At 43.2% G+C, this 144,179-nt stretch overlaps 1 protein-coding gene across 2 annotated transcripts; it reads left to right on the top strand.

The window, feature by feature from the left end:
- Positions 1–43,947: 43,947 nt before the first annotated feature.
- On the top strand, positions 43,948–103,458 carry LOC147895289 (3'-5' exonuclease-like). 2 transcript variants are annotated; one of them, XM_087384078.1, is made up of 6 exons: positions 43,948–44,512; positions 44,718–44,900; positions 85,467–85,597; positions 89,957–90,007; positions 99,447–99,557; positions 103,255–103,458. In XM_087384078.1, exons 1-6 carry the CDS (start codon positions 43,948–43,950, stop codon positions 103,318–103,320), a joined length of 1,107 nt encoding a protein of 368 aa, XP_087240204.1. In that variant the 3' UTR covers positions 103,321–103,458. The 2 variants fall into 2 exon arrangements, with proteins under 2 accessions (XP_087240204.1, XP_087240203.1); XM_087384077.1 differs by having other exon boundaries at positions 89,957–90,136.
- The last annotated feature ends 40,721 nt before the right edge of the window (positions 103,459–144,179 follow it).

Below are 144,179 nucleotides of genomic sequence, written 5' to 3'. Positions count from 1 at the left end.
CATGATGTTGATCTTGAGGGAAGGTGTTGAGGAACCATCTCAACATCATATGTTTGCTATGTGCATAACACTAACCCAATAGAGTGCAATAAAGGAAAGGGTTTGTATATATTCTACATTTCAACTAAATCTATTGTACAGTTAGTCATTTGTGGTGTGCTCTCTAGTTGTGTGCCCTCTCTCCTCATCTCCACTCTTCTCCTCTCCTCTCTCTATTTTTGTTCAAGATTTTCAGGAGAGGACAAAAAAGGACCAGTTTTTGAATGCTAAAGTGGTCCAAGAGGAAATACTAAGTCCAAATGAAATGCATACAAAACTTTCCATTGTAAAGGGTTTGACATACACAGTGACAATATTAGAGTTTCACACTATTCCACTAAGGACATCATGCAATAAGATGCAAAGAAAGGGATGTATGCAACAAGATGCAAAGAAAGGGATGCATATTCCATGTAAATAGACCTACTTTATTTTCATTGGTGGTTTGGGATTGAGTGATAAAGTGCATGACCTTATGCATCACGTAGCTCTTACAAAGGTTGAGTTATTGCAAGCAGTAATTTCTCGTAGAAACCAACCAAGTATTGGCCACCCAATTGATTAAAATTTTTAGACTGCATAGGTTCATGTTGGACCAACATAATGTATTCAGGATAGATATTAGGATGCATTAACTTATTTTTAGAGAATCTTTAAAAAAAAAACTAGTTTTTATATATCTATAATGTAATTTTGGGAGCATATAGATGTGGCAAAGTGTCCATAGTTAAAAATCAAGTTTGAACTTTGATATTGGGTATACCATTTAATGATCTTTGCTTCTACAAGTGTATCGATTTCTTTATATTAAAGAATCATGCATACATGCCATTTTAGATAAGTGAATGAGAGATATCTATATTTGGAACATAAATGACTTGAAAAAATGAATTGATTTATACTTATTCCCAATGACTTAGATGCTCAAGTGATTTCAAATTTTCAATCTTTAAGAGACTATTGCTGTTTAAATGTAGAAATAAGTGCTCCATTTTGTATCCTTGAAGTTTTTGACATTCAAAATATCACGAGCAAGACATTGACCATAAATATCACTAGAAAGACATTGACCATAAATAAGGTAGAGAGGGCTATATTTATAGACACTTAAAAATAAATAAATTTAACTAGGGATATATCTACAATTGATTTGTATATATTCCCATTGATCTAGGTGCTTCTTTGGGTTTGAATTTTTAATCTATAAGAAAAGCTTGTTGTTTGTATGTAAGAACAATAATTATCCATATATAATGGGTAAGACATGAACTATTAAAGTAAGCATTGCATGCTACTTTTTCAATGTAAATCATTGCACTAAAATGTAAAAATCAGCATAAGTCTTCACTCAAACCACCACCATGCTCGAACCTAGTTCCTCAAATTCTAGTAATCCTCCATTCCTAGTGCTCCATGAGGAGTTGGAGTTTGACTCCCACTAGATGTTGCACAAGATGGCTACTGTGCTCAAGTCATGGAAAGGCTAAATCCAAAAAAAAGAAAAGAAAGGGGAGTCAAAGCCTACTTTGGTCCACCAAGAGTATTGGAAAATTATAAATAAATAATTAAAGGATCCTAATAAGTATGATAAAAAAAGTAGGTGAAGCTACAGGAAGAGTAAAGTGCACTAATCCCACATGGGCTCGGGTGACAAGGCCTGATTTTATCATTTTTAATAAATACTTGTTGTTTCACTTCTTTTAGTAAGTAAGAATGTAGCATGTAATTCATTGAAACTAACATGTATACTTTGTAATGTTAGGATGAAAATAAGCAGATAATACATAGATGAGTACTAATGATGAGTACTCATATGCATACAAGAATGATACACAAGGTCTCTTTGACTTACTCATCTTGCAAAGAGCAGGCAATTTGTGCCCTTACTTAATGTAAGACCTTAGTACACCAATTTATTTTCAAATGTAAAAATTGAACAATTATAAGGTATACTAACATCTTACATATATGCTTGTTGAATAGGAGGATGGATATGAATACTTGGTGCAAGCCCCACAAGTGGACCTAGAAGGTGGAGAAGTGAGTGGAGGGGGAGGTGATGGGAGTGAAGATGAAGTAATGGAAGAGGACGAGGAGGAGTATGGGAGCAATGAGTCCAACTAGAAGCTTGTACATAGGATGTAGATATGAGTAAGCTAGAGTAGGAAGATTTTTGCACTCAAACAATGTAATAGGAAATTTTATAGCCAAACAATGTAAACCATATAAAATGGCCACTACAGTGTAATATAGAACTTCATAGACAAGGGCAGATTAGGGCTTAATTGTAAGAAAATAGTATGCAGCGGAAGATAACAACAAAACGCAAGTACACGATGGAAAGCTGGAGAGAATACAAAAATTCTGATATACCAAACTGCTGATACAACTGATGGTTGGCTGTCCACCCGTGCGCTCTACAGACAGAGCTTCGATGGTGATCTAGACAGATGCTGGATGGAGGACTATGAGCGTGAAGAACTGGTGATCTGATGATAGGGGGTGGCCACTTATATAGTGAAAGTGGTTGACGGTCGGCCTTGTAATAGGCAGTCGGCCTAATAGACAGTCGGCCTGGAAGACCACCGACCCTTCAAAAAACATGCCGTCGGGCAGATGAAGGATCGCGCATAGGTCATACCGTCGGGCTTGGGGCTACCGACAGCCCCCGGACCCTGCCGCTGGGGGCTTTGCCCCCAGACCCCCACCGGGGGCCTGCGCCCCCCGGACCCCCTGCTATCGGGGGGGCTATCGCCCCCCCGAACCCCCCCTTTGTGCAGACGGGTATCTACTCTTGGCTCCTAAGCCGTCTCATAACCATCTGGTCTACTCTAAGACCCCTTCCAGTGTCTAAACTGGGGATCCCTCCCAATATCTGATACCCATCATGGCTTCTCCTCATATGGGGGCCTTACAACATTGGGTACACAGAATATTGGTGGGTTACATGAGAGGTGGACATTTGAGCTAACTCTAACACCCCCCCTCAATGTTCACCCGAAGATGAACTACGTGTTCGGACCAATGCCGAGTCGATGTAGATGCCGCAACAATAAATCACTCCCAAGAGCCTTCGTGAAGATGTCTGCGCAATTGTCCTCTGTGGGACAATACTCCAGCTCTATGACTCCATCCTCGATGAGCTCTCGTACGTAGTGATACTGGATCTCTATGTGCTTTGTACGAGCATGGAACACAGGATTCTTTGCAATGGCCATGCAACTCTGATTGTCGCATTTCAGAACCGTCGCATCTTCGATTGGAACTCCTATGTCTTGCAGGATCCTCCTTAGCCAAACTGCTTCACAAGCAGCAATGCATGCTGCCTTGTACTCAGCTTCCATCGAAGATAGTGCCACTGTTGGTTGCTTCTTGCTAATCCAAGAGAACACTCCTGAACCAAGTGAGAAACAATATCCAGAAACTGACTTTCTAGAATCACAATCTCCCGCCCAATCTGAGTCACAGTAACCCGCCAAGGTCTTCCCTGCTCTGTAGGTAATGCCATACTCTAGTGTACCTTTCACGTACTTTAGCACACGCATCCCTGCTTTCCAATGGTTCTCTCGAGGTTGATTTGAGAACCTACTAAGTACACCAACTGCAAAGCTGATATCAGGTCTAGTGTTGCACAGAAAAATGAGACTCCCCACAAGTTTCCTATACTCCTTGATGTCGACAAGTGGTGATGCATCCTCCACTGAGAGCTTACCATTCACCTCCATGGGAGAGACCACGTCCTTACACTCGGTCATACCGAATGCCTTCAAGATCTCGCGAGCATATCTCTGCTGAGAGATGAAAATCCTGCCAGGTTTTTGCCAAACCTCAATGCCGAGGCAAAAGTGCATGAGCCCCAAATCTGTCATCTTGTTACCAGTTCAAGTGATTCTGTTTTGGCTCTGATACCATGTAAGAAAATAGTATGCAGCGGAAGATAACAACAAAACGCAAGTACACGATGGAAAGCTGGAGAGAATACAAAAATTCTGATATACCAAACTGCTGATACAACTGATGGTTGGCTGTCCACCCGTGCGCTCTACAGACAGAGCTTCGATGGTGATCTAGACAGATGCTGGACGGAGGACTATGAGCGTGAAGAACTGGTGATCTGATGATAGGGGGTGGCCACTTATATAGTGAAAGTGGTTGACGGTCGGCCCTGTAATAGGCAGTCGGCCTAATAGACAGTCGGCCTAGAAGACCACCGACCCTTCAGAAAACATGCCGTCGGGCAGATGAAGGATCGCGCATAGGTCATACCGTCAGGCCTGGGGCTACCGACAGCCCCCGGACCCTGCCGCTGGGGGCTTTGCCCCCAGACCCCCACCGGGGGCCTGCGCCCCCCGGACCCCCTGCTATCGGGGGGGCTATCGCCCCCCCGAACCCCCCCTTTGTGCAGACGGGTATCTACTCTTGGCTCCTAAGCCGTCTCATAACCATCTGGTCTACTCTAAGACCCCTTCCAGTGTCTAAACTGGGGATCCCTCCCAATATCTGATACCCATCATGGCTTCTCCTCATATGGGGGCCTTACAACATTGGGTACACAGAATATTGGTGGGTTACATGAGAGGTGGACATTTGAGCTAACTCTAACATTAATCCACCATAATTTTTTTTCCAAAAACATAAATGTCGATATTTTCGTCGATAAGGCTTTGACATTTTTCACTAGTGTCAATATTAGCCTCAAAATAAGTGTCAAAAATAGCTACTGGAAAAATATCCTAACTATAAAAAAAACATTGATATTGACACTACTATTTCCATTGAAATAGTAGTGATCGATGGAAATATCAACATTATTTCTGACGTTGTTTTCTACGCTTTCTTATTGATGATAATATAAATGGAAATTGCAATGCTTTCTAGAGTCAGAAAAAAATGTCCCAATGTAGTTTTTGTCAAAAGAAGCATTGATAATGGACTCAGTGTTTGTAGTGAGCATTGACTCCACCTTCAAGTTTAACATGAAGAATATTGGAGAAATCCATGATTTTGTTTGGATGAAATATGAAGTTTGATCACATAGGCATCAAACTCTCTCAGGACAAGTACACTTAGAGGGTACTTAAGCAGTATCCCCTACTCCCATTGAATGCAATCTCAAATTGTGAGCACTTGACAATTCTTCACCTTAGGACCCTCTTCTATATAGATAAATCATTAGCACCCTTATTGACTTGACTATCACTAGGCCCGATATCTCGTATGTAGTTGGTGTGCTCAATTAGTTCATGTAGACGTGGGGCAAAAGCCCAAGAAGAAATGACTTCACTACATGAAAGAAAGTACTTAGATACCTCCACAATGAATGGGTTTATGGACTACACTATGTCAAGACATTGGACTTATATTTCCACCATGGATATGATGATGCTGATTGGGCAGGAAGTGCAAATGACCAAAGATCCACTACTGGATATAATTTCCAGCCTTGGCTCTGCAATTTTGTCATGGCAAACTAATAGTTGCCTTGCCTTCCATAGTTTGAAGGTGTGGGACAAGTTTAAAATTTGGTGTTCAAGAAAATAATGATGTATCTCGCATTAAGGTCCATGCAACTCGTAGTAATGTTTGTCAATTTGATCCCACATGTTACAAACATGTGAGAATGATATCCATAGGAGATGACACCATGGCAACTAGGGGCTCACAAACCTTGACTATCATAATTGTAGCAATGCTCCAAATTATAAATGCTTTTTCCATATTAATGTGAATAAGATACAACAAGATAAGACTAGGAGTAGAACTACCTTGAAGAATTTCCTTAGATGCAAGAAGTAATAGGATCAAACACACAGGGATTACAAGAGACAAGGATATGCAAGGGTATAAGGATAGATAGGGATACAAGGATAGGCAAGGATAATACAAGGATAGGCAAGGATAATACAAGGATAGGCAAGGACATATAGAGATAGTACAAGGATAGGTGGGGACACAAGGTTAGGTGGGCATAAAGAAACAAGTGTGGAGATAGGGACCGGTGGCTAGTTAGGCAAAGATGGCTTCAGATGAGACTAGGGTAGATGTGTTAAAAAGTGGGACATTTGGTACAACAAGGAAGATGGTAGTATCATCTCACATTATCAACTTGAACACTAGTTTGGTAAGTCCATGATATAAAAGTATTCTTTTTAGAGTTCCAAGTTTGTTTTTTAGTGGTTTGAATCAATATCTAAATTTGTAAGTATCATTCAAAACATATATAATTGTTGACTTGTTCAAGAACATGGGAAAAATACTTCTATACACAAAAAGCTATGATAATGCCTCCATTTTCTTTGCAACAATTGTGTGGTTGTTTTTTGGACCCATACACGTTGTTGGATGAACAAATTCAAGCATATAGCTGTTGAAACACTGAAAGGAGAGAGTAGAGTTGACACAAAATCAGAATACTTGCATATAGAATGAAGAAAAGAGAGGTCCTTAAGTAGGCACCTCATACAAGGTCACTGACATCACTGATGACCTCAAAGCTCCTCAATCATCTCCTCAATCTGCTCCTAGATTCACTCAATCATCCTATGTGGCTTTTCCACCACCTAACTGTGCTTGTGGGCACCTAACTGTGCCTCTAGCACTCACATATAGAAACATAAGGTGTGCCTGAGGCATACACCTTGAGATATCCCAACAAACCCCCCCTCAAGGAAATGCCTCAGGCTATGTCAAGGATACATCTAGTCTCATAGTTTCTCATGCCATCTCATGGTGGTCAAGGATAAATCTATGGCTAGGTTCTCATGCTAGCAAGGGTTCCCTTGGGTGTAAGGTAAATAGAAAGGGATACAAACAGACCTTCCAATGGTTATCTCTCCTACATGTACATGCACACAATGTTTGTAGGAGGTACCATGGAACAAACATACACATGGCCTACATCATAAGATGACCAGAGGTGTTTACAAAACACACAAAACACAACACACAATAATTTATTTTCATTCATTTTGGAGGACTATCCAGGCTGAGTACCTTGACATAAAAAGAGTGATCTGGAGCATACATAGAGATGATTTAAAATGCATAATCTTCATGGGATGCCTCATCTTGTGGAGGCAAATTCACTGTAAGTAGATTTGCATTTTCTGTCTTTGCTTTGTCTCTGCAGAACTTCTCACTATGGTTGTTTTTGCCACAGTGCTTACATGGATTAACTTTGAAGCAGTCCTTTGAAAGGTGATTTGTCTTTCCACAGTGATTGCAAGGAGAATACTTGCCCTTCTGGAATTTCATAACATAAGCAGTGTCATTGCCTTTCCTTAACTCCATATGTCTTTCTTCTTCTTGGAGAGCTGAGATAATGCCTTCAACGTTTGGATTGGGAAGATTCTTCAAAGTGCTTACAATGTGATCAAAGCTTTCAAGCATACTCTTAAGTAGTACTGCCATAGCATCATCAGGGGTGATAGGAGAGTTGATAGAAGCTAACTGAGTCATAAGACTCCGCATATAGTTGACATGGGCAGCTAAAGTAGTATCACTTGCCATCTTTAATTCAAAGAAAGAGATTTTAAGTGATAGTTTAGAAATATGAGAGCTTGCACCAAAAATCAAATCTAGCTTCTGCCATGCTTCCGATGGAGACTCCAAGTCAGATATATGATGTATGTAATCATCACCCAAAGCTAAAGCAATTATACCATATGCTTTTTCTTCTCTTGCTGGATCCCTTGCCGGTCGTGTCGGAGCTGAAGATTCCCCAGCATTTGAGGCCGTAGAAGAAGCGGTAGGAGAAGGTTTGACAAGTCCCCATAAGTTCTCCCGCATTAATGCAAATTTTACCTTCATTTGCCATGTATGGAACCCCTTTCCATTGAACTTCTCAAGATTATATAAAGTAGCCATGAGAGGGTCTAACCCAGATATTGGGCAGTGTCTATCTCTCTTACAAGGCAAAAAGAACTGCAATACTTCCAAAGTATAGCCACTTGATGTAGCAAATAGTAGTGACTAGTTTTCAAACAATGATGCTACTTTTTATATGCTTCATAGAAGTGGATGTAATAACCACTTTCCAATCACAACCAGGTCTAGCAAGTCAAAACAAAACTGAAGCAACACTTGTAGTGAAGTTATTAAAAACTTCAAAAGACCAGAAATGCTAGAGTAGCATTTTATGTAGCATCATTTTCAAAAGCATGTAAAAACTATCAAAACTAGAGAGCTGAACTTGGAGGGCTCATAGCACACTCTTCAAAGCAAAAGAAAGGGGGCTTTCTGAGGCAAAAGAAAGCTGGTATACCACAGTAGATCCTCTGGGAAGAAGAGGCGAAAAAACGCGTCAGGTCGCCTTCACCTTCTTGAACAAAGTCGACTGGTTTTTCTCTGTTTTCTCCTTCAATATGCAGCCATTGCTGCTCAGATTTCAGCACAAGGTAGCTCTAGGTATGTAGAAGCTTGCCCTAGAAGGAATTAAGAAAAGACAGAGCAGGTGCAGAGAAAACGTAGAAGAGAAAATCGACGACTTTTCTGCAATGGCGACCAGCAGCGCGGGTTGTTCTCCAATTGCTTGCAGCCCGAAGTTCGCCCTAACAAGAGGGATCTACAGCAGAAAGGGTGTGGGAAATGGTTCAGGATTGAAGGAGAACAAGCTCAAGCAAAATTTTTGGAGAAGAGGGAGAGATGGTGAAGAAGAAGAAGAAGATGATGATGATGATGTGGCAGAAATGGGCTCAAGGAGGATCAAATGGCTCTGATACCATGTTGAAACACTGAAAGGAGAGAGTAGAGTTGACACAAAATCAGAATACTTGCATATAGAATGAAGAAAAGAGAGGTCCTTAATAAGTAGGCACCTCATACAAGGTCACTGACATCATTGATGACCTCAAAGCTCCTCAATCATCTCCTCAATCTGCTCCTAGATTCACTCAATCATCCTATGTGGCTTTTCCACCACCTAACTGTGCTTGTGGGCACCTAACTGTGCCTCTAGCACTCACACATAGAAACATAAGGTGTGCCTGAGGCATACACCTTGAGATATCCCAACAATAGCTATATTAAAAAAATCTACATGTAGTCGTCTCAGTTTATTGAACATAGTTTTAGTATAGAAAATAAATATCGGTGAAACATTCAATAATAAAAATTATCTTATGGCCTTGACATTGAATAAATATGTGTATTTTATCATTGGGCTACACCCTACTAGTCAAAGTTAGTGCCTATGAGACCTATGTTCTATACATATAACACAGTTTAAACCTTGAGCTTTTGTTCTACATCATATAATAGAGCATCACTTCATGAAAGATCGTTTTTTGATCGTTCAATTAGGGTTCAAAAGCTCATAGCCTAATACAATGGAGATTATTCACCATTGAAACTTTCTATATCATCTAGTGCTTTTAGATTACAATAAAAGTGTAGGAATATTTCTTATATAACCCATATTATCATGTATAACCATGCATGCACTACATTACTCTCTAGGCACACTTACAATAATTCATTAAAAAAGATGATAAAACCCTCATATTCAAACAATTTAAGTACTTGAAAAAAGCAACATTATATTTCATACACGAATAAGCCTTCATCCATATATAGAAACCTCAAAGTAAAAATCCAATTTAAAAAAATCATTGATTACAAGTCATTTTTAGCATGTTTAACACTAAAAATAAGGGAAAACAATAGCTCAAGCTTAGATAGATTACTAAAATTTGGAGTTTTTTATTCAAATAGAGTTTTTTGACCACACACCAATGATTATAATTTTATAGAGGCAAAAATTCATGCATTATGACCTTGTAAGGCCAAATTTTGCACTGTTTTGACAACTAGGATTTTAGGGTGGAGAAAATTTATAAACTCTAATCCTAGGACACCTAATTATACCATAGAATATTTTTTTGATAAACTTTGGATTATAAGAAAGGACATGATGAACATAGGATATGAAAATTCACTGCATGTAGCTTGTGAGGATTCCTAAAAAATGGCCACTTAACAAGACATTTTTATGTCCTGTTACCAAACTAGTGTAAAGAAATACTAAAAACAAGAAAGAGAAGAAGGACACTAGTATGAAAGGGATAAAATGGAGTATGCGGAGTACTTCCCATTTGAAATTGAATATGAGGTATCCAAATTTCTATTGTGAATTGCTTTTAAGCACAAGTCAATATATATATACAAAATCTTGACTAATTATTATAGCTATGTAAATGACTTAGTGAAGAGCATTGCCATGAGCTACATGTGCCTATCTCTTGCCATTCCACAAAGGCACAAAAACTCCCATGCACAAGGATAAGGTAAAGCATGACAAGTTACAGGAGTACACATTGACTTCTTTTTGGATAACAGTCACTAAATGCGAGAAAGCTTTTTATAAGTCAAGAAGTGGGAGATGTATTTTCTTAATGAAAGAGTTTTTACATAAGCATAAAGGCATGCATTTTGGTCAATGCTCCAAAATTTGTAAGTTGTAAGATATCATCAATGGGTAACATGAAGGTACAAAGTATTTTAAAGAGATGTATTTGCTCAATGAAAGAGTTTTTACATAAGCATAAGGGCACACATTGTGGTCAATGATCCAAATATGTAAGTTGTAAGATATAATCGATGGCTAACATGAAGGCACAAACTATTTTGAAGAATCAACCATACATTGATATCTCGCAACATTTATGGGTATAATGAATCGCCTTTGAAAGACCAAAGAAGCCAGTACCAAGGCCTTGTGAAAGGGCAAAAAGATCATCAAAATTAGATTGTGAGTAAAAATTTATATTATATAAGTAATATAAAGGATTCATAAGTCTTATAAACAAAAAGTAATGATGCTTTCACTTATTTTTGCCATGTTCTATTTAAATTACAATTTCTCACTTCATACGGAGAATGGCACTAGTACCATTCTTTCAAAAGCGATTACAATTTGATCATTCTTCCCAAGGAGAGAGTAGTAGTAGTGCCATTCTTACTGTATGAAGAATGACACTAGTGCCATTATTCAAAGCCTCATTAGGGTACTGGCATAATGCATTCTACATAAGACCATAGAAGTCTAGAGAGAATGGAATTGAAATTAGCTATGATATATGTACAGGCAACATGTCTTGACTACAATGTGCCTTTACAAATTTCTTGTCAATGTTCATAACCATATGCTTCATATCAATTGCAGCTGTATTTATGGGTATCAACTTTGCCACCAATGATAATGGATGCATCAATTTTATGAGCAAAAACCTATGAGCAGGTTTATCTGAGCGTGTTTTTCAAGAAATTTAAAAAATTGTATTTCTTTATGAAACATGGGTTTTACACTTTTATTTTCACTAGAACTAGATCCCTTTATCATAAAATATATAGAATTGTCACTCATTCAATTTTACATAACATAGATTCTCTTCTTCATAGGCATCGTTTACCCTTGTTATTACCTTAAAAGTGTTGAAAAATAATTCCTTTAAGAAACATCCCTCATAATCAATTTCAATGTAATAATATTATACATATATAATTACTTATTAAACACATTTATATCAACATGACAAGAGATTTCTAGTGTTTTAATAGCATAAATAACAAGATATTTATGGATATGTTTCTAAAGAAGTTTAAATTAGTATTAACTTGGGATTATATATCACTCTCATAAAATACATGTAATATTTGATACTATATATGAAAGATTTTCCAAAATACAACTCCATAGATGTGCTCAAATGGGGTTTTTTGATTAATTTGAGGGGTACATGACTATATTTGGATATTGGATGTGAAAGTTATGCCACTTTTAAAAGTGTTGTCCATGGTAGTTTTGCCAGTGAAACTACTTTGAAAGACCTTTAGAGGGGTTTTGTTGGTGAAACTACCTTGATGGATTTCTTCAATGAGGTTTCTTTGGAGAAACCCTTTCATGAGGCTAGGTTTAGAGAGGGTTTTCAATGTCACCCCCTATTAAGTAAAAGTTGTAAGAAGGATCATAAGGGAATTTTCATAGAGAAGTCTACTCTACATGTGGGTTTCTTCAAAAGCTATCCCATTATGTTACTCATCATGTAAATATTTATGTATTAAATAGGCATTGCTATAATACTTTGCAATGCCTTTCCCTTGAACTGGATTTGGTGTGTTATCTATAGTATAGATAACATTCTTCTATCCTTCTAATGGTTCCATCGCTGTGAACCATTCCTTCTCTATGAACCATTCCTAATGTTTTGTCATATGAGATCTGCACTGCCGCTGTCGATGTACCAAGGATCCTAATCTAGTTGATCGACTTGATAGTTGCATTCCCCTTTCAAATTGAGATCTATGTCAAGATACACTGTTTCGATATTTTGTATATCCTCACTTGCAAGAAACATATTCTCAGGTTCATTGGCATAATGACTGTAACTTGAATGGCCACCGCGATGATTTTCTCTTCCTTGAAAATTTCCTCGATTACTGCTGGATTGACTGCCTTGGTCGTCATGCTTCTTGCAACAATCTCTTCCATAGTATCCAAACTTATCACAGTAATGTTGAGATATCGAGCTCCACTCGTGATACGCCAGGGTGACCATTGTGCATTTATGTCACCGACTTGTTAGCTGCAGATGCGGTTGGTACATTGCCCATGAATAATAGCTGGATGACAACTATCTTTATGTACTCTAGTTAGTGGCTCAGTTAGTATGCCACCTTAGTTATCTGAGTTTGGTTTGAGACCCACATATAAGATTCACCTATTCTTTTGTACTCATAGTTCTTTTGGCTTTCACAACTAAGAATAATAGCTGGATGACAACTATCTTTATGTACTCTAGTTAGTGGCTCAGTTAGTATGCCACCTTAGTTAGCTGAGTTTGGTTTGAGACCCACATATAAGGTTCACCTATTCTTTTATACTCAGAGTTCTTTTGGCTTTCACAACTAAGAAGAGGAAAACTATTTTCAGCCTCCACCTTTGTGTATATTCCCCCATTGTGTATGTGAAAAAGCTACAAGTGAGACTCCTTCCTTCTCTCCCACTCTCTTCACATGGTATCAGAGCCCCATTCGTGGTAAGAAACTCAAGAAAGCAAACCAAGTTCGCGGTGTCTTGGTAAGAGTATCAGTGTTGCTCTCCTTTTTCGAGTTTGGGAGCAAATCTCTGCAGGTAGCACAACCGAAAAGTGCAAGATTGCATTGTCTCAAATTGGGACGCCCTTCGCCATGTGGCGAGAGGGCAGTATATGGTGCAGGAAAGGGGAAAGCCCTCTGTGAAATTATTTTTTTGATTTGAGGCCATTTCGGGGCCTGTTTTGGTAGCGAAAGTTTTTCGAAGGCACTCAGAAAAGTGCCCTGTTTTTGCTCTGTTGGGGCAAAGGGTAGTGTGCCCACCCACTTGTATAGTGCCCATGTATACTCATATATATATGATAGAGGAATAAGCTGGAGTAGCTTTTGCTCCACCACTTTTGGTGTCTCCCTATCCCTTTGTGTGTGCTCTCCTCTCCCACAACTGGTATCAGAACAGGTCGTAGTGTTTGATCTGCGGGGAGCTTCGCGAGGGCTTGTGGTGTGTGCAGATTGAGCATTGAAGGAGCTTTGGATCGATGTCTCTCGTGGAGAAGATGGGGCAGCCATAGCTATGCTAATCTACTGATTTGAGCTCCAGGAGCTCGAGGACAGAAGCTCGAGGAGAGAGTTCAATGCAGCCATCGAGGGAGCCCAGGCTGTTGAGGCACCCATGAGCGTGTGTTGCAGAACACTGTTGTATAGCCGTGAGTAGGAGTGGTTGGAGAAGACATCATTTGGGAGCTTCATTGCCTCGTTGATGGAAGCATTGCTTCGTAGATACTTGCTGGAGATCGTTGACATTGGTGTTTCGTAACTCACGAGTGGATATTGTTGGAGCTGCCCGTATGGCGAAGGAGCTGTGGTTAAAGCGTATGTGCTTGGAGCTTTGAGCGATGCACTCTTGAGGCTCAGCCTTCATTGGAGAGCGTTGTTTGGAGAGGGCTGTAGGGAAGCTCTTTGTAGATGTAGCTGCTGCAGATGGCTCGTGAGCCACTGCGAGCTCTTAGATGGAGTAGATAGGAGTCTCTTTCTCTCCATACCCTTATCCTTCCTGTGAGCAAAGGAAGAGCAGCCCAGTGATAGCAACAACATCCACTTTGGAGAAAAAGAGTGAGTTCTTTGTTTTTAGTTTGGAAATCTGACAGTATTTCAAACAGTAAAAGTGAGCAGAATGCCATTTTCGACAGCCAGTATTTGCAAATCCATAAGGATTTAGGCTCGGTGCCCATCAAAGGAGTCGGAGAACTTTAGAAGGGCTACGTTTTCTCTGTTGACAGCTTGGTCATCCGAGTTTACAGTACAGAGTTATTTACTGTCCAAAATAGGGACAGTGTGCAGACAGCCATTTTGCAGACTGTATATCTTTTCACCTGTGCAGAATCTGCCGCTGCGTTCAATTAGAGAGCTATAGATCCTTCAAAACACTACAACTTTGCTGTTGGATGCAAGTTGATCCAACTTTTGGATCAAAAGATATTGCTGTTTAAAAACAGTGACAGCACAAGTACAGTGCCATTTTTCTTTTTGCAGATGTCACAAGGGTACAATGGATGCATGATATTGTCGCTTACTTGGATGCACAAATGATATAGTGGTACATGCCATTTGGATGCCATTTTGGTTGTCAATTGACGCATTTTGGATGCATAAGTGAGCGGCAAATGCATACAATTTGATGTTCACTTGAATGCCAATATAATGAGGCCATATACATGCAGTAAATGCATTTTGGGGACTCTCAAAAGGCATTTTTTATTCTCTGGTATGCAATTTCCAGAGCGGTTTATGCATTGGATGCCACAGTATATGCAAGTATTTTGCTCAGAAATTGGATGTTCAATATCTGGTTATGCTTTGAAGCCCACGAGAAAATGATTCATATTCTTCACTGACAGGTCATTGAAAAGTTGCTGCTGTTTTTTTTTTTTAATGACAAAACAGTCATTTTCAGGACTGAATATCTCTTTCCTGGTGCGGAATTGCACTTTGTGCCAAACTGGAAAGTTGTAGTTCACTGAAATACTATAACTTTGCTTTTGGAAGCAAGTTGATCCAGTATAAGCTGCAGGAGTTACAGCCTCTGCAAGACCACAAAAAGTTGCAGTCTACTGTCAATTTGTGACCAATGTGCAGGAAGCTGTTTTTCAGGTGAGAATTTCTAAGAATCCACAAGGATTTGGCTCTTGAGGTCAACTGATAAGTTGTAGATCTTTCTACCAGCTACAACTTTGCTGTTTACAGCTTTGGCATCCAGTCTTTCAATGAAAAGATATCGCTATTCAAAAACATGGATAGCATGTTAGTTTTCCCAAAGTGGCTGTGAGGTATTATTGTAGGAATTTCTCTTGCACAACAGTGAATTGGGAACTCACAGTAAATTACAGAAAGTGATTGGAATCTCACTTCAATCCAAGGGCATTATTGGCATTTTGGCAAGTCACTTTGGCACATTTGGCAAGTGGTGAATGCTTGATTTTGTTGGCAAACAATTGCGTGCTTGAGGTGATGCATTGGTGATGCAGTAAATGCCATTTTGATGCATTATGGATTTGCATTGGTGGATGCTGCACTGATGTTTATGGATAGTTGAGCTGGGCTCCTATTGCCATTGGTTGAGTAGGCATTGCTTATTTGGTTCAGTGCATTTCTTACTTGGATTGCCAGGTATTAGCAGGTTACTGAGCTGCATATATTCTTGTTTATTCCTCTTTATGGCTGAGTGCTTTTGAGCATTGGATCAGCCAGTTTATTTGGAGACCTGATTGGTTTGGACAACACTATATATTTGGTCATTTGGGTTGCCTATTGCACTATACTGCTCTTTGGTTGTGAGCTATTGTGCCACAGAATCTACAGCTGGTAGTGCCCTCTTTGATATTGAGAGGTTGGATGGTTCAAACTTTCAGTATTGGAAAGAGCAGATTTATGATGTGTTAGTGCAGAAGAGGTAGCATAAGCCCATTCAATGCAAAGGTGTCAAGCCTAATAGCATTAAACAGAGTGATTGGGATGACATGGATGAGCAAGCATGCTCTATCATTCAGTCATTACTCTCGAAGTCAGTCTACTTGTAGGTACATGATGGTGTACAAGGTGTAGACTGCCATGCATATGAGTTCTATACTTGTATATGCCAGATGTATAACCATGATAGTGTTATGTTACAGCATGATGGGCTGAAATACAGCCTTGATATGCACTCCAGAGGTAGATCTATTGGTAGAAACAGGTCATGTTCAAGGGGGAATTCCAAGAGCAAGTCTAGCTCTCAGACTTGTGTTAGATGTTTCTATTGTGGAAAGTATGGCCACATGAAAAAGTATTGCTGGAAATGGCTGAGAAAATACAAGAAGAAGAGCAAGGTTAAGAATGACAGGAAGAAGGAGAAGAATCATGTTGAGCTTCAAGGCGTGGATGCCAGGGTTTCCACTGACAGTAGCAGTGATGAAGGCATTCTTTTGTCTATGTCTGACACCTCCTTCTTGCCCACTGATGTACCCATTCTCGGTGATTGGATGTAAGATCCATGTGCTTCATGTCATATGACCCCTCATAGGTCATGGTTCAGTGCATATCAGGAATGCATTGTGGAGAGTGGTTTGATGGGCATTGATCATTCTATGGATGTCTATGGTTATGGGGATATCCACCTTGTTATGCCTAGTGGCTCTATTCTTGTTCTACAGAGGGTTAGACATATACCAGGACTTGCTACGAGCAAGATCAGTACTGGACAGTTGGTTGAGGCAGGTTATCATGTCTCTTTGGGTGATCATGTATGGAAGATTGCTAGAGGCAATCTGGTTATGGCTAGGGGATCACGGGTTGGATTCTCTTATGCATTGCATGTATCAGGTGTCCAAGATAAGATGCTTATGATTAGTAAGCAGCCATCAACTAGTTTATGGTATGCCAGACTTGGACATATGTCTACTGCAGGTATGGAAGCCCTTACAACATTGAGATACATTCCTGTTATGGATGTCTCTCAAATTTTATGTCATGATTGTGATGATGGTCAGCAGTCAGGATCCTCCTTTGTGAGGAAGACAATCAGTGAGAGGTATCTTGAGCCATTGCAGTTGGCTCATAGTGCAGTTTGTGGGCCTATGCCTACCGTTTCACTGGGTGGCGCCTCTTACTTTGTGACATTTATTGATGCTGCTACAAAGTACATATGGGTATATCCGATTCGGCAGAAGCATGATGTATATGATACATTTCAGCGCTTCTTGGGTAATGCTAAAAATCAGTCAGGAAAGAATCTATTGAGCTTGATGACTGATGGTGATGCAGAGTTTACCTCTCTTAGATTTCAGCATCTATGTGATACACTTGGTATCAGGAGGGTGTTGACCACTCCTCATCTTTGTACTCACGATGCCTTGGCAGAAGGCATAAGTCGGATTCTATTGGACAGGATTGGTAGCATGCTACGGTATGCAAGTCTTACCGAATGCTATTGGGCTGAGGCATGTAAGACAGTTGCATACTTGCTTAAAAGGTCACCCAGGAGATCTCTGAATGGTAGAGTGCCATTTGACTTCTTGACAGGCAGGGCACCATGTTATGAGCATTTACGTGTGTTTGGCTGCGAGGCTGATGCTCATGGTTCCCGATCAAGGAGGTGTATCTTCCTTGGATACAGTGAGTCCAGTAGGGACTACAAGTTATGGGATTCTTCAACTAGAGAGTTGATACGCAGCCATAATGTCTATTTCAGAGAGGATGCTATGTTTAGATAGCCCAAGACTGTGGATAGCAAGAGAGTGGTGTTCTAAGAGGGTGTAAGTGCACTGATACCTCCGAATTCTTTGCAGGGGCAGCCCATATCCCTTGGAGTGGGAGGTTTTTTCGAGCAGGTTATAAAGTTGGGACAGCCACGATTACTTCCTGATTTTAGTCAGAGACAGTCAGATGTCTCAAGTATTCCACAGGTTTATACTCCTATGGAGATTGTTGATGCATCTTCTATGGGCAGTTACAGTTTACTCCCAGGATGCGGAGTGCCTCTTGCAGATGAGGATGAGGCTATGCATGGTGAGGAGGATACCTTGGCTAATGATGCCCGGTATGATCCATTGGCTAGTTATGCCAGGATAGATGTGGTTTCTACAGTTATTGACTCGGGTCATATTGCGCATGGGCAGGAATCATTGATATGTTTGCTTCATAAGTGCCTTCATGGCCAGAAGCAATCCCCTCGAGCTTGGCTTCATAGGTTTGATACCGTTATGAGAGCTCAGGATGTGATGCGCAGTGAGACAGGTTATGGTCTCAGTATTCAGGAGGTTGCGATCCTTCTGAGGTTACTTGCCATATGGTTCCTTATGGACAGGGATGCTTTGCAGTGGGAGCTGCATGATCTTAATGATGTTTGTCAGATACTTGGTTATTTCAGTATGGACAAGGGGAAGTTACTGAGTACTCCATTGCTTGTATTGGCTCCATACTTGAAACACAGCAGGTTTGACGATCACAGATCAGTTGAGCAGCAAGTTATGGTTGATATGGCATCCATAGTACTTCATGCATCCATGACTGTGTTGAGACTTGATTCTCACATGTTTGCCATTGGGGCTACACTTCCGGTTCTTGCTTCCGTTGCAGTGGGAGTTGGTAGCATGATTATGGCAGATTTTGGCAGTAGGGAAGCGGTTGTGGACATTAGGTCCTTATGCTTCCAGGAGCAGCATGCAGGTGATGCAGGTTGGGTAGACTAACAGAGGTCTATTGTTGGGCATGTGCTTATGGTCACAGGTGGTATAGAGACATTTTCTTTGCACAGTGATAGTTCGGGTGCTATGGACTTAGCACAAGAGCACGTGGTGGTGAGAGTTCACTCTCCCAGTGAGATCAAGCATGAGATCTTGGTTGACAGGCATCTACAACTTGTCATTTTCTATCCTGCAAACCTGATGTCTGCTAGCAGCTTATCCTCTATGCACTTTGCACATTGTAAAGTGCCGATGAGCATAAGATGACGGTGTGGTCATCTTGTTTTTCAGCCTATGGCTGATTGTATATTATATGTGTACTATACTCCCTTAAAGGCACACTACCTTTAAGTGGGAGGTTGTTGGGGTAAAGGGCAGTGTGCCCACCCACTTGTACAGTGCCCATGTATACTCATATATATATGATAGAGGAATAAGCTGGAGTAGCTTTTGCTCCACCACTTTTGATGCCTCCCTATCCCTTTGTGTGTGCTCTCCTCTCCCACATGCTCTGCGACCACTGTTCTGTAGGTCGGTGAAAAGTTACCATAGAAATTGCATTGTATCCTATGCGCAGAGATACTAGGAGTGACAGAATCATTCTTATTGCTTGTTGATGCAAAATCGTCACTAGGAAGTGACTGTGTGGTCAAATACCACTTTCGTCAGTTTTGCAGATTTGCCCTTGTGAGGCAAAAGTTGTATTTTTTGCAGTGACAAAATATTTTTGCACTGTTCTGTAATGGCGTCTGATGCTCTTTCTTAGATAGTCACTGAAAAGCTTGACAAGAACAACTTCCAAGCATGGAAGTTTAGAATAACGAATTTCCTTAAAGGAAAAGGCTATTGGGAGTTCATTACTGGAGCTGAACAAGAACCCGTTATTCCTAATGTTCCTAATCAACAAGAGTTGCACGCATTTAAAGGCTAGCATGAGAGAGCCAGAAAAGTTATGTACCGACTATCTATCAATATTTCAGATTCTATGATTGTGCATATTCAGGATGCAAGCACACCGAAGGAGGCGTGGGATACTTTGACAAAACTGTATAGCACAAATACGCAAGCCAGGAAAATGCAGCTCAAGCAGGAGTTGCATAATGTGCACAGAGAGAATATGAGCATCAATGACTACCACATGAAGGTGAAGAAGATTGCAGATGCACTTGCTTCTATTGGGTCACCAGTGAAAGATGATGATTTAGTTTCTGTGACCTTGAATGGTCTATGAAAGGATTATGCACAATTCCGTACATCCATTGCCATCCATGAGAATTTTCCTCATTTTGAGGAGTTGATTGCTCTTCTAATTTCCGAAGAGCAGAGAAATGGTGGTGCATCTTCTTCAAGAGGAACTTCAAAAGAAGCTGTCTTCTACTCAAATGATGGAAGAGGTAAAGGCAGAGGTAGAGCAGGCCGATTTGGAGGCCGTGGCAGAAATCAGAATATGCAGCAAATTCAAGAAAACCAATCCTATGGAGGAAGACATGGTAACTTTAGAGGCAAGGGGAGCCAAAGAGGTCGTGGTGGATGGCAGAGAGGCCAAAATGCAAACAACAATGTTGAATGCTACTACAGTGGTAAAATGGGTCATATGGTTAAATACTACTATAAAAAGCAAAATGACATCATGACTAGAAAATTGCAGCAAGGCAATTATGCATCCTCTAGTAGATAGGGTGATGACAGAAATGAGCATCTGTTTGTGATGCAGCACATGACCAATTCTATGACAAGTACAGAAGAAAGCGATGATGTGTGGTATGTTGACTCAGGTGCGTCAAACCACATGACAGGTCATGTAGAATGGATGCAGGATGCAAGGAAAATGGAAAGACTAGGATTTTTGGAGACTGGTGATGATACTAAAATTCCTTTATCTATGCAGAATGGAAAAAAGAAATACCTCTATGATGTATTTCATGTCCCAAATATCACCAAGAACCTGGTTTCTGTTGGTCAAATGGTTGAGCAGGGCTTGGAGAAAAGAAATACCTCTCTGATGTATTTCATGTCCCGAATATCACCAAGGACCTGGTTTCTGTTCGTCAAATGGTTGAGCAGGGCTTACAAGTCATATTTAATCCTCATGGATGCTTTGTTGAGGATATGAAAAATAAAGGTCGCTTGATAGCAAAAGGGAAGAAGAATGTTTACGTTGGATGCGGACATGTCTGAATTAAGTGCAGCAATGTTTGCACATGGGACCGGTGTGGTTGCAGATATTGATATCTGGCATAAACGCATTGGTCATGTTAATGTACAGCAACTAAAATTAATGCATGACCAAAATATTATTGTAGGATTACCTAAGTTTAAGGTTGCAGAAATGCATAAGGTATATGAAGCCTGTCAAGTTGGAAAACAGGCAAGGAAACCATTTCCTAGACATGTTCAAGAGAGCAAGAGGCCATTGGAATTAATCTACTCTGATGTGTGGACTACTAAAGCTGCATCTATTGGAGGCTGTCATTATTTTGTCACTTTTATTAATGACTATAGTAGAAAAGTTTAGGTGTATTTTATGAAAAAGAAAAGTGAAGTATTTAGGCATTTCAAAGCTTTTAAAGCTATGGTTGAAAAAGAAACAAGCCTGCAAAAAAAATGCCTAAGGTTTAATGGAGGGGGAGAGTACCTCTCAAATGAGTTTGCAAGTTTCCTACAGGAGCATTATATAAAGTAGCAATATTCATGTAGTCATACCTCATAGCAAAATGGACTTGCAGAAAGAAAAAACAGACATATTCGAGAAGTATCCCATGCCATGCTCAATGAAAAAGACTTGCCATATTATTATTGGGCTGAAGCAATTGCTACAGCAATCTACATAATGAACAGGACTTCGACTACATCAATACATGACATGATGCCAGAGGAGAGGTATACTAGTAGGAAACCAGATATTTCTCCTTTGAAAGTTTTTTGTTGCATTACCTATGTTCATGTGCCAGATGAGTTGAGATCCAAGTTGGATCCAAAAGCTGAGAAGTGCATTTTTATTGGTTATTCTCTGTAGCAGAAAGGGTATAGATGCTATAACCCTTCTACTCATAAGTTTACAATGAGCAGAGATTTTATTTATGAGATAAGCAACTGGTATAAACCAATAAATGTGATTGATGATGTAAATGCACAAAATGGTAATGCTACACAGAATTCACAGCAGCAATCACAAAATATTAGTGGACCTATAGTATTCTCTAGCAGTGGTTCACATACTTCGCCATGGACAGGCAGATTGAGATTAGAAGGATCTCCTCAAAGCAATGCAGATAGTGGTATCCAAGTATCACGAAAAGGAAAAGAGAAAGTAGATCAACCCATGGTTAATGTGAATGCAGGTCACTCTTATGTGGATGGTGAATCCAGTGGCTCAGAATAGAGCCTTGATGATGAGTTGGGTATTCCTTCTGTTGTTACACTTGGAGTAAGGAAGGCAAGGGATGTTTTGAGAGCACCTAGTAGTGAGCCTATTTTGTGCAGGTCTACCAGAGCTAGGTATCCTATGGATAGGCTGAAATATGATGGATTTACAACCATTCACTATGCCTATATGGTCAAAGTGATACATGAACCAGAACCCACTTCTTCTGAGCAAGCCATGGCAAAAGAAAAATGGGAGAAAGCCATGGATGAAGAAATGGATGCCTTGGAAGCAAATGCTACATGGGAATTGGTGCCTTTGCCTAAAGACAAGAATGCAATTGCGTGCAAGTGGGTTTATAAAGTGAAGCACAATCCAGATGATTCTATGAACACATACAAGGAAAGATTAGTTGTCAAGGAGTATGCACAGACATATGGCATTAATTATGAAGAAACATTTAGTCCGGTTGCAAGGATGGCAACCATAAGAGCAGTCATTGCTATGGCTACATCAAGGGATGGTCTTTACATGAGCTGGATGTAAAGAATGCTTTCTTGCATGGTGATTTACAAGAAGAGGTATATATGTAGTAGCCACCAGATTATGTTGATGATGTTCATCCTAAGTTTGTTTGCAAATTGAAGAAAGCCTTGTATGGCTTGAAGCAAGTACCCAGAGCATGGTCTGACAAGATAGGGCAGTATCTTGTCACTATTGGCTTTCATATTTCCAAGGCAAATTTCTCACTTTATTTTAAAAAAACAGAGAAAGGCATTATACCACTTATCATTTATGTTGAGGATTTGATCATCACAGGTGATAGTGATGGAGATATCCTTCATGTGAAAATGCTATTAAAGCAAAAGTTTGAGATGAAGGATTTGGGAGAGTTGCATTACTTCTTGGGCATTGAGATGATTAGATCCACAAGTGGGATATGGCTCTTGTAAAGGCAGTATGGATTGGACATGCTGTCCAAATATGGGATGACAGGCTATAAGCCTATTTCAATTCCTTTGGAGTAGACTATGAAGTTGAGCGCAGATGTAAGTGAGCTTCTGGAAGACCCTACTATGTACAGATGCATAGTAGGAAGTTTGACTTATATGACTATTACCAGGCTAGATTTGAGCTATGATATTGGGTTGGTAAGTCAGTTTATGCAAGCTCCAAGGAAACCGCATTTGGATGCGACCAGATGCATACTGAGGTATGTGAAGTCTACATTGCAGTATGGACTATTTTATGAGACTGGGGTTTAGATACAGTTGCATGTATACACTGATGCTAATTGGGCTGGTAGTATTTCTGATAGACGATCTACAAGTGGATATATGTTCTCTTTTGGGAGTGCTGCAGTCACTTGGAGCAACAAGAAACAACCTACAGTTGCCTTGTCGAGCACAGAGGTTGAGTACAAGAGTGCAGCAATGGCTACATGTGAGATAGCTTCGTTGCATAAGCTACTTTATGATATGCATGGGCCAATTGTCATTTATTGTGACAACATAAGCAGTATACACTTGGCAAATAACCCAGTCTATCATGCTAGAACAAAGCACATTGAGGTGCATTATCACTATGTGCGGGAGAAGATTCTAGTAGGTTTTATTGATCTAGTTTATGTCAGCATAGAGGATCAGGTAGCTGACATATTCACAAAGGCATTGGGTGTAGAGAAGCTACGCAAGTTCAAAGACCTACTTGGTATGCAAGAATTGGGATTGAGCTCGAGGAGGAGAGTCGGGATATCAAGCTCCACTCGTGATATGCCAGGATGACCGTTGTGCATTTATGTCACCGACTTGTTAGCTGCAGATGCGATTAGTACACCACCCATAAATAATAGCTAGATGACAACTATCTTTATGTACTCTAGTTAGTGGCTCAGTTAGTATGCCACCTTAGTTAACTGAGTTTGTTTTGAGACCCACATATAGGGTTCACCTATTCTTTTGTACTCAGAGTTCTTTTGGCTTTCACAACTAAGAAGAGGAAAACTATTTTCAACCTCCACCTTTATGTATATTCCCCCATTGTGTATGTGAGGAAGCTGCAAGTGAGACTCCTTCCTTCTCTCCCACTCTCTTTACAAGTGATTGCACTATATGTTTGACATGTTGGTGGATCCATTCCCTCTTTTTTTTTTTGGGCCGAAAAAACAGTGCTGATTATATTACTTTGAAAAAACAAGATACATGGGATCAGTTTTGTAGCTGACGGGGCTGCGTTCACAAATCGCACGCAGCCCTAAATGGAAACAAAAAGCTCTCTCTCACGGAGGGATCAGGCGGGTGTAAATAAACAGCCAGAGAGGCAGTGAATAGTGCCACTGAAGGCCCTGAGAAGTATGCTTGAAGAAGAGGCCCTGCATATCCCAATCACGGAGGAAACGTCTCCGCTTCTCCCGGCCAGCCCGGTAATCCCCCTGTATCTAGTCCCACTAGCCTTTGAGTGTGTGTATAATCTCGCTCCAGATGTCAGCCATGACCTGGGCAGTCGAAAGAGAGGTACCACCGAGGATCTGCGCGCAGCGCAAGGTCCAAATGTACCATCCGATGATGCTGCTGATAATCTCCCAGACTGGCTACCTCTCCTGAGATCCTGTGTCTGCCTCTGCCAAGTGCTGCGAGATGCCCTCAAGCGGCCCCCAAGTCCCCAGTGTGATAAGAAACATGGGGTCCTGCGGGCCTGCCTCGAACAACTGATGATAGCCAGGTGTGGTGCTGCACCAGCAAAACGCGCCTCAGGTGATCAAACCTAACTCCGGTGCTGCACGAGTAAGAATCCCGAAGGTCCACCTCCACACTTCCTGGGCGCGAGTGCAGCTCCACAGGCAGTGCTTTGGTACTCCTCGTCCTCATGACAAATCTGACAAAGTCCATCCTGACCAATCTGCCGCAACCAGCTCCCCACTGGAAGACCCTTGTGGGTGAGAAGCCAAAGGAAGTAGGAAATCTTCCGTGACTGCCAGCTCTCCCACAAGGCCTTCCAGAAGGCCTGCAGAAATATCCTGGAGATACCCTGAGCATACCAATTGGGCTGCTGGGTAGGCGGGCGGCTCTGCATCCTCCCGAGAACTCTCCTGCCCAATGACGTGCTGTAAGCGAAGAAAGGGGTCGGCCCCTGGCCTGCCACAACCTCTGGCCATCTCCACTCACCTGGGTCCCAATCAAGCTCTGACAGGGCCCGCCCCTCCCAAAGCCAGAGTCGCCATAACTGCAGCTGATCCTGCTCTATACTAGGATCGATCCACCAAACCTTCCCCACGAGGCCTACGACACAAACCCTCTGCCACGAGAGAAGGGGGTCGATGAGCACACCCTCTCTCCTGAGTCGGCCGTCCCCCAAAACCGCGAAGAAGGATACAGAGGTGTCATCCATCCGGCCTGCAACCACTAGTGGGATGCCATGGGGGGTGAACTGTCCAAGCAAATGGGCATCACCAGACATGATCTGAATCTCGGGTGGAACCAACCAACCGACAGGAATCGCTCCATCTATCTCTGTGCGTCTCGCCTGAGCTCCACGGACACCTCCGGCTGCGGCTGCTAGAGCAACGGTCTCCAAGTGTCTGTAAGTGTCCCTCCAAACTCGAAGGGACCGGGCTAGCCTCTGCATCCAGCCATCCCACGGGATATGTGACCTCTCTCCCAACTAAAGGCCCTAGGTATCTCTGACCTGATCGTTCCAGATGAGCGGCTGGCGGTCGATCTCCTCCTAACTGCTAGGAGGGGACGGGAGGAGACTGAGATGGAGTCGCCTCCAAACCGTGAGAAGGCTACAAATGAGCGGGCAGTGGGGGTGAGTAAGCGGTGCAGAGGTGAAGATCCACCGGAGGGACGGTAGCCACTCTCCACCTTGGCGCAGGATGCAAGAACTGATCCCTTGCTGAAGTAACATCTTCCACGTTTGCCCCCCCGGGGTCAAACCGCGGGATAACTAACTTGCCCAGCAGGGCCTGACTCTGAAGCTCAGGATCAATGACCCCCAAGCCACCCTCAGCTTGTGAAAGAATAACTGTCTGCCAGGCTACCCTGGCTCTGGTATCTCTGAGACCATCCCCCCAGACCACAGGAAATTCTGGACCATCCTCCTGAGCTGTGCCACGCAAGATCTCGAGAAGCACCAACAAGAGGCCACATACCAGGCCGTGGCCAGGAGAACCTGGTTGACTACAAGAGCACGACCTACAAGAGAGCTTAGCAGTGCTCCAGAAAGCCAGCTTCCGTCGAATGGAATCTAGCACCGAGAGAAACTGCTGAGCTGGCGTGATGTCCAGGCCAACCTGAAAGCCGAGATATCTAGCAGTCTGCCCCCGCGGGATCCATCTGAAACCCAAAAACCTCCCCCACTGTGAGCATGCCCCAGGGTTTGTGAGAAAACCAACTGATTTATTCAGTTGATTTTCGCACCGGCTGCCGAGCAGAAGACCTCTAAGGCCAACCTCACCCTCTCTAGCATCATCTCACCATCCTGAACATACAGTGCTATGTCATCTGCATACTCCGAGTCCAGGAGCTCCGTGTCCTCCCTGATGGGAAGGCGAACATCCCGTATCCCGATCGACCTCGCCCGAACATAGTGTGTCATCGCCTCGACGAAAAAGAGAAACAGGTAAGGAGTGAGGGGGCAACCCTGACGCACTGATCTCTCCAATCGAAATCGCTCTCCCATCCTACCGCCGATGATGACCCTACTGGAAGCTGTCCTGTATAACGCTGAGATACCCTGAATCCATCCTACTGGGAATCCAAGTCTCTCCAAAGTACCCTCCAGGAAGGACCAGTCCACTCGATCATAGGCCTTCTCAAAGTCGAGAAGTAGGATGGCTAAGTGCGACCCGTTGTGCTGAGCCCACTTCGTCGCCTCTGAGAAGGTAAAGACATTATCCAGGATACTGCGATCCTGGACAAAGCCTGTCTGAGTGTCATGAATGAGGTCAGGAAGTAGTGGCCGAACTCTGGTGCTGATCATCTTAGCAAGGATTTTGTAGGCAGTGGTGAGGAGAGTGATCGGGCGCCACTGACGGATCTCCTGTCGGTCTCCTCCCTTCGAGATGAGGCAAATCAATCCCGAAGAGAGGCTCTCTGGCATATGTCCGCTGCTGAAAATCCTCTGGAGGGCTGCTAGGAGGGGCTGATGGATCTGATCCCAGAAACAGGTGAAGAAAGCATGAGAGAGCCCATCCTCGCTAGGGCATTTCTGCCCATCGATGGCCATCAAGGCCTCCTACACCTCGACAGTGGTGAACGGTGCCATCAACGTCTTCTGCATGCTGGGCTGAATAAGGGCTGGAATGTGCCTCCACACCTCCTCGCGGGGACGTCTAGTATTGGGGGCAAGCTACTCCTGCTGGAAAAGAGTCCTGTAGAAGTCGGTAGCCAACCCCAAGATCTCTTCCTGGTCGATAACGATGTGCCCCTCCGCTGTCCTAAGACCCCGGAGCTGGTCACCTGTGCTGCCCTCTCGCCATGCGTCCTGAAGAACTCTTTGCTCATCCGGTTGCCCTTCCGAGCCCAGTAGGAGAGGGAGGCGTGATAAGAAAACTCTGAGCGACGCTGGAGAGTCTCCTCAAGAAGGGCTCTGGCTCGAAGGGCCTGGATCCGAAGCTCCTCCGAACCCGGACCTGCCTGCTGGAGTCGCTGAATGGAGGCGAGGTCCCTACGAAGAGCTCTCTCTCTGCTCCACCACTCCTGGCGAACCTGAAGGGCTGCGAGCTGGCAACTCTGGCTGGACTCCTGCAGAGCCTGCGCCACCGACTCTACCAGATCCACGCACTCGCCCCAATCTTTGTCCCAAAGGCTACCGATACTACTGGCGCACCTCCTCCCTAGAGAAGATGGAATCAGGAATCCTGCACGAACGGGGAGGAAGGAACTGAGCTGCTGAGTCTAGTGATAAGAGCACTGGCGCGTGGTCGAAGAGTGTCGTCCCTGGCACTACACCCACTTGACCACCTCTGCTGATGGCCCAATCACTGACATAAAATCTGTCCAGTCTCTCCAGGAGTCTGCCTCCTTCCCTGCGGAAGCCCCACAAGAAGTCCAAGCTCCCATGCCATCGGTGGAAGGACGGGTCTCTCCAGCTGTCCCTACCTCCTGTCACGAAGATAAAGGAGTCCCAAGCGGACTGCTCTGCCTGAGCTATACCTGTAAACTCTGGTCCTCTGCCCTGCTGGTCCTCCAAAGTCTCCAGATTGTTGAAGTCACCTCCAACAATCCACGAATCCATGTCTGGGAGAATCTCTGTGAGTGTCCTCCAGAAGGTGGCTCTGCATCGGAGGTCTGTGGGTGCATAGATGTTGAGGATTCCTATTTTGGAGCCCTCCAACTCTAGGCCAACCCAAAGTGCACGGCCTGGGATCAACGTACCATGGCCAAAAACTCCCTGGGCAAACGACTCGCAAACGGAAGTGCAGACACCACCACTCCTCCCCTGTGCACCGATCAAGGGCTCCCAATAAGTGTGAGAGCGTCCAGAGAGGATCTTCCCGTAGCTACAGGTATGAGCAACTAAAATCTTATGCTCCTGGAGCAGGAGTATATCCAAGCGACCAATCACTGCTGGTTGAAGTTCCTGTCTCAAGATGAGCTTCCTAGGACCACGGGTGCCAGAAGAGTGAAACCCGTTCACGTTCCAGGAGACAAGGTGTAAGCTCATGATGAGGACTGGTAGGCTGCGAACAACTGTCTACTCGCGGCTGAGGTCGATGAAGAGACTGGTATTTCGGAATGAAGGCACTGACGCTTTTCTGAGGATTTGGAGGGGGAGGCGGGGTCATCCTGCCCATTCTTCAAAACTTTTAGCAAAGGCGTGAGGCCTTTGGTGCCATGGACAAACGCTTTCTCGAGCCAACTCGAGATCTCTGAGGTAGTCATCTCGTAGAAGGCGCGAAGTTTCTGAGGAGTCCAGGCTCTGACATCCTGGGAGAGGGGCCACGACAGAGGAGGCCTGAGGATCACAATCACTCTGAAACGCTTGGCGGCGCAACACCACCGCAGGCGCACGTCGCCCTCGGACCACTAAGTCTCGAGAAGCTGTCCACCCGATGGGCCTATCCAGGAGCAAATCCGAGCATGCATCTGCTCTCTGAGAGTCTCCCAGACCGAGTTGTCTGTCCAACTTTCGATGCCATCGCTGAGAAAAGTGAAAGCAAAGCTGGGGCCATCCCTCGGGGCCAAGGCTGCGATCTTCCCATCCGCCCCTTTACGGAGCAGGAAGATATTGATGTCGAGGCAAGCTGGGAAGGTCCCGCGGTCGGCCACATCCAAGTAATCCCAGGGACCGGACCTATAGAAGTCGCGAGGAAGCTCTCTCTCCTGGAGCTAAGGCCGCCAGAGTCTGCAACTGAGGGGGCCGGGCTAGCAGACAAGGAAGACTGCTCTAGGGGTGGTGCAGTCTCGGGGTGCCCTGCCTGGGGTGGGGAAGGGGAAGGAGGCTGAGGGGTAGGCAACTCAGACTCCACGGAAGCGACTAGCGGGGGGGGCAGAGGAGGGGGAGTGGGGGCTGCACGCGACTGAGGAACCACCGGTGCAACTGACACTGCGGAAGAGCTGAGAGGGGCGGGGGAGGAGGGATGGGGCTGAAGAGGAAGAGGAGGGGGCTGAAGAGGAAGAGGCGGGGGTTGATGCTGCGGGTCAGGAAAAGGGGGCTGCGGCTGGGGTAGGGGCTGGGGCTGAGTGGAAGGGAGCTGGGGATCGGAAGAGAGGGGGACCTGAGGCTGCAGAGGGCGGGCTACAGACGAAGAAGAAGCTCTCCCAGGACCCCGGGGCGGCTGCCTGTCAGGTCTCTGAGGCGCTGCTGCAGGTTTGGTAACCTCTGCCTCCTTGCCTTTGTCAAAAGTCTTCTTATTCTTTCCTCTTTTCCTTCTGACCTCGGTCTAGCCGCCAGCCACCTCTGGACCGGACTCCGGCTGCCTCTGCTCTTCCTGACGTGGCTGCCCGGAGGGAGGGGGAGGGGGCTGTGGGGGGGGCGGGGGGGGCCGAGAGGAGCTGGAGAAGCGTGGATAAGCAGCAGCCAGGTGCCCAAAGCCGTGACACCTCAGGCACTGGCCTGGCTGTCCTGTGACTACCATGCTCTGAGTAATGCTGCCAGCATCTGTCACGATCTCAATCACTGCAGGGAGGGACGCAGGGTCTGCCACAGCCACACGGACTCTGGGAGCTCCTGCCGCAGCAACCGTGTCGACGAAAGTGTCATGCATCACCCAGCCAAAGTGGGAACCCAGGTCCCTGACTATCGGCCGCAACTCAGCAGCAAGGCCTAGAAAAACTAGCGTCACTGGGTGGCGAGGTATGCGAAAACGAGCATCAAAGTCCGCTGCGCTGAATCCTCGGTACCAAGGGACTATCATGATGACCTTTCCATCCACATATGTGGGGGAACCAGCAATCAAGTTGCTCGCAACTTTCGCAGTGGAGAGTTTAAGCCAGAAGATGCCCCTTCCCATAAGGGCCACCTCCTCGATGTGGCTGTCCTCTAGCATAAGAGTGGATTGAAGCCAATCCCTGATGGCTGGTCTGGAGGGAGAGTGTCCAATGACTCTGCCATAGACTGAAGTGAGGGCAAAGTCATTGGCAACCTGTTGTACCCGAGACGACTGTTGCTCTGTCAAGATCATGCGGTAGGCATCTGGAGAGGGAGGGTCCGGCTTGGCCTCCGGTTCCACGCAGGGAGCCGCCATACCGCCAAGACAAACTACGAGACCTTCCATGAGAAAGAGGTTGCCACCAAAAAAGGGGGGGGAGATAGACGAGGGATGGAGCCTGGGTGTGACGAAGGAGGATAAGGCGAGGCGAAGCGAGGCGGGGCGAAGGAAGAGGAGGCGATGGCGAGGTGAGGCAAGGCGGCGGGTATAGGGCGGGGGGGCGAGGCGAGGGCGTGGTGAGGCGAGGGCGGAGGGCGGAGGTCGAAGGCGAGGGCGGAGGTCGGGGCAAGGGCGGAGGGCGGAAGGCGGAGGGCGGAGGGCGGAGGTCGAAGGCGAGGGCGAAGGGTGGCGCCAGAGGCGAGGGCGGAGGGCGGAGGCGAGGCGTGGTAGCGAGGGGCGAGGGGCAAGGCGAGGGCGTGGTGGTGGAGGCAAGGCGAGGGGCGAGGGGCGCGAGGCGAGGGCGAGGGGCACGAGGCGAGGGCGTAGGTGAGGCGGAGGAAGGTAGGGAGGTAGAGGCTACAGAGAGGGGGAGGAGGGCTCGCAGGAGCTCTTAGTCACTGATTGGAAAAATAGGCGCTTGGATCCATTCCCTCTTCCTTGGAATCTTCCTCTATTGGAATGATTTCCTATTGGATGCTGATGTTGATACTACCACGGATGACGCCGATGTTTTTTACTTTGATGATGACTTTGTTGTTAATGATGACCACTTCGCTGAAATGATCTACCTCTGCCTCTACCTCTATCTGAAGCTGAGAATGCTTAATCATTGGAATGACCTTTGCATGTGTGAATGGCTTGCGTCCTGAGTTCTTCAAAAGTAAAACTGATTGTAGTCCTTCTAGTGTCGAATTTGCCATTGAATGGCAATACTCTGAACTAGATTCTTGTATCCCTCTCCTAGTCCATTCAAGATGACTTGAACTATTTCTATGGGATTCAAGGCCTCTCCTATTGTTGCTATGAGCTGATTGTTGTAATCCTTGATCTTGAGTACATAAGCATGACCAGTTTCATTGCTATTGTAGAAACTATGGTTTACTTGGTTTCAAGAATCCTAGAAGTTCTTAGACTCATAAAGAGTTGCAAACATATCCCATGCTTCTTTTGATGTCTTCACTATGTTGAGCTTTCCTAGGATGACATCTTGCACATTCTGGTTGATCAAATGATATGTATATTTGTCTTTCTTGTCCCATTCTCCCTATACTCGGGCAATAGCAAGATCTACTACAAGTGCAAGTACTAGTGGTGCACGTGTAGATCCTACCGCTTGTGGTGCGGCAATAGTGGGAGCTGCTGCGTATCATGGTCTAGGTGTAGATCCATCAACATACTCCCATTTTTCTTGAAGTATAAGAATGGTCTCCATGTAGTATTTCCATGTGCCATAGTTGGAATTGTCTAGCTTAGTAGATTCCTCCAAATTGAGGTTACTAATGGTGGGCATGGTGCAAAAAATGTATTCAAGGTGTCTATGAAATCACTGTCTGAATCAACTGCAATACACTATTTGTATCAAGTATAATCTAAACTGTCCGTGAAGAGAAAACTATAATTAATGCCGGGAATAGCCAAGAGGCTTTACAATGGTGGCATGTGAGTGCAAAATGGACAAATGTGCAATCTGCCCTTTAATCAATTGGCCAATACCTCTGAACACTTTGAAGACAACTAATTGAACTATGTAATGTTGGGTTTCAAGAAATGTGATGATGTGAAACTAGATGTGAGCGTAGGGATGACTCCGAGTAGGAACTATCTAGGAATTTTTTGGCATGGCTTTGATTGGTTGCTTCGGAGTTCTCTCCACTATGGATGATCTAATGTACTTTGAACTAAATCTAGACCAACCATCGAGCGATGAAAAAGTAACAAATAATTCCTTTTCTTTGTTCGTTTTAGGTGTTGGGTCAAATGCATCGATATAGACGCTAATGTGTGTGCAAGAAGTGGAGTTATCACTAGGCTAAATAGTATGTGATACTTGCACCAAAATGTGTGTATGATGTGACGAGCACGTAGAGCACCAAAAATTGATTGTGTTTCCTTTTTGGAGCACCCTCAAATTCTTTCTGAATCAAGAAATATGGCTTGATCTAGGTGGAGGGGCAAAAAGGATGCAAATGATGACGTGACACTTAGAGTCACATGTAAAGCTGTGCAAGAGGGTGCACATGCAATGTGCATAGTGCGCCTACAGAGGCGTTACTGTGCTTTACAAGGGACTACCACTTGGCCATGATGAGGTGACACATTTGAATGGACCTGATGATGTGGTAGATGATGTGGATCTAATGATGTGGCATTTGATTGTGTAGGTTGATTGTGTAGGGTGATGTGGCCCTAATGACATGTCACTGTTGATTAGGTTGATGACATGGCATCAATGCCGATGTGGCACTCAGAGGCCCCAATGCTTATGTGGCAATAGACGTGATATGGCAGATGGATCTAGTTTACTGACCTGGCAACGTTCCATGTGTTTGATTTTGGTGATACCCCTATGGAGCTACCATGTGGCACAATAAGGTGATGTGGCATCACGAACAACTATGATGATGTGGATGTGTGGAGCTGCCACGTGTCAATCTCGTTATCTTGCCATGTGTTGCCAATTTAGCCAACCCTACCTCTTGGAGAATATGTCGATGGAATTTTTGAAAGATTCTATTGCATGTTATAATTCCATCGACGGCTCATTGAAGTCAGTCAGGTGTCGGATGGTCATGGGAGAAGCTTGAAGTTCATTGCAAAGGTCTTTCAATTGCTTTGGAGCCTACCTAAATGGTTGGAATTTCCTCGTTGCCTCGCTACTCCAATCCATGTCATTGTGTAAGGCCGTGGCATCATTATTGCTATCGTGTTGGAGCTCTATTGAAGTCGTGGACATGCTATGGGTAATGTGTAGGGGTGTTGGAGCCTTGCTTGGTCATGGCTTGTCGATAGAGGCTTTAGGCAAAGATGCATTTAGGAGAGGTCGTAGTTGGAGGCGGGTGTCGCAATTGTGCAGAGGCGAACACCATTGATGGGTGGTGTAGGCGATGTAAGGTTTGTTGTAGGTTTGCCTTAAGAGCTAAGTCATTGGAGCATCACAGTAGAATCCATGATGAGCCAATTGGTCAACTAGTTGAGTCGTAGGCAAGGAGGTAATTGATGGCATCATGTATGCCGCTATGGGAGAGCCCCTTATGCTCGAGTTACCTGCAAGGCTGGAGCTGAGTAGAAGGTTGTGTGTGCACAGAGCTTGTTTGTGAAGCTATGTGAAGGCGTTATAGATGGCCACCTCACTTACTGGATGATGGAGGCTTAGTTGAGTCGTCTGCAATAGTCATTGTTGTCTTTGAGGGTTTGAGGCCTTTCTGTGAGTCCTTGGTTACATATATTGACGCCAATTTCTTAGCTTGTAGAGTAGATAGGATACTTGTGGCCTTTTTTTGCCAAAGTAGAGCCTTCCATGTAGAAGCGCCTGTAAGGATAGGCAAGAATAGAAAATGAAGATTCTCTCTATTCTATGTATCTTGCACTTACAAAAGTCTCACAAGAGAAGGAAAGCTCTCAAAAACATCAAAACCATGAAGATCCCATGAACATCTAAAAACATTATGAAATCTCTCTTAGACTAAATAGATTTCAATCACTTTCTCTCAATGACCTCACAAGCAATTTCTCTCTCTCCCTCATGAAGAAAGTCTCACTAACACTCAAGAAGAGTCAACAGAATAAATGAAAAATGGACAGAAATTTTCTCTCAACACAATGAATAGAAATCTTCTCTCGATGGAAGTGAATGTGCTTGAAGACCACTCAAGAGAACCTCTCAATATCTCTCACAAGAATCTCAATGCCTCAATGGAAGGCAAGGGAGCTCTGATACCATGAACAAATATGGAGAGAGAAGAGGAGAAGAGTGGAGATGAGGAGAGAGGGCACAGCTAGGGAGCACACCACAAATGACTAATTGTACACTAGATTTAATTGAAAATGTAGAATATATACAAATCCCTTTAGGGTTATAGTTTCTAACCCTTTCCTTGATAGCACTCGATTGGGTTAGTTCTATGCACATATCGAACCTATGATGTTGAGATGGTTCCTCAACCCTAACCCTAACCCTTTGGAGTACTGATTCCTCCCACAAATCCAAATGTTCAGGATCTATTGTTTCCCATAATGTCAAATAAAATTCAATCAAGAGTCCATCTTCCCCTACGGTCTTTCTTTTTTGCATCACTGCTATTACTTCCTTTAACTCTTCTAGATTAATTTGTTTGTCCAAGAAGTTCAAAAAAATGTGAAGATAGCGTTTGGCCTAACTAAAGTGCATCTTTTCCTTGCTCTTAATTTCTCTCTGTGTATATTCTTGTGCTCTCCTAAAACAAAATTGAAATGAGTCTGAACTTCTTGCAAAATGCCTTTATTTGAAGAGCCTACCCTATTAGTCTAGACCAAGTTAGAGATATGTTCCTATGCTACTTTCTTCTTGAGGCTTTTGAACATGTTTTCCTTAGCCATGTTAGATCTCCCTTCCCATAATTCTCTTTGATAAATTGCCTCTTGTCTACATTTGTATACTCTCAAAACCTTTCATCACCTCTTTTAACTGTAGTTGTCCCTCCTATGAGTCTACATGCAATGTTTTCTCTATCTCATCTCCTTTTCCTCGAATATCTATATCTCTCTTTCTAATTGCATTCAAAAAACTTTGGGTTATGCTAATAGCTCAAATCCATGTATCCATGAACAAGGCATAGCCTCCAAAATCACACGCCCAAATTCGTTCAACCTTCATTTGGATATAGGGATACTTGAAGAAGAAGGGATTAGCTTTGAACTAAGGCTTCCTAACCTTACCTATTCCTCTATTAAAAAAAAGGCATACTAGAAAATAGTTGGAGAATGGGAGAGGTCTTTAAAAAAGGCCTACTAGCCTTACCTTCCTCTATCCAAAGAAAGGCCTACTAGCAAATGGTTATAGAAAGGGAGAGATCTAAACACTCTACAATCCCAATTAATATCCAGATCTCCCATGCTTCTTGTTGATAGGTATAATCTATGCAATCTCACTTTTCAATGATTACCCCCTATCTATTCATTGCTCCAAATGAAGGATGTACCACCCGACATGTCAACTAATCTTGCTTTTTCTTTGATTCTCAACTAGGCATTTAATTCCCTAATACTTTGACATTTCCTTTGTTTACTCATCTATCAATTCTGTTCTCCTTAACATAATAGGGAGGAAACACAGGAAAAATATTACATTTTAACATGGGATGCTTGATTTGAACCCCTATCTCATGCTTACCAAAAGCTAGAATCCCCCTCCCTATGTACTCTACAATCTTTAGTCAACCTAGCGTTGCCCTAGTTTACTTGGTTCATGGTCCATAGTAAACCATATTCTTTCCTTGTTTATCAATTATAACTACCAACATTGCGTCCTTCCCCAACCTTAACTTCTTATAACCCTAGTTAGGCTTCAAGTTCTTAAACTTAAGCCATCTTCTCATAAAGGAGGGTGTAGTGTTATTTTGAAATGCCCCAAACATTCAGACCCATAAAAGAAAAACCTATTGTGGTGTGTTAGGACTACCGACTCACTCCTACAAACAGGTAGTGGTTCTGTTCTGGTTAACAGAAAATTGAATTTGCACCAAAAGATATTCTTGAAGTATAACTTTTAATTAAAAAAGGTACACTTCTGAGAAGTTATTTCTAAAAAGATGGATCTCAAAGCGACTGGGATGAGAGTTCCTGTGTCAACTATTGTTTTCTACATCCATCCAAGAGAGGAAATGTTAGTCAAAACACAACTTCTTGGGACTACAGGTGTCATAACCCTCAACTGCTTATTATCGCAGTCAGGAACAACCATCCATAGTCCACTCAAAGATATATAACATCTTGAAGACATGAGCCAAATTGAGAGCTAAAAATTGAAATATAGGAGGACTAATGCGTTAAAGCAAAAAGGAGAGAGGAAATTGTTTATTTCCCTTGCAACTCACAAATATGTCGGGACTTCTACAAGAAGTGAACAGATAATACCATATCAAGCATAGTGATACCCAGAGACATGCACAGAAGGGAAAGGTTTTATTATGTAAGGATTACAATGCTAGGGTCAAGGACTAGTAAAATAGAGATCCCAGACTTTTCAGCATGTTTCAAAATAAACCAACTGTAATAAGGGATTTTAGACATAGGGGATCAGTTACAAAGAATGAGAGAAATTTATTAGACCCATGACTTACATAGTGGCGATCAGGTTTGAAAGCATAGCTAGGATTAGATAGATATAAAAGATACCATGGGGGAAGTCACAATGTAGTGGATTGTGATCTACTTTCACCACATAGGTAACTGCTTTCATACTGCATCCCGAGCTAGCCTATCATACTTATCCATGCCATAACTTATCTACATATCAGGCTAAGTTAGCAGGAAACTCATCCACAAAACTGTTTTTTAGACTGGTTGGTACGATAAAGAGTATAACTGTTGGCATTACAAGATTTAACCACAACTATCCAGGTAAGGAACAAACTGCATAAGTGAGATCCCATTCCATGACATAAGAATCAACAGCTCCTACGCAGTACAAGCGGTAACTCCTTAGCATCGTCTAGATCTTCAAAAATGAAAAGCAACACAGGCCAGCAAGCATAAAAATAAACTGGCAGCTCCATATATTTCTATTCATGAAGATGTCTAATCTGTAGAAATTCAGAATTTCCATCTTCTGACAATAATATCAGTTCATTTGGAGCCCAAGTGGTAACTCCTTAGCCACCTCTAGATCATCTATAATGAAAAACATCTCAGGGCTGCAAGCATAAAACTTACCGGAAGCATCAACATATATTTCTATTCAAGAAAATGCCTTGTTTGCAGAATTTCAGATTTGCTATCTACTGGCAACAATAATCAATGATTGTAAATGCTCAAGGGAAACATTTAAGATGAACTTATACAATATTAAAGTGGTAACTCTTCAACATCTTCTAGACTCTTTATAGTGAAAAACATCTCAGGGCAGTAGACATAATACTCAACGATAACAGCAAATATTTTTGCTCATCAGATGCTTTATTTGCAGGAGTCCAGATTTGCTATCTTTTGGCAACAAAGATTGTAAATCATAGGATTCTTATGGGGTATTCTAAAGAAGGACTTATATATTATTATAGACTGAAAAACTGAGTGATACATCTTCAAGGAGCATCCTTTTTTATGTTTTTTTTTTTTAATTAATGACAAAAAGCCAACATACATTATGCGAGTTGAAAGATGAGACATGTTAGAAGGCTTGAGTAACCACTTAGAATCAATCATTAGCTGCCTTGGTAAGCATAAGTACATCGAGGAGGGCTGTGGATAACAGTGGAGTATATGTATGTGGATTGTCGGGCTAGGGTTGGGTATGTATAGCCACCATTAATTGGTGGTATGCATGATACAACCTTTTACAAGCATGTACTAGAGTAACAAAAAGGTCGGCCAGCTTGACTTGGCCATGGATTCCTACAGTGCAAAGACTTAGACCAGGGACTAAACCTTTATTTAGGACTTTGGTAAGTACGAAAACACAGAGTACATACATCTTCAAATACAAGACTCCAAGCCTAGAGAAGACAAGGAGATGCCTGCTATAAACCATCATTATGGTTCTGAGTGAGCAGACAACATGGTTAAGAACTAGAGATAGAGTGAGATGACTAATGCATTCCCATTAAAACTTAAGCCGTAGTCATCACATGTACCATACATGAAAGTCTTTAAAACTGCAAGCAAAAGGTTTAGATGCTATTCCCCATATGATGCTTTTGGACAAGCACACATTCAATGATCAATCACAAACAAGCCCATTATTTCGGTTGTTTATGATCAAACAAATCTGCAGCTAAAGAGCACAACAAAGGAACTCTGGGATTCGGTTCTTAAACAGGATGGTTAATCATTGCTAACCTGCTCCAACATATGCAATCCGAGCAATCATAATGCAAAGGGAAGCATGGGACTATATCTGCAGTGACACAAGGTTGAAAACTCAAGATCTCACAAACCGTAACAATCTCAGGGCCGGTCTCCTTTAATGCAGGGACATTTTGCGAAAAATGGTAACTATATTGTGTTAAAGCTATCTGCACTTACTAATCGAGAGAGGAGTTTCCCATTGTTTGGGTTCTCTTTGAGTGATTTAACTGACGAAAATCACAATATACAAACATGCCTATAACGTTTAAAAGACTAGATTTGTCTAGCGTTCATGATAAGAAAGTACTGCGACAACACTTACTTATACTGATATGTGAAGCATTTAACCTTCATGGATCGATTCAAGAGACAACTTATCTAACGCATTTGAACTAAATAGAGAAATTTGTGACTATGGGAATCACAACGCAGGGAACAACAGAAGGCGATTCACAGCCGGTTATCAGTGTATAGTCACAGATTCAAGCAAGACCTCACAATCATATCGCAGTGCAATCACCATTAATCAATAGTGATTATGGCGATCTGCATGCATAGAGAGATCGAGGGAGCGGACCTAAGAGGAGGAGGAAGAAGGAAAGCTGCCAGCTGCGCTAAACTGCTCAATTGCTACGACGAGGGAAGTCTCCATAGAAGACATCATCTGAGACTTCTGCGTTCTCTTAAGGAACAGGGATGAGAATGCTCGATAGAGTAACAGGAAAAAGAGAAGAGAGGAGAGGTGAGGGAGCAGTAGAGGATGGTAACTGAGAGGAAGAGGGAGCTAGAGGTGACTTCGAACAGCTTTGTTAGCGGTGGAGACTGGGTGGTATGGAGTCACCGAGTAGAGGATAGTAGAGAAAAGTAGAGAAACGTGAGGTGAGACTAGTAGGGAGTCGCTGGGCTCAGAGGGTTGCATAGGGCATTTGAAGACAAATTCATAGACAATTCATAGAGAGTTGCCATAGATAGATGCTCAGTGGAGAGGAGTAGTCGTTAGATTATGAGGCATAAGGTGAGGAGTTTAGGTTTAGATATAGGCTAAGTATATGCCACATGGAGGCCATTAACATAAATGCCAATTATGGCCTCTAGCTAACTATTACCAGTCAACTGCCAGTGTCTCTCACACTATCTTATTGCTCATCCCCCAATCTCCATAAGGTTTTGCCCACTCTTACAACAATAGACACAAGTAGTAGGCAATCATTTTCTTGCATCTTAGTACCTATAGGACATTAAGTAATAGGCAATATGAGGAGTGCAAGAGAGGGCATCTTCATGGATCTCGAGCACCATTGCAAGCACCACGATGCAAGCACCAAGGTGTCATTGGTCAACTGAGGAGTGAAGAAGACCATCAATGATTGCAAGAGAGGGCCATGGATACACCATTACAAGCACAAAGAGCCAAGCACCAAGGTGTCACTGGTCAACTGAGGGGTGAAGGAAGAAGACCATCAATGATTGGTGATCCTACTAGGCAAGAGCTACAAAAGCAAAGTGGAACAAGTGATTGGAATGAGCATTAGCAGTCGTGCTAGTCATGAGTACACAATCATTGAGAGCATTAATTCATGCTATTGAGTAGTGAGATGTTGCTTGGAGTGGCAAAATTCTACAAGCGAGTAATATAAGTGTTAGAAGATGACTTATGGCTTCTTAAGACCTACATATGAATAGGCATCTAGATAGAGGACTATATCTAAGCACTTTGCAAAGTACTTTAAGCCCTAGCAAATGTCTAAGACATGCTTAGAACATTGCTAGAGATACGTGGCTAGGCAAAAAGAGCAATTATATTAAGCTGGTAGAAGTTGGTTAAACTAGTCTGGTCGGTCTCAAACCAAATTTGAGCTTGTAGCCAGGATGGATGATCGGGGACAAAGATTGAGAGTAGTGGGCGGCCCTCAGCAACAATGAAGAGTGACTAAGTAGACCCAACCTCACTTAGAGAGAGACATCATACCAACTACTACATCTAGACTGGAAGTGAACTAGTCCTTGGCAACCAAGATATGCCATGGAGTAGGACACAAATGGAAGCTCAAGGCTGTCGTAATGTGAAGACTCCAATCATTCTTCCACAGGGAGCCATGATTGACGTACTTCAATAAACCTACCCATGAGCCCAACTATGAGTGCAACCATTGACTAGCTGAGTGAGTATAAGTTGTAAGGTGAGGTGCACCACTGACCAGGAATGTCAATGCAGAGGACTCGAGTAATGATATAATGAGTCTAGATGAGCATTTGATGTGATATATGCATTAGATTGAAAAAGACAAGGAAGATCGAGTCACCCCACGTATCTAATCAAGAGCGACTTGGTAGATAGTAGGTAGGAAGGTGGAGTCGAGAATCAAAGCATGTCCACAATGATAACTATAGACACGTACCACTAGTGGCGGGGTGGAGCTCTGAGCAAAGGCCACACACCCCCATTGAGAAGCCAGAGACAGAGCCCTTAGTCTAGAATTTGACACAATGGATGACAAAGGCTGAGGAGCCTTGAGGCACCTATACCAAAGCTAAAATCTTCTCACCTCATCAAGGTAAAATTTTGAGATTTTAAGGGGGCCGAGGATGAATATCTCTACATTCATTTGTAAAGTCCATGGACATGTGTCTAAGGCTAGAAATCAAATATCTTCTAGGAAGCTGTAGAGATCAAGAACAAAATATGGGATGACAAGCTCAATCATTTTTTTGAAGATGTCACGAGAGACTTAGTACTTAGAACTTATTTCCCAAACCAACCTAGGTACTCATTTTGTGGATAGGCAAGGCACCACGCACAATGCAAGTAAGCAAAAAAGTGTTGGCAGCAGCAGTAGACCAATTCCATGCTATCAAAATTCTTTTTATGCAATATAAGGATGTGTTTGCTTGGAGCACTAGTATAGGTGAAGAATATCTTTCACATCTTCCTACCCCATGCCAAGTATAAGGAGCCACTATTGAGCTTCCAAATGCTTAGTAATGTGTTGTTGAAATCTTTGACCAAGTACAAGGAGTCACTATTGACCTTCTAGATGCTTACTATATGCTATTATGATGAGATGCTCCCAAGTACAAGGAGTCACTATTGAGCTTCCAAATGCTCAGTTATGTGCTATTATGATGAAATGCTCCAATATCTATCATAGGCCACATTTCCCATGTCCCAAGACAAGTGCAAACAACTTGCATTAAAATCTCGGAGGTATAGTTTGATAGAGCTAATAATGCATACATTGACCAATTCCTCTATTTCAAGACATCCCATGCACCACTCAAAATGATGGTGATGGTGGTCTAGCTCAAACAAGCGGTTTCTTCATGTGTACTTCTTGAGACTTTTACCACACTCTGTGTATACTTGTGAGCATTTCATGGAATTGCTTAACAATTTAAAGCAATTTTGGAGCACACTTTAGCTTGTCTTAGCACTCTTTGAGCACTTCCAAGTGATGTTCTAATGCTTTTTAGGACTTTCCAAATTTTCCCACATTTTAATACTTTCTGAGCCCTTTTGAGCACTTTTTAGTAGTTCCTGGAGCATATTAACAATCTCAAGCAATTTTAGAGTACCCTCGAGCCTCTGTTAGCACTCTTTTAGCACTGTTGAGCATTGTTAGAGAATGTTTAGCAAACATCGAGAACATTTACAACACATTTTCCATTGAGCACCTTTTCAATACTTTTTTACACTTTGATACTTCTTGTCACTTTTTAGCACTCTTGGAACGTGTTAACAATTCGAAGCAATTTGTGTTCACGGCAATTTAATAGCACTTTTTAAGACTGAAGAGCACTATTTGAGCATTTTTAAGGACTTTTTATCACTTTTAGCAAAGAAAGCAATTTGAGAGCATTCTTGAGCTTATCTTAACATTCTTTGAGAACTTTTAAGAAATGTTATAGAACTTTTTAGCACTGTTAGGGATTATTTGAGAACTTTTGAAGTGCTCAATAGGGCTATTAAATTGTTAAGGGTGAACAAAGAGTACCCAAAATTGCTAACAATTGAAGTGCTAAGAAGTGTCAAAAAGTGCCAAAAGCACTTTAAATGCTCTTTTAGCACTTCAGTTTTTGAAACTAGTTAATGAAGATAAGCAATTCAAGAACACCCTTTGAGCATTGTTAGAACACTTTGTAGCAATGGTGAGCACTTTTTTAGCATCTTTCTTAACCTTTTTCCACTTTTTAGTAGTTTTTGTCACTTTTTAGCACTTTTGATTACTTTCTTCCACTTCTTTCTTTTTTTCCCACTTTTGAGCCATCTAATAGCACTTTTTAGGATTGTTGAGCCCTTTTAGCAAAGAAAAGCAATTCGAGAGCACATTTGAGCTTATCTTAGCGCTCTTTGAGCAACTTTGAGCAATGTTATAACATGTTTGAGTAATTTTAGTACTTTCCATCACCTTTAGCACTTGGATGTTACAGTTATTAGTTCTTGATGTGGAGCACATGGCACTAATCCCGCATTTGGAAGCCTGAATAGGATTCTTCGTGGATATAGGATCATGCCAACTCCCATGGTGATGGCTGAAATATACTTGCACAAGCCAAGTCCACCACTACGATGGATGAAACAAGCCACATCAGCCATTGTGATGGCAAGAACCAGTGGGCATTGGACATTTCAGGGCCCTCGGTATGTCAGCCTCTTGTAGCCAATAGTCTTGCGAAGTTCTTCTCTGATATGGGCTTGTTGTAGTTCTTTTGCAGAAAGTGGGCGAAGAGGAGAGAGCTGGCATTTCATGGGAACCATTGCTCACAAATGCACACGAATGCTCAATGATGCTACTCGAGTTTTTTTCGAGACGCGAGTGCCTAAGGGCGAGTTCAAACCAAGTGGACACTGTGGCTGAGACATGGGCATTCGATGAAATGGCAACTACATATTTGATCAAAATGTGACCGTTCGGCAGATGGATGGCTCGTTCGGGTGCCCCTGCCCAAGGTGCAACACCGTCCCAAGCCGGTGGCACGAGATAGCACGCATCCGTCTGCTCGGTCTGAACGTGCAATGCTCGAGAGTCTCCAACAACCGAGTTTTCAACTGCCACGTGTCACGGGTTTCCAACTGCAACGTGTCAGCACTGTTGGCCGTATGGAGGGAGTTTGAAGTTCAAAATTGCTCTAGTTCGAGTTGCATTGTTGTTTGATCATTCTTTATGTCGTACATCCCTGTGGAATTCGTAGATTACGATGAGTTCCTGGCAATCGAGACCGCCTTAGCATCGGTTGAATCTGCAGTTGCATCATCGCCAGCAGCTGCGGAGGATTATCATCGCACCAAAAAATGCAAGCGCATCAGCCCTTCCCGTCCCGATGCTCAACGAATCGCACCCCATCTCGCAGACTTGTGGACCGATGGTTGTAACTCTCAGCTTCAGGACAGGTCTGTCAGAGCTAGTGAGCAAACCCGGATCGGAAACTCAGATCCTGGTTGTAAGATTAGGTCCGCAGATCACAATTCCTATCGGGGAACCGACCATTCAGGCTTCGGTAGCAATGCCACTTCGTCAAATATGCAATTTATATCAAGGAAGGAGGTGGGCGCTACTCGTCGACTTCCTTCATGGGCATGCGACAGTGCAAGTCCTCATCGAACACCATCGATTTCCGAATCTAAGAACATCCCCCAAATATCTTCTTTACCAGAAACCTCAGATGTGGTTGAAAAGTCAGATGTATCTCAGAGTTTTCCCTGGGGAATTGCGCCTTCCACGAGTGGAGGTAACGCCTACAAGCTCAAGACATGATGTGCATTGTTGATTGTGAGACTAGAGCATGCACTTCGTTGCACACCCTTAGCTCTCTGTGTGGCTGGCTCCCCACAGGATCCGGTTTATTACTCTGAATCTGCATCAAATCTTCTGTTGGGACTTGTTCCATCGGCATCCAGCCATTTTACTCACAAAGGTTGTTGTATGACATGCAGCCGTTACGAAGTGCAAACTTCCATCTTTGCAGTTTAAGGGTCGAATTATTTACAGCAGTACAATGTCCAATGCTGAAGAGGCCGCCCTTGAACTGTTGAGGCTGCTCGAGTGTGAGAAAGCTATTTCTGGCGGTACTGTGCCACTTGGCTTTGATACCGAGTGGAAAGTCATCTTCAAAAGAGGTAAGATTTTCAGTGCTGTAGCGCTCTATCGGGCATTGTCTGAGGTCCAATGTTGGATGCCCATAGAAAGGTCAAAGGATACATGAAGGCTTCATATAACTTCTTTTTGCAAGCAATTATAAGTAGTGACAGAGTTGATTGTCAATTGCGCACAAAACGTAGTCAAGGCATTTTATGACGGGTGCAATAAATTTATTAAGTTATTGGCTTTCTGTGCTTGTCAGGCGACCTATCAGTGGGTGCCACCTGCGTACGTAATAAGTAGGCGGGAAGATTATGCTGACACCTGGAATGAATGTAAATTATATGTTTGTAACGTGCAAGTCTGTCTCTACATTTAACTTTTTGTGTCTGGTGCTTGAAGAAGCGGTTCTATCATGTGTGTGTGTGTACACTCAGACACACATATACAAAGAGAGATAGTTAGATACATACATACACACACATACATATGTGCGCGTGTGTATAAATCTCTCTACACACTTTTTTTAAAGTGAAGTCTTTATATTTGTGTGTGGGAAACCTCAAAAGAGGTAAAAACCCACCAATAAGTACAAGGAAATAATTTACAAGTAAAACCTCAGAGCAAAAGTCATGAGGTAGCCAAGTAAAAAGTTACATATCAAGCTGGAGAAGGATCAAACACAGCATCCTCCAGCTTCAAATTGTTGCTCTGTAAAAACTGATGCAGTGATGAAACCACACCATCAATAAAAACAAGCTGTTTTTCGCCCTTGTGATTCTTCTTGATATAGGCTGGTACCTGAAATTTTTGAATCAGAGGGTCAAAAACCTGTTGTAACATGGAATGAAAAGATCCCAGTAAAAAAGGTACTTCTGCATCCCGGACAGAAGAAAACTCAGGCATAGGCATCAAAGGCAGAGAAGCTAAATCAACATCTGTATCTTCCGATGAAAAAGCTGCATCTGATAAAGCAGGGTTTAGCATTTGAGCTTCATTCTGAGGATTAACTTGAGTAAGAGTAGGGGCAGCATCCTGAGAGAGAGCATGCATATCATCCTGTAAAATCCCCTCTGCAAGGGGTCCTGAGCTTCTTCAGCAAGAGGAAGATTTGCCTGTGATTTATCAACCTTCCTCTAGTAGTGCTTCGGAGTAGTAGAAGGCTTCGCCAAAGAAGCCATAGCAGAAACCAGAGGAGAAGGGAGAGTAACCTTGACAGCTCAAGAAGGAGCAGGAGGAATGGGCCTGGATGTAGAAGGGCAATCACGTGCAAAATGACCAACTTGTCGGCACCGATAACATGCAGTGGGAAAAGATGCAAAATGTAGCCTGATGCGCATCGGATGGGCAAATCCTAAATCAAGATCCAGAGTAGATGGCACGGGCTGCAACATATCCCACAAAATGCAAAGGCGAACATCACGGGAGGCTTGCAAGAACTCCTGTCTCGGAACATGAAGAGGCCTTCCCAAAAAAGTTGCAAGAGTTGGAAGATGCTGAAGAAGAGGCACATGTAGCGCTTTGAGAGTAATCCAAACCGGACAGTGAGTCAGAAGGGTAGCAGAAGGATCAAAAAGTGGATCCCAGGGCATGACATAAGTGAAGAAACTAGCCCTAGGAACACAGCATGACTGACTAGCCGCTCCACCACATCAGTCGAAGAAGCGTGGGCATAATAAAATCCTTTGCCCAGGAAGACAAAGGATGAAATACAATCCGGACCCATTGCAGCTTCAGCCCAACGACGAAGTTGAGCGGCAGAAAGAACCCTGCCCATAAAGTAGAGACAGACTCCAAACTGCTGAGCCTGTCGAAGACCTGAAACCAGAAGGGCAGAGTCCAAAGAGCAAACAAACGGGGAACCATGAAGGAACGTCTGTGATAGAGGCTGAGCATAACTGATGCAGAAGATTCAGCTGCAGGGAAGAGGAAGGGCCATCTGTGAGATCAAGCTTTGCCGATTTGGAAGAGGATGAAGAAGGCAAAACACCACGTTTCCTGTGAAGATAGTGGGAGAGAGCGAAGGAGTCTCACTTGCGGCTTTCTCACATGCACAATGGGGAAATACACACACAGGTGGAGGCTGAAAACAGTTTTCCTCTTCTTAGTTGTGAAAGCCAAAGGAACTCAAGTACAAAGAAATAGAAGAACCCTATATGTGGGTCTCAAACCAAACTCAACTAACCTAGGTGGCATACTAACTGAGCCACGAAATAGAGTAGATAAGGATAGCTGTTATCCAGCTATTATTCGTGGGCGGTGTACCAGCTGCATCTGTAGCTAACAAGTCGGTGACATAAATTCACAACAGTCACCCTGGCATATCACGAGTGGAGCTCGATATCTCAACACTCCCCCTCGAGCTCAATCCCAATTCTTGCACACCAAGCAAGTCTCTGAACTTGTGCAGCTTCTCTGCGCCCAATGCCTTCGTGAATATGTCAGCTACCTGATCTTCTGTGCTGACATAAACTAGATCAATAAGACCTAGTAAAACCTTCTCCCGCACATAGTGATAATGCACCTCAATGTGCTTTGTTCTAGCATGATAGACTGGGTTATTTGCCAAGTGTATACTGCTCATGTTGTCACAATAAATGACAACTGGCCCATTTGTAGACTGATGCATATCATAAAGTAGCTTATGCAACCAAGCTACCTCACATGCAACCATTGCTGCACCCCTGTACTCAGCCTCTGTGCTCGACAAGGCAACTGTAGGCTATTTCTTGCTGCTCCAAGTGACTGCATCACTCCCAAAAGAGAACACATATCCACTGGTAGATCGTCTATCAGAAGTACTACCAACCCAATCAGCATCAGTGTATCCATGCAACTGTATCTGAACCCCAGTCTCATAAAATAGTCCATACTGCAATGTGGACTTCACATACATGAGTATGCGTCTAGCCGCATCCAAATGCGATTTCCTTGGAGCCTGCATAAACTGACTTACCAATCCAACAGCATAGCTTAAATTTGGCCTGGTAATAGTCATATAAATCAAACTTCCTACTATGCGTCTGTACATAGTAGGGTCTTCCAGAAGCTCACCTGCATCTATGCTCAGCTTCACATTCTGCTCCAAAGGAACTGAAATAGGCTTACAGCCTGTCATCCCATATTTGGACAGCATGTTCAATTCATACTGCCTCTGCAAGAGCTGTATCCCACTTGGTGATCTAATCACCTCAATGCTCAAGAAATAACGTAGCTCTCCCCAATCCTTCATCTCAAACTTCTGCTTCAATAACATTTTCACATGAAGGATATCTTCATCACTATCCCCTGTGATGATCAAATCATCACTATCCCCTGTGATGATCAAATCATCACATGAAGGATATCTTCATCACTATCCCCAGAGACCTGACAGGCAGCCGCCCCAGGGACCTGGGAGAGCTTCTTCGTCGACGGCAGCCCGCCCTTCACAGCCTCAGATCCCCCTCTCTCCCGCTCCCCCGCCCCTTTCCACTCACTCCCAGCCCCTTTCCCAGTTTCCCCTCCCTTCGCCCGACCCGCAGCCTCAGCCCCCGTCTCTTCCTCCTCAGTCTCCTCCTCGTCCCTCTCAGCCCCAGCTCTAGAGGCATCCCCATCCCCCCCCTCCCTCCGTTCCCCTCGACTCCTCTACAGTGTTAGCTGCACCTTCGGCTTCCCAGCCGAGGGCAGCCCCCGCTCCGCCTCCTCCACCTTCTCCGCCAGTCGCCTCCGTGGAGTCCGAGTCGCCTACCCCTCAGCCTCCTCCCCCTCCCCCCCCGCTGGCAGGACACCCGGAGTCTACACCACCACTGGAGCAGGCTTCCATGGCCGCTAGCCCCTCAGTGGCAGACTCTGATGGGTCTCAGCTTCAGGAGAGAGAGCTTCCTCGAGACTTTTACAGATCTGGCCCCTGGGACTACTTGGACGTGGCCGACCTTGGGACCTTCCCGGCTTATCTCGACATCAGTAATCTTCCTGCTCCGCAAAGGGACGGATGGGAAGATTGTCGCCTTGGCCCCTAGGGATGGCCCTAGCTTCGCCTTCACGTTCCTCAGCGATGGCACCGAGACCTGGACAGACGACTCGGTTTGGGAGGCGCTCAGAGAGCAGACACACGCCCAGGTCTGTTCCTGGATAGGCCCGTCCGGTGGGCAGCTTCTCGAGACTCAGTGGTAGAGGCGGTCAGGCGGGTATAGTTCCAAGGACGACACTTTCCGACCATGCGCCGGTGCTCCTTTCATTAGATTCGGCAGCCCAGACCCTTTCCCCCCGGTCATGCAGGATTCCCGACTCCATTTTCTCGAGGGAGGACGTGCGCAGCAGTATCTGCAGTCTTTGGGACAGAGACTGGGGGGAGTGCGTGGATTTGGTGGACTCAGTTGCGCAGGCTTTGCAGGAGTCCAGCCAGATCTGCCAGCTAGCAGCCCTACAGGTTCGACAAGATTGGAGTAGAGAGAGAGCTCTTCGGAGGGACCTCGCCTCCATTCAGCGACTCCAGCAGGCTTCCCCGGGCTCGGAGGAGCTTCGGATCCAGGCCCTTCGAGCCAGAGCCCTCCTGGAGGAGACACTCCAGCGCCGCTCAGAGTTTTCCTATCACGCCTCTCTCTCCTTCTGGGCCCGGAAGGGTGACCGGATGTGCAGGGAGTTCTTCAGGACGCATGGCCAGAGAGCTGCAGGTGATCAGCTTCGGAGTCTCAGGACAGCGGATGGTCACATCGTTACGGATACGGGGGAGGTCCTGGGGTTGGCCACTGACTTCTACAGGACCCTCTTCTAGCAGGAGCCGCTTGCCCCTCGTGCTAGTCGTGCCCGTGAGAAGGTGTGGAGGCACATTCCATCCCTGGTCCAGCCTAGCATGCAGGCGACGTTGTTGGCGCCGTTTATCTCGGATGAGATGCTGGAGGCCTTGATGGCTATCGACGGACAGAAATGCCCAGGAGAGGATGGGCTACCCCGAGCATTCTTCACCTCCTTCTGGGACCAGATCCATCAGCCCCTCCTTGCAGCTCTGCAGGGGATTTTCAGCAGCGGTCAGATGCCAGAGAGCCTCTCTTCGGGACTGATTTGCCTCATCCCGAAGGGAGGAGATAGACAGGAGATCCGCCAGTGGCGTCCGATCACTCTCCTTACCACCGCCTACAAAATCCTCGCCAAGATGATCAGTGCCAGAGTTCGGCCTCTACTCCCAGACCTCATTCATGACACTCAGACAGGCTTTGTCCAGGATCGCAGTATCCTGGATAATGTCTTCACCTTTTCAGAGGCGGCGGAGTGGGCTCAGCACAGTGGATCACACCTTGCCATTCTACTTCTCGACTTCGAGAAGGCCTACGATCGCGTGGACTGGTCCTTTTTGGAGGGGACTCTAGAGCGGCTAGGTTTCCCGGCAGGTTGGATTCAGGGTATCTCAGCTTTGTACAGGACAACGTCTAGCAGGGTCATCATTGGAGGCAGGATGGGTGAGCGTTTTAGCTTGGAGAGATCAGTGCGTCAGGGCTGCCCCCTTGCTCCTTACCTGTTTCTTTTCTTCGCCGAGGCCATGACTTACTACCTTCGGGCGAGGTCTACCGGGATCAGGGGTGTTCGCCTTCCACTTCGGGAGGACACGGAGCTTCTGGACTCGGAGTACGCAGATGATACAGCCCTTTATGTCCAGGACGATGAGAGGATGCTAGAGAGGGTGCGGATGGCCCTGGAGGTCTTCTGCTCGGCCGCTGGTGCGAAAATTAACTAGAACAAGTCAGTTGGTTTTCTCACAGACCCTGGGGCGTGTTCTCAGTGGGGGCGATTTTTGGGTTTCAGATGGATTCCACGGGGACAGACAGCTAGATACCTTGGCTTCCAGGTTGGCCTAGACATCACGCCAGCTCAGCAGTTTCTCCCGGTGCTAGACTCCATCCGACGGAAGCTGGCTTTCTGGAGCACTGCTAAGCTGTCTCTTGCAGGTCGTGCCCTGGTAGTTAACCAGGTCCTCCTAGCCACGGCTTGGTATGTGGCTTCCTGCTGGTGCTTCTCGAGATCCAGCGTGGCACAGCTCAGGAGGTTGGTTCGGAACTTCCTTTGGTCTGGGGAGGATGGTCTTAGAGATACCAGAGCCAGGGTTGCTTGGCAGACAGTCATTCTTCCGCAGGCTGAGGGTGGCCTGGGGGTTATCGATCCAGAGCTTCAGAGTCAGGCCTTGTTAGGCAAGCTTGTCATCCGCGGTTTGACCCCGGGGGGGCAGACGTGGAAGATGTTACTTCAGCAGGGAGTTGGCTCTTGTGTCCCGCGCCGAGGTGGAGAGTGGCTACCGTCCCTCAGGTGGATCTTCACTTCCGCCCCGCTCACTCAGCCCCGTTCCCCACTCGTTCGTAGCCTCCTCATGGTTTGGAGGCGGCTCCGTCTCAGTCTCATTCAGTCCCAGCCCAGCTGTCAGGAGGAGATCGATCGCCAGCCGCTCGTCTGGAATGGTCAGGTCAGAGACGCCGAGGGCCTTCAGTTGGGGGAGAGATCACATATCAGGTGGGACGGTTGGATGAGGGGGCCAGCCCGGTCCCTTCGAGTTTGGAGGGATACGTACATACATCTGGAGATGGCTGATCTTGCAGACGCAGCTGGAGGTGCACGCGGAGTCCAGGCGAGACGCACGGAGATCGACGGTGCGATCCCAGCTGCTTGGTTGGTTCCACCTGAGCCTCAGGTCCTCATGCCTGGTGACACCCGCTGGCTGGGACAGTTCACCCCCCGTGGCATCCCACTGGTGGTCGCAGGACGTATGGATGACTCCTCTATCTCCTTCTTCGCGGTTTCAGGGGATGGACGACTCAGGAGAGAGGATGCGCTCATCGACCCCCTACTGCCGTGGTAGAGGGTTAGGGTCGTAGGCCTTTTGGGGAAGGCCTGGCGTACCGACCCTAGTATCGAGCAGGACTAGTTGCAGCTTTGGCGTCTTTGGCTCTGGGAGGGGCGGGCCTTGTCAGAGCTTGAGTGGGACCCAGGAGAGTGGTGGTGGCCAGAGATTGTGACAGGACAGGGGCCGACTTCCTTCTTCGCCTACAGCACGACTTTGGGCAGGCGAGTTCTCGGGAGAATGCAGAGCCGCCCACCCACCCAGCGACCCAGCTGGTACGCACAGGGTATTTCCAGGTTCTTTTTGCAGGCATTCTGGAAGGCCTTGTGGGAGAGCTGGCGGCCGCGGAAGATCTCATACTTCCTGTGGCTTCTTGCCCACAAAGGTCTTCCAGTGGGGAGCTGGTTGAGGCAGATAGGCCAGGACGGATGCTGTCAGATTTGCCATGCGGATGAGGAGTCACCAAAACACTGCCTGTGGAGCTGCACGCGCGCCCAGGAAGTGTGGAGGTGGACTTTCGGGCTTCTTACTCGCACAGCACCAGAGCTAGGAGTGATCACTTGGGGCGCGTTCTGTTGGTGCAGCACCGCACCTGGTCTTCATCACTTATTCGAGGCATGCCAGCATGACCCCACTTTCCTTATCACACAGGGGACGTGGGGGCCGCTCGAGGGTATCCCACAGCACCTAGCAGAGGCTGATACAGGAGTTCGGGAGAGGCAGCCAGTCTGGGAGATTATCAGCAGCATTACAGGATGGCACATCTGGACCTCGCGCTGCGCGCAGATCCTCGGTGGCACCTCCTTATCGACTGCCCAGATCATGGCGGAGATTTGGAGTGAGATTATTCATACCCTCAGAGGCCAGTGGGACCAGATTCAGGGAGACTCCCGGGCTGGTCAGGAGAAGCGGAGACGCTTCCTCTGGGCTTGGGACACATAGGGCCTCTTCTTCGAGCAGACTACGCAGGGCCTTCAGTGGCACTACTCACCACCCCGATGGCTGTTCATTCACACTCAGCATATCCCTCCGTGAGAGTATGATTTATTATGCTACCTTTTAGGACTGCGTCCGGTTTGTGAACGCAGCCCGTCAGCTATAAGCTGACCTCTTGTATCTTGTTCTCGAAGTAATATAATTAGCACTGTTTTTTCGGCAAAAAAAAGTCACCAATTCCCATGTAGCATTGGCTTCCAAGGTATCCATTTCTTCATCCATGGCTTTCTCCTATTTTTCATTTCCCATGGCTTGCTCAAAAGAAGTGGGTTCTGGTTCCTGTATCACTTTGACCATATAGGCATAGTGAATGGCTGTAAATCCATCATATTTCAGCCTATCCACAGGATACCTAGCTCTGGTAGACTTGCGCAAAATAGGCTCACTTCCAGGTGCTCTCAAAACATCCCTGGTCTTCCTTACTCCAGGTGTAACAACAGAAGGAATACCCAACTCATCATCAATGCTCTGTTTTGAGCCACTGGATTCACCATCCACATAAGAGTGACCTGCATTCACATCAAACATGGGTTGATCTACCTTCTCTTTTTCTTTTCGTGATATCTACGTACCACTATCTGCATTGCTTTGAGGAGATTCTCCTGATCTCAATCTACCTGTCGATGGCGAAGTATGTGAACCACTGCTAGAGGACATTGCAGGTCCACTGATATTTTGTGATTGCTGCTGTGAATTCTGTGCAGCATTACCATTTTGTGCATCTACATCAATCATCACATTTACTGGTTTATATCAGCTGCTCATCTCATAAAAAACAACATCTCTGCTCACTGTAAACTTACGAGTAGAAGGGTTATAGCATCTATACCCTTTCTGTTGCAGAGAATAACCAATAAAGACGCACTTCTCAGCTTTTGGATCTAACTTAGATCTCAACTCATCTGGCACATGAACATAGGCAATGCAACAAAAAATTTTCAAATGAGAAATGTCTGGTTTCCTATCAGTATATATCTCCTCTGGCGTCATGCCATGTATTGCTACAGTGGGAGTCCTGTTCATTATGTAAACTGCTGTAGCAACTGCTTCAGCCCAATAATAATCTGGTAGATCTTTCTCATTTAGCACGGCCTGAGATACCTCTCCAATATGCATGTTTTTCCTTTCTGCAAGTCCATTTTGTTGTGGGGTATGACTGCATGAATATTGCTGCTTTATGCCATGCTCCTGCAGGAACCTTGCAAACTCATTTGAGAGATCCTCTCTCCCTCCATCTGACCTTAGGCATTTTATTTGCAGGCCTGTTTCTTTTTCAACCATAGCTTTAAAAGCTTTAAAGTGCCCAAACACTTTACTTTTCTTTTTCATAAAATACACCCAAACTTTTCTGCTGAAGTCATTAATAAAAGTGACAAAATAGTGACAGCCTCCAATAGATGCAGCTTTAGTAGTCCACACATCAGAGTGGATTAATTCCAATGGCTTTTTACTCTCTTGAACATGCCTAGGAAATGGTTTCCTTATTTGTTTTCCAAATTGACAGGCTTCACAAACCTTATGCATTTTTGCAACCTTGAATTTAGGCAAATTTCAATATTTTGGGCTTGCATTGATTTAAGTCGCTGTATATTAACATGACCAATGCGTTTATGCCAGATATCAATATTTGCAACTACACCGGTCCCATGTGCAAACATTGCTGCACTCAATTCAGGCATGTCCGCATCCAAGGTAAACATCCTGCCCTTCTTCTTTCCTTTTGCTATCAAGCGACCGTTATTTTTCATATCCTCAATAAAGCATCCATGAGGAGTAAATCTGACCTGCAAGCCCTGCTCAACCATTTGACCAACAGAAACCAGGTTCTTGGTGATGTTCGGGACATGAAATACATCAGACAGGTATTTGCTTTTCCCATCCTGCATAGACAAAGGAATTTTACGAATCTGCACAATAGGATGTGCAGTATTATCACCAGTCTCCACAAATCCTGGTTTTTCTATTTTCCTTGCATCCTGCATCCACTCTGCATGACCTGTCATGTGGTTTGACGCACCTGAGTCAACATACCACACATCATTTCGTTCTTCTGCACTTGTCACAGAATTGGTCATGTGCTGCACCATAAATAGATGCTCATTTCTGTCGTCAACCTGTCTACTAGAAGATGCATAATTGCCTTGCTGCAATTTTTCATTCATAATGTCATTATGCTTTTTGTAGCAATCCTTAGCCATATGACCCATTTTACCACAGTAGTAGCATTCAACATTGTTGTTTGCATTTTGGCCTCTCTGCCATCCACCACGGCCTCTTTGGCTCCCCCTGCCTCTAGAGTTACCACGTCCTTCTCCATAGGACTGGTTTTCTTGAGTTTGTTGCATATTTTGATTTCTACCACGGCCTGCAGATCGGCCTCCTCTACCTCTGTCTCTACCTCTTCCAGCATATTTGAGTAGAAGACAGTTTCTTTTGAAGTTCCTCTTGAAGAAGATGCACCCCCATTTCTCTGCTCTTCAGAAATTAGAAGAGCAAATAACTCTTCAAAATCAAGAAATTTTTCACGGACGGCAATGGATGTCCGGAATTGTGCATAATCCTTTCCTAGACCATTCAAGGTCATAGAAACTAGATCATCATCTTCCATTGGCGACCCAATGGAAGCAAGTGCATCTGCAATTTTCTTCACCTTCATGTGGTAGTCATTTATGCTCAAATTTTCTCTCTGCACATTGTGCAACTCCTATTTGAGCTACATTTTCTTGGCTTGCGTATTTGTGTTGTACATTTTTGCCAAAGTATCCCATGCCTCCTTTGGCGTACTTGCATCCTGAATATGCACAATCATAGAATCCGAAATACTGATAGACAGCCAACACATAACTTTTCTGGCTCTCTCATGCCATCCTTTAAATGCCTGCATTTCCTGTTGATTGGGAACATTAGGAAGAACTGGTTCTTCTTCATTTCCTGTAATGAACTGCCAATAGCCTTTTCCCATAAGGAAATTCGTTATTCTAAACTTCCATGCTTGGAAGTTGTTCTTGTCAAGCTTTTCTGTGACAATCTGTGAAAGAGAATCAGACGCCATAACAGAACACTGCAAAATATTCTGTCACTGCGAAAAACACAGCTTTTGCCTCACACGGGCAGATCTGCAAAACTGACGAAAGTGGTATTTGACCACACAGTCACTTTCTAGTGACGATTTTGCATCAACAGGCAACAAGCATGATTCTGCAACTCCCAATATCTTTGCACACAGGCATACAATGCAATTTCTGCGGAAACTTTTCACCGACCAGCCGAGCAGTGGTCGCACAGCAAATACATGGCCTTTTTCTGAGTGCCTGCGAAGAACTTCCGCCTTCAAAACGGGCCCCGAAATGGCCTCGAATCAGAAAAATAAAGTCACCGTGGGCTTCGTTCTCACCTGCAGCATATACTGTCCTCTCGCCACACCGCGAAGGGCGTCTCAATCTGAGACAGTGCACTCTTGCACTTCTGGCTGTGCTACCTGCAGAGATTTGCTCCCAAACTCGAAATAGGAAAGCAACATTGGTCCTCTTACCAGGACACCACGAACTTGGTTTGCTTTCTTGAGCTCCTTACCACGAACAAGGCTCTGATACCATGTGAAGATAGTGGGAGAGAGGGAAGGAGTCTCACTTGCGGCTTTCTCACATGTACAATGAGGGAATACACACACAGGTGGAGGTTGAAAACAGTTCTTCTCTTCTTAGTTGTGAAAGCCAAAAGAACTCAAGTACAAAGAAATAGAAGAACCCTATATGTGGGTCTCAAATCAAACTCAACTAACTAAGGTGGCATACTAACTGAGCCACGAACTAGAGTAGATAAGGATAGCTGTCATCCAGCTATTATTCGTGGGCGGTGTACCAACCGCATCTGCAGCTAACAAGTCGGTGACATAAATCCACAACAGTCACCCTGGCATATCACGAGTAGAGCTCGATATCTCAACATTTCCGTCGAATGAAGACTCGAGCATGAGAAACAGAGGAAGCAAAAAAAACAAAAGATGGTTCGGGAGCCTGTACGGGCTCTATGGGCGGGGAAATCTGTACAAATTTTACAGGTACGGGCTGTACGGGCACGAAAATCTGTACGAAGGGCCGAACCGAAGGTTGGGTAGATAACTGCAGGGGTCCGGGGGGGCTGTACGGATTGTATGGAATGTCGTATAGCTGATGTGAGCTGTACGGATGGCGATGAAGGCTGCAAGGTGGAAGACAGGGGCTGTACGAGCAAAACGAGGGAGGGAACAGAGGGGGACGGAGGGTTGACTAGGGCTGCGGAGGCTCCAAAGCTCGCCATCGCCTCTACACACACACTTTTTTTTTTGGGTAATATCCAGTGCATATATTTATATGATCATAAATTTACATGATGTGAGGTCTCCGAAATGGAGAGTATCCCAAAGATCAGAAACATAAAAAGAAAAGCTCTATGCAAGAAGCATCCATATCACCCTCATGGCAGGCATCATATAAGGATTTATATTACAAAAAGAAGGCCCAAAAGAGGAGACATGCAATTAAAATATTAGAAGATTTTATTGGAAGAGAAGTAAACGGAGTAATCTATCTTACGAACAGACAAGCAATCATAAAAAGATTCCCTAAGTGATATCCGAAACATGGAAAAAGTAGAATCTCCAAAGACTATGATTTTTGTCCTTCCACAGAGTCCAGACCCAATATCTCTCTTTGTCTGTGTGTAACATGTTTATTTGCCACTCATTCCTTGTTCTTCTTAGGATATTCAAAAATTTATCATCACTAAGGCTATGGAATGCCTTTGGTGCACCAAGGATGATCATGAGGCGCTTTGCCTTCTTAATTGCAATTATGTTTGTCCGCCCAGGATGCATGGCGGTTTTAACATTCTGAATATTCACACTATTCTGTTAGCTTGCAAGGTCACACTCCTAACCACGACTCTTCCTCTCTTATTTTCATTTGCGAATCTTTTTGCCAAGAAGGCCTATCACTTATTACTTCCACAACCTTGGATCCAAGAGCATGGAAATCACTTTTGGCATTTAAACAAGTCTCTTTCTTGGTGGAAAGATTGTCTTCAACGCATCTGGAGTAGTAAGCTTCCTCTTATGGGTTTCCTTATGGCGGTGTTTGGTAGGGGCTTTACCAGTGGGATCTTTATTGGCTGCCAGGTGTATAGCTTCTTCGACATGCTCTACTTGTTCGCATCCAAGGGAGATTGTGTTACATCTATGTTGGACCTGTTCTCTTGCTCATTTTCTTCTTTTTAGAATGAGGATTGGTCTTCATGTTCGATTTCCTGGGATTTCTTTGGCAAGCCGTTTTGGTTGTTTGGCAGATATGCTATTATGCCTCACTTCTTCTTCTAGTGTCGCTATTGGGCTCTCTGGTCGTTATATTATGCTCGTACCATTCAACTGTATGAGCTCTCTTTGGTGGATGTTTTTCACTTTTTTCGTTCATCTTTGTGTCGGTCTCTCTAGGATGTGCATTCTCTTGGACACCTTCCTTTGGCCTAGTTAGAAGTGTTTATTGTTGCTTTAAGTTTTTGAGTAGTAGTTGTTTCACTTTGGACAGCTATGAATGTAGTTTATTCTAAATGAAATCTGCTTTTATAGAAAAAAAAAGAGTGTGTGTGTGTAACGCAAGAGGGAACTATCCCTGGGCTCCTATACTAAAGCTAAGTACCTTCTACTCGCAGCATAAGACATGCATATGTGCTTTGCTCGATTGAAAGACCAACCAGCACCTTACATAGAGATAATTTAATATTTATTACCTAATGCCTTGGGCATGAACTAGGTAAACTCTAGATACAGCTAAACAAGTCCATCCTCCCTATCTGACCTCCATTTACAAACACAAGTTCTTAGGCAACTAATTAAAGGAACAAATGGAGAAGGTTGTGAACACAAGTCAGCAAGAATGTGGTCACACAGAAACTCCAATAGAATGTTCGATGAATGAAAGTACAAGTACTTGGTATTTATAGTACTTAAGTACTACACTAGAAAATAGAGTAAGTCCTAGTCTATCCTACACCATATCATTGTATGTGTCTACAAATCCCCCCTCAATGATATGATTGAAATACTTTGGAATAATCTAAGTACCTGTTGTACCTAAAGTACCATGGTTGCACAAATTCATCCACATGTGGATATAGCAACCTATGGGAGTACAAAAGAAACAATGTCATTTTACAACCCCCTTTGACATTGTTTGAATGTCTTTGATCCCCAAGCCATGTCGATGACGTGTGAAATGAGGTGTTGACAGGATTTTGGTGAAAATATTTGCCACATTGTCCTTAGTAGAACAATAGATAAGGTCAATGAAGCCATCTGAAATACAATCTCGTATATAGTGATGATGATTTTTAATGTGTTTCATGTGAGCATGGAAGACAAGATTGTTGCCAATGGCAATGCAACTCTGGTGTCACAAAGGATAGAGGTTGCCTCACCATCGTGTGCATGATGCAAGTTATGCAAAGCTTCCTTAACAACATACATTCCATAGTGGCTGAATTTGCTGCTTTAGACTTTGCTTCACTATAGAAAAGAGAGACTCGGTCTTGCTTCTTATTGAGCCAAGATATGCAATGAGAAGCAATAGCCGGAAGAGTATTTTCTATCATCAATGTCCCCTGACCAATTTGAGCCTGTGAAACCACTCGGAGAAATGTCACAATGTGGAGCATAATGCAAACCATAAGAGAGTATTAGTAAGTTTGAGTCCTTTTTCCAATGAGTAGCCACAGGTTTGCAAATTTCCATCTTGAATTTCTGCAAGAGACCTTTAGGATACTTTGTCTGTGACATGCATATTCGCTCTTGGGTCTGCAAAAACTCAATGCCAAGACAATAGCGCAATAAACCCAAATATGTCATGTCAAATGTCTGACACAAAATGGACTGCACTGCAGCAATTTGCTGTGTATTACCGCTAGTGAGTAATATGTCATCCACATAAAGCACTAGAATAACCAAATCTGAGTTTTCTTGCAGAACATATAGATTAGGCTCTGTTTGTGTATTGACAGCCTTGTGACAGCATAAAATTGTGTAAATTGTGATACCATGCACGAGGTGCTTGTTTGAGCCCATATCAAGCTTTCTAAGCTTTCACACCTTGTGCTCTTGTCCCTTTACCACAAATCCTTGGGGTTGCTGCACATAGACTTCTTCTTTGAGCTCTCCATTCAAAAAGGCAGTCTTAATGTCCATCTGATAGATTGGCCAACCATAATTTGCAGCAAGAGAAATGACACAATGGATGGTAGTCATTTTGGCTACCGCAGCAAAAGTCTCCTCACAGTAAATTCCCTCTTCTTGAGCATACCCCTTGGCAACAAGATGGGCCTTATATTTTTCCACAGTACCATCTGAATGATACTTGACCTTATAGATCCATTTGGTACCCACAATATTTTTACCAATGGGCGCATCAACCAAATCCCATGTGGCATTCTTTTCAATGGACCTAATTTTAGATTCCATGGCCTTTTGCCATGAAGGATGTCCTTGTGCATCCTCAAAACTTTGAGGCTCAAGTTCAGCTTCTATAACGAAGGTCATCAATGCAAAATTGACTTGTCTATGAGCACTTATTGTGCTTGCCCTGGTTCTCCTCAAAGTAGGCTGATCCTTAGTATCTTGAATGGTCAACCTTGCCCATTTTGGAATGGGTTTATCAGTTGTACCGCTAGCTGTGTCACTTGCTGTACCACTTGGAGTAGCATCCTATGGTTGACTGACTCCATGACGGTGGTAGTGTTTCCAAACATTGGGCTGCCCTTCCTTACTAGTTGGCTGCTCGTTTGGAACATTTGAGGGAGAAGCACCCTCAACATGTGGCAAACTGGCTGAAGTATGAGAGGAGGAAGGAGTATCCCTCGGAGAACCCATATCATCATCCTTAAATTGAATGATATCCAAAGGCACATCATCATAAGGTGGCAAATCCACATTGGTTGGCTGCATGCATTCATTTTCAGCAAAGGCAACATCTTTGCTGATTATGATCTTCCTTGTTTCCGGATCATAGAGCCTAAAGCCCTTACTTTCTGTACTATATAAAAAAAAATTGCATATGATGCTTTTGTCATCAAGCTTTGATCTATGCTAAGATGGAATTAAAGCATAAGCAACTGAGCCAAACACTCTGAAATGATGAACCTTTGGCTTATAGCCATAAAACCTCTCAAAAGGTGTCGCATTGACCAATGCTTTGGTAGGGCATCTATTGTGTATATATGTGGCTGTAGTTATGGCCTCTGCCCAAAATGCCTTTGATATTTTCTTGAATTTCAGCATGCATCTTGTAATTTCCATAAGTGTCCTGTTCTTTCGTTAAAGTGTCTTGTGATGCTTGACTCCATTTTCCTTCAAATACCCTTCAAAAGTATTTAATGTGTACTCTCCTCCATTGTTTGAACAAATGTTTGTATTCTTGAATTGGTTTGGTTCTCAGCCAAGGCCTTGAACTCTTTGAACCAATAAAACACTTTATAATTAGTCTTCACGAGGAAGAGCCATGTGAATCTAGAAGAGTCGTCAATGAAGGTAACAAAATACCTTGCCCCTCTATGGGTTGGCACATTCATGGGACTGCATACATCACTGTGTATTATCTGCAAAACTCTAGTTGCTTTCATTGAACCTGAGCCATCCTTCTTGAAAGGAAGGGGGTGCAATTTGCCAAGAGCACACCCTTCACAAACTTCATTGGCTGGCTGCTGTAATTTTGGCATTCCATGAACCATTTTATTGTTTTACAAGTAGGCCAATGCTCTATGATGAACATGACCAAACCTAGCATGCCATAAATCACTTGGAGAAGCAAATAAGACAGCCAAAGAATGCTGAGCATAGGGCTGAGCATCAAGCTTGTAATAGCCCTTTATCTCATAAGTACCTGTTGCCACAATTTCATAACCTTTCTTGGGATCCTTGCTCTTGCATTGATCATCTTGAAACTCAACAAGCATGTGTTGATCATGAGCAATAGAAGGAACTGAAATTAAATTCTTTCTCAAATCTGGGACATACTAAAACATCACGGATGCATTTTTTCTTGCCTGAATCCAAAATGATGGGAATATCTACCACTCTTGTGATGCCCTATGATGCATCATTTGCACTTGTAACTTGTCTGCCATAAATAGGTGAGATTTCCTCAAACCACTCCTTTCTAGGAATCATGTGCTTAGTAGCACCACTATCCAAATACCATTCATCAATGGTAGCAAAAGAAGCATTAATAGATTGAGCATGTGCACTAGAATCCCCCTTGGCATCGAAGCTGTGCTGAACTGCAATAAACACGAAGTCTTTGTCCTCTTGTGCAAAGTGTGCTTGTGGTGGAGCATTTGCATTTCACCTGGTGCAACAAAAGTACTGTTATTCGGTTGCGTACTGTAGGTTTGGAAGTTTTTCTATTTCTAACACTATATTGGAGAATTTGGGAATCTCTGCCTTGCCTTTTCTTCTCATTAGCAATCCTTTTTTGACACTCTGCAATAAAATGATCTCGCTGTTTACAATAATTGCATCTGCCGTTCTTCACCTGAGGACCTTGATTTGTACTTGCATTTCCCTCATTCTTGGGCTGATATGTATGGCTGTTCTTTTTCTGAAAATGACATCCCTTCAGCTCATCAAACGAGAGAGGGGTTGCCTTGAGCATAAAAGTCAAAGAGGGAACAAATGTGCCATAAGAGGGACCCAAGCTGTTGGAGTGATAGAGACTAATTTCTTGTCATCCATTTCCTCATCAACACTTGCTAGCTGATCTCTGAGATCAGTGATCTTTGTAATATGCTGTGATCGTTTGACCTTCTTGCATCTTCTGTTCCTTGAGCTTATTTGATCAATGCAATGACCCTTGCCTCATTTTTGACATGATACATGTTTGCCAATTTTTCGCATGCATCCTTTGCATCTGTGCATGACTTAATGGTTGTCATAATGTGCCTGTTCACTGTTGAGGCAATCAAGAATAAAGCCTGGGCATTTCTACTGTCAAACTTCTTCTACTCCTCCATTAGTATCAGAGATGGAGTGGCAGTACAAGTGTTAATGGTAGGGGGAGTAGTAGAAGTGGTAGTAGGAGTAGTAGTAGTGGCCTTCATGGTATCAGACCAGATCAGCCCTGCCCTAATACGCCCTACCATGTCATCACCCTCTCCAGCCCTAACCGCCTGCATGTGTGGACCTTCAAGGCTATTTTAGAGCATTCTGCAGTTGAATTTAGGGTTTATGAGCTGCTGTTGCATAGCCGACAACCCGCGAGCATTTTTTTTTGCAGCAGTTCAAGGTGTTTGAAGGAACTTCCGAGCTATTTTTGGCCCTCCAGCATACAGATATGAGATGACTTTCAGTCTGGTGACCTGCCTTTTGCATTTCAGAGTTGTCATGTTGAGCTGCCTTGCACATTTCGGACATGCGGGTACATTTTGGAGTACTTATGGCCTTTGACCGGCTGCTGTAAGTATCTACATGATCATCTCTACACCCGTTTCGAACACGTGGAAGTTGCTATTGCTCCTAGACTAGCAGCCATATTTGTTGGTTCTTCATCTGGTGCTGCAAGTTTGTTACCTCAGTTTGCACACATGGAGCCTTGTCCTCTGGTGAAGACCAATCCACACAAGTCATAGCTTGGGATTGGCGCTTATTGATTTGAGGCTGGCTAACAATCTACTTCATCATCTTGACCTTAATAGTTCAGCCAAGGATACACACCTGCTGGACCTAAGGAGCAAGCTTCATTTGCTATATTGTAGTGCTACTAGTCCTTTTTGTGTTGAGTCAATAAAGGTTCTTAGCCTTGAGTAATCCCTCTAAAATGAATGTATTTGGAGTCAATAAGGGTACTCTGCCTTGGGTTGTTCCCCCAAAATGAATGTATTGTCTTTTACTTTGGTATGATTGTCTTGATCACCCAGTTTAGAGTAAGGGGGGTGTGACGAGTGACGGTCTACCCTTGCCGCTCTCGCAAGCTGACTGAGAAGTTACTATCACACGGAGGTGTTGGATAGTTGGACTTGCTCTTTGCAGTATTGCGGTGAAGGGGGGATCGGTCTACTCCTTACGTGTGGGTCTCATACTCTTTGCTCTGAAGCGGGTGCTGGAGAAATCATAGCCAAAGAGTGTGTGATATGTTGTACTAGGAGTTCTAGTAGTGGTTTGATGTGAGTGCCACGTGTCATCTTGGGAGTTATCCCATATGCACTTGGTACTAGAGTGTGTGTCCAGCCTATAAAGGCTTGTATCTCACTTGCCATATCATACTTGATGAATGAATGAAGCCTTTCATGATGTCTTCATTTGAGTATCATTTCCTCTCACCCTAGCCTCTCTCTCTCACACACACATACACACACATATACTTTTTTTTTTAGTGAGAAGAAATATTTTATTGCTGTGAAATAATTACATTCATAGGTACTCCAAAAGCGGAGTAACTACTACTCAACCGAAAATCTCAGTATAGGCCATATATACATCATGATCAATTAAATGAGTTTGAAAGCAATCATAAAACGATTGCCGTAGAGATCGTTTGAAAAAAATGAAAGATGGAAAAGTAGGATCACCAAAGATTCTATGATTTGTGTCCATCCATAGAGTCCAAAGTGCCTAGTAGCGCACCCAAACAAAAAATAAATCAAAACCTTGTCTAGCGGGATGAAAACCAAATAACCAGAAGAACTTGCCAAAAGTAACAGTAGGAAAAATTGCTCGAAGCCCCTAACGAATGAGAGCGAGGAAATCACAAGTATGTGGACAGTGCGAGAAAATGTGAGGCACAGATTTAGCAGAATGTAGACATATGTGGCAAATAGCCGGGAACTACCTAGATGGAAAAATGCCAAGTAGGACTCGCCAGAGGAAAAGCTGTTGCCAAAGAGGGACTTTGTAATGCCAAAGGAGACACAGCCGCTTTCTCCACCACTTTGATGGGCGATCCATATGCTAAACAGAATTGGCTCTGTCAGAAACCCAAGACGGAGGTAACAACACTTTATACAGAGAAGGCACTGTGATATGTGACAGCTTCAAAGGACGGGCTGAAGAAGAGGAAGAATGGAGAGTCCAATCCTCAAGCCTATTGTGAAGTTCCAAACGAGGTACCGGCAAGAAAGGTTGAAGCATGTCTGAAATTTTGTGCCATAAAGAACAATAATGAGCTCCCAAACCATACTTGCTAGCAGCCGCAGAAAAAGATAAAAGAGTGTCATCATCCTGAAGTACATTCGCCACAAAAGCAATACCTTTGAAAGATATAAAATAAGAACGCCAGGGTTCTTGTATAGCCAAAGGAGGGTGGAATATTTTGGACCAATAAATATTCTTAGTCCTCAAGGAATTTCCCAACAAAGAATCCCTGCCATTCCATTCCAAGTGGGATAAAATATGCTTCCAATCAAGAAGCAAACGAGAGACAAAAGGGCAGTCTCTGATCTTGCCTTGAATAGAGCCAAATAGTGAACAAAAGCAGAAGTATCAATATGCAACAAAAGAGAGCGGATCATGAAAGCCCAAGGCTGATCCCCTTGTATAAACTGCAACATCATTTTCCCCGTGTGAGCAAGTATATGCATTTGAAAATTGAGTATGTTCAAACCCCCGTGCATCTTTGGAGAACAGAGACGATGCATAAAGAGTAATCTGAGACTTTTCTTGCCATTTTTTGAACACCAGAAAATCTCTATGATAGCAGATATAAAGGAATCCAGATGTGCCTTAGTAAACATGATGAGGGGTAGATAAAATTGTATGTATGCTATCAAAATGTATCGCAAATGAACATGTAATGGTCAAGTTGCAAGCTTCCAATATTCAAGTTTTTTCCTTAGCTTTGTGAGCACCCAATCAGTTTGTTGAGAACGAGTGAGCCCCCAACCTAGAGGATAGCCAAGATGTCGAATCAATTGAGAAGGTGGAACAATTTCCCCAGGCCACAAAAGACTATGCCAGTCTTTAGTATGCAACGACAATAGCTTGGATTTCTGAAAATTCACATGAAAACCAACAGCAAAGCCATATGTGGAAAGAGCCTGCATAATCAAGGAGAGATCGCTCTGAGTATTTTTCGGGGTAAAGAAAGAATCATCAGCATATGCTTGAGCGATCATGCTACGGCTGCCAGGAATTTCCAATTCATGCAACATGTCAGTGTCCAAAAGGTGGTCCATATATTGAAGCATTGGATGAGTGGCTATGGCAAATAGTAAAGCACTGAGGGGACAGCCTTGCCGAATAGAACAACCAAGAGTCCAAGTTGTAGAAATATCCCCTGAAAGTATGCATGCAGCTTTACTATCTTGATATAGCCAATTGATAACTTGCTGCATTTTTGTGCCAAATCCCAAGGCTTGCATTGTTTGTGAAATAAAGTTCCATTGAACAGTATCAAAAGCTTTGGCAATATCAACTTGCAATAGCAAAACATCTTGCTGCATATATTTGGCATATTCTATTTTAACATAGGCATTAGCAATGTTGTCTGTGATATGCGTACGAGGAACAAAACCATATTGCGTAGGACGCAACCCATCATGCAAATAGCCTTTTATCTGATCAACAATCATTTTGGAAGTAAATTTGTAAATAATTGGCATAAGCGCGATAGGTCTCCAATCAGCCAAAGATTCACAGATTTGCTTTTTTGGAAGGAGTTTAACAAGACCTCTCTTCCATGTGTCTGGCATTTTCTGATTTTGTCAAGCAGAATTCACCATATGCAACAAAGTATGCTTCAAAAGAGGCCAATATTCTAAAAAAAACTCAACTGTAAGACCATCCCATTTTGGAGATTTTCATCTACCACAAGATTTGATTGCATCTCTGACAATTCCCTTTCAGTAAAAGGTTCCTTCAATTCCAAAGCTTGAGTAGTGAGATAATAGGAGAAACATGCTGTAAAAGTAAATTTCTTGCAGACAAAACCTGCTGTGAGGGAGGATCTGCATAACCAAATTGCTGAGAGAAATGATGTACACAAACAGAAGCAAGCTGTGACCGTGATGTAGTCCATGAACCATTAGGCATAAGCACCCTGCAAATGTTTGTTTTTAATCTCTTCTGAAAAAATTGTTTGGAAGAATAGCCTTTATTTGTGAAAGCTCTTTGTCTTGCTCTGGTCTCCCATTTAGCAAGTTTCCTGTGATCATTGATTTGGAGACAATGTTTAGCTTGGCATAGTGTTGTTTGCTCATGCAAGAACAAAGGACGAAAGTGATTGAGTTCAGTGAGGTCTTGGCAAGTCAATTTAGCATGAGCAACAGTTTCCCTCAGAGTCTTCATGTAAGACTTGCCATAACCTCTAATTACAACTTGCATTTTGGAAACAAAAGAATCCCATGCATTATCAATATCAAAGTGGCTCGGAGAAGGCAGAGATTGATAGGCTTTAGTAACCATTGCCTTGAAAGCAACATGCTGCAAATAGCTATTCTTCACAATCAGATGTCGCCTTTGAGGCAGTCTATCATTTGACATATCATGAAAAGATAGCCTCAACCATAACGGTGCATGATCTGAATGCACAAAGGCATAGTCAACCCACATTTTGCATGTGAAATCATCATTTTGTTGTGGGGCTACACTATACAAGCGATCCAGACGTGCCTGGTAAGAAGAAAGGGCATTATGTTGAAAAGTGTATCTAGGTGACAAAGGTTGCAATTCCTTCCAAAGATCAACCAAGTCAAGATGTATCAGTAATTGAGACCATGCATGCGTTTCAAAGGTTAACATATGAGTATTTCTTGATGTATTGGCATCTTGTTGTGGAGCATTATTGAAATCCCCACATATAAAGGTATGATATCTCCATGGATATCGTGGCATGGCATCCCAAATTGCACTTCTATCCCAAGAAGATTGAGGTGCATATACAGAAGCGAATTCAAACACTTCGCCTTGAATGATGCATTGAAGAATAATCCATCTGCCTTGATTGTCATTTAAAGCAATAACTGGCTGAAGCTCATGCTTAATCAGAATGACTACACCTGAGAAAGAGTGCTCCCTAGCATAAAAGATATCATAGCTGCAGTAATGACCTGTCTTTCCTGCATAGACATGCTGATTGTGTTCTTGTAATGCCACTATATCAGGCTGAAATCGATTGATATACAGCCACACAGATTTCCATTTCCTACTGTCGCACATCCCTTGAACATTTAAGGTAAGGCATTTGATATGAAAAAAACAGTTATGTACAGCAGCAACCTTCAGGATGTCAATCGTGCATTTCTACCTCAGGGTCAGGGCCTCTTCCTTGAGAAGAAACATCCGCCTGAGGATTGGACAGCAATGCAGCAACCTCTTCTTCAGGGAAGAGGGTTCTGCTAGTTGTCACTGAAGCCCATGTGATTCCAATTCCTGAGTTGACCTCTGGAGAATTTTCACTATAAGATGCACCATTCCAAGTGCGAGGGGGTGGAGGTCGTTGAATAGAAATAACTTTTCTTGGACTTTGCCATCCATCAATTGGAGTTTTTGGTCCTTTTGCTAAGAGTTGAATAGCAGGAAGCGAAGGGGAAGAAGCACTCCCATTTAAAACAACTGCGGCTTTGCCTTTATCCTGATTCACAAAAAACTGTCTATTACCTTTATTTTTGTTCCCAATAGAGGCAGGAGCATCCTTATTGGGCATCTGAGCAGGCAAAGTAGCAGGAGGCATTTTATGCTGACTCATTGGACACTGCGAAGCCATGTGCCCAAATTTTTTACATTCAAAACAAGCCCTTGCAAATAATCCCCATTTTAATTTATAAAATGCACTTCCCATGTCAACATTGTTCACCGTGATTGAACTCCGGTGTGGGATTATCAGTATCCCAGAGAATGCAAAATCGATTAGAGTTGCCGTTAGGCCGCGGTGGGTAAACCACTTTGCCTAAAGTTGCTGCAATTTTAGGCAAGAGTGAAGCCATGCATTGCGGGAAGTCTACAACTTCAACCCAGACTGGACATCGATGTCGAATCAGAGCTTGATAATCCCTTGTGGGGGATCATGGCAAAACGTACACATTTTTTTCGGTGAAATCTTTGATTGATTATATTATATGAGTAGCAACCTCAAAAAAAGGTGCTACAATTACATCAACTGAAAATTTCAGTATATGCCAAAAAGACCTCATGATCTATGCAGCGGGTCTGCAAGCAATCAAAGAAAGATTGCTGCAGAGAACGCCTAAAAAGGCCAAACAGAGAGAAAGTAGGATCACCAAAGACTTTACCATTCCTATATGTCCATAAAGTCCATAGTGCCCAGTAGTGAACCCAAATGAAGAAAAGATGAAACTCCGGTTTGGATGGATGAAACCCAAATAGCCAGAAGAACTTCCCAAACGGAACAGATGGGAATCTCGCTCGCAGGTGCTATCGAAGCAGATCAAAAAACTCACGAGAGCACGGACAATGCCAAAACAAGTGAGGCACAGTCTCCGAAGAAGCATAACATCTATGGCAAAGTGTAGGAGCAATGTGTCGATGAGCTGATAGCTGTCCAGATGGAAACACTCCCAAAAGACCTCGCCAAAAGAAAACCTGTTGCCGAAGCGGTACTTTATAGGCCCAAAGTTGCTGTAATCTTTTCCTTCACCACTTGGCTGGGGGATGCATTCGCCAAACAGAATCACCTCTCTCTAAAACCCAAGGTTGAGGCAAAAGGATTTTATACAATGCAGGTACAGTAATCTGCGATAGCCTCAAAGGACGAGAAGAGGACCCTGGAGAAGTCAAAGTCCAATCTTCCAGTCGGTCCTGGAGTTCCAAATGAGGAATCGGAACAAAGGGCGAAAGCATAGAAGTAATTTGTCGTCACAAAGGACGATAATGAGAGCCCAATCCATATGTAGTGGTTGCTAGAGAAAGGGGGAGCACAGTACCAGCATCATCTATAACATCAGCAACCGAGGTGATGCCTTCAAACGAGACAAAGTAGGAACGTCGAGGTTCCTGTAAAGCCAAGGGAGGCTGAAAGACTTTCGACCAGTGAATGCTTTCAGCTCTCAAAGAATTCCCGAGCAAAGATTGCCGTCCATTCCATTCCAGATGAGAAAGAACATGCTTTCAGTCAAGAATCAAGCGAGAGACAAAAGGGCATCTAGGCAAAGTGCCATCAGTGCAGCCAAAAAAGAAATCCCAGTGATCGAGTTGCCAATGACCAAACGCAGAAATACTGATATGAGTGACCAGAGTCCTAATCATAAGAGCCTAAGGCTGATCACCTTGCAGAAATTGCAGCAACATTTTTCCCCTGTGGGCAAGAATATGCACATGAATATCCGTGATGTTCAATCCACCATGCATCTTGGGAGAACAAATGTGATGCATCGAAAGCAGCTTGAGACTTTTTCTGCCATGTTTGGATCGCCAGAAGAGTTCCATAAAGACAGACATGAAAGATGTAAGATCTGCCTTAGTGAACATGATCAATGGCAAGTAAAATTGAATATATGCCACAAGGATGGACTGCACTATTCGAAGACGAATGTGCAAAGGCCAGGTTGCCAGTTTCCAATACTCAAGCTTTTTCCGAAGCTTAGCCAAAATCCAATCAGTTTGTTGTCGGCGAGTGAGTTCCCATCCCAAAGGGTAACCAAGATGACGAACAAACTGAGTGGGTGGAATGATATCCCCGGGCCATAATAGACTATGCTAGTCTTTGGAATGCAAAGGGAGCAGCTTAGACTTCTGAAAATTAACATGAAGACCAGCTGCCAAACCATAAATAGAGAGGGCCTGCATCAAGGCACCAAGATCATGGGGCGTATTCTTCGGGGTAAAGAAAGAATCATCAGCATAAGCCTGAGCAACCATGCTGCGATTAGCATCCAATTCCAAGCCATGAGTTGATCCTGTAGCCACAAGATCATCAATATATTGCAGCATAGGATGAGCAGCAATGGCATACAGTAAAGCACTGAGAGGGCATCCTTGGCGGACCGAACAACGAAGAGTCCACTCATCAGAGATATCCCCAGAGATATGCAAGCCGCATTGCTATCTCTGTAAAGCCAGTAAATAACCTGCTGCATTTTTTGTCCAAACCACAAAGCTCGCATATTTTGCGAGATGAAATTCCATTGAACTCTGTCAAAGGCTTTTGCAATATCTACCTGCAAGAGTAGAACATCCTGCTGCGTGTATTTGGCATATTCAATCCCAATATAAGCATTGGCAATGTTATCTGTGATATGGCGACGTGGAACAAAGCCATATTGGGAGGGATGCAACCCATCATGTAAATAACCTTTAATCCGATCAACCACCATTTTGGCAATGATCTTGTAAATGACTGGCATGAGTGTGATTGGCCTCCAATCACCCAGTGAATCACATAGCTGCTTTTTTGGAATCAGCTTGAGAAGACCCATTTTGCATGACAAAGGCATCTGCTGATTTTGCCATGTTGTATTTACCATTTGCAGCAAGGTGAATTTAAGAAGATCTTAGAATGCAAGAAAAAATTCAACAGTGAGACCATCCTATCTTGGGGATTTCCATCTGTTAGAGGATCTCAGTGCATCAGACAATTCCCTTTCAGTGAAGGGATGTTCAAGTTCCAAAGCTTGAGCATCAGACAGAATTGGATGAACATGCTGCAAAAGAAGCTGACGTGCAGACACGACTTGAGGAGAAAGAGTATTCAGATGCCCAAAATGAGTGGAGAAGTGTTGCACACATAAATCAGCAAGCTCTGAACGAGATGTTGACCAAGAACCATAAGGCATCCGGATCGGACAGATATTGGCAGCCTGTTTACACGGCATCCGGATCCGGCAGATATTGGCAGCCTGTCTTTTGTAGTGTAAACTATTAAAAAGTTGCTTGGAAGAGCAGCCTTTATCCAAAAATGCCCGTTGTCTGGATCGAGTTTCCCATTTAGCAAGCTTTCTGCGATCATTAGATTGAAGAGAGAATTGAGCCTAACATAAGAGCATGCTTTCCTCTGAAGACAAAGGGCGAAGATGAGCAAGCTCAATCAAACTCTGACATGTAAATTTGGCGTGTGCTATAGTCTCCCTTGTGGCTTGCATATAGGATTTGCCATAGTCTCGAATAATTGCTTGCATTCGAGCAACAATAGCCTGCCAAGCATAATCCAAACCAATGCGTATCTGACGAGAGAGAGGCTGAATAGCATCAGAGACCAAGGCTTTAAAGTCAGCATGCTCCAGATAACTATTATTAATCAACAAAGGCCTTCAGCAAGGCAATCTATCAGTGGGAAATTCATGTAAGGAAAGCCTCAACCAAAGAGGAGCATGATCCGAATGTGTGAAAGCATGATCAACCCAAATTTGACTTACATGAAAGCCTCAACCAAAGAGGAGCATGATCCGAATGTGTGAAAGCATGATCAACCCAAATTTGACAAGTAAAGGCATCACAATGCTGTGGATCAATCTGATACCATCTGTCCAAGCGTGCCCGATAAGAAGATTGAGCATTATGCTGAAAGGTATAACCCGGAAGCATGGGCTGTAATTCCTTCCAGAGATCAACCAAGCGCAACTGAAAAATCAGACCATGTCTGTGTTTTAGAAGCCAACATATGAGTGTGGCCTGAGGTGTTGTCACCCGATTGAGGGGCATTATTAAAGTCACCGCAAATAAAGGCATGTTGTCGCCATGGATAAGTATGCATGGCAGCCCAGATCAAAGCTCTATCATGAGAAGACTGGGGGGCATAAACCGATGCAAATTCAAAAATTTCCCCTTGAACAAGGCATTGAACAATAATCCATCTACCATGGCGATCATTGAGAGCCACAACAGGTTGAAGGTCGTGCTTTACCAAAAAAGCCACACCAGAAAAGTAGTGCTCTCCAGCATAGATATCACACACTCTCTCTTGTTTGTTCTCTACTTCGATCACGGGAGTAGCACCATTTATTTCCTCCCAGCCATATCTCGCTGAGGCTAACGAGCAGACAGAGATCTACGTTACAAAGTCCACATGAATCATTATCTTCTCTTCTCTCTCTAGCCTCAGCAAGCCCCAATTCCCTAGATAGATCTAGATGCCACATGTCATCCATATAGGGCCTTCCTAATGCAACATTTCACCCCTCTCTTGGGTTGCATTAAATTCCTTGCCCCTAGGCACAATCTTAGCACTAGGCCCTTGGTCTTAGATCTATCTAGTCTGGTGCTATCAGCCCTCACCTAGGACCTTGACATTAAATCCCTCCCGATCATTTACATGAAGCGCAAACACATATATTACAGAGATAGATTTTTTAAGGGAAATGTCGACTGATTCTTCCGAGGTCATGCTACCTCGGCTAGAGCGTAACATTCCTTCCCTCTTCAGACATCAGCGTCCTCGATGATAAAGTCTGGGAACACTCTCCGCAACTGATATACGGATTCCCAGGTAGCTTCGGATAGAGGCTGACCATGCCATGCAACCAACACCGTGGGTATCTTTCGATTTCGTATTTTCATTGTTCCTCGGTCCAGGATTCTTGTTGGTTTGCGCCTTGCAATATCCTCTATCTCCTGAAACAAAACCACACCTTCGATTAGTGAGTCACCTGTATGTAAAAAATTCTTTAAGCGCGAAACATGAAAAACCGGGTGCACCTTACACCCCTGTGGCAATTCTAATTTATAGGCTACACTGCCTATTCTCTTTAGAATTAACCACGGCGCACAGTATCGAGGTGATAACTTAGCACACTCTCCTGAAGTCAACGACTTTGAGTGCGAAGGAATTCTGAGAGAAACTTTTTCTCCTTCTTCAAATACTCTTATAGACCGATTTTCATCCGCATACACCTTGGCTCTATCCATAGCCTGGCGGATATTAGCTCTCGCAAGTGCTAGCATCTCCCGCAGCTGAACTACAAAGTTTGCGGCACTAGGCACTTTCTGAGGTACTCCAACTATAGTTGGATTGGCTGGTCTTTCTATAACCATAGTTCAGCTCAAACGGACTGAACCCAGTAGATGAATGCTTCCTATCATTGTAGGCAAACTCCAACAATGGCAACCACTTGTCCCATGTATGTTGCCTCAATGACACATATGCCCTCAGCATATCCTCTAAAGTCTGGTTGACTCTCTCCGTCTGACCATCCGTCTCAGGATGATCCCCACTACTCATTCCTAACTCAGTCCTCAGTGTCTCGAATACCGCTGTCCAGAAATGACCGGTAAATCTGACATCTCGGTCTGACACTATGGATCTAGGTAATCCATGCAGACAAAATATATGTCTAATGAACAAATCCGCCACTTGCGGGGCACTAACAGACTCTCTAGTCGGAATGAAGTGAGCCATCTTGGTTAGACGATCAACCACCACAAGGATAGAATTGTATCCCCCTTGTGTTGCAGGTAGCCCTACAATAAAATCCATGGAAATGCTCTCCCACTTACTTAGTGGTATTTCCAAGGGCTGTAAAAGTCCGGGTGGCTTCACCCGCTCGGCCTTACTTACCTGACACGAGAAACACCGTGTCACATACTCATGAATATGCTTTTTCATCTTTGGCCAAAAGAAATCTCGCTTCACGAGATCGTATGTCTTCTCGACACCTGGATGTCCCGCACACGGGCTATCATGGCATTGTCGAATGACTCTCTGCCTGAGATCATTCTGACCAGGTACTACAACCTTGCCATTTCTAACTAGCATACCATCCCTTATGGCATATCTTGCATAAGTTTGGCCTTTTCTGGATGCCAGGTCATCCATTTCATTTTCCCCGGGTTTTAACACATGAGCTTTAGGCCACAAGCTCTGGACAAACTCGTCCACTTTTTGAGTTTCTCTTATCTCAGTCATTAGAGCACTCTCTAATACCGTGAAACTCAGGTTGTGCATAATGCGAGACAACGCATCAGCTACCTTATTGTCTTTTTCTCTTCGGTACCGAATCGTCAAATTAAACTCCTGCATGAGCTCTGCCCACCTAGCTTGGCGGCCCCTCAAGTCAGGTTGTTTACAAAAATGTTTCAGAGTATCATGATCTACATCCACATAAAACTCTGAACCATACATATAATGCCTCCATGTTTTCAAAGCATGGATAACAGCATACAACTCCAATTCATGAGTTGGCCAATTCCTTTGAGAGGGAGAAAGCTTCTTGCTTTCAAAGGTTACTGGCCTTCCCTCTTGAAGGAGAACTGCTCCTACGGCAATGCCACTTGCATCGGTTTCTAGGAACAACGGTTTCTGGGGATCAACTATTTTTAACACCGGTCCTGTGACCACAGCTTGTTTTATGGTGTTAAAACTTTCTTGTTGATTCTGTCCCCAAATAAAGGGTACTTTATCTGAGGTTAGATCAGTCAATGGCGATACTATTCCAGAATATCCTTTGATATGCCTTCTATAAATGGACAAATCCCTAGAATGATCGCAACAACAACGCGGTCAGACTCTGAGGGATTGGCCAAGTTAGTATCGCAGCCACTTTCTTCGGATTCATTTCTACCCCCTGTGGAGTAATTATGAATCCTAAGTACTCAAGCCTAACCATACACAGTATAGTTTTCTTTTTATTCACGTAAAGACTGGCTTTCCTCAAAGTACTGAACACTATCCTTAAGTGTTCACGATGTTCAGTAACACTTTTACTGAATATCGGAATGTCGTCAATAAAATGTCCTACGAACTTTCCGATATACGGACGTAGTAAATCGTTCATAAGCATGATGAAGGTCGCTGGAGCATTGGTAAGTCCGAAGGGCATTACCAAAAACTCATAATGACCAAACCTGCTTCTGAAAGCAGTTTTATGCACATCCTCGGCTCTAATCCGGATTTGATGGTAGCCGCACTTAAGATCTATCTTGCTGAAAATCACGGCTCCATGTAATGCATCTAGCAAATCATCAATCCGAGCCATCGGATACCTGTGCTTAACAGTGATATTATTCAATGCTCTGTAATCTATACAGAGGCGAAACGTATCATCCTTTTTCCTCTTTAATATCACTGGCGAAGAAAAAGGTGAGAAACTTGGTTGAATCTGCCCCAACTTGAGGTATTCTTCCAGTTGTCTACGCACCTCCGCCTCTTCAGTAAAACTCATTCTATAGGGAGGTCTATTTACAGGTTCTGCCCCCGGGATCAGTTCAATCTTATGCTGAACTTTCCGCTCTGGAGGTAACCCATAAGGTAGTTCATCCCTAAAACATTCAGAGAACTCCTCTGTTATAAGATTAGCCAGCTTGGCCATCTCACCACTTTGCGTAACATCAGCGCTAGTCGAAGAATCATCCACCGACTCTACCGATGCTGTGCAAAGGTACAAAAACTCTAATTGAGCCTTTCTGATTTCCATCACGGAAACCAACGGTCCCTGAGGTATATCTCTTTCACCTCGCAAGACATAAAGCACATCATTCATCTTGAATTGATATATGTGCTTTTTCCAATCAATGGCTGGATTCTTCCTAGAATGCCACGCCATTCCCAGGGCTATATCCGCATGAGCAAGCTTCAAAATCAAGCTTCTCAGCATAGTCCTGAATCCGAAGCTCCAACTGGGTAACCCTTTGTCCCATACTTCAGTTGAACTTCCATCTGCCATCCTAACTGTATACGCATAGTCAGATGGACTTGTCTTTAATTTCAGCCTCTTCACGAGCTTGGAGTTAATCACATTGTGAGTTGACGCTGAGTCAAACAACACAATGACATCATGACTGGCCACTTGCCCTTTCATTTTAATTAACTCCGTATCATTGAAGGCTGTATACCCCGTTGCTGCGGGCTTAGATAGGATGTTATCAGGTGCACTCGTCACTAACTTAGCAACAGACACACAGAACAAACAAGGTACTAACCTCTGAGAAGATCCCGCTAGCTGAATCTGCATCTCTTCCGCTCTGGGACTTTCCTGCATCTCCACGTCACACTCTGAGATCACCATCTCAGCCATCCGACGATCTTTATTACGTGGACAATCCCTCCACTGATGAGGTTGAAGGCAACCAAAGCACAAGCCTTCTCTCCTCGCTTTTTCCCTCTGTTCTGGGTTCAAGGGAGATTTAGACCAAGCCCGGGCTGCCATTGGGGTTACTTTCCTTTTTACTCCAATGGTGGTACTTGGTTTAGGAGTTTCAGCCAGTCTCGCCTGCTTGGCTTGACCACTCGGCTGCGAACCACTCCCTTTACTAGCCCACTTCTTCTTAAACCCGGATTTCTTCGTATACCCATACTGGGTTCCGACCTGTGCAAACCCACTTGGCTTGCTGCCCTTGGCATCCTCGTAGTTCAGGGCTATAGCTATTGCATCATCTAGCGTGTTCGCGTACTTAGCCCGAACTTCCATTTTTATTCGATCATTCAATCCAAATATGAAATCTTTCACTTGGATTGATTGAGGCAGGGGTTCGTCAACCTTCATTACACTCTCTCGAAACTTATCAGTGTATTCTGCCACTGATAAATTTCTCTGACGAAGGTTCCTATATAGATCCCAAGCTCGGGATGCTTCGTCAGGAGGTAAGAAGTGTTTCCTGAACTCTCTTTTAAACCCCTCCCAGGTAGTGGATGCTATGCCATCTTTTTGTTGCTTAATCCACCACCGATCCGCTGCCTCACTAAACATGTGGGTGGCCTCGCGGATCTTTTTGATGTCATTTCTGATTTCACAAATGGCGAACGCTTCGTCCCATTTGTGTAACCAGGTCTCAATGACATCGGAGCTACGGTCGTTCATCCGACCAGAATACTTTTCCGGTCTGTAATTCACAATATTTGGCACTTTAGCCTTCCTAGGCTCGACCGTATGGACACTAGACTCCAGTTCCATACTCCAGTTCCATTGGAGCCTTTCCCTTCTCTTCTCTAGAAGGTCTGGCAGACATACTCTGTAACGCTCGCCTAAGTTCAGATTGCCCTGCGTTGGCTTGTAATTGCTGCACTAACAACTGTTGCAAGGCATCCTCCAGCAATGCAATCTTGCCAGATAAAGTGTGAGCTACTGGCGCGATCCCTGCTGGGTCGGCCGGACTCCTGATTCACCAGGGTCGCTCCTTCTTCTGCTTCCATTCACTTCAATAGGTGTTTTGTTTTGTTTTGTTCTGTTTTTTTTTTTTTTAAACACCGTATTTACAAACTGACACAATTCAGTGTACTGACACTCTGACACATTTCCCTATACTAGGGAATACCTGCAATCCCACATGTACACAGACTAGGCATTTGACACATGCATAACCCAAATAGCGCTTTTCCCTATACTAGGGAAATTCCTGCAAACTAACTCTGACTGAAGCACACAGGCATAATCTGTCCCTGCTATAGCATCGTAAACTGCAAACACTGCTACAACCACAAAAGCCTAATCTGCTTCTGAAAAAATAGGAATGACAGAACAAAGGGGAAAATGAGTAAAGTGCTCCCTGGTCTAAATCTGTATGAGGGAATCTGTCTCAGCTCCACATCACAATTCGAGTCGCCGAAGCCTGCTCTCTGATCGAAATGATAAGTCTCTGCTTCTCGATCCAATCTCAGCTTACGAGTTGCCTGCGTGGCGTTGGAGGGCTTTGACCGTAAGGGCGCCAGGGAAGCAGGTCGACAACTATTACAAACCGACCTCCACAGGCTTCTCTATGCACCCAATAGCCTTCAACAAGGCCACCTCGCCACAGCAGAGACACCTTCTACCAACGACCAGCGAACAACAAACAGCCACGTAACATGTCGAAGGCCTTCGTCACACGAACCTCTGTCAGGCCCGAGCAAATACTATGATCAGTGCTGGAGGACCACGCGCAGACACGTCGTGGTAGTTCATTATCCGTAATTCGTCAATTACGTCCGTCGCATGGAGGTCACAAGTAGCAGAGTCGTCCTGTTAAGCCTTCACTGCGTCGTAGACCACGGGCAGCAACACCTATCTACGTCAACCTGCCTTACGGGATCCCTCGTTCCAGCAACGACTCAGAAACCTGGAGGTTAACTGTTTTATTGCGTAGGCCAACGTTGATCAAACCTCACGAACAGTCCACGTATCGTATCACGTGCCTGCGCTCCACGCCTGCTAACCGCTACCAAAGATCAAAGACCCGTTCATCACGATGCCCGTCACGTACTAATTCGCCGTCTGTTTCTCAGGTCTTTCGTTTCATCGTAGATCACGAATCCCCTCTCGTCCTCTAACCTAGGCTCTGATACCAATTATCACACACTCTCTCTTGTTTGTTCTCTACTTCGATCACGGGAGTAGCACCATTTATTTTCTCCCAGCCATATCTCGCTGAGGCTAACGAGCAGACAGAGATCTACGTTACAAAGTCCACATGAATCATTATCTTCTCTTCTCTCTCTAGCCTCAGCAAGCCCCAATTCCCTAGATAGATCTAGATGCCACATGTCATCCATATAGGGCCTTCCTAATGCAACATTTCACCCCTCTCTTGGGATGCATTAAATTCCTTGCCCCTAGGCACAATCTTAGCACTAGGCCCTTGGTCTTAGATCTATCTAGTCTGGTGCTATCAGCCCTCACCTAGGACCTTGACATTAAATCCCTCCCAATCATTTACATGAAGCGCAAACACATATATTACAGAGATAGATCCTTTAAGGGAAATGTCGACTGATTCTTCCGAGGTCATGCTACCTCGGCTAGAGCGTAACAATAGAAGATATCATAACCAGCAAAATGGCCTATTTGACCAGCATACATATGCTGATTATGCTCTTGCAAAGCAATCATATCAGGCTGCAATTGCGTGATATACATCCAAACCAGTTTCCATTTGCGACCATCACACATTCCTTGTACTTTGAGAGTAACACACTTCAGATGATCAAGCATATTTATAGTTATGGGATAGGTATGTACAGCAACTAACGGGCTGTCTACGGCTGCATTTCCACCTCAATGTCCGGGCCTCTGCCCTAGGATGAATCATCAGCTTGAGGAGAGGACAAAAGTGCAGCAACTTCTTCTTCAGGAAACAAGGTCCGATTTGCAGTAACAACAGCCCAGGTCAAGCCAACACCAGAGTTTTCAGCAGGTGTTTTCCCATGAGAGGATGCACCACTCCAAGTCCGAGAAGTCAAAGGTCGCCTAGGGGAGATCACTTTGCGAGGAGTTTGCCATCCATCAGTTAAAAAATTTTCCCCCTTCCCTTGAGGTGGAGAGGACAAAGGCACAGGAAAAGAAGCATTACCATGTGAGACAGTCGGGGCTTTGCCTTTGTCTTGAACAGAGAAAAACTGTTTGACCCCTTTGTTTTTGACCACAGAACAGGCATTTGCATTCTTATTCAAAGTCTGAACCATTTCAGCTTGCACTGGCATCCGTAGAGCTCGGGAAGGGCATTGTGAAGCCATGTATCCAAATTGCTTGCATTCAAAGCAAGCACCTGCAAACAGCCCCCACTTGAGCTTGTAAAAGGCACTCCCCATGGAAACATTATTCACAGTGACCGAATATGAAGCTGGAGTGGGATGATTTGTATTCCGCAAAATGCAGAAGCGATTCGAATTTCCATTGGGTCGTGGTGGACATACCACCTTACCGAGGGAAGCTGCAATTTTAGGTAGAAGAGAGGACAAGCATTGAGGAAAATCCACAACTTCTATCCAAACAGGGCAACGATGCCGAATCAATGCCTGGTAATCCTGGGTGGAAGACCAGGGCAGAACATGGACCATCTGCTGGCCATAGAAAAGAGGAGAGTGCTCCAGCAAAACCTGACAGTGCTCCTCATCAGCCATGATGATCTCAAAAAAGCCCCTCGCTGCATAATGAACTTTTTTGACATAAGAACCTTCCAGGGTTCGAGTCAACCAATTCCCAACATCTGCAGCAGCAGGCATCCGTCGTGGGAAGAGAATTATAATGGCATGCTTTGCATACTCCTTAATTGGATCAAATATATCATCCACTTCCACCATAATGCCAGTGGTGGGAAGTGGATCTTTCCAACCTTTACGGGTGTCTTTAAACCCTTCATGCATAACCTCATAAACAAGCTGAGCCTCAGCACATTCATGAAGGGAATCATCTGAATCCATCACCTGTTTTTGTTTCTTGTTGGAAACCGACTTGTCTTTGTGAAAAGTTAAGGAAAAAACTTGGAAGCAACAATGCTTTACAAGGAGGAAAGCACAGTAGGTACAAAACTGTACGGTGTTTTCCTGGTTGTACGGACGATTTTTGACAGTATAAAATTTTTTTAATGACAGGCAAACTGTACGGACTTCCTCGACTATACGGACAAAATTGTACGGACTGTACGGACAAAATTGTACGGAATTTTCTGACTGTGCAGACAAAATCGTACGGATTTATTGATTGTATAGATTTTCGATAGTAAAATTTTTTTTTGACAAGCAAACTGTACGGACTGTGCGGATTTTTCTGATTGTACAGATGAAATCGTACGGATTTTTGACAGAACGAAAAATTTTTTTTTTTTTCGGATTTTTTGACAGAGCGTACGGATAGAAAACGGACGTCGAAAAGAACCTCGAGTACTCCTCCCTCCCCACACACACACTAGCATCCAGCTAGCATAAATGACAATCTATGTAGATGAGGATCACACACCTACCACACACACACACACACACATCCACACACACACACACACACACACACACCACGCACCACACGGGCAAAACGTACACACACACACACAGACACACACACACACTTTTTTTTGGGATGAAATCTTTGATTGATTATATTATATGAGTAGCAACCTTAAAATAAGGTGCTACAATTACATCAACTGAAAATTTCAATATATGCCAAAAAGACCTCATGATCTATGCAGCAGGTCTGCAAGCAATCAAAGAAAGATTGCTACAGAGAATGCCTAAAAAAGCCAAACAGAAAGATGAAACTCCGGTCTAGATGGATGAAACCCAAGTAGCTAGAAGAACTTCCCAAACAGAATAGATGGGAATCTCGCTTGCAGGCGCTGTCGAAGCTGATCAAAAAACTCACGAGAGCACGGACAATGCCAAAACAAGTGAGGCACAGTCTCCGAAGAAGCAGAACATCTGTGGCAAAGTGCAGGAGCAATGTGTCGATGAGCTAATAGCTGTCCAGATGGAAAGACTCCCAAAAGAACTCACCAAAAGAAAACCTGTTGCCGAAGCGGTACTTTATAAGCCCAAAGTTGCTGTAATCTTTTCCTCCACCACTTGGCTGGGCGATGCATTCGCCAAACAGAATCACCTCTCTCTGAAACCCAAGGTTGAGGCAAAAGGATTTTATACAATGCAGGTACAGTAATCTGAGATAGCCTGAAAGGACGAGAAGAGGACCCTAGAGAAGTCAAAGTCCAATCTTCCAGCCGGTCCTGGAGTTCCAAAGGAGGAGTCGGAACAAAAGGCGAAAGCATAGAAGTAATTTGTCGCCACAAAGGACGATAATGAGAGCCCAATCCATATGTAGTGGCTGCTAGAGAAAAGGGGAGCACAGTACTAGCATCATCTATAACATCAGCAACCGAGGTGATGCCTTTAAACGAGACAAAGTAGGAACGTCGAGGTTCCTGTAAAGCCAAGGGAGGCTGAAAGACTTTCGACCAGTGAATGCTTTCAAGTTTCAAAGAATTCCTACGCAAAGATTGCCATCCATTCCATTCCATTCCAGATGAGAAAGAACATGCTTCCAGTCAAGAAGCAAGCGGGAGACAAAAGGACAGCTAGGTAAAGTGCCATCAATGTAGCCAAAAAAGAAATCCCAGTGATCGAGTTGCCAATGACTAAACGCGGAAATACTGATATGAGTGACCAAAGTCCTAATCATAAGAGCCCAAGGCTGATCACCTTTAGAAATTGCAGCAACATTTTCCCCCTGTGGGCAAGAATATGCACATGAATATCCGTGATGTTCAATCCACCATGCATCTTGGGAGAACAAATGTGATGCATCGAAAGCAGCCTGAGACTTTTTTTGCCATGTTTGGATCGCCATAAGATTTCCATAAAGACAGACATGAAAGATGTAAGATCTGCCTTAGTGAACATGATCAATGGCAAGTAAAATTGAATATATGCCACAAGGATGGACTGCACTATTCGAAGACAAATGTGCAAAGGCCAGGTTGCCAATTTCCAATACTCAAGCTTTTTCCGAAGCTTAGCCAAATCCCAATCAGTTTGTTGTCGGCGAGTGAGTTCCCACCCCAAAGGGTAACCAAGATGACGAACAAACTGAGTGGGTGAAATGATATCCTCGAGCCATAATAGACTATGCCAGTCTTTGGAATGCAAAGGGAGCAGCTTAGACTTCTGAAAATTAACATGAAGACCAGTTGCCAAACCATAAACAAAGAGGGCCTGCATCAAGGCACCAAGATCATGGGGCGTATTCTTCGGGGTAAAGAAAGAATCATCAGCATATGCTTGAGCAACCATGCTGCAATTAGCATCCAATTCCAAGCCCTGAAGTGATCCTGTAGCCACAAGATGATCAATATATTGCAGCATAGGATGAGTAGCAATGGCATACAGTAAAGCATTGAGAGGGCATCCTTGGCGGACCGAACAACGGAGAGTCCACTCATCAGAGATATCCCCAGAAAGAATGCAAGTTGCATTGCTATCTCTGTAAAGCCAGTAAATAACCTGCTGCATTTTTGGTCCAAACCCCCAAAGCTCGCATAGTTTGCGAGATGAAATCCCATTGAACTGTGTCAAAGGCTTTTGCAGTATCTACCTGCAAGAGTAGAACATCCTGCTGTGTGTATTTGGCATATTCAATCCCAATATAAGCATTGGCAATGTTATCTGTGATATGGCGACGTGGAACAAAGCCATATTGGGAGGGATGCAACCCATCATGCAAATAACCTTTAATCCGATCAACCACCATTTCACAGATACACACACACACACACACACACACCATGTTTCCTTCAAGAGGGATTATCGGATAAAGAAAGAAATGTTTATGTTTTGAAGGCAACGTTTGCTGTCAACTTCATGAATTTGGACTTACGGATCCCCATGTGGTATGATTGTCCCACAGTGACCAGAAATGCCTTGCTGTGTGCTGCCAGTCATTGTCATTGCACTTTGTGGTCCACATGGAACCAAAAGAAATTACCCAGAAGATAGTTCCAAATCTTGTTAATAGAATATATCTTCCCCAGGGCTTGCTTCTCAGTAGTTAAGTAACTGGCTTCTGTAGTGGATAGCATTCTACTTGCATAGTAGGCTGATGCCATATCTGCCATATCTACTTGCATATAGATAGGGTGATGCCAGCATTCTCCTTGTATAGCAGATAGGCTGATGCCAGCCTTCATTTGTAACCTGGGTCAGAACACTTCCAATGGCTATATCTGGTGCATCCACATATACGGAATACCAAGGCCAATTGAGTTTCCTCAACACAGGCACCACGGACACCATTCTCTGTGGATCATTAAAAGCGTGTTGACACTCTTCTCATTTCTGTCCAGTCATACCGGTCCAGAGGTTAGCAGATCTAAAGCCAACAGGGAGGCTGGTCTATGACATTTATTCAACGTGGAAGGAACTGAGCAAAATGGCTGAGTGAAGGATTTCGATGTAGTCTTCCAAGTGGCTGAGTAGAGGATTGTGTTTGGATAAAGCTCGTTGCTATCTTTTTGCAGACCTTGTGTTTCAACTGAATCAGCAGAGCATCTTTGAATTGACCTCTATTGGCTTGGTTTGTGCTGCGGCTTTTGGAATTTTGAAAGTTGCTGGATGCATATTGTGTGAGAACAAATCATTTCAGAACTCATGCTTAGGGATACAGCCATTGAATGGCCCAGTACAATCAGCAATGGAGCCAGTTGGCAGATCATCGTTCACATGGAAGCTAAAGCAATAGATGAATGACAAGTCACAGATGAAGCAAAGGGCAAAGACAGGAGACAAGCTCTCTGCAAAGGAAATATTAACAGCTCCGTTTCATCAACATGGGAAGCCTATTTAGAGACTTGTTTTTAAGGAGTGATGAAGGATTTTGACTCGACTGTAGTATATATCCATGCCACCAAATGATTCTCCAAATTTTCAAATGTAAAAATAGAGGTGGAGTAAACAAGCTGTGTTGTTGGGTTGCAGAAGACTTCTGCTCACTTTACGATTGTTTACACTTCTTCAAAATTATATTCAGCTCACTCTCATATTGGAAGTCATGTGCATTGATGTTTCCAAGCCAAAAAAGATGGTAATGAACTATGAATGGTAAATTTCTGATCCCTTTCCCCTACTTTATTGGATCTATCCATGAACTTTTATAGTACTTTTCTATAATTATCAATCAATGAGCTTTCATAGTGCTTTCATATGATTATCCATAAGCTTTCATACTACTTTCCTATAATTATCTATCCTCTTCAATTCTGGTGGTGCAAAAATTTCTCGAGATTTTTTTAAAAGGTTGGCCATTGATCAAACTATTCAGGTCTTCCCTTGGTAATCTAATTCCAAAATAGAAAAAAGGAACTGATTTTTCCAAATCCCTCTAAAAAACTGTTCTTTTCTAAATCTGACGTACCCAGCTTCTGGGGTAGGTATATATTGTCCTATGATTTAAGGTCTTGGGTTTCCTAGGTAAGGCAACAGTTTTGTGTGATTGTTCTGCACTGGTGGGGTTAAGCTCCTCCGGGGAGCAATCTATTGACAGTCAAGTGGTTGATTGATTGTAATCAAATTAATGATGGTAGTATTGTCACCCCATATAGATGCTTCTAAGAGTTCCAGATTTATAAATTCAGGGTTTCGTTCTATTCTAAAGCTTTTCCTTCTTGTGCTGTGCAGGAATGTATCACTTTACTTTTGCGACTCATTTACATTGTGATAATCTTGTGCAGGGGCTCCACGGAGGAAAGTAGCCGTGCTGCAATTATGTGTAAATGCTGAACGGTGTGATGTGTTTCATCTTATACATTCTGGCATTCCTCCTCCCCTTAAGATTATTCTTGAGGATCCTTCCTTTATCAAGGTTAGTTTCTACACCAAGAGGCAATGCTTTGTAGGGTAGGTACAGGATATGTTGAACGCTTGCAGAGTTTACCCCTCCGCCTCATCCAATTCCCGACCCAACCAATGCTGATGGGAACTATATCCATCTTCTGGAGAGAAGTGCAACTCAAATCAATATAGAAAAACATCTCATCAGATCATTGCATTTCCTGTTTGTCATATGCATGGAGGTATTGATTGCATAATGAAAATGGATTAACTGCCGCAAAAAGGAAGAGAAAGGGAGCTAAGAGACAGCCCTGGCAGACCGAGCGCGAGAGAGAGAAGGCCTCGCCCGTGTGTCCACCTATAAGCATCTAACTAGAGCTCCCCGCATAGAGCGCAGAGACTCCTCTAATCTATTCATCTGAGAAACCCAACCTCTGCATAGTGCCCTCTAGGAAAGACCACTCCACCTTGTTGTAAGCCTTCTCAAAGTCCAAGAGAAGGATGGCCAAAGGTTGTGACTCCTTCTTGGCCCAATCCACTGCCTCCTAGAATGTGAAAATGTTGTCCAAGATGTTGCGCTCTTCATGCAATGTCCAGTGAGGTGATCTCTTCTGTCGGATATCTGACCTATGTCCCTCTTTGACGCAAGGGTGACTGTGGTCAACGTACCTCCACTATTGGGGGATCACTTGGTTGAACCGTGGTCCCTGTTGTTGGGGGGGGAGGGGTCTCCAATCATAGGCTCTTGCGATTGCTTCTCCGCGGGTGTCTCACGTCCTACTTTCTCTCTCTCCTTGCGTCTAGCTCGGCGCTTTCGAGCCAATTTACTTCGTTTCTTTTTCTTTTTCCCACTTGGGTCCACTCTCCCTCTGAAGGTGTCACCCAAGGGTTTGGGACTCTTGCTGCTCCTGTTTGGAGGGGTGGGTGTGCTTGCCCCTTGTGAGGTTAGGCTAGTCCAGAGAGAGGGCCTTGTTCTGGGTGTGCCCGCCCCCGTGAGGGTAGAGAAGGATAGAGAGGTCCTTCCAGGCCCACTTGCTATATTTGGGTCAGCCTATGTGCTGCATGGCAGCCCTTGGAGGCGCCTAGGGTTGCGCGTCAAATCCCTGTTGACCAGGGCACCTCTTGGGCATGTTTGTGTGCTGTGTGAGAAGCCTCTAGAGGTGTCCTCTGCTGCGCACTATGGAGGGCGTTGTGTGGCTACCTATGGGGCAGGATACCAGGCTGTTGGGTTAGCCCTGTCTTGCCAAGTTGGCCTCCAGGATAGACTTAGTTGGCCTATGGACAGGGGGGCCAGTCCCTGTATAGGGCTGTGTGACAGCCTCTATAGAGCAGCATGTGGTTGGCCACCTAGGGCTGCTGCTGGCCCTCAGGTCGGCCTGTATGGAGCAGGGGACCAGCCCCTTATGTAGAGCAAGTGGGGTTGGCCCACATAGCAGGCTCGTCAGCCCTGCTTGTATGCTGACCAATGAAGGGGTTGGGGCTATATATAGCCCCTCCCCCCCCCCCCCCCCCCCAATTCTTATTTTCGCATCTCAGTTGTGGAGCAGTTCTCCCTTTGTATAGTAGAGGTTTTCCCTAGCAGGCTGTTTTGGCCTGAGATCACTTGTAGTTTCTCTCCTCTGTCTCCCCTTTCTTGTTTGGTGTGTGAGGTTAGCTCTCTCTCTCTCTCTCTCTCTCTTCACTTCCGTTAATATCCGCTGCATTTCTCACACTTGACTCAACATCTCTTCACAAGAGTCAATTAAGTGCTTTGGGTTTTTTGGCAGTAGTTGTTTCTCCTCTTCATGCCCTCATCTTGAATGTAGTACTCTTCTAGTTAAGGTTCGGGTTGCTTGTTTCCCACTTAATATCCCACTACTGTGGCCAATGATTGCAAACAAGTTGGAATTACCCGTGTCAGGAAGAGCGCAGTCTCAGTATTGTTGTGGTGACAACAAATGCCCTTGAAGCATCAAATGTCAATGTTACAATCCATTAGGGCATGTTGCAATTAGGATCAGGGGCTGCTTCTGTCGGGCAAGCATGGATAAAAAGTCCTTTACAAGTGCATCCCACCCTCGTGGACTAGGCCATGATTCAATCTCAATGGTTGGCTAATGCCATAAGAGGCCAAGCTTTGGTTTATTTGTTAAGTGGCAAAAACTTTAATGCCATAAGAGACCATGATCCACGCTCAACTGGCTGCTTGATGTCGAAAGAGTCTCGCAGCTATCTACATCCAAAGTTGATCTGCCCATAGAGTAGTAAGGAGTCGACCCTACCTAGGATTGAAGGCATCTTTATCAAAGCTCTACTCAAATTGAGCAACATAATAGGTGATTGGCCAGGAGTGTCTCCTTGCTATCTTGAATTGATTGCGAACACGCTTCATGACCTTCCAAAACATTATCGAGTCAAAGAGAATCGATGTCCATGCCTTAGCTTTGAAAGCTACGAAAGCGAAGCTGATCTATAGCACAATCCACACCTACTAGCACTTATTATCATAATGATACTTCAAGAGAGTGGGGTTGAGGGCAAGTCGGGAAAACCATTAGATTGCTCCACAGGCACAAGTGTCCAAACTCTTGGTAAAGGCGGTCTTGGAATATAAAGTTGGTCCCCTCGCCGAAAGCGAGGATGTTGCAAGGTTAGCAGATGTCGGTACTAGAGACCCATCAGATACGATATGAGAAGGCTTGGGGTAGTGGTGGGGCGAGGAGAAGTGAGGGGGAGAAATGGGGGGGCCATCGGTTGAGGATTGGGAGCAAGGGGGAGGCTTAGGGGAAGTGTTGTGGGAACATGGATAGTGGAATCAAAGCAGAGAGGAGGATCCATAGGCTCTAAGAAAGGGAAAAGAGGGGGGGGGGGGTAAAAGCTTGGAGCACTAGGCAGAGCTGGAAAAGTGTTGGGGAATTTTGGCGAGGGATGTGAGAGGGGATTCATGACGAGAGGTATCATGGAAGTGGTTTTGGGAGGTGGCAAGTATGGGTCGAGGACTGCATAAGAATCTCATCTCCACCATGTTGCTTTTCAAGATTGCATTTATACTTGTGATAACATCCTAGTTTTACTTAGCATCACGAGGGGAGTCAACTTACTTGGGCGCCCTTTATCCCCTTGCAAGGCAGGGACGAGTTGAGAAGCAAGGACAGGTTGGCGAGGTATCTAAAGCCTTTGCATCTAAGGCACTGTTTGGGTGGGCCTGCCACCTCCGCCTTTTGATAAAAGAATCCATGAGAGAAGGTCATGAAAGAATCTCCAAGGGAGGATGCTAGGGTGGGAAATCACCACTTGGACCTTGCGGACCCCAACCTCCATGAGGACGAAGGCAGCTGAAAAAGGGGTCTCCAAGCCAGTGTCAAATGAGTGCCAATAAAACCACTTGGTATTTCTGAGCATGGCTTGGGAGATGCGAGTGGGAAGTGAAAGGGTGATGCATTGCCTCCATGCCCTTGACAAAAAAGCCATGGTATCAATGGAGGATGCAGACCAAAGTAGCATTGAGGTATAGAGGCTTGTGTAGATGTAGTGTGTGTATGGTGTTTGTAGAGGTGAGTAGGTGCAGTAGAACACGTCAGCTGTAAATTGTCACCTCATGTACGTGGCCTCCTTGTTGCAGAGAATTGTCACTTGCCTACGACCAACCCCAATACCTAATTGCATGTGGGAGTGAGGCCTATGTTGCACTCGACAATTGTAGATGGTGACCTCATGTATAAAGCTGTCCCTGAGGGAGAGACTCACTTGGAACCAATCCCATTCCTGCTTGTTTGTGGGAGCCCACTTTGCACCCCACCGCCATTTTGTCTTTGAGATCCCAAACAAAGCTCTCTCGATTTGCTGCTTGTCTTGCGAGGTTAGTGGTATCCTGATGGCAAGGGGAGTTAAAGGAGCTTCCACTTGTATGAAACCCGTATGAAACGGTAAGCGTTTCATATGTATGAAACCCGTGTCATAACAGCCCCAATTTTGGGGAGGACCGAGGCTGATGAGACTGAGGCAAAGGTGAAGGAGCGAATCATTGGAGGGGGGGCTTGTGAGGAGAGGAGCAGGTCGAGAGGTTGGCCTCCTCGTGATTGGCCTCAGTCTTGTTCCTCCCCGTTGCTGAGCTTCATCAAGAGCTCTCCTGCTTTAGGGGCTCTCCTATGAACATGGTTTTATTTTGTCTCCTCCTTTAACTTCTTGTTGTGGAGACAATTTAAGTCATCTTGGACATGGTAGGCTCTTAACTTCATGACACTTGTGCCCATGACAACTGCAAACTTCTAAGAATGAAAGGTCTTATTGTGAAGTATACTTTGACCATTTGTATTTCATAGATGATGATCAAACAAATTGTAACTATTTCCTTGCTCGCAGATTTTGCAATTTTATTGAAAGAATTGACTAATGTTACTCAGTTCATCAGGTTGGAGTGGGGGCATATGGAGATGCCATCAAGCTTCGCATGGACTACAAGGTTAGTGTGACAGGAATCAAGGACCTTAACGGTGTTGCAAATATAAAGTTAGGAGGACCAAACGAAGATACTCAACCAAACAGGTGTAGGAGTTTGTCTTCCCTTGCACAGGAGCTTTTGGGGAAGCAGGTCTGTAGTCATTCCCCAAATATTTCAGTCGGCTTGGTGCAAAGAGGAACTTGATGGGCTCTAATCAACTCCTTACACACACACTTTTTTTTTTTGGGGGTGATTTTTTTTGCTTTATGTTACAGAATCACTAGACGCTTGTGAATACTTGCATGATGTAATGAGAAAGGGCATATTACAAAATTTGTGGTTTGTCCACCTCTCTCAGTCAAAGCCTTATATACTAAGCTTGGGTGTACATCTTTGATCTAAAAGTCAATTTAATCTGCATGCAGATAACTTTTGCTAGTCCCTAAATTGGTCTGAATGTGTAAACTTTACACACAATGCACAATCACATGAAAACTTATCCTTTATGTACACATAAATGAAAATTGTGAAGGGTGCAATATATCTGTACATCTACATATTGAAAATAAAACGAACCCCAAACACAACTCTTTCCTCAACAGGCTGATTTCCAGAATTTCTCAACTTGCTAAAAAACATATTGCAGATATATTGATGGCTATGCATGCAACGTGATTGTAAGTTATCACTCCCAATTTGGACTCTAGAGTCATATTCTGCAACCCTTTCTAAGAGGTATTTAAGGGAAGAAGAACAAGTGTAGAGTGTTAAAAAAATGAGATATATATGGAAACATTGAGTCAGATTCTATAGAGAGATCTAGGCTAATTTTGCAGATTAAGCCCAGCTTTTCCTGTCCTAACACATCCTCAACTCGTCTCATCACAGTACCTCGAGCTTGTCTCATCACACGCCTACAGACATTGGGATTTGATCAGGAGATCATCTGGGCAGTCATGGCACTTTATGAGAGTCTCAGGCTGAGTTCAGATAGGCGCAGGTTGGACAGATGAGATCTTGAGTACCATAGGGGTCAAACAGGGTTGTCCTTTATCACCAACCTTGTTTGGCCTCTACATCGATGAGCTTGAGACTTTCATGGGGGCGTTCGGAAGGACTGGTTGCTCACTTGTTGGGATCATCATCAGGATTCTTCTTTATGCAGATGACGTGGCACTCTTGTCGTCCACACCCGAGGGGCTCTAGCGACACTTGGATGCACTACAGGCTTTTTGTTTATCCCATGATTTGGAGGTCAACCTTGGCAAGACCAAGGTCATGAACTTTAACACCCGGTGGGTCACCAGTTGAGATCGTATCCTCATATACTTACTTGGGGGTCATCTTCTCCGGCCCGATCTTCACGATGAGACCAGCGATGTAGGCCAGACTGAGTAGGGGATACGCCTCATTGGCTCGGCTAGAGAGACAATGCTTCCACTCTCATTTCCAAGACCCTCGGACCAAGGCTCTTCTCTTTGACTCCTTGGTCTGACCAGCCGGTATGTATGGCAACTCTTGTTGGGGACCTGCCATGTCAGAGATAGAGTGGACATGGGTGGAGTGCCTGCAGATTCTCATGCTCTCACGGATGATCCGAGGAAAACTGTTTGTACCACATCACATCATTCAGGCCGAGTTTGGGGCTTCTCCACTCCAGCTAGATGCAACCTTCAAACCATCACATATCTACACCGGGTTAGATCATATGGGGACTGCACATCAGGGAGACGGAGGTTGCTATGGTTGGCTCTCGATTCCTCCATAAGATTGGCAGCAGAGGGAGACAAGCGATGTTGGTATGCACGGACTCACAGATGGTTTGTGAGGCTAGGGTTTCACATCGATAGGATACCTCCTTTTCAATATAGTTTAGATGCTCCTCCGGTACTCCCACCCACCATCCCTATCGGGCCACACACCAACCAGGTCATTCGAGAGGATCTCCTGCAGCTACACACCTTTAGGACCTGGTTGGAGCCGAGGGAGCTTCAAGTGAAGCTGAGTTTCTACAGAGATTACTGTCTTCGTATTTCGGATCACACCACCGGGGTACACTGAGCTTCATATGCCTCACTCACTACGGATCTCCATCGGACAGTTTCGGGTATCATCACACCGCCTCCGCATAGAGAGCGGCAGAGTAGAGGGGATTCCTAGGGAGCATCGCTTATGCATATTGTGCGACTGTCAGGAGGTTGAGTCGGAGGAGCATTTTATTTTCAGGTGCCCAGTGTACTACGAGATCCGAGGTCTCTATCACTGCTTCTTCAGAGACGGCTCCGGGCTCCTTTCCAGATTCCTCGCCTACCCAGATTAGAGATGCCTCGCGGCCTTCATTCACGAGGGGGTCCGACACAGAGAGTACTTACTCAAGCGACGAGGCTTGGCCACATCATCACACACCTCTCAGAGCAGGATTACAGAGTTCTTCCCATCGAGTGACATTGATCGTCTAGTCTCTAGCCGCAGAAGACGAGACAGAGACCCCGACCCGACGACTGTAGCACGACACACGAGACATCGAGGGGACACATAGATCACTCTGGGGAACCTCCCGTCATTGTTTAGACCCGAGATACGTTCCATGGGAGTCATGGTGGCTCTGGGCTTGCGTCGAGCCTCATCTAGAAGACCGAGACGCACGGCACCCCTTGACGGGCGCCAGTGTCCCATCACCGGCTATGCACCAACCAGGGCGACATGACATACGGAGGATTCTGCTTTGCTCCAGTATTTTCTTTTCATTGTTACATCCAGATGTATTTGATTATGTATGATCAGACTTAGGATTTAGCATGGGTGATGATGCTCATTTCAGTAGCTCCACCCTTACTGTGATTTGTATCAGGTTTTCTTTCAGTCTCATAGACCCATTGGTCTTCCAAAGACTCTAATAAAATTTCTTTCTTTCTTTCTTTCTTGCTGCTGCTGCCCAGGTTGCTGGCTCCCCTCCTGCTGCCCAACTGGCTTATGTTACAGATCATCCGGGTTGCCTTGATGCTGCCTGCCCTGTCCATCCCCTTGCTGCTATTAGCTACTTTCACTGCTGCTATTGCCCAGTATGCACTTGCTGTTGCTCATGTTGTAGCTCATATGTAGATCATCTATGAGAAGACATTCCCAATGCCAATAGTGCTAAATAGTAGTCCCTAGACTGCTAACCATGCTGCTAACTAGTAGTCCCTAGACTGCTAACCTTGCTGCTAACTAGTAGTCCAAAGCTAGTAATTTTTGGAGATGGACAGAGCTGAGATCAGCTGAAATGAGATTGCAAAGTAAAAGAGGGCTGTCAACATGAAAAAATCCTAAAACCCTAGGGTGCCTATTTTTGATAGCTCATTTGATACTTCATGGTCTCTTTTTGCCTTTTCTTCTTGTTTTATGGCTTTTATCTTCTCACATCCTCTTCTCTCTCCACCTCTCGCTCTGTAAACCCTTCCCTCCTTTTACATTTTCATTTTCTGTCCTCTTTGTCAACATGTATTGTCTCATATGAAGTGGACATTAACTTTGGGCTTGCACTTTACATAGATGCAGTAGTGCCCTTAGATTATCCCATCAGGTAGGCTCACTGGTAACGGCATCTAGGCATCAAAAAAGAAGATTTGATGCGCACACGCAGACATATCATAAGGAGTGATCATACAGGGAACATCAAATTGCTTGGGGTGTGCAAGAGATAATCATGGGGATCTTGTCTCAAATTAAGCTGGAAATCATATGCACTGTAGAGTCAGCTGCTCTATTGATTTCGAGATAAGCAAGCCACAAAAGGTAGAGTAATTGCTTATTCTAAGAATGCATATTTTTTCATGTTACACTCGTCTTGGGTGTAGATGCCCTCTTAGAGGCTTCACCCATTCGGCTCAATGTATCTGGTTTTTTCAGTCTCATAGACCCCTCTATCCTTCAAAGACTTTTATTAAACTTACTTTCTTTCTGTCTTCTCTCCTCCTTAGTGATCTTTAGGTTGAGCATTGAAAGAATGGATGGATCCCCCACAAGGAGCTCATTGTACAATGCTTAATGCCCCCTGGATCAGCTGTGTGGTTGCTGGTCTGTATATTTCACAAACTCAGGCCAGTTGATGTAGTCTGTAGGCAGCCAGGTCAGCTCTATCTCACCTTTTTTTGTATGAATTAGTCTGTAGGGGGGTTTACAATCCAAGAAATATATACATTTGGTAATCTACTTCTCTCTCAAGGGACAAATCATTAGGCAAGTCAGGAGGAAAAATGGCTTTAAATTGAACCATTAAATCATGGAAAGAAAGTTTATGCTTTTTAACAACATCAAGTAAAAGTTTAATTATTTCAAGTGTAGAGATAAAATTATCGACAAAAATGAATCACAAAAGTTTAATTATTTCAAGTGTAGAAGAAATAAAATTATCAACAAAAATGAATCACAAACATATACCTCACTTTCTTGTTGGTGTAGAAGTAGTTCCAATTTCATTGAACAAATAATTGAAGAGTCACATCATGTTTCCCTCGAACCTATAAGACTCTATCATGCTTGGCAAATATAATGGAATAACTTAAATAACTCCACTGCAAGCTATGCCCAAGTCTATATAACCATTTGTGACCGAGGACAACATATGTTCTGTCGAGATGCATAATGTGGAAATCCAAAGAATCCTTCTTACCTGTAATATCCACCTCTACACCATGTATCATGGTGTCTTAAACTTTTTATCACTGGCCGTTGCAAGTGAGACTACATATTTGTGGATACTTGGACTCTTAGGAAACTTCACCTTCTTAATTAATGATTAGATAAAGCTTTTGCATTATTGGTTTTTGAAAAAGCTCATTCCATGGCAAGCCAGAGTAGGAATGGTCGACTATCGAAAAGGAGGAAATAGCGAGGAAAGGAAAAGCAATTGTTGAGGATGCTACTCCTAAGAACTGAATGCTCCTTTGGGTGCTATGGCACTTTGAAATGTTTTGTGAAATACTAACTACATAATGTCCTCTAAAACTTCTACGGACAGATTGAACAAAGGATGCTGAGACACTAAGCTTTGGAAAGCTAATAGCATAAAATTGGCTACCAATTGTTGGCATACATTCTTCCCACTACGAAGGAACGACCCAAATGGAGTTGCAAGAGATACTCCCTGAACTGCTTAGGGATAGAGTTGCAAGAGATACTCCCTGAACTGCTTAGGCGATGACAAAGCCAATGAGAATAGGTAATCAAAACTGAATGTCTGGGAACTTCAGAATACTCGAATGCACTCCTGCAAACTAAAATAATGCTATCTGCATGACCGCTGTGAGAGAAAGCTAGAATACACCTGCCTCCTCTACTGGAGTGATAACTACTGAGGGTAAAAGCTCTATCACCTACTTTGAATCTGGAACTATGGATGTCTCCTTGAGAAACTTAGAGAGAAAGAGAGAAAGCTGAAACTATGGATGTATACCAAAGATCTAAGAGATGACTGGTACTACGGAGCACTGCTCTAAATAAGGGAGACTATACTAGATGTTGCTCGAAGAAATGGAGGAGCTGTTGAGCATCCCTCTAATGAAACTATTGAATGGGATGCTACTTGAAGGGACTATGAGATGTCAAGAATTGCTAAGAACACCTGGAATGAAGTAGCTAACTATATGCATCTGGAAAAAACTAGGAGATAGGTGGAATATATCCTTCTCAAAAGAATGAAGCACTAAGGGTGCCTCTTGAAGGAATGGAGAGAGAGACAAGACTGATTAGCACACACAAAGGGAACTACTACCCACACAAAGGGAACTAACCAAGAGAACACTGGTCGTTGCTACTACTGGTGGCTTGGGATCTAATGAAAATGGAACCGCATGACTAACATCACGGAGTGGAGGAAACAATCATGTAAACTGTCGTATCAACTTGTCTACTGATTGGTACTGCAACCGCTTTCTCAATAAAAAACTGAAGAGGGGTACTGTGGAGAACATTGTTTGATTACTCACTGACTTCCAAGGAATCATCAATCTCACTGTTTGACTATCCTCACTGACTGCCAAGGAATCATCAATCTCCGTATGGCTAACCTCTACACCTCTACTTCTTCTGTGAGGGAACTTCCTTCTGCTAGGCCTAAAACTAGTCTTGTGAACTCCTGAGAGGCCCCCTCCTGATGAGCTTCAAGGGTAGCGGGATCGAAAACTCATCCCAGTAGTCCTAAAAACTCCTGATGAGAAGGTGAAATGCTAGTATGGCCATCGGATCTCCAAGGATGGAAGGCCATAGGAATTGACGTTGATGGTCAAAAGGCTTGATGGTGGAAGACACATCACAACCGTCTGTTGAAATTGCGTGGTCCCCCCAAGCACGGAATTGTTAAATGCAGCTTACTATGGAAATTGAATGCTCTTTTGGACTGGAAGACCCCAGAGACTCTAATGAACAAACTGTAACAAGGTAGTCCAATGAACTAAGCTCTGAGATGGAAGATGCGTGAGCAGATGAAGGATTGCCTATGGATGAAGAACTGACTGAGATAACGACTGCCGAAGGATAGTCCACGAAATTGTGCTCTGAGATGGAAGACCCCTAAGCAGATCGTGAACTGCAATAACACTCAATCTCGTTTTGGAGCTACTCGAAAAGGAACCAATCGTACTCAAGAAGACAATCCTACTCCTTGAACGCTTGCATGAGAGCTATAATGCTGGAAGGGTCCGTGATGGGATTCTACTAGACCTATCAATTGATAATGATTGCAAAAGGAAAAAAAATCCCCCCGTACTTTGCTGGAAGGTGTAAATGCGCACAAGTGAAGACAAGAGCCGACCCGATGCACGATGAAGGGAGGGAGGAAGAGGCTAATGGAGTATGGTGCTACCACTAGTCCAAGGTTAGGACAGAATACAAAATTCAACCATGCTCCCTCCTCTACCGAATACATCCCCATTACCGCGACTTGCTCTACCAAGACTCCCTCCAACGTTCTTGATATCCGAAGGAACAATGCTGCTTTGATGTCAATGTAACATGCACGGACTTATAGTGCGAAAACGTACTGAATGTGTGTACATGGAACACCAAAAAGCTTCCTAACCACCGTAAACTACTTTATTTATGATATAAATTGTTGGCGAAAATGCCCTACATCTGCTTGTACATGAATGCTAGAATGGTGTACAAAACAAATACACATCGGAGTAACATGTTGCTGTAAAATGATTGCAAAAATGTGGAAACTCCCCTATAGGCCACGGAAGCCTCTTGGCGCCTAAGGAGGAGGATGTTGGTCTGCTATGGCTGTGTTGGATATGCGAAGAACGGAACCAAGCCGAAATGCAAGGGAGCAAACAACAAGCTGAAGGAATGAAGTGTACTTGAAAATGCATAATGAAGAATGTACAAGAGTGGCCCCAAGCCAACTAGTCCTAAATGAACTAGGTGTACTAAGGCTAAATTCCCTAACTAGCCTACAAGGCCATACTAGGGCTAAGTGCTAATAAACCCCCCTCCATAGAATGGCTGAAGTATTTTGGAAACTTCTCAGGTATACCTAGAAACTATATCATGGTTGCACATGTTTGTCTACGATGGATATAGCAACCTATAATAGTACAGGAAGATTAACTTCATGTAATAAATGGTGCCAAAAGATGCCGAAAAACTTCGAACTTGGGCATGGAAGAGCCTTCATATCTTGGCATACCATGCCGTGGTGCCTACTTCAAACCACAAAGGTCCTTTTTTAGCCGACATACCTGCTTTTCAGAAACTTTAACCTCAAATCCTAGTGGTTTGATGACATAGACCTCTTCTAGTAAGTCCCCATGAAGAAAAGTAGTCTTAATGTCTAGCTAGCATACCTCCCAATGCCTATGGCCCTGCCCTAGTTCTACTTGTCAATATGTAGTTAGTATCGGCTCTACCTTTTGCTAAGGAGGGCTAGCCGGTGATAGGACAAAATCTGTATCAAGTTTTTGAGCATTGTATATAGCTGTGGGTAGGTACATAGTTGTACACATCTAGGGTAGGTGTGGGCTTTTGGCATTTGTGGAATTTTTTTTCACAAGCATGATGGACTAATGTATAGTTTTTTGAGATAATAAAGTATGTTTTGCAGGGACTTCATGGGAAATGATGAAATGCAATGTGGTTGTACCAAACTTCCAGAGCAAGGGTGTCCAGTGTGTGGTCAAGTGAAAATTTTTTTGGGGTCATGTAAAATCAAGTCATGAAGGGGTTTTTTTAAAATTTTCCTGAGTCAATGTGGTCTTGCATGCTACAGAAATTTGATATGTTTTGGTGCCCACGTCAAGGGGCTTTTCATGTGTGTGTATGGGGGTGCATGCAAGCTTTAATGTGCATGCTAATGTGTGGGAATTGTGTGACTAAAGGTCCAAAATGTGCATTTAATGTGCCTTGGGGGGATATTTGCATTTTTTTAAATGGGAGAGTGGTAAAATGTCATTGATGAGGTGGAAAATTAGGCTGAGGTGGCTGGACTGATTGGGAAGCATCCTGCACATGAGCTGAGGTTTGCACGTGAGCCGATACGAGGAATGTATGGGCTGGTTTAAATCATCTGACGGATTGTTGGCGACGTGAAGTATGAGCGTGGAGTACTTTGTGGGCAGGAGAAGAATACATACGCTGGAAGTGGATTTGTAATGCAGAGATGGTTGATGCGACCTGATTTGCCAGTCCCTTTCACTCTTGGGTCATTGACTGCAGCTTTGGGGAGAGTTACGTGCTGTTGTCCTTGATGGAAGCTTAGGAGTTTTGGCTGTGGATTCATAGAATTCTGAGGCTGGCTGTTCTCTGAGTTTTGGGGGGAAGTTCAGTTTTAGGTTTATTTGTTTTGGGCTGTGTAGTCTTTTGGCTCTCTTTGAGTCTATGTGATCCATGTTCAGTCAGTTTTTGTGGGGGTTTGTCTTGGTGCCTAATACAAAGACACATGCTCTGGAACATGGTTCATAAGCTCATCATCTACGAGCCCACATTGTAGCTGATCCCTATGAAGTCTCTTCAGCTTGCGTTTCAAAAGGGGATCTTGAATTGGTTTTTTGAGTGCCAAATATTCTGTGTTTGATCCACAATTTTAAGAACCCACGAGCGGTTTGTGCTGGCCATTATGCGATTCCTTCGTCTAATAGGGTTGGTTTGCTTTTTTTTGGTTGTAATCCAACTCCTTTCATTGCTTTCAATCGGTCAGTAATTTATGCTGCTCTACCTCTTAGAAGTACTTGGAAACTTGAGGTCTTCTATTTTGGTCACTACCATAAAATCTCAAATGGATGCTGGTCTATTGTCACAAAGACATATACTTTGTTTTCAACGTAGCATTGTGGTTCTGTCATCAATTGGTCTGCTCTACTTTCAAGGATACCTATAGTGTTTATAAATTGATATTACAGCCATTACATGCAGGCCTTTGTAATGATGCTGTGTAATTAATAAAAGTGGTTTTAATTTCTTATCTGCCATTGATGAGTGGCAGGTAGACAAAACTGGAAGCATTCGAACAGGTGATTGGGAAGTGGAAAAATTGTCTGTGCCACAGCTCCAATATGCTGCGACAGATGCTTTTGCATCGCTGTATATCTTCCAGGTAGGTCCAAAATTACTATTTAAAAGGGCATTGTGAAACATAAATATAGTTGTTCATTTAAGATATACTCTAATGCTGCTCTGGTTATACAATAATGCCGCTTTGGTTCAACAAAAATATCTTCTAGACAAGCTGCCCCTTTTCTTGGAAAGTCTCTGTTTCATCTTTCCTGCCCTTTTTTTTTTAATGTTCAAAAAATGCATTATAGGTTGTTATGGCCATGTGATTTGATTGAACTTTTAAGTACATTGCAGAGTTGAGGCTGGGTATGTCTACTGGAATAGTGTGAGTTGTAATGGTCTTTTTGACTTGATTAGTCTTGTTGTTGTGTAGCAAGATACTTTTCATGCGCCTTAAAATAGGTGTGATTGATGCACGTGCAAAGTATCTTGCCCATCGGATATGCGCTCATTCGTAAAAGACACACCGGAGCGTGATTTTTTACCGTTTGTGCATGAAAGTTGGTAAAAAACATAGTATAATATGACTTTGACCATGAAAATCATATCCAGAGTCCATGATACTTTGCACGAGGCACCTCCATTTCCTACTACCTGGCATATGACTTGTCTTACAAGTCATTTGGAACTTGATCAAAGATATATCTTTCAAGCTTCTGTAATGTTTTCATTAATGATATATGTATGCATAATATATATACATTATTAACCTTAAAATCCAAAACTTTGTTTCTACCGTGCTTCCGGTAGAGGTCAAAACTTCGAAACACCGTTTCTCGTCATGCTTTGTATCACCGTTTCCAAAACTCCTGTTAACTATGATGTTGTGCTTTCAAGTGATCATACGATTAGGAAGTAGATTCGATGAAGCGAAACGATTCATCCGTATTGAAACTCTTGGAAGGCAATAATTCCAATAGAGTGATAGATGTCTTCAAGTTCGTGGAGGCGTCTTTTCCTTCACTCGAAACGTAAATCGTTTGCACTGAAGAGTTGAGGCTAGACGAGCAGTGAGCCTGACACTCTTGGCTGCTGTGGAGGTCCTGATGTTCGTTGAAGAGGCGTTTTGCCCTCTTTGATTAGCTATTTCAAATCTGCTTAATCAGTCGAGTCGAACAGTTTTCCAACCCAAGTCAGTGTCACAAGAAACGTTTCTAGATCTTGACAAGCGTTTTGTCGTAAAATTGGTGTATTTTATATAAATGATAAAAATAGTGTATTTTATATAAATTATATTTCAAAAACGTTCCACGTTACGTATGTTTCTTAGAAATGTTTCGGGCAGAAATGTTTTTTCATGTTTCTACTGTTTGAAACGCCTTTTTTGGTTACACTGCTGAACACTCAAAAGTAGAAAATGATTTCCTTAGCTGTTTATGTTTTTCAAGTAAGTTATGTTTGACTTTCTCTGGAAAAAAAAGTAAGCTATGTTGACTCTTTCTTTTTGCTTCTCACCTTGTATAAAACCATAGATGTCAGGTCTCCTAGTTATATTTATATCGTTTCCCTCACCATCTCTATGATAAACTTGCTATTTTCAGGGACATCTAGTTTCCTATTTTGAAATTTCTTGTCCATTTAATAGTTTCCCATTACAATGGTGGACTTCATGAACTATATCCATTTTGATGTCTCCATCACATGGTCATCATGCATGGCTGCACTTTGGTATGTGGAAAAGCATCACTTAGCATTGATTTTGTTGATGTGTCTTCACATGTTACAGCTTTTTTTTAACTTCTCTAATATCCATTGCAAGGGCAATTCTTCCATTTTATTTGTCTATTTTGCCCTTCTCCTCTATGCATACTATTTAGTTGATTTTCTTCCACATTTTGTATTTTTTGCAACTTTTCTTCCAAGCAAGCTCATTTTCCACCTCATTCATCCATTCTCTTATTGCGGTGGCTTGTTCAGACGGTAAGAGATCCATGTCTTTTTGCAATTTTTCTTTGCCATCATTCTCTCCTTTTCCTTCTCTTAGTTCCTTGAACGTACTACATCTCGTCCTTGTTGGCATTTTGTTGTTTTTATTTTCTTGCATGTCTATGAAGGTGACTAGTACTTGCAATTCTTCTTGCTACTTGCTACTGTTGATTACTAGACCATACATGCCTCCTATCATCACAAAACCTTAATCCTTTAGGCTTTGTGATGTTGCAACTGCAACTGCAACTCCAACATACGTAGATGGCCTGAATCTACTGACCCTTTTACCATAACAAGTGCTTGATCATCCAACATATGAAGCTTCGTTAGATAGTAAAGATAGGGCTCACGATTAGAGTGATTATATATTCTAGCATGCGCACTTACGTTAGCCATGACTTTGATCAACATTATCATAGCTCTTTAAGATCATAGGCACAAGCAATTTTGGCGCATTCCATATTTATGTGTTTTTCGTGTCACAAACAGTCTAGAAGTATATATGCATAGGCACAAGCAATTTTGGCGAATTGCATATTTATGTGCACGCACGAACACACGCACACATGCAATATATATATTAATAGTCCTTGTCTTTATCATTGTTTTGGATTGGAAAATGATAAATTATACAATTTTCTTGTGTGGCGTTCAATGATAGTCTTTTTATGTAGAAGATATATTTAACATTATGACAAATGATGTCTTGCACTAGCAACATTATCGTCATTTTGTAAGATGGCAATCTTCAAGTACCATTAAGTGTCTTATTCAAGAATGTGTACAAATGGTTGGCGATCCAAACGTTTCAAATAAAGACCAAGACAAGGACTATAGTCATATAATTCTACCTCAAGAGACTTATGGCAAGAAATTGTAACTATAGTGTTATACATATATTTCTACCTCAAGAGACTTATAGCAAGAAATTGTAACAATTTCTTGATGTATGAAACAATTTCTATAGTGTTATACATATATTTCTACATCAAGAGACTTATGGCAAGAAATTGTAACAAACAATTTCTTGCCATAAGTCTCTTGAGGTAGAAATATATACATATATTTCTACCTCAAGAGACTTAGGGCAAGAAATTGTAACAATTTCTTGATGTATGAAACAATTTCTATAGTGTTATACATATATTTCTACCTCAAGAGACCTATGGCAAGAAATTGTAACAAACAATTTCTTGCCATAAGTCTCTTGAGGTAGAAATATATGTATAATACTATAGTCCTTGTCTTGGTCTTTATTTGAAACTATCCGATTGCCAAACATTTGTAGAGCTTCAACATTATCCAATCTAAATGTTTTATCCAATCGGAACGTTTCAAACAAATAAGAAAACAAGGACTATAATTTTAATATACTAGTTCATTAAGAGGCTTATAGTAAGAAATCTATAAGCCTTTGGTTGAAGTAATTTTAATATACTAGTTCATTAAGAGGCTTATAGATTTCTTACTATAAGCCTCTTAATGAACTAGTATATTAAAATTAGAGTCCTTGTCTTTATCTTTATTTGAAACATTTAGGATTGCCAACTATTTGTAGAGGTTCTTGGATTACACACTTAATGGTGCTTGGAGATCGCTATCTCATAAAATAATAATAATTTTGTTAGCGTCATGACATCATTTGTAGACTCTTAAGATATTTAGTGGATGACATCATTTGTAGAGACTCTTAAGATTGCTTGGAGATTTGATGTCTCATGGAATAGCAATAATTGTGTTGGGGCAATTATGCTTAGATAAATTTAAAAATTGTGCTTGGTTTCATGGAAGCTATTGGTTTGTTACAGGTGCTAATGACATTTCCAGACCTTGTCAAAGAAGAGACACATCTTTGCCCTCATTTGATCACCTAACTTATCTCGTATTTACACGATTTTTTGCAATAAAGTTTTCCCTATAACCACATTGGAAAAGCAATGATTCAATCACATTTGTTGGGGTAAATTTTAGCATCAAGCTTTGATAAGGTGCCGTTTGTTCAAGGATGGGGTCGGTCTAGGCTTTCATATATAATAATTATGTGTAATTATAGTTTACAAAATTTATGTAAGCTTTTGGATAGTGATAATAAGAAGAAATCAGCGCACTAGATTTTTGATATTCACATGGCTTCAAATAATAGTAATGTAAAGTTTGTATATGTTTCTTGAGGCAAGTAGTGAAGGATCTTATAATTTATGTAAGCTTTTGGATAGTGATAATAAGAAGAAATCAGCGCACTAGATTTTTGATATTCACATGGCTTCAAATAATAGTAATGTAAAGTTTGTATATGTTTCTTGAGGCAAGTAGTGAAGGATCTTATATGCATTGGTGCATGCATTTTGGAAAGCTCGACCTTTTCTATAAGCGTGCATGGTTGAGTCATGCACATAATATGAGGAATTGTTAATTCTTGTACTGTGTTTGCAAAGACATAAATATGCAATAGGGCAATGAAATTATGTAGTAATGACTCGAGGCATAGTATGAGAAAGTTTGACCTCCCTTTACCAAGCGTAGTGTCCAACTTGTGCTATCATCTTGACTCCTTGCACTTGGGGGTGGGCTTAATGGATATTAACAATGTGTATGTAAATACCAAGTAAGAAATTTGCAATGATTATACATTGAGAGTTGCTATGGATAGAGACCAAGATAGCCCTCCCTAAGAAGTATTTATGTAGCATGATTGCCACGATTTAGTTGGTGAGACTTGTGTTAGAACGGTAAGCAATGTCATGGAAAGGTGTTCAATGATCTATATTAGCTGAGTTCAAATAGTGCATGTTATGCTTGCTTTCGGCATATTTGGTGCCACCATATGTACATAAAAATTATTTGCTATTAAAAGCAACTTATTGTAGGTAGTCTTTGTATTTCTTTATTGAGAAAAAAGACTCAACATTGGTGGTTTAGTCTGAAATTTCACAGATGCATTTGAGCGCTAATATGGCACATGCCAGTTTAGTGGTAATGATCCTCAAGTGGGTTGTGTGTATATGTTGGTTTCCTTATAATATATTATGGCCGTTGTGTGGTGTGCTCCCTTCCTTCTATCTTCCTTCTCCCATTTGTATTTGGCATCACAGCATGGGTTCCATTGTACTTTGAGATTGGAAAATGATGCAATTTTTCATCATTCGAATATTCTTGGAGTCCCCCTCATCGTTCATGTACATTTGAACTTGTTTGAGCATCTCAAAAAGTTTAATTCAAGGTTTGAATATTGCATGAGCAACTTGATATCATGTGCAAACAATGTTTATTGGTATCATGAACCTCTTTATAATGTGAATTCTCCCAAACAAAGTACATATAATTGAAGAGGGTATTGTCACTTTCCATTTACAAGGGTAGTTAACATATGCTCAATGTGAGTAAAAGAGTATGTTTAAAGCATATCATAACTTTTTGATAATGGTCCAAGCTTTTGGTCTTGTAACAGTATGAATTCCTTAATCATAGTTGAGGAAGCGTTCACTAAGGAATTTGATTCATGGAAGCTTCATTTATTTTCATGTTGTCAAATGGTTTTGATTCAATTTTACCAAGTTGTCATCCTCGTCTTAGCAAGATAGTTTTAGTGTTCATTAGCTTAAGCCATTATAATGCAAGATATCATCCATTGCATTTTCATGTAATAACTACACCTTGAAATCCCTTTATTCTTGCATATTGAATGACATAATGCATCTCAAGCTAGGTTTAAAAAAGCTTGTGGATATAGATTAGTAAACAACATTGTTTTATTGGATTTGCATGGATTGTTTCTACATGCTCTCTTGCCAACATATGGAATAGTTAATGGTATGTACTTCACAATCCAAGTAATTATTTGTAGTTCCTCTGTAGCTTCAATACTATTAGATGTTGAAAGGTTGTGACTCATCGCTCTAGAGAATCATCCATGGATATTGCTCTTTTCTCTAGAGAGTAATTGCTTACAAAGCCATTTCCAAATCTTTTCATTGAATCATGTTTTGGTTTTCTCTCACTTCTACTAGATATACAAGTATCTTCGATAGGCATCTCCTTCCTAATCTTCTGATTGTCTCTCTCTATCCCCACACGATATTAGAGCCAATTTTACACTATTGTGGGGACATCTACTTTTATGCTCAAAGAGGTGAGCTATCTAGACAGGTTTGGAGTGGACGTTGTAAAACCATAAAGGCTTTGTGTGTTGGATGAAGCCTTGAATTACACTATATTATGATATTCTCCAGTACATAAATTCAGAAGAAATTCCAAAGGCATCCTTGAAGCATTTACAAGGTCATTCTAAATGATAAAGTAGGGAGGAAGAGAGAGAGAGAGAGAAAGAGAGAGAGAGAAAGAGAGAGAGCACACGATATAGCTACTTTGTACACTATATTGTATTGAACATAATCATGAATATATACATGAGAACCCATTAGGGTTGGGGTTAGGGTTTGCCCTTAAGGTATGGTGCAATTTACACCATTCTCAAGAGTCCCTCTTAAATTACATTGGGTAAGTAGAGGGTGCATGTACAAAATCTTTTTTGTGTTTTGTTTGGTGCATATGATAGCATTCAAAACTAAAAAAGAAAATAGGAAAGAATTAGAGTAGTATGTGCGTGTGTGAGCAAGGTGACTACGTAGCGAGAGCCTATACAATGAGTACAACTTATTAGATCATGTACATAATGTGCATTTTTCCCTCTTATGTTATCGGGCATCCTTTCTCTTTGAGAATAAAACTTGGAAGACTGGCCGAAGGGAAGAGAAAGGAAATTATGTAGAAAGTAAAGTCCACCTGGATCAAAGACTGATTGATCAAAAGATGATTGCGTGAAGAACAATGCTTATGGTTGCATGTTGAACATGTCATAAGCCATCATAGACTGTGTAAGTGCTTTGTAGGATCAAAGACTGATTGATCAAAAGATGATTGCATGAAGAACAATGCTTATGGTTGCATGCTGAACATGTCATAAGCCATCGTAGACTGTGTAAGTGCTTTGTAGAAGAGACATTCAGATGTGAAGCTAGTCTTGTGACAAATAAGGGTGCCACCAAATCAAAAGCAATGTATGCTGTAGTAGAGTAATCTTTGTCATATGATGCAGGAACATAGAAGATTGCATAGTCGGTGAGGACAGAGTGATCTAGGGGTTGCATAAAAGCAAGAGCCGAAGATGCAAGTATGATACACTACTTTGTTAATGAAGAGGCTTGTAAAACTAACAAGATATGGGAACCTGTCCAATCTGTCTGCTCAATTGTCATGAGTTGAAGGTCATCTAATGTGTGCATAGCTAAACATCCATTGGCATGGGATGTAGCATTTGTCATAGGCTTGTCAAGAAGGAACTGACAGCTTTAAAGCGTAAAAGCTCGAAACACAATTGAGAAAACATACGATATCCTTGAGGCATATGCGGTGTCGAATGCTGATGTCGGGATCAAATCACTAATTTGTATCAAGTAAGGACTATATACAATAGCCATAAGTGCATGTTGAAACATCGAGGTTCCCCAGGTTGCACTATGGCTAAACCTGACGATGTTCACTACATTAGGGCAGGGATGCACTAATGCATAAATGTCCTCATGCTGAGGAATGATATGCTAATCAGAGGTGGGGATAACTGGATTCAAACATGATGCAATGTGGCATGATCGAGCTGATGTTGGAATGTCCGGAAGACTGATCTACTGATGAAAACTGTCCGAAGATATAACATGCTTCGTATCAGAGGTAAAAGCATCAGTGATGGATGTTGGAATGGAATCACCAAAGAGCTGAATGCGTTATGGCATGTATCTTTGCATGCTACTATAGATGTGAGTGCCTCATATTGAGGACTTACCTTGTTGAAAATATGCATGATCAAACTTTGTTGTGTATCTGCATCATCTGTGATGGCAATAGATGGAATCGGATCCATTCATGAATATGATGGCTGTACTTCAATAGAATCAGACCGTGTTGATGTAGATGGGAGTGTCTCATGTTGAGGACTTACTATCAAGCGTGCCTCATGCTAAGGGGTTATCAAGAAATGTGCATGATCAGAGACACACTTAGTCTAAGGAAGGGTCCAAATTGATGATATGCCAGTGAGAGGTCACATGCTGTTTACAAAAGTGTGCTTGTGCGACACTCAGTGCTGAGGTGGCACTGATGATGTGGGCATAATGATGTGGCACTGTGTGCTGATATAGCACTGCCATGTGTCATGATGACGATGTGGCATGCTGATTGTACAAGGTGATGTGGCACTACCATGTGTCATGATGACATGACAAGATGCTTACTGTACTTGTTGACTGGACCTACTGACATGGCAAGTGAGTCATCTGATGACATGGACATCTTGCATGGCACGGATGATATGGATGCACTTGATGATGTGGCAATGTCATCGGTGCTGACATGGATTGGTCAAGTGTCGTGACACCTTCAGATGGGGATGGCACGTGTCAAAAAATTATCCAACCTTAGTCTGCCAACCGGAATCCACGGAGATTTTGATGGAATCTATAGATTTGTTGACGGATTTGAATTGCGTCGTCCTACTCGGCATGAAACTTGTTGTGCATGCGTCGATGCTGAACGGGAGTCGTGTCAGTCGTAGAGACATTTGTAGCTTTCGCTGTTGCTCTAGAAACCCATGAGGATGTGATACAATGTTTAAGGCTGCTCTGCATTGCTACGTCTGATGGTTGGATGGAAGGTGCTATGCTTGGCACTGTAGGCTCGCCCGTGAGCCGTAGTTGAAGAAGTTGGTTTTTTGTGTTGATGGAGCTCAAGTCTGGCTATTGGTGCTACTTGGTCCATTGATGTACTCATGGGGCTGCTAGTCTTGCCGACTGTTTTGCTGGAGAAGCTTGTTTCGCTAGAGTTACGTAGGAGTTGACCTTTCGAGGAGTCGGTAGTTCAAGATTGTGAGGTTACGCTATGGTTCCTGGGTCATTTGAAGGAGTTAGGCTCGTTGAAGGAGACATCAATTGTGTCGCTGGCTACATGTACTCAGCTCACAACTGCTTTTAGTTGCTTGGTTGTAGTAGAGAGGCTGCTCATGAGCCATCGTGTGCGTTCGTATAGCTGTGTGTCGCCTCTAGAGGGATTTGCAGCTGTCTGCTGGCCACTGTTTGGAGCCTTGCGAGCTTTGTGAGTCACAGCTTATGCTTTGAGCTAGCTGTTGTACGAATCTATAGCTTGTGTAGGAGCTCGTTGTAGATGGTTCTTGTTAGTCTGTAGAAGCCGCCAGGCTAGGGAGACTCTAGAAACTCGTGATGTAGGATGCCCAGTAGCTACTGTTGATAGGGGCTTGCTGCTCTATGAAGTATTCAGTGTGTTGATGCCTCTGTGGTCTCGGGAGATGTTGGACCAGAAGCAAAAAGGTACAAAAAATTGAATCGTGAGCCTTAACTCTCTGCAATACTAAAATCTCTCAAATAGTCACCTCTCAAAGAATGAACTAAGAGAACTCAAACTGAGATAACAGAAGCTCCACGTGACAGAATTGGAAGCTTTTTGATCCAAAACAGAGACAAGGAGTAGCACTACGATGAGAGCTAGAGAAGGATCAAAGAAGCCTAAAAAATAATGGTGTGTTCCCTCAATGGAGCAAGGGCTTGCGCGGTCTCACAATGAAAACTCTCACGCAAAGAATTGAACCTCGCGAATCTCACTCTCGGGTAAGGAGGATGCCTCACAAGGAGGGTTTAGTGACTTGACAAGATGCAAGGGCTTGGGAGCACCTGGTGCTCTGATACCATGATAAAGTGGGAAGTGAAAGGGAGAAAGAGAGGATTGCACACGATATAGTTACCTATACACTATGTTGTATTGAACATAATCATGAATCTTTAAGGTGGTTTTCGAGGTAAATTGGCCATCAAATCGAAGAAATATATCATCTAAACCTATTTGAATTGCTTCAAGGTATACTTTTTAGAGGTATTCCAAGGTGTAACATTGTGATTCTTCTAGATCAAAGAAGCTATTGGCATAGATTAAAAAAACTTTGACATTCACCTTCAAATATTCAAAGGCACTTCGATATCAAGGTGAATCTCAAGAAAGATGGATTGCACATTAAGGGCAATTATGAGCAAAAAATTTGCACACATAAAGGGTACTAGTGAGGTGTTAGTAAAGGGTGTTAAAAAATAGGATTGAAAATTGAACCTAATAGTTTTTGAGACCATTATATTTTACGGTAACAATTTCCACATATGAAAATGTAGGGCTAGAAACTTCTTAGTCTATAGAAAGTTGTGGAGTTCCATTTGAGATACTATAATAATACTAGATGAGAAATTGCAAAAAGAGCAACACATGATGAGGTAAATTCCAAGGCACCGGATATCCTTATTACATGTTTAAAGGAAATGTCTTTGCAGGACAAGCAAGAAACTTGACACTTGAAAAGGATATTTGTATTAAAATTGTTAGTAATCTATGAGGGGAACTCATTGGCAAACAAGTTGAATGTATAGAGGTAACAAACACACACATTATTAGCAAAATTGGCAGTGTTAACACATTAATCATAATAATTTGCACAAACGAAAATTGATATGCTACGATTGTGGAAAGGAAGGGCAGATGGCAAGAGATTGTAGATAAAAAACCAATGGTAACTAGAAAGGACCTAGGGGAAAAAAGCTATATACACATGCAATAAAGGTGGCTCAAAGGTGGTAGACAATAGCTTAGATCAACAAGAGCAAAGTGTTATAAGAGAATGGATGGCACTTCAACAAGTTCAACAAGAACGATTGACACCAGTCAAGCTCAAAAAGAGTAGTTGAAGGAAATGACTCATGCACAAGAGTTATTTTCGTATTTGTCAAATGATATTATGGCATGTGAAGATGGCAATCCTTATAAAAGAATGCATTATAGTTATAAGTAAGCATTGTTAGTGTGCTTGGGTAATAGGTTGTTTGGTTTAGACATTTGATACATAAATTCTTGAGTACCTATGCGTCTATCTAGCTTGGCGATGATATAAAGTTAGCAATTGAAGCCAAGGTTCTCTTTAATAAGAAATGGATAATGTTTACTCGAAATGGAATTCTTGTTCATGGTATGAGACATGGTATACTATATATGGAACATGGGAGGACAATATGCACTCTTGCTCATAGCAAAACACATTTGTAACATTGAAGGCATGAACACTTCAATTTCCATACAATTTGTGAATGATAAAAATTTGGTGCATTGTATGCTAACGACCATGAAAAACAATTTATAAATTGAAATTTTTTAAAGAATACATGGCAACTTACGTCGTGTGAGCTCCTCAGAGCAGAGAAGACTGCTGCATCTACTGTATCGAGGCAAGGTCTCGTCTAAGACCCCTCTCCTTCACCCACCACTGCTGCTTGACTAGAGTCGCCTCCTACTAACATATGAGACTAGACTCGGTAAGAACCTGAGCTACCTGAGCTGCCATATCCCCCATGGGGTCCCAATCGTGCTCCCACAGGTCCACTATCCTGCTGCAAACCGCTTCTCTGGAGTAGATGGAGTCTGGGATCCGCCGGCACGAGCGGGGAGGTAAGGAATTAGAGGCTGAGTCCAAGACTAGGATGACTGGGGCATGGTCAGAGAGGGTCATCCCTGGAACCACCCTTGACTCTCCACCTCTGCCTACTACCCAATCACTGACATAGAAACGGTCCAACCGCTCCAAAAGTCTGCCTCCCTCCCTCCTGTAACCTGAAGAGAAGTCCAGGCTCCCTGTCCATCTGCAAAAGGAAGGCTCCCTCCAACTGTCCCGACCTCCCATAGCAAACAAGAAGGAGTCCCATTCCGCCTGCTCTGCCTGAGCTATACCGAGGAACTCTAGGCCCCCTCCCTGCTGATCCTCTAAAGCCTCAAGGTTATTGAAATCCCCTCCTACAATCCAAGAATCCATCTCTGGCAATAAGTCTGTCAAAGAGCTCCAGAAAGCGGCTCTCCGGTCGGGGAATAGATATTGAGGATGCCGATGTGGGATCCCTCAATATTCAAGCCCACCCAAAGCACTCGTCCTGGGATCAAGGTGCCAAAACCACACACATGCTGAACTAGAGAAGCGTCGATGGAGGTACAGATACCCTCGCTCCTCCCCTACTCACCAATCGAAGGTTCCCAGTGGGTGTGGGAGCGTCCTGTGAGGACCTTCCCACACTTACTAGTCTAAGAAGCCGAAAGCTTGTGTTCCTGCAATAGGAGCACATCTACCCTTCCCACCAAAGCTAGCTGGAGCTCCTGTCTGAGCACCATCTTCTTGGGGCCATGGGTTCCTGATGAGTGGAACCCGTTGACGTTCCAAGAGATAATGCGTATACTCATGAAGAGGAGAGATGGGCCACAAACAACTGTTTGCTTGCGGTCGATGTCGAGGTGGTTGGAGGATGTCCAGTTTGCAGATGAAGGCGCTTGTATGAAGGTTTCGAAGGAGAGGCCGGATCATTGGACCCATCCTCTAAAACCTTCTACAGAGGGGAAAGTCCCTTCGTCCCATGGTGGTAAGCTCTCTCTAACCAACTCGAAGCCTCCGCCAGGGAAATACTGTAGAAGCCCACTACCTCTGAGGTGCTCCAAGGGCGGAGCCCTTCCATGTAGATCCACTCCAGAGGTGATTGAATGATGACCAAAAGGCGGAATCATTTGGCACTGTGGCGCCATCTCAGACGAACGTCACCCTCCTTCCACTGCTGTTGAAGAAGCTCCGCTGCTCTGCTACCTATACCTACTCCTGGGACTGATCACGAATCATCTCCCAAACATTTTCATTCGTCCATTGCTCATTCCTGTCACTGGTGATAGTGAAGGAATAGCTAGGACCATCATTGGGGGCAAGGATGGACACCTTACCCTCCGCACCCTTTCGGAGGAAGAAGATGCTGATGTCTAGGCATGCAGGGAAGGAGCCAATACCAGATGCATCCGAGGACTACCCATGAGGCATACATATGCAATGAAAGCATTCGTCCTGCGTGCTATAAACCCAACATGTGAAGACAGGCAGAATATATTTTTCTCATCTTCAGACAAGTCTTGGCAAATTATGCACAGGGTTTTAGTCCCGATGGAACCTTCCTAGTTGATTGTTGGACATGAACAGATATGATCTTGATTTGGAGTTGCTTCCATTGGATAAGCACGCATGCAATGAGGTGATCTTCCACTTGTAGAGCAGCCACAAGCTCTTGGTACACCACTGTTGTGCATTGTAGTGGGGCGTCATTGCTGTTGTCTTCCAATGCCTCATTGCTGTGCACTAGCAATTGGAGTTCAAGCTTGGAGATGATTATCTTTTGGCTCGGGGGGGTCACTTATCATATGTAACTCTATCAGTTGAGTTCAATAGAAGGATATTTTTTAGTTCTAAAATTTACAAAAATAAATATACATAAGGGACTATTTAAAATAGTTTTGGAAATTTTTTATAGATTTGTGTAGAAAAGGGGTACATTATATTAATGAAAATTTTATAAATAAGGGATTTTAAAAATAAGCCTTGAATGCACGTGATATAGAGGGTTTATACATAGTGACCCCCTGAGTCCTTTGGGAGTGCATCTCATTCATTTTTTCTTTGTATTAATGGTAGATGGTTGTGTATGCCTCCTTAAGCTTTCTCATTTGCAAGGTGACCTTTGCTTGTTGAGGAATGTCTTCAATGGTATTGGACCATTGGTCCAAGACTTGTTGTGCTTGTGAAGTGCTGGCCTCTTGAACGGTAGCAAGTTGGTCTTTTAAGCTTTTGCATTCCCTTGTAAGCTCGTCAATGCTGAAGGCACGTATTGCCAAAGATTGTTTCATGTCTTCAAGCTTGTCTTTGCAATGCAGGAGCTCTTCTTCTTTGTGAATTACACTGAGTTGAGCTTGTGCCACTACCTCCATCTGTTGTGCATGTGTGGATGTCAAGGAGTTATAGTAGGCCTGTAGGATTGCCGTTGCTTCTAATGCGACAGTCAGCTATGTTTGACGTTGGTGGAGGTTGGAGGTCACATCCCTTACTGCCTTCTCTTGAGCTTGGAGAGCTTGCTTCATGTGCACTTCTACTACCTCCTTCTCATCTATCGGTGCCCGAAGTGCCTTGACCTCTATGGCGATTGCTTGGAATTGGTCTTCGATTTCTGATGCAGTCTGCCTTTCCAATTCTCTTGCATATTCTTCCTTGGCCAAGCTAGTGAATAGTTCTGACATTTGGATCATTTGGCTAGCCTGATGTTGGAGAATGACAGATGGTGATGAGGTCTAGTGATATTGCTGATGCCTCTATAGAGTTGTGATGTACAAGATTATTCTCATAGCTATTTGATTATTGCTTGTGAGAATCATAGTATATAGAGTGGAACTTGATGCCTTACATCTAGTGGACCCATTATCATTATTCCTTATGGTATATAATTTTGTTCATGCATTTACCATAATAACATAATCATGAATTTCAAAATTTAGCTCATTCTTTTGGGAATGACATTTGGCTAAGTACCTCAATGTAAAATTTTGTTGTATAAAGATCATAGGAAGAGATTGCCATATGGAGTACCATAATATGATACTCTCATTTTCATAGTATTTTCGTGGGAGTACCATGGATGGATGGTTGTATGTCATGATGTGAGAGGTTATAGCTTATAATGACCCATGAAAATGGGATGATAGGTGCCCATGTAGCCATCCCAATGATTCTGTAGTACTTGGTGGGGGAGGTTATTCCAATGGCATTTCAAACCCTTGTGTACAATAGTCATATTGTTGATCAGGCACTAGCTCCCCTTGTGGCTCATCGACTGGCATGGTGTTGATGGGTGGTTCGAGTGTTGCTGTAGCCTTAGGCTCTGGTGCTGATCTTTCCTGAGGTTCGGGTGCCGAACTTGTCTTGAGCTCTGGTTGCTATTGTTGGTTGAGACATATTGGTTGCAGTTGTGCACCGAGTTGTAGCATCTTGTGGGGCAATTCTGCAATCCTGACCTCCGGAATAGGTATTTCTGCTAAGGTTGTTGAGATATCGAGCTCCACTCGCGATATGCCAGGGTGACCGTTGTGCATTTATGTCACCAACTTGTTAGCTACAGATGCGGTTGGTACACCGCCCACGAATAATAGTTGGATGACAGCTATCCTTATCTACACTAGTTCGTGGCTCAGTTAGTATGCCACCTTAGTTAGTTGAGTTTGGTTTGAGACCCACATATAGGGTTCTTCTATCTCTTTGTAATTGAGTTCTTTTGGATTTCACAACTAAGAAGAGGAAAACTGTTTTCAGCCTCCACCTTTGTGTGTATTCCCCCATTGTGCATGTGAGAAAGCCGCAAGTGAGACTCCTTCCCTCTCTCCCACTATCTTCACATGGTATTAGAGCCTTGTTCATGGTAAGGAGCTCAAGAAAGCAAACCAAGTTCGCAGTGTCCTGGTAAGAGGACAAGTGTTGCTTTCCTTTTTCGAGTTTGGGAGCAAATCTCTGTAGGTAGCACAGCCGGAAGTGCAAGAGTGCACTGTGTCAGATTGAGACGCCCTTCGCGGTGTGGCGAGAGGGCATTATATGCTGCGGGCTAGGGCAAAGCCCTGAGTGACTTTATTTTTTTGATTCGAGGACATCTCGGGGCCCGTTTTGAAGGCAGAAGTTCTTCGCAGGCACTCAGAAAAAGGCCCTGTTTTGGTTGTGCGACCACTGCTCGGCTAGTCGGTGAAAAGTTGCTGCAGAAATTGCATCGTATGCCTGTGTGCAGAGATATTGGGAGTTTCAGATTCATGCTTGTTGCCTGTTGATGCAAAATCGTCAGTAGAAAGTGACTGTGTGGTGAAATACCACTTTCGTCAGTTTTGTAGATCTACCCATGTGAGGCAAAAGCTGTGTTTTTTGCAGTGATAGAATATTTTGCGGTGTTCTGAAATGGCATCTGATTCTCTTTCACAGATTGTCACTGAAAAGCTTGACAAGAACAACTTCCAGGCATGGAAGTTTAGAATGACGAATTTCCTTATGGGAAAAGGCTATTGGGAGTTCATTACACGAAATGAAGAAGAACCTGTTCTTCCTAATGTTCCCAATCAACAGGAAATACAGGCATTTAAAGGATGGCATGAGAGATCCAGGAAAGTTATGTACTGGCCGTCTATCAGTATTTCGGACTCCATGATTGTGCATATTCAGGATGCAAGTACGCCAAAGGAGGCATGGGATACTTTGGCAAAAATGTACAGCACAAATACGCAAGCCATGAAAATGCAGCTCAAGTAGGAGCTGCATAATGTGCAGAGAGAAAATATGAGCATCAATGACTACCACATGAAGGTGAAGAAAATTGCGGATGCACTTGCTTCCATTGGGTCACGAGTGGATGATGACGATTTAGTTTCTGTGACCTTGAATGGTCCAGGGAAGGATTATGCACAGTTCCGGACATCCATTGCCGTCCGTGAAAAATTTCCTGATTTTGAGGAGTTGATTGCTCTTCTAATTTCTGAAGAGCAGAGAAATGGTGGTGCATCTTCTTCAGCAGGAACTTCAAAAGAAACTATCTTCTACTCAAATGCTAGCAGAGGTAGAGGCAGAGGTAGAGGAGGCCGATCTGCAGGCCGTGGTAGAAATCAAAATATGCAACAAATGCAAGAAAACCAGTCCTATGCAGGAGGACGTGGTAACTCTAGAGGCAAGGGGAGCCAAAGAGGTCGTGGTGGATGGTAAAGAGGCCAAAATACAAACAGCAATGTTGAATGCTACTACTGTGGTAAAATGGGGCATATGGCTAAAGACTGCTACAAAAAGCAGAATGACATTATGAATGGAAAATTGTAGCAAGGCAATTATGCATCCTCTATAGACAGGGTGATGACAGAAATGAGCATTTGTTTATGGTGCAGCATATGACAAATTCTGTGACAAGTGCAGAAGAAAGCAATGATGTGTGGTATGTTGACTCAGGTGCGTCAAACCACATGACAGGTCATGCTGAATGGATGCAGGATGCAAGGAAAATGGAAAAACCAGGATTTGTGGAGACTGGTGATGATACTGCACATCCTATTGTGCAGATTGGCAAAATTCCTTTGTCTATGCAGGATGGGAAAAAGAAATACTTGTCTGATGTATTTCATGTCCCGAACATCACCAAGAACCTGGTTTCTGTTGGTCAGATGGTTGAGCAAGGCTTGCAGGTCAGATTTAATCATCATGGATGCTTTGTTGAGGATATGAAAAATAATGGTCGCTTGATAGCAAAAGGAAAGAAGAAGGGAAGGATGTTTACGTTGGATGCAGACATGCCTGAATTGAGTGCAGTAATGTTTGCACATGGGACCGGTGTAGTTGCAGATATTGATATCTGGCACAAACGCATTGGTCATGTTAATATACAGTGACTTAAATCAATGCAAGCCCAAAATATTGTTGCAGGATTGCTAAATTCAAGGTTGCAGAAATGCACAAGGTTTGTGAAGCCTGTCAATCTCGGGGGGGTCACTACGTATAAACCCATTATATCACGTGCGTTCAAGGCCTATTTTATAAATCCCTTATCTGTAAAATTTTCATTAATAAAATGTACCCCTTTTCTATATAAATCTGTAAATTTTTCCCAAAACTATTTTAAATAGTCCCTTATGTATATTTATTTTTGTAAATTTTAGAAATTAAAAATATCCTTATGTTGAACTCACGTGATAGGGTTACATATGATGAGTGACCCCCCCAAGCTGTCAATTTGGGAAACAGGCAAGGAAACCTTTTCCTAGGCATGTTCAAGAGAGTAAAAAGCCATTGGAATTAATCCACTCTGATGTGTGGACTACTAAAGCTGCATCTATTGGTGGTTGTCACTATTTTGTCACATGTATTGATGACTTAAGCAGAAAACTTTGGGTGTATTTTATGAAAAAGAAAAGTGAAGTGTTTGGGCACTTCAAAGCTTTCAAAGCTATGGTTGAAAAAGAAACAGGGCTGCAAATAAAATGCCTAAGGTCAGATGGAGGGGAAGAGTACCTCTCAAATGAGTTTGCAAGGTTCTTGCAGGAGCATGGTATAAAGCAGCAATATTCATGCAGTCATACCCCACAGCAAAATGGAATTGCAGAAAGGAAAAACAGGCATATTGGAGAGGTATCTCGGGCCATGCTAAATGAAAAAGATCTACCAGATTATTATTGGGCTGAAGCAGTTGCTACAGCAGTTTATATAATGAACAGGACTCCCACTGCAGCAATACATGGCATGACGCCAGAGGAGATGTATACTGGTAGGAAACCAGATATTTCTCATTTGAAAATTTTTGGTTGCATTGCCTATGTCCATGTGCCAGATGAGTTGAGGTCCAAGTTGTATCCAAAAGCTAAGAAGTGCATCTTTATTGGTTATTCTCTACAGCAGAAAGGGTATAGATGCTATAACCCTTCTACACATAAGTTCACAGTGAGCAGAGATGTTGTTTTTGATGAGATGAGCAGTTGGTATAAACCAGTAAATGTGATGATTGATGTAGATGCACACCTGGAGTAAGGAAGACCAGGGATGTTTTGAGAGCACCTGGAAGTGAGCCTATTTTGCGCAGGTCTACCAAGGTTAGGTATCTTGTGGATAGGCTGAAATATGATGGATTTACAGCCATTCACTATGCCTATATGGTCAAAGTGATACAGGAACCAGAACCCACTTCTTTTGAGCAAGCCATGGGAAATGAAAAATGGGAGAAAGCCATGGATGAAGAAATGGATGCCTTGGAAGCAAATGCTACATGGGAATTGGTGCCTTTACCTAAAGACAAGAATGCAATTTGCTGTAAGTGGGTTTATAAGATCAAGCACAATGCAAATGGTTCTATGAATAGATACAAGGCAAGATTAGTTGTCAAGGGGTATGCACAGACATATGGCATTGATTATGAAGAAACTTTCAGCCCGGTTGCAAGGATGGCAATCGTAAGAGCAACCATTGCTATGGCTACATCAAAGGGATAGTCTTTACATCAGATGGATGTAAAGAATGCCTTCTTGCATGGTGATTTGCAAGAAGAGGTCTTTATGGAGCAGCCAGCAAGTTATGTTCATGCTATTCATCCTGAGTTTGTTTGCAGGTTGAAGAAAGCCTTGTATGGCTTGAAGCAAGCACCTAGAGCATGGTCTGACAAGATAGGACAGTATCTTGTCACTATTGGCTTTCAGATTTCCAAGGCAGATTTCTCACTCTATGTGAGAAAAACAGAGAAAGGGATTATGCTACTTGTCATTTATGTTGATGATTTGATCATCACAGGTGATAGTGATGAAGATATCCTTCATGTGAAAATGCTATTGAGGCAGAAGTTTGTGATGAAGGATTTGGGAGAGCTGTGTTATTTCTTGGGCATTGAGGTGATTAGATCACCGAGTGGGATACAGCTCTTGCAGAGGTAGTATGGACTAGACATGCTGTCCAAATATGGGATGACAGGCTGTAAGCCTATTTCAGTTCCTTTGGAGCAGAATGTGAAGCTGAGCACAGATGCAGGTGAGCTTCTGGAAGACCCTACTATGTACAGACGCATAGTAGGAAGTTTGATTTACATGACTATTACCAAGCTAGATTTGAGCTATGCTGTTGGGTTGGTAAGTTAGTTTATGCAGGCTCCAAGGAAACCGCATTTGGATGCGGCTAGACGCATACTCAGGTATGTGAAGTCCACATTGCAGTATGGACTATTTTATGAGGCTAGGGTTCAGATACAGTTGCATGGATACACTGATGCTGATTGGGCTGGTAGTATTTCTGATAGACGATCTACCAGTGGATATGTGTTCTCTTTTGGGAGTGCTGCAATCACTTGGAGCAGCAAGAAACAGCCTACAGTTGCCTTGTCGAGAACAGAGGCTGAGTACAGGGGTGCAGTAATGGCTGCATGTGAGGTAGCTTGGTTGCATAAGCTACTCTATGATATGCATCAGGCCAGTTGTCATTTATGGTGACAACATGAGCAGTGTACACTTGGAAATGTACACTTGGAAAATAACCCAGTCTATCATGCTACAACAAAGCACATTGAGGTGCATTATCACTATGTGCGGGAGAAGGTTTTACTAGGTCTTATTGATCTAGTTTATGTCAGCACAGAGGATCAGGTAGCTGACATATTCACGAAGGCATTGGGTGCAGAGAAGCTGCGCAAGTTCAGAGACCTGCTTGGTGTGCAGGAATTGGGATTGAGCTCGAGGGGGAGTGTTGAGATATCGAGCTCCACTCGCGATATGCCAGGGTGACCGTTGTGCATTTATGTCACCGACTTGTTAGCTACAGATGCGGTTGGTACACCGCCCACGAATAATAGCTGTGGATGACAGCTATCCTTATCTACACTAGTTCGTGGCTCAGTTAGTATGCCACCTTAGTTAGTTGAGTTTGGTTTGAGACCCACATATAGGGTTCTTCTATCTCTTTGTAATTAAGTTCTTTTGGCTTTCACAACTAAGAAGAGGAAAACTGTTTTCAGCCTCCACCTTTGTGTGTATTCCCCCATTGTGCATGTGAGAAAGCCACAAGTGAGACTCCTTCCCTCTCTCCCACTATCTTCACAAAGGCATCTGCACTTATGAATGTGATAGTAGGAGAAGTTGGTGACGGCTCCCATACTGGTGAGAAGGGTATATCTAACTCCTCAATTGGTTTTGGTGACTAGGGTAGAGTAATTTCTCTTTCTTATAGTTCTTTTGTGATGATTATAGCCAATAAGTGTGGAATTTTACATTTTTGGCCTGAAGAACCATTGGGTTTCTTTGTAAAGAAGATGATGAAGTGCTGGACCCAGTCTTGTTTTAGATTCCTACTCAGCAAAACAAATGTGCAAAGTGGAAGGGAGCGATTTTTGCCACACTTAACCCCCAGGATTGTGGATAGGAATTGTGCTGCTTCCTTGAGGCGATGGTCAAGGATTGTGCGAAGCAATATGCCATCTCTATGGATCAGTGTGCCCTTGGTGAGGAGAGACTGTACTTCAATAAACTTTGCATCAGCAGGCCATTTAGGGTATTTGCCACCTTGTTTTGGCAATGAGAAAGCTTGTTGAATGACTGTATTATCGAGGATAGTGTTGAGTGGGCTCTGTTATACAGTGATTGTACCATACTTGCCAACCTTTGCATTGTTGGAGTAGTAAGAATGGAGAAAGTCCTTGATGTATGTGGTCATGGTAGGACTGTACCCCAAGGATTTTAGGTTCTCATGCAAACTGCCTAGACCCCATTGCTCTAAGTAAGATGTTGCTTCTTGGGAAAGAGCATAAGTCGATGTGGGTGGCTAGACAAAATCCAGTGACTGGGGTCTGTCAATGGCTATGTAGGCTGGTGGTGACTGGGGTGGCATTTGTTTTGCTTGGTCATGCACTGAATCCTCTTCGAAGCTATCACTCTAGACCATGAATGCCTGTGGTCACCGTGGTTGAGAGGATGTAGATGGTTGCAAACTTTGGAGGGGGTCTCATGGTTGAGGCGGTGGGCTCTTTCTGCACATCCTCTTTAGTGGTAGTATCTTTTCTCAACCTGCATCCATGTGCATGTAGTGTACCATTGATCATTAGATTGATTGGCATGCCGGTATGACCTTTCTATGTGTGAGAGAGAGAGAGAGAGATCTTATTTTTATACATGCTTTTAGAGTGTGGAATGATAATGTGTGGTACAATTATTCATGCAATCATCTATGTGTCTAAGCAAAAGCGTGTGAGTGCATGTGACCTAGTAGCTAGGTAGGGACTAACTATATGCTCTTTTTTTTTTTTTGCTGGGATTTTCATAGGGCAGCTAGAACTCAGTCATCACTTCTGAGCCCTAGGTAAAATCGATTGATGCTACCTATATGTGAGAAGACATACATAGGCAAGTGAGTGCTCGTGATACAATCTAATCCTAACTAAGGAAGACTTGGTTTCCCAAATCTTCATTTTTGTCAGGGATGGCTTGCATGTTGATGTAGTAGCGCTTCACCGTTTATTGTTGTGTTGAATTGGACTCCATCCAATGTTTCTAGTAGCACATCTCCGATGGGATCCATCTTTTGTACTCGGTATGGTCCTTGACCTAGATACTTCAGTTTCCCCTTGTGTACTTTGGCATTGTATAACAGGACTAGGTCGCCTTCCTTGATGTCTTTAGCTTTAAGGTTTCTGTCAAACCATGCCTTTCTTCTGCGTTTTTCTGTTGTCATGGCATGGTAGGTGACTAGTCTTATCTCTGTATGCTTCTCCAACTGATAGACCCTTTCTTTCAAGGATTCATGGTCTCCCATGCATTCCTGTACTGTGATGCGTAGACTTGGTATTACAAATTCGAGTGGGACCACAACTTCAAGGCCGTACACCAATTGAAAAGGTGTGTTTCCTGTACTGACCTTGAATGTGGTTCTGTATGCCCATAAGGCAGCATTCAGTTTCCCTGCCCAATCAAAACACTGTGGTTCTACTACCTTGGTGAGGATAATGCATATTATTTTGTTGGTGGATTCTGCCTATCCATTCCCTTGGGGGTAGTAGGGTGTGCTTCTTCTATGGATTACCATGAAGCTAGATAAGAGTTCTTCGATTACCTCATTGACAAAATGTGTGCCTCTATCCGACACAATTTCAATGGGGCATCTGAATCGGGTGATCACTTTTTCGTATAAGAATCTTGATGTGCTTTTGGCATCTGCCTTTCTGATTGCTTTAGCTTCAGCCCATTTTGTAAAGTAATCAATGGCCACAATGATGTAGCGTGCCTGTGTTACTTTTGCTACTGGATGTATGGGACCCACATAGTCAATCCCCCAATTTTCAAATGGTTTTTGTGCAAAAACTATTGTTAGGGGATTGAAGTCTTTGTGTTGTGGTTTAGTAGTCCGTTGGCATACGTCACAGTTATTGCTTTCATGATTGATGTAACAACCTGGTTACTATCATGGTCATGCAAACTATCAATCCATACATCACAAAAGATTCGGTATCCATGTACTAATACTCCACACAAGTGTGTTTTTAGTCCACATTTGCCCTCCAATGTCGGTGGGATACGTCTATATCGTGGCAAAGTGGTTGTATTCTGGTCCATGCCATCAATGGTGATGCACATGGACTTATCGACATGTGAAATAGCTTCCTATCTCCAAGAAGCATACAACTTTTGAGCATCCTGCACATGACGTAAATGGATTGATCGCCATTTAATATATCTTCCTCGCTGTTGCTCACATTTACTGTGTTCAATGGCATTTTTTAATTCATCACATGTCTTACATTTTGACATCCTTTGCTTTGATGGTGTCTTGACATGGCAAAAATCTCTATGCCAAATTTTGTACAAGGTTGATCGTGAAATCATGCTTTCGTCTCTGTCTTGTAAAGTTTTATTGACAGTTTCTAGGACGACCTTCTTTGTCATTCCCAAAGGAAGATGTTTTTGGCATTCGACACGTCCATCTAGCATTGTTTGTCGAAGATGAGGCTGCGGTAATGCATGGTCTTTGAGAACTTGCTTTAATGTTGCAGTTGCATTTATAGTGCTTCCATGGCATTTAAGCTTGTAGGTATTTCCATGAATTGTATGAATAACTTTTTCTTTCACCTCTGTCCAGATGGTCCACTATGTGCCATGTGAGTCCAATTAACCATTGATATCCTCGATTGCAAATGGGTCTCCCATTAACCATGGGTTTCAATCTAGGTTTACAGTGTCCTGTGCTCAAATCTTGATCAGTGCCTTGATGAAGAAAGCATGAAAACTCTTGAAGAAGATAGTTATGTCTATTAGGCGCTGTCTTACTCCAAATACCAAGGCGTATGGCTGCACAATCATCTTTCCCAACTTTTCTAATGCAAAGTCTCTTGCAACAAACTTGCATAAGCATCCTTTCCATATTCTCCTCGGATAGCATCACATGTCTCTTTGGTTCTGGAATTGATGCCATGATTCTTCGCCTCTTCACAGTCACATACTTTCTTTTTGTAAATAGTGTCTTGCGTTTTCTAGTTGTAAGACCATCAAACCTCGAATCCATTTCCCTTGAATCTTCATCTTTATAATCAAATGCTGTGTAGGCTTGAGAATTATTTGATACATTATAATATCTTGGAAATGGCAATCTGGTCGACATGTTCATTGATGTCAATTTGTTGCCAATGCCTCTTGAATTTTGTGGTTGAACTGTTTCTCCTTCGTAACTCAAGATTCTCCCATCTATATTCTCTGGCATGCTAGCAACAATATTACGAACAACATGACAAGTCTCAGATTCTCTGCCCCTTTTGCCTTATATTCGAGTGGTAACATCATGATCATTGTCACTAATATCATCAATTCCTGTTATTGCATCACTTATCCCATTGATCTTTGCGTGTATTTTTCTTTGTGGTCCCATCTTATTATTCTCAACACATCTTCTATCTTTTATATCAATAAGCATGTTTGAGTCACTTGCAGCACAAGACAAGTCTTCTATACCAGTGAGCCTGTTCGAGTCACTTGCAACACAGGATAAATCTTCTATACCAGTGAGCCTGTTCGAGTCACTTGCAACACATGACAAGTCTTCTATACCATGAGCCTGTTCGAGTCACTTGCAACACAAGACAAGTCTTCTATACCAGTGCGTATATTTGAGTCACTTGCAACACAAGAAACCTTTTCTACATCAACATCTGTTACTATAATGTCCTCGATACTTGTGAGCATGCCACTATGATACTCTTGATTACTACTATAGCTTCTTATCAATTTGGATCCCATTTGTGTTATAGTCTTTTTCTTCTGATAACATTTTGTTGTGTCTTCCATGACATTGAAGGAAACTGTCTTGGGCAAACTTGATTTCAAGAAAGCTAACCCCCATTTACAAGTACTATGAACTTGTAGTTGAGACGTAGTATTATGGACATCTAATTGTGAAGTACTATCCATTGCATTTTGAATGACACCTGCACTAGTCAACTTAATTATCTCCACTATACAGAGAAAACTCTGAGCATAGCCCTTAAAGTTGCCCATTGCTAAAACTTCTCCGGAGCAAGATAACATTTGTACTTTTTCCCCCTGGATATAAGTTTTCTTGATATCTTGAAAGTATGTCTTTGGAACAATTTCGTCTTGGTCCCAGAGTGTTCTGTGTGCTTGCATATCAAATATGTCACAATGTAAGATATCTCCCAATGTTTCAAAGTCTCCATGTGGATATTTTAAATGTACTTCAGGATTTACAACATTGGTGATTATCACTACACATCTTCTCTCACCACAACATTGAAAATGACACACATTCATAGGATCAAGACTATGAATTCGTCCAAAAGCCACCACTTCATTCTTCTTATATAACACCACATCCATACCCTCTATTAGGGTGAATACCTATTTTATGTATAAAAGTAAATTAGCAACTCAAAATGAACATTTAATAAATAATCATTGAGCTTATTATTACTTAATAACTTCTATATCAAAACTTGCTTGAGCAACAGGTTGGGTGGTATATCCAATTTGTTACACAAATCAAGAAAATTCTCGATTTGTGCAACAGGTTGGATATACCCCCCAACCTGGAGGCCTGTTGTTGGATATATCCCCAAAGCAACAGGTTGGAGGCCTGTTGTTGGATATATCTCCCAACCTATTGCTTGAGCAACCAGGTTGGGGGTATATCCAACCTGTTGCACAAATCTAGAAAATTCTAGATTTGTGCAACAGGTTGGATATACCCCCAACCTGTTGCTCAAAAATTCTACTGTTGCTCAAAAATTCTAGATTTGTCCAACAGGTTGGATATACCCCCAACCTGTTGCACAAATTGAGAATTTTCTTGATTTGTGCAACAGATTGGATATACCCCCAACGTGTTGCTTGATTGCACAAATCAAGAAAATTCTCGATTTGTGCAACATGTTGGATATACCCCCAACCTTGGGGGTATATCCAACATGTTGCACAAATCGAGAATTTTCTCGATTTGTGCAACAGGTTAAATATACCCCCAACCTGTTGCTCAAGCAATAGGTTGAGGAGTATATCCAACATGTTGCACAAATCGAGAATTTTCTTAATTTGTGCAACAGATTGGATATACTCCCAACCTGTTCTTGATTGCACAAATCAAGAAAATTCTGGATTTGTGCAACATGTTGGATATACTCCTCAACCTGTTGCTTGAGCAACAGGTTGGGGGATATGCTCAAGCAACAGGTTGAGGAGTATTATATCCCCCAACCTGTTGCTTGAGCATATCCCCCAACCTGTTGCTCAAGCAACAGGTTGAGGAGTATATCCAACATGTTGCACAAATCGAGAATTTTCTTGATTTGTGCAACATGTTGGATATACCCCCCAACCTATTGCTTGAGCAATAGGTTGGGGGTATATCCCCCAACCTGTTGCTTGAGCAACAGGTTGGGGGGTATATCCGACCTATTGCACAAATCGAGAATGTTCTCGATTTGTGCAACAGGTGGGATATACCTCCCAACTTGTTGCTCAAGCAACAGGTTGGGGGTATATCTAACATGTTGCACAAATCGAGAAAAATCATAAAATTTTGATTGTATTTTAGGGTTAGGGTTTAGGGTTAAGGATTTAGGGCTTAGGATTTAAGATTTAGTGTTTAGGGTTTAGTGTTTATGATTATATTTTTAGGGTTTAGGGTTTAGGGTTTAGGGTTAAAAATATAGGGTTTAGGGTTTAGCTTTTAGGGTTTATGATTATTGTTTTAGGGTTTAGGATTTAGGTTTTAAGGTTTAGTATATAAGATCATGAGCTTAGAGTGTAGAATCTAGGGTTTAGAATTGAAAATTAGGTTTTAGAATTTAAGTTATAGGGATTAGGATTTAAGGTTTAGGGATTATAACTATTATATAAGTTTAAGAGCTTAGATTATATAACCTAAGATTTAGGGAACTTTAGGATTTAAGATTTAGGGTGTAAGATTTAAGATATATAGACTATATAAAATATGCATTCTAAAGTATTTAGTTTAGATATATATAGACTATATGTTATATGCTTTCGAAAGGGTTTTGTTTATAGGTACGATACATTGCAAAGGCTTTACTTTAAGTAAATATAAGTCTACCTAGTCAAAGTATCCTACTGATTAGGGACAAGCACATAGGCTAAAAGCACACCGATTTATATTTTTTTACATTCATGCTGCATGGTGTATCAGAAGGTACGATCCTTTGCAAAGGCTTTACTTTAACTAGTTACAAGCCTACCTAGTCAAAGTATCCTACTGATTAGGAACAAGTACATAGGCTAAAAGCACACCGATTCATATTTTCTTACATTCATGTTGCATGGTGTATGAGAAGAAATGAAAAAGTATGTGATAAGAAATATTCGAAGAAATATGTATTCCATATCATGGACATTCTAAGAAATATGTATTCCATACCATGGATACCATGGATATCTGGTGGTTGCTAAAGTAAAAAAATGATATGGATGCAATGATACTGAAGTCTTCTAGATTCTATGGTTTTAAATACCTACCTTACAAATACATTATCTAATTTTGCATTCTTCGACTAACTAACAAGTATTATACACATGGAATCATGGATATCTGATGGTTACTAAAGTAAAAAAATGATATGGATGCAATGATATTGTAGTCTTCTAGATTCTATGGTTTTAAATACCTACCTTACAAATACATTATCTAATTTTTCATTTTTCGACTAACTAACAAGTATTATACACATGGAATAAAAGCATACATGCTAAAAGTAAGTGTGTAAATTTTAATATTTTCTTATTTTTAAAAGTAATTTAATTCTTTTATTGACTACTTTTTAAAATTGAAAGATTATTAGTATATAATCTACATAATTTTAAATGTTATTAATGTATAATATTAATTATTTATATATTTATTTAAATTTATATAATAATTAATTTATATTTATATTAGTTTTTAAGTTAATAATGTATAGAAGAGCAATATATTCACTAATTCTTCATTGTTTTAAGAGTAAGTATTATATAAAGCACATATGCTAGAAGACCTCCTTTCAACTTTTTTCTTAAATTAATGTATTTATATATTTATTTATATAATAATTATATAATATTTATATTAATTTATAGATTAACAATATATATTTTTAGCAAAATTATATTTTAACATTAGTTAATAAAAATTTATTATATTATGGAGTAAAAATATTATAAATGGATTTCTTATATTAATAAAGTGTAGTGAGAAGAGTTTTTTGAAAAGATTTATGATTAAATTTTATTTTGAAGTTATTGCATACGCAATAGGTAGGGACATTTGAGTGGTTTTGAGGTTGATAGAGATATTTGTAATAAAGTGTCGTGAGAAGAGTTTTTTGGAGGATTTGTGATAAAATTTTGTTTTGAAGTTGTTGCGTACGCAATAGGTAGGGAGGTTTGAGTGGTTTTGAGGTTGAGAGAGAAATGTGTAATAGATTGTTTTTTTTATAAAAGGAGTTTTTTTGAGAGATTTATGATAAAATTTTGTTTTGAAGTTGTTGCGTACGCAATAGGTAGGGAGGTTTGAGTGGTTTTGAGATTGAGAGAGAAATGTATAATAGATTGTTTTTTTTTAAAAAGGAGTTTTTTGAAGAGATTTATGATTAAATTTTGTTTTGAAGTTGTTGCGTACGCAATAGGTAGGGAGGTTTGAGTGGCTTTGAGGTTGAGAGAGAAATTTGTAATAGATTGTTTTTTTTGGTTGATGAGTTTTTTTGAGAGATTTATGATTAAATTTTGTTTTGAAGTTGTTGCGTACGCAATAAGTAGGGTTTGAGTGTTAAATTTTGTTTTGAAGTTGTTGCGTACGCAATAGGTAGGGAGGGGTTGTGAGAGTTTGAGTTAAAGAGGAAAATTTGTGGAAAAAAAGATTTAATGCTAAAATGGTTTTTTAAGTTGTTGCGTACACACAAGTTTTTGAGAAAAAGATCGGATTTGAAAAAAAATTCAAATTTATAAAAACTTGATTCTTAGAAGTTCTTGCGTACGCAATAGGTTAGAAATGAACTCACCTCTTGCAACATTTTGAAAATTCTTGAGAATCTTGTAATAGGTTGATGAAAGGAGAGAAGCGTGGAGTGTAAACGAATGATCTTTGAATGAAAGAGAGAATGAAGAATGTTCTACTTATAGTGAACCTAAAAGAACTAAAAAAACCTTAAAAACTAAAAAAAGCTAACTTGACCTAAAAGCTATCCATTTCCTATAAAACTCTACTTCTCCTCATTCTGTCTCACAACTTTCCTGGAGCTCCACCACCTCTCCACTCAGGTACTCCCTCCCTCCCTCTTCTCCAACTTCCTCTTTCCCCTCCCCTTCCCCTCCCTTCCCCTCTCCTCCCGCTTCTCCCCTCCCTTCCCTTCCCTTCCCTTCCCCCTTCCCCTCTCCTCCCTCCCCAAGGCCCCTTCCCCTCCTCTCCTTTCCCTCCCCGTCCTGCTGCCTTTCCCTCCCCCTTGCCCCGCTCCCTTCCCTCTGCTCGTCCCGCCCCGTTCCCCTTCCCCTCCCCTTGTCCCCTGCCCCGCGCTACCTTCCCCTCCCCCTTGCCTGCCCCCGCCCCCTTCCCTCCTCCCGCCCCCTTCCCTTCCCCCTTGCCCCCTACACCCGCCCCCTGCTGCTGCACCTTTCCCCCTCCCTGTCGTCGCTCCCCCTTCCCCACGCCCCCCCCTTCCCTTCCCCTTGCCCCCCCCGCGCCCGCCCCCTGCCCTTGCGCCCGCCCCTTGCCCCTTCCGTCCGTCCCATGCCCCCCCTTCCCCTTCCCCTTCCCCCCCCCCCCCCACGTCCGCCCCTTGCCCCTTCTGTCGACGGAAGGGGCAGGGGGCGGGCGCAGGGGCAGGGGGCGGGCGCGGGGGGGGGAAGGGGAAGGGAAGGGGGGGGCGTGGGGAGGGCGGAGGGAAGGGGGGGCATGGGGAGGGCGAGGGGGGCGGGGAGGGCAAGGGGGTGGGTGAGGGGCGGGGAGGGGGGCATCGCCCCCCTCACCTGTTGCGTGCACAATAGGTGGGGGGCATTAACCAAGAAATTCAGTTCAAAACACACTACAAAAAAATAAACTAACATAATCAAAATAACTAACCTCATAAGTCTCATCTTTGTCCCATGCTATAAATGATTTGTTGGATGTATTGTAGGGCAAAACATCTCCAAGTGTTTCCATATCTCCACATTTATACTTTAGCTCAACATGTGCGCTGAGAATCTTTGATACAGTAACTGCCACCTTATCTTCGCCAAGTCTTCGAAAGTGGCAAACTGAATTGGGATCACTATCATGGATTGTAGCAAATGCAACTACTTCTCTTTTGCTACATAAAATCACATCCATCCCTGGAACACCATCTCCTTTGTGAGAGTCCTTCGCAAGCAAGCTGCAGTAGCAACAATTACATAAATATTAGTCTCTTTTTAATAATCTACTCATTTAATATAATTTTTAATTAGTACTTAATTTATTGGTGGGAGAAGTTATCCGATCAAGTACTCATCAGATGGACATGCCAAGTTATCCTTTGCATGGTCAATCGAGCATTAAATACTACTTTTGCTCTAGTGTCATGCACATCCGTAAAAAAACATGAGCCTACTAGGTATGTTATCCAATCAAGCACTAATGGGATGCGTGTGCCACTTTGCATGTAAGTCAATTCCACCAGTCCGTCTGTTGGAGCGCGTCTATAGGCATGTCTCAAAGCACGTCTAAAACCACGTCTATAGGCACGTCTAAGAGTATGTTAAAAACGAGGATGAGATCAACAGAGGATTATTCAGTATTTAACTTTGATTGTGATATGCCCCACCTATTGCGCACGCAACAGGTGAGGGGGGCGATGCCCCCCTCCCCGCCCCTCACGGCAACCCCCACCTATTGCGCACGCAACAGGTGAGGGGGGCGATGCCCCCCCTCCCCGCCCCTCACTCGTCCCCTTGCCCTCCCCGCCCCCCTCGCCCTCCCCTCGCCCTCCCCTCGCCCGCCCCCCCATGCCCCCCCCACGCCCCCCCTTCCCTTGCCCCTCCCCTTGCCCCGCGCACAGGGGGCAAGGGGAGGGGCAAGGGAAGGGGGGGGCAAGGGGAGGGGCAAGGGGGCGGGTGGAGGGAAGGGGGGGCATGGGGGGGGCGGGCGAGGGGAGGGCGAGGGGGGGGCGAGGGGAGGGGCAAGGGGGCGGGCGGAGGGAAGGGGGGGCGTGGGCACAGGGGGCAAGGGGAGGGGGGAGGGGGAAGGGGAGGGGGGGCATGGGGAGGGCAAGGGGGCGGGCGAGGGGGCAGGGAGGGCAAGGGGCCGGGGAGGGGGGCATCGCCCCCCTCAACTATTGCGCACGCAACAGGTGGGGGGGGGGATTCCCCACTTGTTGCGCACGCAACAGGGGGCAAGGGGAGGGGCAAGGGGAAGGGAAGGGGGGGCGTGGGGAGAGCAAGGGGGCGGGCAGATGGAAGGGGGGGCATGGGGCGGGCGAGGGGCGGGGAGGGCAAGGGGGCGGGCGAGGGGCGAGGACGAGGGCATCACCCCCCTCACCCCACCTGTTGCGTGCGCAACAGGTGCGAGGCGGGGGCAAGGGGAGGGGCAAGGGGGAAGGGAAGGGCGGGTGTGGGGAGGGCAAGGGGGCGGGCAGAGGGAAGGGGGTGGGCGTGGGGAGGGCAAGGGGCCAGGGAGGGGGACATCGCCCCCCTCACCTGTTGTGTGCGCCCCCACCTGTTGCGCATGCAACAGGTGCAGGGCGGGGGCAAGGGGAGGGTCAAGGGGGAAGGGAAGGGGGGGGTGTGGGGAGGGCAAGGGGGCGGGCAGAGGGAAGGGGGGGCATGGGGAGGGCAAGGGGGCTCACCTGTTGCGGGGCGGCAATGCCCCTCCGCCTCCCCCTCCCCGCCCGAGCCCCCTCTGCCTCCCCCTTGCCCCACGCCCCCTCCCCGTCCTCACCCATGCCCCCTCCCCACCCCCTCCCACCCCGTCCCCTCCCGCTCCCCCTTCCTTGCGCTTTCCCTGCGCCCTGTCCCGTCAAAATTAAAAAAGTTAAAATAAATAAAACTTAAAAAAAATCAAAAAATTAAATTAAATTTTAAATATAAAAATAAAATAATTAATTAAAATAAAATAATTAAAAAGGAAAAAAATATTTTATTTTAAAAATTAAAAATAAATAAAACTTAAAAGAATATTTTATAAAAAATTTATTTAATATTTTGAGTTTGAAAATCATTGTATTTCTCATTTTTTATTTTTGATTGTTTTTTAGAAAACTATGGCTTCCATGGCTTCCAGTTTTGGTTCCAAGGTGTCTTTCAAATACCTTGAACATGCTTGGTATTTTATGGAGCGCAAATCAAAGTATTTTTTGGTGATCACTTCAGAGAACATATCAAGCCCGAAATATTCTGCAGAGGCAGTAAGAAATGGTGGCATGGTATCAAACATCAATATTAAAGAAAACAATTTGATAGAAATTGTGTGCCAAGGAAAGAATGACGAGGTGGTTTACAAGTTACGAGTTACTCCAAAGCACTTCTTGAAGCCGTTACCAGATTCAATTGAGGGATCCCAAGAATTACTTAATGCCTTAGAAGCATTGAAGAAAATGTGGGATGCATTTCCAAGTGGTGGTGTTGAACCTTCAGCAGCACTAAGTATGCCATCTATAACATATAACCCTCAAGTACCGTCAATATCTGTGGCGGTAACTCCGGTAACTCCAGCAAGTGTAACTACAGTATCTCCAATTGTACCTACGCCATCGACTGCTGTAACTATAGGAACAAGAAGGAGTAATCGTGGAGCAAACTCAAGTGCTATATCTATTCCCAGAAAAAGAGCAAAAATAACTCCTACTCCACGTGTAGATCGCTCAAGTGCAGGCTATTTAAAACCAGGCGAAAAATTGGATAGCGATGAAGAGGAAGATCAGCAAGAAGAAGATACAAGTCTCGAAGACTTTTCTATAAGTGTGGCGGACTTACATTCTCCAGAGGATGAGGGATACATTTGGGGATTTTCACAATTCAGCGTGGCCACAATGCTTATTGATCGAGCTTCATTGTTCACAAATCAAAGAAAGCTCGATAAGATATTTGCACGCAAATTGTATGAAGATACAAGGAAAACAAGAACTCCCGTTGCCACTAATATCACTCTTCGTCCTATGGCGTTTAAGAGACTTCAAGAATGATCCTACATTGCCTGATGTCACATTTCAAAAGCGCGTGGACTTTCTTGATGCTTTTGAGAACTTTAGAAGGAGTGACTTTGTTCGTGGAGAGGCTTTGTACCAAAGCCGATATGGGAGTGACATCGAGAAGAGATACATGCTGGCAAAGAATAGATTCTTAGAAAGATGCAGCAGGTTTGAGCCCATTGATGGGCAACACTTTTGTGAAGCTTGCAGGATCGCCCTTGATGAGGGAAGAAAAGGAAACTTGCCACAGATTGAGTGGATGGAAAAGTTTCAACGGGTCATTTGTCATATATGCATATTTAACGATGACTCGAAGTACATTCTAGAATCAGAGAGGCTGAATTTTGCTCCATTTAGGTTGAAGAAAAGCTCTTCTCTTTCTGAGATCTTAATAAAGGCAAGGGAGTTATGGATGGGTTGTGGAAAGCCACAAACAGTGAAGGGCAAGAGACCTACATCGGAGTACATGGCAAAGAGGACTCGGTTCTATAGATGCTTGAAAGGTGTTGTAAGCAATACGCAAGGCATACCAGGTAATAAGGTTGAGGCAAAGGATTTGAACACCACCGTTGCAAGATACAGGGATGTTACCTGCATTGTCTTCTGTGAGGACTCAGTGTTTCAGAGCATCATGGATGTTTGCCAAGCATATGAAACAGGAAAGATATCCTTTGAGGCACTAGAGCACATTGCAACTCAGAGGAAAGAAATAAAGAAACCGATGTCTATTGTTTGGTGGAGAGCTTTAAGGTTTGTTCCAGATGCAATAACAGAAGAAGTATGCAAGAAGATCCTAAGTGGTGAGTGATTCTTTGGAAAGAAGAGCAAGCATAGCAACTTAGATGAAGTGGTCACCCGAATGATTCAAAGTGAGGCTGCTCTCTCGGCACTATTATTTTTATTGAAATCTGATGATGAGTTAGCTGGCAAGTCAATTGATGTGGATAAGAAGAAAGCACTTAGCCTAGGTCAACTCCTTGATAAGACATGGGCTAGAAAGTGGTTGGCTTCAATGGATACAGATGCCACACCAACAAAGGATCGAAGAGCTAAAATGCCAAAGGTTGTTGAGACAGAATATATGGACATCAAGAAAAAGGCCTTGCAGTCCAGTACCCAAGGTAGAGCAATTGGTGGTTTAGATGATGGTTCTCCATTCAACTTCTCTTATGATATCCTGCTATCAGAGAATGATACAAAATTTGCACACATCAATGGCATTGATACAGAGCATTTCATAACAATGAGCGGTCATGTTTGGGAGAAGCCATGCATATTTTTCATAGATGAATTGCAAGACCTTGCAGTGTCATGGATAGTTGAACTTGTGCGGTTTATTGTTGAAGGTCCTATGGCAGATAAGAAAAGATCAACGTTGGTCCTGTTCATGATAGAATCACAAAGGGATGCCCTATATGCGAGTTTGACATCTTCATTTGGGTATTTACTTTCAAAAGTATACCATGGTATAGTCCTGCGTAATCATATGACTGTCTTGGAAGGCACTGCCATTCAAGTCTTGTAGCCTTTCTTGATGTGCTTCTTATCGAGGGGTGGTGGTAATCTAATCCAGACTCCTTTAAGGACTCTCAAGCTTCATTACTTTGAGGACAATAAGGTTAAGCTTGATGCAGCAATGGTGGATTACAGAAAGCCGATGGATCCTGATGTGATACTAGAGATGACAAAGAATTTATTAAATGATGGGTGGGAAGTAGCATTGTATCGAATGGGTTTTGCTGCTGAGAAATTGCTACGCCAAGGTAGAAATGTAAATGTCATTGATACCCCCCATCAAATTGAGTTCTTTGACACATATTACCATTGCACTACTTTCTTTGAGGACGAAAATGTCAAAGAAGAGGGTAGTGAGTCTGAGGGTGATGATTCTAGCTCAGGTGATGATGAGGATGAAAGCTCTGCATTCGATGACTTACGACAAGAAGAAATCCGCACAAAGAATAAGGGTGATCAATTGTCAACTAGAGTCAAGGAGGTTCCACTCATCATACGGGAAGGTTCGCAGCAGCAAGAAGTTACAGTAGTACAGCACGTCACAGGTAAATGTAAGGCTAAAGAGGTGGAAGCACTTCCCTTAAAATTAAAAGTGAGGAAGGCACCCTTGATCTTGGATGAAGGACAGGAAAGTGGATCGATCTTGGGTGAAGGACAGGCAAGTAGATCAAGCAAGGAAGCCTTACTCAAAGAAGGTATGGACGAGGCAAAGCATGACCAGGAGGAGTTACTAGGAGGCATAGATGGTTCCTCAACCATGACCTTACAGACTCCAGAGCAGCCTACTAGTCAGGAACCTAGTAGCTAGGTCCCTACTTACCAAGAACTTGGTCATGAGACTCTAGAGCAGCCTACTAGTCAGGTGCTTGGAACTGAAGAGCAAACTACTAAGGACCTTGCTACTGAGACTCCAGTCTTAGAGCAGCCTATTAGTGGGGACCTATTAGTGGGGACGAGCATTTTCCGAGCAAAAACATACGAGCGATCTGAGCAGTGGACCTTTAGTTAAGTGTAATTTGATACCTTCAATATATATATTTTTTCAATAAACATCATGTGCAAAAAAATAAAGTAAAAATAATATTTCTTCCAAACAATTTATAGTCAAATGGTCTAGAATCTCAGGAAGATTGAATTGAGAGACATGGATAGATTTCTATAAAAGGACCATTCAAACACACCAAAAGGTCACCGAAAACTATAGTGTGGTGAGTAATACATTGTTCATACACAACTCTTAAAGAAGCTGTGGGCAACAAAATACTGTTTACATACATATAGCTATATTGTGTCAAGCAAATGACTATCAAAATGCACCCAAAAAGTCAACACAAGCTACAATGGTCATACAATATTTGTATGCACCTATGCAAGTTTCTTTAATATAACCACAAGTAGAGATAAACGCCCTTCTTAGCAAGCAGGTAGAGCTTGGTAGAGTTCTTGCCTACTTAGTGCAGATTGGTGAATGAACATGTGTATCTTCTCATCTAGACCCAAGTATTGCATATAAATGTAATACAGATGTTTGCATGGGATATATCTGTTTTGCCCTTGAGAATGGCCCATAAAGTCCAGACATGTGCATGATGGAAACACTGAAACCACAACATTGTACTTGCTCCCTTTTCTACGTGATCCTGGAGTGGAAACTAGGTACTCCACATGCTCTCTAGGGACAAGTATATTAACACTGTGAACAACACATTCCAAGGAAATAGACTTAGCTATCCTTGTTCTCATTTCACATGTCACCTCAGTTACCCATTCCACAACCATGCCATCCCTTGTGCTCGGTCTACTTGTTAAATCAGCAGATTTGGCCCTAGTGCATTGCTTTTTTAATCTAAATCCTCCAGCTACTAATAACCTCATTTCTTCCTCATCCAGGCTTGTCCCTTTCTCAATAGGCCACTCCCTCGGCACCTCAGGTGGTTTTCCTTCAATGCAATTTGATGGTGTCCATGTGTGGTCCATGTTATCCCCACAAAACCAAATCAATTGCCTTCGAATGCCTGCTTTGGTGTTGATTCTCCCAAAAAAGCTAGGTGCAGGAACACCTCTCTTTCCCGTCCTACCCTTGTGATCTATCAATTTGTGGCATTTGATTCCTTTGTCCTCTAAGTATCCTTGACACCTCACCTCACTACCTGCATTAGTTCTTCTTATAGCCCACATAGTCTTGTGTACTACCTCTTCTTCAACATATTGATTTGTTTTCAAGATTGGTGTGGTATTTTGTTTTCTCTTTCTTGGCTGATTTACATACTGGTATTCTGGACGATGTGAATCATTTGCATACACTGCTTCTGAGAAAGATTTTGACCGCTTCCTTCTCACAGTCTTCAAATCACCCATACAATCTTGACCTCCAATAGTTGCATCCACCTTGCTAGCCACCTCATTACTGAGATCAATGAACTTGCATGAGTTGCTCCCTATGTCCCCATAAGAGTGCCTTCGAGATAGCTTTTCCAAACTAGGTCCACAACCCAAGTGTAGTCCCTTTAGATATTCTGTGTATCTTGCAGTTTGCAGCAAAGCACCCGTCATATCTGTCTCACAAGCATTTTTTAGTGTGACATATTTCACTCCGTCATTCGATGCCAACCAACTTCCATGGACTGACTCTGCAAGGTTGGCTCTAGGAACTAAAAACTGGTCAGATCCCTCCATGCCCTGTGCCACAACATAGATTAGTTTCCAATAATCAAAAAACAATAAAGTTGTGAATGAAATAACAATAGACCTACCTTGAGAATGTATTCTCCCCAATGAGCCACTCTTGCATGCCACCACACAATCCATGTTTCTAAAATGGAGATGTCCTTCTTATGTGCATGATGCTTGAACCACGAACGGAGGTTTTTCAACTCGATGTCTGTAGCTTCTTGAGATGGAGCATTCTTCCACTGTCTACACCTTAGCTTGAACTCCTCACGATCAAATGATGGAAGGAACTTAGCATGGTTTTCCAAGCTTTGCTCCCAATGGAATAAGCAAGATCTCTCTTTTTCTTTGAGCACCTTATTGGCATCACCATTGAATACCATTCTAATTGCACGCCAATTTGCTTGTGCCTCATCAGCCATAAACCCTTTAAATTGAGGCTTTGGGAATCCCTCCTTCTCCATGACTCTATTTAACATTTCCCAAAAAAGGATCTGGGCTTCTGTATCCTCAACCTTGAAATCCCCAATAGCAATAGTCTGTAGCTCTTGAACAAAAGGGTTGTAAACATGGCATGCCATTGTATTCCAATCATGCATACGTTTGACAAAATCAAAGCAAACCCAGCACGATCCTAACTCTCCACCTGGCCTCATCTTGTTCACTAGATCAACACCACTACCATGTCCCTTGGTAGACATCTTGAAAACATGACATCTTTCAAATGAAGAAAATTCAAGTTGTCCAGGGAACACCATGCTCTGAAAATAATCATATACACACTTTCTTTTCAGTTGTAAAAGAGCATCATAACCATCTGCAAAGGATCCACTTTCAATTTGGGCCTCCCTTTTCCAACGTGCGAGCCTACAGTTAAGAACATGTAGCATCAAAATCCCATTACTTATTTTTCATAAAAACTTGAGTACTTTTAATCACATTAAAAGGACAAGTATGCACATACCTTCTCTTGTCCAAAGTTGGAGTAATCTTCTCTAGTAATGATGTCAATTCAGCATCACTCATGGCTTTCGGATCATCTTGAATGACGGCATCCAATATTATTTTCTTTGCTAATGTTTTTTGCAAGGCTTTAGGTCTTCCCATCCCATCTATTTGTATGAGCTTAGTCAACCTAGCCTTAACTTCCTTCACAGCACCTCTAGAACTTCCTTCACCAACGGGATGCAAATGATACCCTGAGTGTATAACACACCTCTTAAATTGTGTATCACCCTTGGGGTGTGGGTAACATAAGAATAGCCTACATGGGCACTCTTGCTCGCAGAAAGGATGAGCACCACAATGCAAACACTTAAGAGTACTATTTTCGCCAACATATGATCTTTGAGGACACACTCGTGAAAGTCTCCCTTGCCAATGCTTCTCATTGGCCTCTTTGGTTCTCTCCAAGTAAGGACAAAATATGTTTTTGCATTGTAGATGCCCACCACATCTTCGAATTCTAACTAAACCATCAAATCCTGTCATATTACTTGTTATATCATCCGTCCAAACATGGCTGTCGTATTTGGTTTCTGTCCCCTCAGCACGGTTAGGGAGGTCCGAAGCGGGAAGCTCAAACAAAATATTGCCATCATACTTTACTGGAAGTGCATCAACTTCTTGTATTGTTGTTACAATGTCCATAGCTTTTTTGAGTGCACTTCTTGCAGGAAGGTTTTTCAAGAGAGGAACCAAACTCATGGTCTTATCGGATTGTTCATCTACTTGTTTTTTATCCGACACTTCCTTACTGATTTCTGTCAAAAGCTTTACACCTCTAACAATGAAGGTGGTTCCAAACTGAGTGTCAAGATGAAACAAGGACTCCTCACCTACAAAGGGAACCTCAAAGGACAAGTCGTCACACTTGCTATCAAGTAGTTGATGCAAAGAGATTGAGCTCGGTGAAAGTCCAAATGCTAAGTGAAGGTATTCCCTACTAATGCGTGCAACACCATTCGTTGTTGCAACTTGCAGTGTCTTCGACCTATTGTCATTGGACACAATTGCAAAATCCATGGAGCTTGTGGAACACAATCTCCCTTCCTTCAAGTGAAAGGAAAATTAGTCATTACCAGTTTTGAGATCTATTGCTAGCAAACGAGGCACAAGTGAGTAAGCATGTGAGCAACAGTAGTTCACGCACTTGTCTCCTTTCGAACTCTATACTAACCAACTCAGCTAGACGATCATTGTTCTTTGATACTAAATCAGCTAGACGATCATTGTTCTTTGAGGCAGAGAAGACTAGTTTCGTTGGCACTAGTTTCGCTGGCGAAACTAGTGAACACGCCTACGCCTACGCCTACGCCCACGCCCACGCCTACGCCCACGTCCACGCCTAGTTTTGTTGAACACGCTCACGCCTACGCCTACGCCTATGCCTATGCCTACACCTATGCCGACGTCCACGCCTACACCTATGTCCACGTCCACGCCTACACCTATGCCTACGTATACGCCCACGCCTACGCCTTCACTAGTTTCGCTGGCGAAACTAGCTAGCGAAACTAGTTTCGCTAGCGAAACTAGTGATCACTAGTTTCGCCAGTTTCGCCAGCGAAACTAGTGTTCACTAGTTTCGCTGGCGAAACTAGTGGCGTGGCGAACTAATTTTGCCAGCGAAACTAGTGTTCACTAGTTTCGCTGGCGAAACTAGTGGCGTGGCGAACTAGTTTCGCCAGCGAAACTAGTGTTCACTAGTTTCGTTAGGAGCATCTGTTGTGATTCCTGCCGTTGTTAGTTTGAGTTTTCTCTAGTTTGCTATCTCTAATATGTTTCGTTTTGTTTCTAACAGTCTGCAATCATGTATCTCATGTACTATACTAACGAAAATGGCGAGAAGGTTTACATGTTGCAGGTATTTCCTCTGAAGTATAAATATTTTGGCGGGTCGGTTTTGCCCGTAATCTGTTTGTGTCTGTTGTCAAATTCTTAGGGATGCTAGTTTTCATAATGCTTTTTGGGCCACGCTTTGTTTAGAGCGAGTTAGTCGAAAAATAGTGAAGACACTTCCGTCCATGTAGCTGCATGCTACTTGCGTATTGAAGAGAGAGAGAAAGTCAGGTTCAGGTCCAACTGAACAGGAATGGATCCCTCTCTTGTTAGAAATGGAACGCTATTGCCAGCACAGAAGTAATCACCAGCTTTTGACCAGGACCGGCCAACATGCGTCTGATAATTCAAATCAGCGTTGGAATGCTAATATTCAGCGCTTAGAACTGTGTTAGTGGAAATGTAAAGGGTGAAGCTAAAGCTAGATGTGAAAATGTGAAGGGCAAAGCTAGATGGTCAGAGGTTATGGGTCAATGCCTACGCCTTCACTAGTTTCGCTGGCGAAACTAGCCAGCGAAACTAGTGAACACTAGTTTCGCTGGCGAAACTAGTGGCGGAAACTAGTGTTTACTAGAAACTAGTGAACACTAGTTTCCGCCACTAGTTTCGCCAGCGAAACTAGTGAACACTAGTTTCCGCCACTAGTTTCGCCAGCGAAACTAGTGTTCGAAACTAGTGTTCACTAGTTTTGCTGGCGAAACTAGTGTTCACTAGTTTCGCTGGCGAAACTAGTTCACCACTGAAAATAGTGGCGAACTAGTTTCGCCAGCGAAACTAGTGAACACTAGTTTCGCTGGCGAAACTAGACTAGTGTTCTCTCGTTGTCTCCCTCTGGCTGCCACAGAAAGAGCGCACAGCACCATTTCCTTTCCAGCGCAACCTTCATCTTCTTGTGCAACAACCAGTCGACGGAACTTCCAAGTAGCAAGGAGCCTGTGAGCCTCGCCTTCGCCCTTCTTTAGGACGACCTATTCTTTTCATATTCTTTTCATTGAAGCAACTTTTGCCATCTTGTTTGAGAAGCACAATTACGATGTTTGAGAAGCACGGGAGAGAAATGCTTTCGTCCTGGGAGAAGAAAGCAAATACTTTAGCAAGTGAAGAAGAAAAAGAAGAAGTGCTTACGAAGAAATAAGAAGCACAAGGAGTGTTAGCAAGTAGCCACCAACAGAAACAGTCTATCGCTACCGCCTCTACAGAGAGAAATCGCATCTTCTATATCAGCAGCGGAAATGACAATTCTAGCTGATATCCTTTCCTGCGTAATGAACAAATTTCAAGAGCTCCATCAAAGCTATTCCGACGCTACCCAAGCAATGGAGCGATTTCCAATCAAGGTGCAAACTTTGAAACACATGAAAATCCTCTCCCGGCTATGGCGGACCCAAGCTCCACATTGCTTCTCCCCTTCCGCCGCCCCCGTGATATGGTAATAGCTCGGCTATGGTAATAGCTCCCACGAGACGCCTTTGCCATCACTTATGCATTTCAAGGCCTTTCTAAGCCTTGCCCCGTGACCCATCAGCTGCCTCCTCTTCCTATCGGCCACGTCAATCTTCCTATCGCTTTGGCCTCCATTCCATAGCGCCGATTCTTGCGACAGCTTCTCTGTTTTACTAGTCTCCGAGATTCAGAGGTGGCAACCAGTCCGTCGACGGAACTTCCGAGTGGCTGCCTGCAGGTCGATCGTGGTACAAAATTTTCGTCCGTCAACGGAGGTTCATTCTGTTTGTATTTCCGTCAACGGAGGTTCATTCTATCTGTATTTCTGAACGATGATGGGGTGAGAAGGGGAGGTGACCGTTTGGGGGGTTTACCGTTGTTTGGGAGTTTCCCGCCAATCGCTTCATTTTCTTCATCTTCATCTTCTTCTTCTTCTTCTTCTGCGGCTGCATCCACCTCCATTTCCCGCTCCCGTTCCCTTTCAGCTCACCCTCTCCTCCGTCAGTCATCCTTCCCTCCTCTCCTCACACTTCTCTTTCTTTTCTTTCTTCCACTACCCTCCGCTTGCTTGTTTTGACGCTCGGAACTCGCATCTTTTGTTGGCGAGAAAATCCCAGACGTTCCTGACATTAGTGATCAAAACTGACTTTTTCATGGCGATCTCCCCACCACTCGCGTAGCCTGCAGGGCTTGCTGCCGCGCCCCTCTTCACGCATGCACTTGGTTGCACTTGAACTTCGGGTTCATGATCCTCAACAGATTCAACCGGAGACTCGAAACAACGCTCTCAAACTCAGTTTGGGCGCACTGTTTTTATAAAGTCTTGATAGTTTTTGGGGGGGGAGTGGGCGAGCCAGTCTCCCTTGTCGCTCGTTTGTCCTGTGCAAAGTCTCATAAATCCCTTCGTTCACTAGTTTCGCTGGCGAAACTAGTTTCGCCAGCGAAACTAGTGTTCACTAGTGTTCACTATTGTTCTCTCATTGTCTCCCTCTGTCTGCCGCCTTCATCACTCAGTCCTTCCTCTTCCTCTTCATCACTCAGTCCTTCCTCTCTCTCCCTCCATACTCCCTTCATCACTCGTCCTTCCTCTTCCTCCATGCTCCCTTCATCACTCGGTCCTTCCTCTCTCTCCATGCTCCCTTCATCACTCGTCCTTCCTGTCTCTCTCCTTCCCTCTCCCTCCAAGGCTCGCTTCCACCTATCTCTCCATCCACGCTAACCACCAAGGCTCCTTTTCACCTGTCTCTCAGTCTGAATTTCCATGCTTTCTTCTGTTCAGCTGTATTCTCCCGTGCCTTCACTCTGTCATTTTTCAGATGGTTACACTCTGTCATTTTTCATTTAATCATTTCAAAGATGGTTTCACTATGTCATTTATTTGTTTTTCTTCTTGTGCAGGTGAGCTTATTGAAAGTTGTGCAACAAATGCCTCCAGTAAGTTTGGTTTCTTTTTCTTTTTCTAGTTGCATTTCACCTTTGCATTTTTGCAAATCTTGTAATTGAGTTCTTCAAATGTGTAGAGAAAGAAACGTGATGTGTCTAGTCCTATCACAAGGAAAGGTGGCAAAAGGAAGAAGCAAGAGTCAGAGGTCAAGAATGAACTGAAGGAGCTTGAGCAAGTTGACATTGAAAATGATATTGAGGATCCTGAGGACAACAAGGATAAAACTATAGATGAACCATCCAACAAAGTAGGAGTTAAAGATGATGTGGAGGATATCATTCCAGAGTGTGTTGAGAGACCTTCAGGTGCAGATATTTTAGAGCTTCTTACAGTAACTAAAGAAGTTCCACCTCCTCGAATTCCCTTGTGTCGTTGTCTCATAAACCCAGTTGTGCGTCAAATTAGGAATGATTTGACCATTTTGAAAAGAGCATTTGAAATAGAGGGATACATTCCGACAAAAGGATCTTTTATTCTATCTATCAAAATGCCTGATGGGTCTTCGAAGGATGTTGATGATGTCACAAGAGAACGTTGGGACAAGAATTGGAGCTTAGTTAATGATGAGTTTGAATCAGAGATAATTGGCACACCATGGAGCTTTCTATCAAACAAAATGTTCTTCGTGTGGGAAGGAAATCATCGTACAGCATCTTGGATGGAAAGCATAGAAGAGCTTTACACAAATATCAAGTCTAGACACATTAGAGTGCAAGCTCAAGTTATTGAACCGGAAGCAAAGGATGAGCTTAAGCTTGTTGCTGCTCTGCAAAGATTTAACTTGTAAGCCTTGTTGTTTATGTTTTCTATATTGAGATGGTAAGTGCTTGTAAATGAAACCAATTTTGATCCATTTAAGTCAATGGTTGCAGGCTTAATGAAGATGCAATTGTTGTTACTAATCTCAAGGATTATTTGTACCACACAAGCACACTCGTATCTTGTGATGCTCAATATTTTACTCAGGATTTTAGTGAGGAGGAGAAAAAAGCTATTGAGTTGGCAAGACAGAAAGAGGTTGGAAGTGGACGAAGGGTGTGGTATCCCCTCACCCAAACTATTCTTGGGAGGATGGTATTTGCTGTAAGTATTAGTTCTTTAGTTTATATATTTTCTTTTTTTTGTGACTTTGCTTTGTGTTCCAATAACATTATGATGAGATTATCTGTTTATGTTGAAAGGGGAAATGGAAATCAGATTTTGAGGCTCAATGCAAGAAATTGCATTCTTCCATGCCAAAGGATGAGAGAGAGTCCAAGATTCATGAGATTAAAAAGACTGTGGGAGCAACATATCGAAGAAAAATTACACGGGTAAGTTTTCAATTTACCAAATTTTGTATTTATAGATCACAAATTTGAATTTGTAGTCCACAAAATTCTACGTTTTATATCTCAGATATTTGAATTTATAGTTTGCAAATTTGAATTTATAGTTTTCAAATTCTAATTTTACAACTCATAAACCATAATATATGATTTGAAAATTATAAATCTATAGTTACAACTTGCAAATTTTTAGTTTGTACTTTGAAAACCTTAATATATGGTTTGTTGTGTGTATCAAAGTCTCTTCTAAAACTTTACTATTTGGCAGATGCTTTCAATAGTCAATCCTTCCCATGGCAAGGAGTGGTTTAATATCCTTTGGAATTTACCATTTGAGGATACATCAATGAAGATCACTTTGGAGAAGCTTTACCAAGTAT

The sequence above is a fragment of the Dipteris shenzhenensis genome, chromosome 13 (assembly GCF_047967505.1).
Source record: "Dipteris shenzhenensis isolate YYH24624 ecotype China chromosome 13, Dip_SZ_1.0, whole genome shotgun sequence".
Lineage (NCBI taxonomy): Eukaryota > Viridiplantae > Streptophyta > Polypodiopsida > Gleicheniales > Dipteridaceae > Dipteris > Dipteris shenzhenensis.
This window is presented reverse-complemented; position numbering and strand designations above follow the sequence as displayed.

Coding starts and splice junctions, on each gene's coding strand:
- LOC147895289 (XM_087384077.1), top strand. CDS start 43,948: ATGTCGTACATCCCTGTGGAATTCGTAGATTACGATGAGTTCCTGGCA. Junction 44,901..85,466: donor GAAAGTCATCTTCAAAAGAG/GTAAGATTTTCA, acceptor AATCTTGTGCAG/GGGCTCCACGGAGGAAAGTA. Junction 90,137..99,446: donor AGGAGCTTTTGGGGAAGCAG/GTCTGTAGTCAT, acceptor GATGAGTGGCAG/GTAGACAAAACTGGAAGCAT.